At 57.6% G+C, this 140,734-nt stretch overlaps 3 protein-coding genes and 2 long non-coding RNA genes across 6 annotated transcripts; all 5 read right to left on the bottom strand.

Annotated features, from left to right (window-relative positions):
* Nucleotides 1-20,923: 20,923 nt before the first annotated feature.
* On the bottom strand, nucleotides 20,924-21,736 carry LOC311164046. Its single transcript, XR_014616834.1, has 4 exons — nucleotides 21,647-21,736; nucleotides 21,480-21,563; nucleotides 21,093-21,114; nucleotides 20,924-21,003 (listed from the first exon to the last, which is right to left on the bottom strand). It is a non-coding gene; the product is annotated as an uncharacterized lncRNA (long non-coding RNA).
* Nucleotides 21,737-50,530: 28,794 nt separating this feature from the next.
* Nucleotides 50,531-111,980, bottom strand: LOC311163996 (cilia- and flagella-associated protein 45-like; the record flags this gene model as incomplete). Its single annotated transcript, XM_084223220.1, is given in 14 exon segments — nucleotides 50,531-50,551; nucleotides 50,555-50,609; nucleotides 50,780-50,958; nucleotides 50,962-51,006; nucleotides 51,159-51,350; nucleotides 51,564-51,677; nucleotides 51,802-51,948; nucleotides 52,186-52,315; nucleotides 52,448-52,626; nucleotides 52,772-52,942; nucleotides 110,284-110,410; nucleotides 110,714-110,841; nucleotides 111,625-111,680; nucleotides 111,743-111,980. Coding segments are annotated over 14 exon segments (1,782 nt in total).
* LOC311163910 (uncharacterized protein) lies at nucleotides 94,307-95,898 on the bottom strand. Its single transcript, XM_084223087.1, has 4 exons — nucleotides 95,792-95,898; nucleotides 95,264-95,566; nucleotides 95,098-95,184; nucleotides 94,307-94,662 (listed from the first exon to the last, which is right to left on the bottom strand). Coding segments are annotated over exons 1-4 (510 nt in total). The 5' UTR covers nucleotides 95,793-95,898; the 3' UTR covers nucleotides 94,307-94,543.
* LOC311163792 (low affinity immunoglobulin gamma Fc region receptor II-like) lies at nucleotides 95,954-98,169 on the bottom strand. Of its 2 annotated transcripts, XM_084222911.1 has the most exons (5): nucleotides 98,069-98,169; nucleotides 97,389-97,409; nucleotides 97,070-97,300; nucleotides 96,571-96,828; nucleotides 95,954-96,434 (listed from the first exon to the last, which is right to left on the bottom strand). In XM_084222911.1, exons 1-5 carry the CDS (start codon nucleotides 98,115-98,117, stop codon nucleotides 96,070-96,072), a joined length of 924 nt encoding a protein of 307 aa, XP_084079037.1. In that variant the 5' UTR covers nucleotides 98,118-98,169; the 3' UTR covers nucleotides 95,954-96,069. The 2 variants fall into 2 exon arrangements, with proteins under 2 accessions (XP_084079037.1, XP_084079038.1); XM_084222912.1 differs by lacking the exon at nucleotides 97,389-97,409 and having other exon boundaries at nucleotides 98,069-98,166.
* A 27,557-nt stretch (nucleotides 111,981-139,537) lies between the features above and the next one.
* Nucleotides 139,538-140,403, bottom strand: LOC311163905. Its single transcript, XR_014616827.1, has 4 exons — nucleotides 140,243-140,403; nucleotides 140,076-140,159; nucleotides 139,689-139,710; nucleotides 139,538-139,599 (listed from the first exon to the last, which is right to left on the bottom strand). It is a non-coding gene; the product is annotated as an uncharacterized lncRNA (long non-coding RNA).
* Nucleotides 140,404-140,734: the final 331 nt, after the last annotated feature.

Here is a 140,734-nt window from a genome sequence, read left to right as displayed (position 1 = left end):
AGGAAATTGTTCTTCTCTCACCCCTTTGGGATCTTTGTGCCCCCATGGAGAGGGCGAAGGTCAGTTTTGTGGCAGCACACACACAAGTGGTTGCCCATGGGTGGGGACCACAAGTGCCCCCCAGTTCCCCCCAGTGTCACAGCACATTCCCGTAGATGTCATCGGGTCCCTGCGGTCTTCCCTGGGGTCCCTGCAGCTCTGCGTAGGTCACCTGGGGATCCTGGAGGGTGGTGGCACGGGGGGACACTGCGAGAGACACGGGCTGTGGGATCCGGGTGGGGTGACACTCGTGGGTGACGTGTCCCTCTGCGTGTGTCCCCCCCGTACTCACCCCTGACCTCTTGGTGACCACGACGTGGGTCTACAGCACCTCCCCCTCCTCTGGGTGGGCTGGGGGATCCTGGGCGGCCCTGAGGGAATAAAAGGGGATGTGGGGGAAGGAATGGGAGATCTTGGGGGTTGGGGTAAAAGGGGAGAGGTTGGTTTGTGCCCCCCACTCACCTTTCCTGCTGCTTCCTGGATGCTGCAGATAAAAGGGGGGAGGGGTGACTGTGGGGTCCCAGGGCCCTGACCCCTCTAAGGATTCCTGAACCCCCACAGGACCCTCAATTTCCTACAGGACCCCAAGCATCCCTGAAGCCCACCTGAATTCAGGAACCTTCCCAGTGCCCTCAACCAAGAACTCAAAGCCCACCAGGGACAGAGACGCCCCCAGATGACAGCAGGGCCCTTGAAAGAACCCCCACCATCCCTGCTGGACCCTCCAGCACCTCCCCAAACCCTACCGGACCCACAGCCAAGGCCACAGTTCTGGGGCTGTGGGTGCTGCCCAATCGCTTCCCAGTTCTGGGGGCCTCTAAAGCTCCCTGGGACCCGGGTCCCCCCATTGTCACCCACCCTGGCGGTGCCACCAGTGCCAGGCCACAAAGACAGCCACGAGCAGGAGCAGGAACAAAAAGGCCCCACTGACACCTGCAGTCACTGCAAGGAACAGAGGGGGACACATCAGGATCACCCAGCACCCCAGGGGTCCTGAACCACACAGTGACACCATGGGACCCGCACCTGTATCCATGTGTGTCCTTGTGTCCCGCGGTATCACCTCCAGGGCCAGCTCAGGGCTGAATGCCCGGAACACGCGGTGCCCGTCCTGTCCCAGCTGGTTGGTGGCCACGCACTGGTAGGTGCCCCAATGTCCCACATCGATGTCTCCAAGTTCCAGGAGGGGACCCTGGGCCACCTCCTGCCCATTGTGCAGCCAGTTGAAAGTGACAGGGGCTGAGCCCACCTCCACTGAGCAGCGCAGGGTCACGTTGTCACCGGCACGCACCGGGTGTGACAGGGGACCGGGGGTGATGGTGGCATTGGCCACGGGCACTGTGGGGACACAGACAGAGCTGAGGGCACAGGGAGGAGCTGGCAGCCAGTGTGGGGGGAGAGGGACAGTGGATGGATATGGTGGGGGATGTTGGGGATGGGGTCAAACTACAGACGGGAGAGGGGACACAGGGAAGAGGTGGAGAGACACAAGAAAGGTGTTTGGGCCCAGCCCCACTGCACAGGGATGGCCATTGCCCAGCCCTGCTCTGGCCAGCCCCAGGTGGCAGCCAGCACCTCAGGGTCCCCCCTGCCACCTTGGCTTTGATTCTGGCAGCTTTAGAGCTGCTGCAGAGGTGAGAATTCTGTGGGGGGAAAGGTCTGCCTGTGGTTTGCTCAGCCCTGCAAGAAGCACAAACCCCAAAGGGAGCCCAAGCAGTGGCTCTGGGAGGGCCTTTGATGGTTTTCAGAGCAGGGCTGGATGGAAACCGCCCCTGCAGGGGCAGCTGTGAGGGAACCAGTGAGGAAATGCAGGAATTGATAATTTTATCCCTTTGCCCAAGGGATTTAGAAAACCACAAAACTGCTGCAAATCCCACAACAATCTGCTCAACAACCAGAACTGGACCCTCCTTCTTGAACAAAACCTGCAGCCCTTTGGAACATTCCAGAAAAAATGTTTGGAATCTAGATGCGCACAGAAGAAGAGAGGGAAAAGTGTGGAAATATTGAGCACACTATGGGCTGGGGAACAGGGCTGTCACAGCATGAGCAGGGAGTGCCCAGGCAGGGGAATTCAGGGCAGGCTGGGGTGGATTTACCAGGGAATCAGACCCTGAGGCACACAAAGACATTTCCACAGATTCCTGTGCACTGTCCCAAGGATGGACAGGGCTTCTCCCCTTCCTCCATGGGAAGTCAATCAAGTTTCAGGGTGGGAATGAGAAAAATGGGAAGAGTTCCTAAATGTGGCCAATAAAAGGCTTCCTTAGGGCTGGGTTGGTGCCCAGCAGGCAGGGAACAATCCCATGGAGCAGTTGGATACTCAGGGAGATTCCACACTCTGTGTTAGCCACAAGCAAACGCTGGGCACCCCCATTCCCATGGCCCCCCACTCCCAGTGACTCCCCTTCTTCAGGACCCCCATTTCCCATGGACCCAAACCCTGGGACGCCCCATTTCCCTGGACACCCATCCCTGGCTCCCCAAACCCATGAAGCCCCCACACCTGTGAACCCCACGTCCCACCATGTGCCACCCACGCTCGTCCCCATCCTGTCCCCAGCTTGTGGCCACCCTGCCCCCACCAAGGGCCACCCACACATGGGGACAAGATGTGACCTCGCTTCCTTCCCCTCCATCCGAAGAGCTGCCAGCCAGGGGAGCGGTGGCCACAGCAGCCAGTGACAGCCAGTCCACATGGCTGGGGACACTGAGATGGCCGGGAAGGTGGCACTGCTCCTGTGGGGTGAGTGCCTTGGGCACGGGCCTGACACCCTGGGGATGGGGATGGGGCACAGGGGGGCTGCGGGGTGCCCTGAGGTCCCCAAGGCCAGCAGTGCCAGTCCATGTTACCCACAGTGGACCTTGGTGAGGCTGGGGATGTAGGGTGGCTTTGGGGACAGGAACAGGGGGCAGGAATTTGGGGATGGGGCTGTGGGGACAGGAATGTGGGGACTGGCACCTTTGGGCTCAGGTAGCTCTGGGCGTAGGGACAAGGGACCTGGGATGGAGGGAGAGAAGGGGACAAGAACGGTGAGGATGTGGCCATGGGGATGGGATCATGGGGATGGCACCATGAGCTGGTGTGGGTGACCTGGGCCAGCCTGGGCTGTGTCCGTGGTGTCCTCGTGCCCGGGCTGTCCACAGTGTCCCCATGTTCTGCCTCAGCCCAGGGTGGCCTCGGTGTCCCTGTTCCCAAGGTGTTTGTGCCACAGGTATGTGGTGCACGGGTGGCTGTGACACAGACATGTCCCTTGGAGTCTCCAAATCTTTTAGGGACCACCCCCCCCACAGTTTCCCACAAGAACTACTGTCCCCATGGGGGACAATTAGGGACAATCCCCACACCCTATGCCCCGTGTGCCACTGTCCCCACGGTGCCACCCCCACCCAGCCCTGTCCCCTCTCCCTTCCAGCCCAGACCCTCGGCCTCGCTGGTGAGTCCTCGGGGGATGCCATGGCCCCACCCCGCTGTCCCCAGCCTTGCTCTGGCCCTGGCAGGCTGGTGTCCCCTTTCACCCACAGGTGCCCAGACCACCCAGCTCCTCGTGCAGCCCCCCTGGAGGCCGGCGCTGAAATGTGACCAGGTGACACTGACCTGCCAGGGCTCGGGGACCGCCAGTGACACCACCTGGTACATGGACGGGCAGCACTGGTGGCCAAAGGGACCCGACCACTTCACTGTCACTGCAAGTGGCACCTACGAGTGTGACAGACCTGGCAGTGGGCGCAGCCCCCCCGTGACAGTCTTAAATGGTGAGGGGGGTTTGGGTGTCCCCAGCCTGGCACCTGCGGGGACCCCAAGGGCTCTGGGTAGGCTCCCCTCCATGGGTCACCTCCTGTGTGACCAGAGCCTGTCCCCTGCTCTGGGGACATCCCAGAGCATCCCAGTGTTTGGGGAGCCCCGTGTTGGAATTGGGGAACCCTGTTGCACTGGGTGTGACCCAATGGGGGATCCCGGTGCCATCGGGTGTGACAGGTCCCCTCTGTCCCCCAGACTGGCTGGTGCTGCAGGTGCCGGCGCGGGCGCTGCTGGAGGGGGACACGGTGACACTGCGCTGCCGGGGCTGGCAGAACCGCACGGTCACCTCAGTGTCCTTCTACCAAGACGGGAAGGAATTGGGGGGCGTCCGCGGTGGGACCGAGCTGTCCCTGTCCCCTCTGCAGCTGAACCACAGTGGCAGCTACCGCTGCAAGGGCTTGGTGAGGTCCCAGGGGTTGGAGGAGTCGGCACCAGTGACAGTGACAGTGCACGGTGAGCACCCCCACGGATGGAACTCCAATCTCCTGACACCCCGAAAGCCCCTTCCCAGCACACTAAGAGTCACAGTCCTCACCTCCCCTCTCCTTCCCTGAGCTCTTCTCGGTGCCGGTGCTGGAGGGTTCCCCCGAGCCCACCCCGGGGGTCCCCCCTGACTCTCAGCTGCCTCAGCACCCCCAGCCCCCTGCGGCCCCCATCCCCCCTCCTGCACGTGTTCTACCAGGACGGGCAGGTGGTGGGGGGCCCGCAGGGGTCCCCGCAGCTGCTGGTGCCCACCGTGGGGGCCTCCCACTGGGGGAATTACAGCTGGCAGGTGCGCTCCGAGGACGGGGCCGTGCGGAAGAGCAGCGCCCGGCTCCGCGTCACGGTGCGCAGTGAGTGCGGGGATGGGACCGGGGAGCCCCCAGAGACTCCTCGGGTCCCCTGGCTGGAGATCTCTCATGACCCCCAGACACCTTTCTTAGGTCCCCCCACCACTCCCCTTGTCCCTTCAGCCCTCTGTGATGTGACCCCACACCCCATCGCACCCATCCCCCCATCCCCATCCCCCCACACCGGTTGCCAGCCCCTCCCTGTGCCCTCAGCCTCGTCTGTGTCCCTGCAGTGCCCGTGGCCAATGCCACCATCACCCCCTGGCCCCTGTCACACCCAGTGCGTGCAGGTGACAACGTGACCCTGTGCTGCTCGGTGCAGGTGGGCTCAGCCCCTGTCACCTTCATCTGGCTGCACAACGGGACAGAGGTGGCCCGGGGTCCCCTCCTGGAGCTCGGGGCCATCGATGTGGGACATTCGGGCACCTACCAGTGCGTGGCCACCAACCAGCTGGGACAGGACGGGCACCGCATGTTCCGGGCACTCAGCCCTGAGCTGGCACTGACAGTGACACCTGGCTCACTCTGGGTCACAGGTGGGGTCACACAGGGTCACCGGGGAGTTCAGGGCCCCCTGGAGTTCAGGGTGACCCCAGTGTGTCCCCTCTGTCCCCAGCAGTGGCTGTGAATGTCGGCAGGACCCTCCTGTTTCTGCTCCTGCTCCTGGCTGTCATCGGTGGCTGTCACTGGTGGCACCGCCGGGGTGGGTGACAATGGTGGGGGATGGGGGTCCTGGAGTGAGGAAAAGCCCCCAGAGTGGGGGCAGAGTTCAGGGATCCAGTGGGAATCGGGGCTGCAGGGGGGATTTGGGATTCCATGGGTGGTTGGAGATGCTGAGGTCCCAGGAAGGTTCATGGGTCGCGGTGTCCCCTTGGTCACCCTCTCCCCTTTTCCTTGCAGCTGCCAGGAAGCCCCAGGACAGGTGAGTGGGGGGCTCGGGCTGGGACTCCCCTTTCCCCCTCCCCTGACACCCCCAGAGACCCCCTTATCCCCATAGGAACCCCCGGATGAGGGGTCTGTGCTCAACACCCACCTCGTGGGGACCAAGTGTGCAGGGGGTGAGTGCAGTGGGTTACACTGGGCCCTGTCACCCACAGGTGTCACCGCCCAGACAGGTCCCCACAACCAGTGTCACTCTCAGGGCCCTCACAGGTGTCCCCCAGCCCTGCCCCACCTGGGGAATCCACAGGTGACCAACGTGGAGCTTTTGGGACCCTACGAGGGACAGCGGGACCCCCGTGACTATGATGACGTGCTGTGACACTGGGGACACTGGAGGCACTGGGGGGCATCAGTTCCCATCATGGGTCTCTTCTTCCTCTTCCAGCACCCCACGGGGCTCCTCATTCCCCCTCCCAGTGCTGGGGGTTCACATGAGGTTTTTCTCTCTTATTGTACACAAAATTCAGGTTTTGGGTCAAACTCTGTGAGAAACAAGGCTCACTCTTTAAAATTTTTAAGTGTTTAATAACAAATAAAAGGGTCATTAAACAGCGGCTGGGTGCTTGGCAGCTGCCGGAGGCACACCATTAACATAACAATTCTTCCTACACATCTTTTCATTGTTTTGGTTAAATACACACTCAGGAGGGTTAAACATATTCAAACATTCTTTCCAGTTTATATGTTATTGGAATTCTTTTGCTTGGTTTGGTCCTTGATTCATTTTCATAAAGTACACATCATACTGCAGAATAAATTTATATATTTTATGTGCTCACAAGCCCCTCCCTGTTCTGTGGTTGGACAGCTCTTGATAACCAAAGGCTCAGTGGCAAATCCCACTTTTCAGTATTTCTTTTGCTGTTTATTTACTTGCTACATTTCAGTGTGCTCTTCTCATACAGATGAGATCCTCCACCAGTACATTAAATCAACATTAGCTACTTCACATAATTATCTGAGTTATTCTCACCATTGCCCCTTAGTTACACAAATAAAGCCATTAGCTACTTCTGCAATGGTTAATGTTGTAATACACAGCACATTGTCTCTATCTTGATATTTTGGGAGAGCCTAAACTCTAATATATTTATCACACTGAAATATATATTCTACACAGGGATTAGGGTAAAAAGGCTGACAAATTGTAGTGTATCAAAAGCAGTTAAGAAGAGATTACAAACTGTATTACACCAAAATAATTTGCAAAACCCAGTATAATAGTGAAAGCCAATGGCTGCATAGTCATTCATAACAGGGGGAAGGTGCATTGAAGGGTTTATTTCACTTCTCCTTACCCTTCTCTGATTTTGTCAGCAATAAATTCAATTCATATCTCTACTTCCCAGGCAGTTTTACCCGTGACAGAATTTGATGAGTGATCTCTCCTGGTCCTTGTCTCAACCCAGGAACCCTTTGCTCAATTTTCTCTCCCCATCCAGGTGTGGAGGGCAGTGAGAGAGCGGCTGTGGTGGGTGAGGGGCATCCGGCCACTGTCCATCCAGGGCAAGGCAGAGAGGAGGAGGAGGGTCCAGGTCAGGCTGTTGAGCAGATTGTTGTGGGATTTGCAGTAGCTCTGGGGCTCTCTCAGTCCCTTGGGCAAAGGGACAAATTGAACAATTCCTGCCTTTCTAGATTGGTTCCCTCACAGCTGCCCCTGCATGGGGGTTTTCCATCTAGCCCTGCTCTGAAAACCATCAAAGGCCCTCGCAGAGCCACTGCTTGGGCTCCCTTTGGGGTTTGTGCTTCTTGCAGAGCTGAGCAAACCACAGGCCGGCCTTTTTCCCCCCACAGAATTCTCACCTCTGCAGCAGCTCTAAAGCTGCCAGAATCAAAGCCAAGGGGGCGGGGGGGGGACCCTGAGGTGCTGGCTGCCACCTGGGGCTGGCCAGAGCAGAACTGGGCAATGGCCATGCCTGTGCAGTGGGACTGGGCCATGGCTGGGCCCCAGCCTTGCATTGATAGGGGTCCCCAGGATGTACCACCCCTGGGACAGGATCCCCCCAAGACAGGACCTCCCCCTTTCCCATCTGACTCTTAACACAGCCTCTTCTCTTCCAGGAGAAAGTGTTGGGGGGACACAGCCCAACACCTCCATCCCCTACAGCCTCCCCACCCTTCCCTGCACCCCCTATTTTCCATTTTCCTCTCCCCTGGGTACCCCCAACCCGTTCCATGATCAGGTGCTGCCCATTGTTATATATGTATGGTAAATGCATGCTATAAGTAAATATGTGTATGTATAAAATATTACATTAATCCACCACATGCCCTTCACCACTCCGGCCGAGAGCATAGTCCCATTTCTATTCAATCAGGCCCCGGAACACGCTAAAGGTAATATCAAGTATTTAGGCTAAGAATGAAGCCTTCCCGGGCCATGATCTTCCTCGACTATTCAAAAGGATTACGCCAGGAGCAGATTACATCAGTTGTATCAGTTGTCCTGGCACCACCCGAGTACATGTGAAAGAAAGCTATACAGATATCGAGGCACGCCTTTTGCATCCTTATGCCCTCGGTTATCCATGTGAAAAGAACATCCAGGAAGGACCTAGATGATTGTAGAAATACCAGGACTGACTTTTGCATCACTATGTTCTAACTCTACATATGAAGAAACACAAGGGACATCCTGTGTTATTCAGGACTCAGGGAAAATATAGGGTATATAAGCAAGCTGTACTACAATCGGGGTGAACCACCGGGGAAACGCTGGCACTCTGTCAGTCGGATCCAGGTTCACCCAGTGCAAAATTCCAGAGTTGACACTGTCTTGGCTGTGGGGGATTTTTTGACAATTTGCAATTAGTATCATAAATCTTTGTCAATTTTTTTTAATTTGGCTATGGAGTCAATCATTTATAACAGGAGCGAATTATGTAGTATATCAGGGTATCCAACAAGGGGAATACCAGATAGTATAAAAGTGTACTCCGTCTGTGGGGAACCCCCAGTGGTGATGGGTAGATGTAAAAAATAAAAAATTTGAAAAATTACCAGCATTAATTAAATTGGTGAAATGAATGGGGAGGGATTGGGGTATATATATATATATATGTGTATATATGTATTTAATTCATGCTATTTGTATATATGTGTGTATAAAATATTGTAAGAATCCAACACATGTCCTTGACCACCCTGTCTGGGAGCAGAATCCTATTTCTATTCAATTAGTTCCCGGACAACGCTAATGATAATATCAAGTTAGTCAGCCTAAGAATGAAGCCTTCCCGGACCATGAACATTGACTTCCCAGAGATGCTTAAGCCTCTCAGGAGGACCGGCACCAGGAGCAGACTACAGCTGTCATCCCAAATACCATACGGACATCGAGACTGGCTTTTTGCATCCCTACGGACACAGCAATACATGTGAAAAAGACTGTCCTGGAGGAGCTCAGACAGTCATTGGAACACCTGGACTGGCTTCTGTATCTATATGATCCAGCTCTATATATGAATGAACACAAGGGACATTCTGTCATTCCGGCCTCAGGCAGAATAGGGGGGATATAAGCTGGCTGTATGAGACAATTGGGGTGAACCACCGGGGAAACGCTGGCACTCTGTCAATTGGATCCAGGTTCATCCAGTGCCAAAATTCAGGAGTTGACGCTGTCTTGGCTGTGGCGGATTTTTAATTACAATTTGTTATCGATCAAGTAAATCTTTGACAATTTTTTTTAATTTGGCTGTGGGTTCGATCATTTATAACAGTCTGAATTTGGTCAAATTCTGCTTATGCAGCAGACACACACAATTGTTTTGAAAACTTTGGGGATGCAATTCAAACTGAGTTCATTTAGATCACTTCAGCTGTGCATTGAGGACATGACTGCATAGGCCAAAAGCCTTGCATGATTCTTCTATCAAAGTGCACACACTCTGCAGAAAGCAATTTCAATGAGTGCCAACCAAGGCTTGACCTCCAGCACCTTACAGGCTGGGATATACCCCAGAGCCCTAAAGGCCTTGCAGCTGTGGCAAACAGATGTTATTCATCTTGTCAAATTTGGCTGATCTGATTTTGTGTTATCTGATTTTTGTGCAAGAAGGTATTTATTAATACATTCTTCTCTGTCATGTGGGCATCTACTCACACTGGGAAATAGGTGTTGATGAGTTAAGACTGCCTGTGTTACAAGCAGACTAACAATGTTTTGTTATTAATAGTAACGTTTATAAAAAGAATGTAATGGTAGAAAATGTATAGTATGAGATGTCTTCAACCATTCTGAGCCAATTTTGATTGAGGTTTTGATGGATAGCTGGTAAACCTCTGGAGCTGTGTTTGTTCTCTTTCCTGCAAGGGATCTCTCAGGATCCGCCTCCTCCCTTAAATGAATAGGGGGAATTGTGGGTATTCTCAGTTCAGTCAAAGAAAGAACAGAGACAATTTCTCCCAGGCTTAGCCTGGGAATCTTAGACCAAAGAATTCAAACAAATCTTATCATTCTTTCTCTAAACATTGTTTATAGTTATGGTTCTTCACAGTGTGCCATTCATAGGCATCAATATTGTGAGATGTTTTCTACTTTGAGACCAATCCAGTCCCACTTAGCATGTGAGACTATAAAGTTCGCTGCTTCTTGCTAAAAAGATTCTTCTCGAGCCTTCTGATCCACCTGAAGACTGGAGACTTTCTTTTCATCCCTGACTCAACAGCATCAGCGGCCCAGGCCTTGGGGATGATTTGGGTGCTCCTGGGCTCATTCCCGACAAAGGGCAGCGCTCTGGAAGCGATCAGCACATCCCGAAGGAGCAGCCCGGGGCTCCTGGAGCCTGAGTGCTGCGGGCAAGGACAGCGTGAGGGAACTGGGCCCCGCTCAGCTGGCACTGCCGGAGGAAGGTCTCATCCTGCAGGAGCTCGGCAGCCTCTGCGGGTGCCGTCAGGGCTGTCAGGGTCGAGGCCAGAGGGGCTGGGGGGCAGTGGGTGGAAGGGGCCGGGATGGGAGGACTGGGACCCCACTGGGGAGCCCCGAGCATGGAGGGAGTGAAATGGCAGATGGGAGACCCCGGGGTGGAAGGGGATCAGAGACCCTGCGGTGGGGTCTGTGGAAAGGAGGGATTTCAGTGGTGGTCCTGGATCATCGGGAAGGGGCCCAGCTGCCATCGCGCTGTGAGTGCCGGGATAGTCATGGGGTGTCCGAACCCCGTGCCATCCCCAGCAGCTCAGTGTCCCCACCTGCTGATGCCGCCACATCCCCAAGGCCACCAGAGGCCTGATCCTGCCCCGTGCTGCCCCCAAGCTCTTCCCAACCCTTCCAATCCAAATTCCCAAATTCCTGATTCCCAGATTCCCTACGGGAATCTCCGACCTCGTAATCTTCCCTCTTCATCTGCTCCAGGTGCTACAGGAACCTCTGGCCCCCCTGGAATTTCTGCTCAGCCCTCAGCACCCACTGCTCCTGGCACGGCTCTATCTGCTGGAGCACCTCCAACTTATTGCTGGGAATTTGGGAAGTATTTCGATATTATTTGGGAATTTGGGAATTTGAGAATTTGGAAATGGAAAAGTTGTGGTTCCAGTATTGTGGAGTGTATGGGGTGGTGAAAGGGAAAAGCTGGGAAAGGGAAAGGGGACAGGGGATGGAGGAAAGGGAAAAGGGAAGAGAAGAGGAAAGGGAAGAGAAAGGGAAAGAGGGAAAAGAAAGAAAAAAAGAAATGAAAAGCAAAAAGAGAAAAGGGGAAGGGGAAAGAGAGAAAAAGGAAAGGGGAAAGGAGGGAAAAGGGAAAGGAGGGAAAAGGGGAGAAATGGAGGAAAAAAGAGGAAAAGGGGAAAGAGAAAAGGTGAAAAGGGAAAGGCAAAAGAGGAAGGCGAAATGGAAAAGAAGGGAAAAGCGAGAAAGGGAAAAGAAGGGAAAGGGGGGAAAAGGGTAAGGAAAAAGAGAAAGAGGAATGGGAAGAGGAAGAAGAGGGAGAAAAAGAACAGGGGAAGGAAAAAGAGATAAGGGGAAAGGGATAAGGAAAAAGAAGGGAAAAATAAAAAGGAAAAGGGAAGAGGAAAAGGGAAAAGGAAAAGAGAAGTATGGATCTGATGAGCTCCTGTTTCCTGCAGCACTCCAGCTCCTCCTCCAGCTGCAGCTCCTTCTCCCGCTTGCTGTCCATGAGCCGTGCCAGGCGCTGCTCCTCCACCTGCAGCTCCCCCTGGATCTGCCGCCTCTCCGCCAGCTGCCTGTCAGGGATGGAGCTGCAGCGGGCAGGCAGCAGGAGCTGTGGGACACGGGAATGGAAATAGGAATAGGAAATGGGAATGGGAAATGGGAATGGGGAAGGGAAAAGGGAACCCTGGAGCTTCTCCTGCCTGTCCAGGATGGAGCTGCAGCGGGCGGTCAGCAGGAGCTGCGGGATGTAGGAATGGAAATGGGGTAAGGGAATTGGAAAAGCAGAAATGGGAAAGGAAAAAGGGAAAAAAGGGGAAAGGGGGGGAAGGGGGGGAAAGGCAAGGCAAGGAAAAAGGTAAAAGTTCTGGCTGTACCAAATTGAGCTGCTGCATCTTGTCCTCCTAATTCAGCTTCATCCCGGCCGCGCCTCCCGCAGCTCCCGCCGCTCTGTGCTGCAGGCCCGGCTGTGCGCCTCCTGTGGGACAGGGACACTGCTGGGGACACTGCTGAGGACATTCCCGGGAAATTGGGGCTCATGAAATTGGGAGATAACCACAAAAGCCGCATCCTGGAGGGATTTGAGGATCTGCAGCCAATCCCCGAGCTGCCGCGGAGCCTGAGCCTCCTCCTGGATCTGCTGAAATTCCTTGGTGCCGATGATGAGCGAGGCCAGGGGCTGATTCCTGGGAATTCTGGGGGACACGGACCAGGATCGGGGACATGGGACAGCTCCTGGTGTCCCCTGTGTCCCCACATCCCATCTGCATCACCAAATCCCTACACATCCACAAATCCCCTCACGGTCCCAAATTCCCAAGTCCCCAAATTCCCCCTGAGTCCCCAAATCCCACCTGGGTCCCCAAATCCTCTCCAAGTCTCCAATTCCCTTCTGGGTCCAACTTCCCCCCTGAGAGTCCAAATCCCTTCTGAGTCTCTGAGGGTCTTCAAATCCCTTTTGGGGTCCCCAAATCTCCCCGAGCCTCAGACAAGCTCCCGGATCATGTCCTTGCTGAGGACCCGTATGGTTTTGGGTCTGTTCTGGGGCGAGGGCACTGGGCCTGGGGCGCTCCTCACATCCCGGAGCTGCACGACGCGGCTGGAGGGGCCTGAAATCTGTGGGGAAAAAATGGGGTGAGACCCCAAAATCAGCCCAAAATCTTCCCACAAATCCACCCTCTAAATCCCCACAAAATCATCCCCAAATCCCTCCAAAATCTCATGAAAATAAGCACAAAATCACCCTCTAAAACTCCCACAAAATCACCCACAAAATCCTCCCAAAATCACCCCCAAAATCTCCCAAATCCCTCAGAATCCCCCAAATATCTTCAAAATCACCCTAAAATCCTCCACATAATCCATCAAATTTGGGTTGAGATTTTGGGGTGAGACACCCCCAAATGCCCCAAAATTCCTCCAAAATTCCTCCAAAATTCCTCCAAAAATTCCTCCAAAATGACTCCAGCCTCACCTTCCTTGCCCTCTCCCCCTCTTCCTCTTCGTCCTTGTCCTTGTCCTTGCCCAGCTCTGCGCTCTACACTCGCCACAGCTGCTCCTGTGGGGACAGGGGACATCGTGGGGACATCCTGGGGCATCCCTGGGCACATTCCGGGGGGACAGCTCCGTGACATCTTGGGGACAGCCCGGGGACATCACAGGGACAGCCTGGAGCATTCCTGGGGTCTTCCTGAGGGTCATTCCCAGGGACATCCTGGGGCATTCCCTGGATCAATAAAATCGGGATTGGGAAGATCGGGATTGGGAAAATGGGGAATCAGGGAAAGCAGGGTCAGGAAAATCAGGATCAGGAAAAGCGGGATGAGAAAATTTGGGATGGGAAAGATCGAGACTGGGAAATTTGGGATAGGGAAAACTGGGCTCAGGAAATTCGGGACCAGGAATAGCAGGATTGGGAAAATTTGGATCAGGAAAAGCAGGATTGGGAAAAGGGGGATCAGGAAATTCAGGATTAGGAAATTGGGGCTCAGGGAATCAAGAGATGCCCACAAAAGCCGTGTCCTGGAGGGATTTGAGGATCTGCAGCCGATCCCTGAGCTGCCGCGGGGGCTGAGCCTCTTCCTGGATCTGCTGGAATTCCTCGGTGCCCATGATGAGCGAGGCTGGGGGCTGATCCCTGGGAATTCCGGGGGACACGGACCAGGATCAGGGACATGGGGAAAAATATCCCAGATTTTGGGGGAACAAAAACCATTTCTCCCAGTTTAATCACAAAGCTGCATTTTGGGTCCAATAAGAAGGACAAGGGTCTTGTCCCCCCTGGCACTGGGAGGGCAATGGGGAACCCCTGAGGGTACTGGGAGCACTGGAACAGGGAGCTCTGTGGAGCCTCACATGGGACCCCCTCCACTGGTGGGCCACCCCCGAGCAGGGGAGCACAGGATCTGGAGAGGGGGGCAGACACGGGCGTGCCCTGGGGCAGGGACTCCCAATGCCCCCCAGTGCTACCCAGTGCCCGCACTGTACCCCAATACCCCCAGTGCTCCCCAGGGCCCGTACTGTCACAGCACATCATTCTAGTCACGGGGGTCCCATTGTCACTTGCAGGGTCCTAACAGCTCTGCGTTGGTCACTTGTGGATCCCGAGGTATGGCAGGGCAGGGGGAAACCCCTGGGGGCCCTGAGAGTGACACTGGTTGTAGGAACCTGGGTGGGGGGTGACACCCATGGGTGACACGTCCCTGTCCCCACGCTGAATTCTCCCCCTTCCCACTCAGTGCCCACGATGTTGGGGTCCAGCATGGCCCCCTCATCCGGGGGGTCCTATGGGGATAAGGGGGGTCTGGGTGGTGTCTGGGGAAGGGGAAAAGGGAGTCCCAGCCCAAGCCCCCCACTAACCTGTCCTGGGGCTTCCGGGCAGCTGCAAGGGAAAGGGGAGGGGGTGACCGAGGGGACACCGGGACCCCTGAAGCTTCCTGGGACCTCAGCAGCTCCAACCACCCATGGACCCCCAAGTCCCCCCTGCAGCCCCGATTCCCACCAGATCCCTCATCTCTGCCCCCACTCTGGGGGCTTTCCCCCACTCCAGGACCCCCATCCCCCCCATTGTCACCCACCATGGTGGTGCTACCAGTGACAGCCCCCAATGACAGCCAGGAGCAGGAGCAGGAACAGGAGAGTCCTGCCGACATTCACAGCCACTGCTGGGGACAGAGGGGACACACTGGGGTCACCCTGAACTCCAGGGGGCCCTGAACACCCCGGTGATGCTGTGTGACCCCACCTGTGACCCAGGGTGAGGCAGGGGTCACCTCCAGTGCCAACTCTGGGCTGAGTGCCCGGAACACGCGGTGCCCGTCCTGTCCCAGCTGGTTGGTGGCCACGCACTGGTAGGTGCCCGAATGTCCCACATCGATGTCCCCTAGCTTCACGAGAGAACCCCGGGCCACCTCCTGCCCATTGTGCAGCCAGGTGAAGGTGACAGGGGCTGAGCCCACCTGCACTTAGCAGCGCAGGGTCACGTTGTCACCTGCAGGCACCGGATGTGACAGGGGCACAGGGGTGATGGTGGCATGAGTCACGGGCACTGTGGGGACACAGACGTGGCTGATGGCACCGGGCAAGGTGGGATAGGGGTGCCATAGGTGGGGTCACCCCCAGCTCGAGGGTCCCCCTCCCCCAGCACGGTGACATTCAGGGGGTCACTCTCGGCCACGCTGTCCCCATTGCTGACCCAGCACCGGTACCGGCCGCTGTCATTGTCCCCAACGTGGTGCAGCTTCAGGCAGGGGCTAGTGCCCAGCAGTGCCCTTCTGAGCCCTGAGAGCAGGACCCCTGCAGGGGGACAAAGGAGAGATTGGGGACCCAGGAGGGGTGTTGGACACTGGAGGGGAAAGAGGAGGATTGGAGGGGAGACGAGAGGATTCCAGTGAGCAGGAGGGGACCCTGGGAGGCATGGTGGGACCTGGGGACAATGGCAAGACCCTGTGGAAAGTGGGAGAGACCGAGGCAGGGATGAGGAACCACAAGGGAGGCTGAGGAGACTCAGGGAAGGATTTGGGGTTTAGAGATGGGCAGGAGAACCCAGGGATGGAAGGAAGAGGTGGAATCCAGGGAGGGCTGGGGAGGACAAAGAGAGGGATGAGGGATGTGCAGGTGGAACTGGGCAGTCATCTGGGAAACCAAGAGAGACTTGGGAAATTCTGGGTGTCCCAGGGAGGAGTAAAGAGAGGGATGAAGGATTCAGGCAGTGGTGGGGAAGCCCTCAGAGGATGTCGGGCTTCCCTGTCCCCATTCCATCACTCACTGTGCACTGTCACTGTAAGCAGCTCCGACTCCTTGCAGTGTGACACCAGCCAGCCACCGCAGCGGTTGCGGCCGCTGTGGTGCAGCTGCAGAGGGGACAGGGACAGCTTGGTTCCATCCTGGGACCCCTCCAGTTTCTTCCCATCGTGGTAGAAGCACACGCTTCTGAGCCGTTTCTTCGACCTCCTCTGGCAGTGCAGTGTCACCGTGTCCCCCTCCAGCAGTGCCCGTGCTGGCACCTGCAGCACCAGCCAGTCTGGGGGACAGAGGGGACCTGTCACATCAGGGGCCTTAGGAGGGTCATGATGGCACCAGGAGGCACCAGGGGCCACCCAATGTGAAAGAGAAATCTCCTTGCACAGGGATGCTCTGGGATGTCCCTAGAGCAGGGGACGGGCTCTGGTCACACAGGAGGTGACCCACGAAGCAGAGCCCACCCAGAGCCCTTGGAGACCCTCTGGGTGCCAGCCTGGGGACACCCAAACCCCCCTCACCATCTGAGACTGTCACGGGGGGGCTGAGCCCGGTGTCGGGTCTGTCACACATGTAGGTCCCACTCTCTGTGACAGTGATGTTGTCGCATCCCTCCTGCCACCAGCGCCACCTGTCCCTGTACCAGGTGGTGGCACCGGAGCTCCCCAAGCCCTGGCAGGTCAGTGTCACCCGGTCCCACAGCACCACCGGCCTCCAGGGGGGCTGCACGAGGAGCTGGGTGGTATGGGCTCCTGCGGGTGACAGGGGACACCAGACTGCCAGGGCCAGCGCAGGGCTGGCGACAGGAGGGTGGGGCCATGGCATTCCCTGAGGACTCACCAGTGAGGCCGAGGGTCTGGGCTGGAAGGGAGAAGGGACAGGGCTGGGTGGGGGTAGCACTGCAGGGCCAGCAGCATGGGGACACAGAGTGTGGGGGCTGTCCCCAAAGTGTCTTGTGTGACATGGACCCCTTGCGGACAGGTGCACCTTCTTTAGCCCTTGCTCAGTCAGCACACCAGGACAGTGTGGACACCCCTGAACTGGGGACACCATGGCCACCCCATGTTGGCCCAGGTCACCCCCACCAGCCCCATGATGCCTCCCCAAATCTCTGTCCCCTTTTTATTGTCCCCACATTCCTGTTCCCCTTCCCATGTCCCCGCAGCCACCCTATGACCCCAGTCACCTCATGCTCTGGCTCTGCTGGCCTTGGGGACCTCAGGGGGCCCCACAGCCCCCCTGTTCCCCCTCCCCTCCCCATTGCCAGGGTGTCAGGCCCATGCCCAGGGCACTCACCCCACAGGAGCAGCCGCACCTTCCCGGCCATCCCGATGTCCCAAGCCATGTGGACTGCCTGTCACTCGCTGCCAGGGGTGACTGTCCCCTTGCTGGTGGCTCTTTGGATGAAGGGGAAGGAAGCGAGGTCAGGTCTCATCCTCACAACTTGGTGGTCCTTGGTGGGGGCAGGGTGGCCACAAGCACAGGATCATGGGGATGTGGCTGTGGGGACAGGCTGTGGGAAGTGTGGGAACAGCCTGGGGACAAGGCTAAGTGGGACATGGCAGGACATGGGGCTCCCAGCGGTGAGGGGCTCAGAGGGTTTGGGGAGCCAGCGATGGGTGTCCAGGGGAATGGGTTACTGAACAGGGGGAGTCACCAGGGATGGGGGGGCTATGGGAACAGGGGTCCCTAACTCTGGGGAGACTCAGGGATGAGAGTCCCAGGGGAATGTGGGCTCCAGGGATATGGGGCCTTTGGATAGGGATGCTGGAGGAATGGGGGCTCCCATGGGAAGGGGGGTCCTCAGAGAATCAAGGTTCTGAGGGAAGGAGGATTTCAGGGGATGGAATGAACAGGAGAGGGTTCCTTGGGGATGGGCAGCTGGGCCATGGAGATCCTGGGGAATGTCAGTACAGGCATGGGGGTCCCATGCAAGGTGGGACCAAAGGAATGGGGGTGCCATGGTTTAAATTCTGGGGGAATGGCAGGGCCATGGATGGGCAGTGGCTGGGTGAGCCCGTGGGTCTCAGCTCCTTCTCAGGGTGCCTCAGATTTTGGGGAGACCCAGAGCCCAGCACAGCCCCCACAAGGTGCCGGTGGTTTGGGACAGTCACCACAGGTTGATTCCAAGAAGTCTGGGTCTGTGTCCACACCCCCAGTGACTCTTCCATCCCTTTTTTACATTTCCATCATTCCATCCCTCAATTTCGCAACCCCACCAGTTTGTGCTGTGATGATCCTGGGGGGCACCTGAGCAGGGAAGGGGTTGGGGGAAGCCCAGGGTGGGGGAAGCAGGGGTGAGGGGTCTGCAGGGAGGGCTGGAGAGGCTGTGGGGGATGGGGATGTCCACTTTCCCTCCCCAATACTTTCACTTTCTCTCTCCTGCAGAAGAAGGAAGAGGCCGTTTGAAACCTTGGTCACACGAGGGGGGCAGGTTCTGGCCTGGGCGGGCACTTCTGGGGGGCTCCTAAGGGGAGATGCTGGGGGGATGCTTTCCTGGGGGGATGCTGTCCCAGGGGGGGACACATGCTGGACAAGGGGGTCCTGTCCTGGGCCATGGCAGCTCCAGGGGGGTCCAGACTTCTCCATTCTTGCTCGTTCCCTGCAGGATCTGAGCTGGCAAGAGCAGCAGGGGAATGGAGCCCCGGGCAGGAAGGAGCTCCCAAAGTCCTGCTCCTTGAAGCCAGTGGCCACCCAAGGGTGGGGCCCAGCCATGGCCCAGCCCCACTGCACAGGGATGGCCATTGCCCAGTCCTGCTCTGCCCAGCCCCAGGTGGCAGCCAGCACCTCAGGGTCCCCCCTGCCACCTTGCCTTTGATTCTGGCAGCTTTAGAGCTGCTGCAGAGGTGAGAATTCTGTGGGGGGTAAAAAGGCCCTGCCTGTGGTTTGCTCAGCCCTGCAAGAAGCACAAACCCCAAAGAGAGCCCAAGCAGTAGCTCTGGGAGGGCCTTTGATGGTTTTCAGAGCAGGGCTGGCTGGAAACCGCCCCTGCAGGGGCAGCTGTGAGGGAACCAGTGTGGAAATGCAGGAATTGATCATTTTGTCCATCTTGGTAAGGGTCTGAGAGGACCACAAAACTACTGCAAATCCCACAACAATCTGCTCAACAACCTGCCTAGGACTCTTCTTCTTGAATAAACCCTGCAGCCTTCTAGAACCTCATGGAAAGAATGTTTGTGTTCAGGCAGTGGTCACCAGACAAGAAGGAAAAGTGTGGAAATATCGAGCAGGGGGACTGCCGGCAGCCACGGTGGGGCTGTGGGGATTGACCCTGTCTGGGTTCCAGGTGTCCCCAAAGCTGCTCCATCCCTGCCCTCCTCCCCTGAGTGAAAGGCTGAGGGTTTGCAGGAATTGTGGTGTAAAGCCACCAGAGGGGCTGCTGTGGACCCGAGACCTGCCTGGGCTCAGGCACTGCCTTCCTTCCATCTAGGATCATGGAGAGCGGTCACGGGTGTTGCTCAGGGCGTGTGCCTGGCCCCGGGACACTGCTATGCTCCCAGTAGGCACTGGGATCCAACCTGCTGCCTTGGCGGCTCCTGCCCGCTGCCGGTGGTAGTGCCGGGAGCGATCGGTGCCCGTGAGTTTGCAAAAGGAGCGATTTCCCCTCCTGCCTCCCGCCCGAGGCCGCCATGGCCCCTGAGGGGATGGAGCTCGACCGGGGCGCCCCCTGCTGGCCGGGAGTGCTCCCTGCAGCGCCCCCTGCTGGCCGGGAGTGCTCCCTGCAGCACCCCCTGCTGGCCGCGGTTTTCACTGCCGCAAAAACCAACAGCGCTGAGCGGGAGGGAAAGTTCTGGGTTTGTGTTGTTTGTTCTGTTCTGGTTTATAAATCTCCTGATAAAGATCTGTTATTCCTTTTTCTACACTTTGGCCTGGAAGCCCCATCATCTCTGAAATTAAAAAATGTTTAACACATGGGTCTTTTTTCCATTTCAGGAACATTTCCACTTTCCTTGGCAGATATTTCTCATTTAAATGAGTTGACAAATCCTGGGTTCAACATGGACAGGACAGACTCCCCAAGTGCAGACAGGGTCAGGGACTTTGCCACCTCACGCTCTGCCTTTTAAGCCAGTTGGGCCACCAAGGGCCCTTTCCCCGCGTGGCACTTCTGGTCACCCAGCCACTCAGTTTCTGCTTTGGCAGAGTGTCACACTGTCCCCAGTGTGCCATGGCTGACAGACTGATAGACAGCCAGGGCCCTGTCTCACCAAATGCAAGGCCTGACCCACCCCTGCCACACACAGCTCTTCCAAAATGTCTCCAGACATCAAACCTTTCCTGTCTCCGACACCCCACCCTGTGCCATGGCCTGATCCCCACTGCCCTGGCAAAGGGGGAGGCTCTGGAACCCCCACAGGGCCTTTGTGACATCCTGGTGTGGGGAACAGGGCAGAGGAGGGGTTTGGGACAAGGGGCAAGAGAATCCAGAGCCTCCTGAAGGCCGCTTTGGCCATCAGAGCAAGGAAGGTCCAGGGCCCTGGCAGGTTCCTCAGGTGGAGGAAATGAGCTGGGGGAAATGTCTGGGGTTTGGTTCTTGTTGTGGCTTTCCCAGGAAATCGTTCCTTGTGTGACAATTTGGACTCTGAACCTTGTTGCTGTTGCCGTTGGTTTTATTCTCTCTCGTTGCTGTTTCAGGAAATTGTTCTTCTCTCACCCCTTTGGGATCTTTGTGTCCAAACAGGGACGAAGAGGGGCAGTTTTGGTGGCAGCTCACACACGAGTGGGTGCCCATGGGTGTGGACCCCCAGTGCCCCCCAGTTCCCCCCAGTGTCACAGCACATTCCCGTAGATGTCACCGGGTTCCCACGGTCGCCCCTGAGGTCCCCGCAGCTCCGCGTAGGTCACCTGGGGATCCTGGAGGGTGGTGGCACGGGGGGACGCTGTGAGAGACATGGGCTGTGGGATCTGGGTGGGGTGACACTCGTGGGTGACGTGTCCCTCTGTGTGTGTCCCCCCCTTACTCACCCCCAGCCCTCTTGGTGACCACGACGTGGGTGTACAGCACCTCCCCCTCCTCTGGGGGTGCTGGGGGATCCCGGGGGGCCCTGAGAAAATAAAGGGGATGTGGGGAGGGATTGGGAAATCTTGGGGATTGGATTAAAAGGGGAGAGGTTGGTTTGAGCCCCCCACTCACCTTTCCTGGTTCTTCCTGGCAGCTACAGAGGAAAGATTGGAGGCGTGACTGTGGGGTCCCAGGGCCCGGACCCCTCTCAGGATTCCTGAACCCGTATGAGACCCTCGATTTCCCACAGGACCCCCAAGCATTCCTGAAGCCCCCCAGAAATCAGGAACCTCCCCAGTGCCCCCAAGCAACTCAGCCTCCAGAACCCAAAGCCCACCAGGGACAGAGACCCCCTGGAATAACTCCCAACATCCCTGCAGGACCTCCAGCACCTCCCCAAAAGCTACCGGACCCACAACCAAGGTCACAATTATGGGGCTGTGGGTGCTGCCCTATCAATCCCCAACTCTGGGGGCCTCTGCAGGTCCATGGGACCCGCATCCCCCCACTGTCACCCACCCTGGCAGTGCCACCGGTGCCAGGCCACAATGACAGCCACGAGCAGGAGCAGGAACAAAAGGGCCCCACCGACCCCTGCGGCCACTGCAAGAAACAGAGGGGGACACATCAGGGTCACCAATCTTCCCAGTGGTCCTGCACTCCCTGGTGACCCTGTGTGACCCCACCTGTGACCCAGGGTGAGGCAGGGGTCTCCAACAGGATCAGCTCTGGGCTGAGTGCCTGGAACACGTGGTGCCCATCCTGTCCCAGCTCGTTGGTGGCCACGCACTGGTAGGTGCCTGAATGTCCCACATCGATGTCCCTGAGCTCCAGGAGGGGACCCTGGGCCACCTCCTGCCCATTGTGCAGCCAGGTGAAGGTGACAGGGGCTGAGCCCACCTGCACCGAGCAGCGCAGGGTCACGTTGTCACCTGCACGCACCGGGTGTGACAGGGGACCGGGGGTGATGGTGGCATTGGCAACGGGCACTGTGGGGACACAGGCAGGGCTGGCACCAGGTGAGGTGGGATGGGGGTGCCGTGGGTGGGGTCACCCCCAGCCCGAGGGTCCCGCTCACCCAGCACGGTGACATTCAGGGCGTCACTCTTGGCCACGCTGTCCCCGTTGCTGACCCGGCACCGGTACTGGCCGCTGTCATTGTCCCCAACGTGGTGCAGTTCCAGGCGGCGGCCGGTGCCCAGCAGTGCCCCCGAGCCCTCCCGGTGCCAGGAGAAGGACAGGGGACCTGTCCCTTTGGCCACCTTGCAGCTCAGCACGAGGCTGTCCCCAAGTGCCACCTGTCCGCCGGGGGGCTGCGCTGACAGGGACACCCCAAAGAGTGGGACCCCTGCAGGGGGACACAGGAGGGATTGGGGACCCAGGAGGGGAAGAGGGACAGGGATGGGAAAGGGGGGATTGGAGGGGAGTGGAGAGGATCCCAGTGACCAGAAGGGGACCCTGGGAGGCATGGTGGGACCTGGGGACAATGGCGAGACCCCGTGGAAATGGGGAGAGACCCAGGCAGGGATGGGGAACCACAAGGGAGGCTGAGGACACTCAGGGAATGATTTGGGGTTTAGAGAATGGCGGAAGGACCCAGGGACAGAAGGCAGACCAGAGGGTGGAGCAGGGACCTTGGAAGGGGTGGGGAATCCAGGGAGGGTTGGGGAGGACAAAGAGAGGGATGAGGGATGTGCAGGGGGAACTGGGCAGACATGGGGGAAACCAAGAGGGACTTGGGCAATTCTGGGTGAGCCAGGGAGGAGTAAAGGGAGGGATGAAGGATTCAGGCAGTGGTGGGGAAAGCCTTGGGGGATGTTTTTGGTTCCCTGTCCCCATCCCTGCACTCACTGCGCACTGTCACCGTCACCTGCTTCGACTCGCTCCAATCTGACGCCACCCAGCCCCTGCAGCTGTAGTTGCCGCTGTGGTTCAGCTGCAGGGGGGACAGGGACAGCTCGGCCCCATCCTGGGGCCCTCTCAGCTGTTTCTCCTCATGGTAGAAGTACACGTCCGTGAGCTGTTTGTTGTCCCTGCCCCGGCAGCGCAGTGTCACTGTGTCCCCCACCAGCAGTGCCCGTGCTGGCACCTGCAGCACCAGACTGTCTGAGGGACAGAGGGGTCCTGTCACACCAGGGGCATCAGGAGGGTCATGATGGCACCAAGAGGCACCAGGGGCCACCCAGCTCGGGAAAGAAGTTTCCCTGCTTTGGGATGCTCTGGGATGTCCCCAGAGCACGGGACAGGCTCTGGTCACACAGGAGGTGATCCATGGAGTGGAGCCCACCCTGAGCCCTCGGGGTCCTTGCGGGTGCCAGGCTGGGGACACCCAAACCCCCCTCACCATTTGAGACTGTCACCGGGGGGCTGCGCCCGGTTCCAGGTCTGTCACACTTGTAGGTGCCACTCTCGGTGATAGTGACGTTGTCGTGTCCCTGCTGCCCCCAGCGCCGCCCATCCTTGCGCCAGGTGGTGTCACCAGCGGTCCCCGAGCCCTGGCAGGTCAGTGTCACCAGGTCCCACAGCACCGCCGGCCTCCAGCGGGGCTCCACGAGGAGCTGGGTGGTCTGGGCACCTGCAGGTGACAGGGAACACCAGCCTGCCAGAGCCAGAGCATGGCTGGGGACAGCAGGGTGGGGCCATGGCATCCCCCGAGGACTCACCAGCGAGGCCGAGGGTCTGGGCTGGAAGGGAGAAGGGACAGGGCTGGGTGGGGGTGGCACTGCAGGGAGAGCAGCACGGGGGCACGGGCTGTCCCCAAACTGTCCCCATGGGGACAACAGTTCTTGTGAGAAAGTCTATCTGGGTGGTCCCCAAAAGATTTGGCAAGGCAGGGGGACATGTCTGTGTCACAGCCACCCGTGCACCACATCCCTGTGGCACAGACACCTTGGGAACAGGGACACCCAGGCCACCCTGGGCTGAGGCAGAGCATGGGGACTCTGTGGACAGCCCAGGCACGAGGACACCACGGACACAGCCCATGCTGGCCCAGGTCACCCACACCAGCTCATGGTGCCATCCCCATGATCCCATCCTCATGGCCACATCCTCACCGTTCTTGTCCCCTTCTCTCCCTGCATCCCAGTTTCCTTGTCCCTGTGCCCAGAGCTACCTGAGCCCAAAGGTGCCAGTCCCCACATTCCTGTCCCCACAGCCCCATCCCCAAATTCCTGCCCCTGTTCCTGTCCCCAAAGCCACCCTACATCCCCAGTCCCACCAGGGTCCACTGTGGGTAACAGGGACTGGCACTGCTGGCCTTGGGGACCTCAGGGCACCCCGCAGCCCCCCTGTGCCCCCTTCCCCATCCCCAGGGTGTCAGGCCCGTGCCCAAGGCACTCACCCCACAGGAGCAGCGCCACCTTCCCGGCCATCCTGGTGTCCCCAGCCATGTGGACTGGCTGTCACTGGCTGCTGTGGCCACCGCTCCCCTGGCTGGCGGCTCTTGGGATGAAGGGGAAGGAAGCGAGGTCACGTCTTGTCCCCATGTGTGGGTGGCCCTTGGTGGGGGCAGGGTGGCCACAAGCTGGGGACAGGCTGGGGACAAGGCTGGGTGGGTCCAAGTGGGACATGGGGGTCCCAGGAGTGGGGGCTCAGTGGATTTGGGGAGCCAGGGATGAGTGTCCAGGGGAATGGGGGATCCTAATGATGGGGTCCATGGGGAATGGGGGTGCTAAAGAGGGGGAGTCACTGGGAATGGGGGTGCCATGAGAATGGGGTGTCCCAGGGATGGTGTCCATGGGAATGTGGGTCTCCAGGTTTGGGGGGCTCAGGGATGGGAGTCCCAGAGATTTGGGGTCATGGGATGCCGGTTGTCAGGAGTAGGGTGCCGAGGGAATGGGGGTTCCTGCGAGAACCAAGGTCATGGGGGAAGGAGGATTTCAGGGGATGGAATGAACAGGAGAGGTTTCCTTGGGAATGGGGTACTGGGCCATGGAGATCCTGGGGAATGTCAGTACTGGGATGGGGGTCCCAGGGATGGGGGGACAGAAGCAATGGGGGTGCCATGGTTTGGTTCCCAGGGGAAGGGGGGTGCCTGGGGTGGGCACTTGCTGCATGGGCACAGGGGACCCAGCTCCATCACTGGGTGACTCAGATTTCTGGGTGATCTACAGCACAGCAAAGTCTCCCTGGTGTGCTCCTTTCGGGGACAGGCATCACATGGGGGTAGCTCTGCCTCTGTGCCCTCCCCTGACCTTGACTTTTTTTGATTGTTTATTTGTCTTTTTTCCTTATTTTCCTCACTTTTGTTCAATGTTCCCTCAGCCCCAGTTCCTGGCTCAGCAATCCCGGGCAGCACCTGAGCAGGGAAGGGGTTGGGGAGACCCAGGGGAAAATTGAGGAGTAGGGAGTGCAGGGAAGGCTGGGGTGGCTGTGGGGGATGGAGGCATTGGGCTGTGCTCCCTCAACACTTTCACTTTCACTTTACCAGAAAAGAAGGAAGAGGCCATTTCTGCTCAGTTTCAGATGGGAAAGGGGGACACTTCTGTCCTGGGGGCACATCCACGGGGGTTCTGTCCTGAGGGGATCCTGTCCCAGGGGTGGCACATCCTGCGGACCCCCGTCAATGCAAGGGTGGGGCCCAGCCATGGCCCAGCCCCACTGCACAGGGATGGCCATTGCCCAGCCCTGCTCTGGCCAGCCCCAGGTGGCAGCCAGCACCTCAGGGTCCCCCCCTTGGCCCCTTGGCTTTGATTCTGGCAGCTTTAGAGCTGCTGCAGAGGTGAGAATTCTGTGGGGGAAAAGGCCCTGCCTGTGGTTTGCTCAGCCCTGCAAGAAGCACAAACCCCAAAGGGAGCCCAAGCAGTGGCTCTGGGAGGGCCTTTGATGGTTTTCAGAGCAGGGCTGGCTGGAAACCGCGCCTGCAGGGGCAGCTGTGAGGGAACCAGTGCGGAAATGCAGGAATTGATCATTTTGTCCCTATGCCCAGGGGACTGAGAAAACCACAAAACTCCTGCAAATGCCACAACAATCTGCTCAATAGCCTGACCTGGATCCTCCTTCTTGAACAAAACCTGCAACCCTTTGGAACATTCCACAAAGAATGTTTGGGCTCAGGATGTGCACAGAAGAAGAGAGGGAAAAGTGTGGAAATATTGAGCACATGAGGGGCTGGGGAACAGGGGTGTCACAGCAGGAGCACGAAGTGCCCAGGCAGGGGAATTCAGGGCAGGCTGGGGTGGTTTTACCAGGGAAGCAGACCCTGAGGCACACAAGGACATTCCCACAGATTCCTGTGCACTGTCCCAAGGATGGACAGAGCTTCTCCCCGTCCTCCATGGGAAGTCAATCAAGTTTCAAGGTGTGAATGAGAAAAATGGGAAGAGTTCCTAAATGTGGCCCAAGAAAAGGCTTCCTTAGGACTGGGTTGGTGCCCAGCAGGCAGGGAACAATCCCATGGAGCTGTTGGACACTGAGGGAGATTCCAAACTCTGTGTTAGCCACAAGCAAACACTGGGCACCCCCATTCCCATGGCCCCCCATTCCCAGTGACTCCCCCTCTTCAGGCCCCCATTTCCCATGGACCCCATCCCTGGGACCCCCCATTTCCCTGGACACCCATCCCGGGCTCCCCAACCCACTGAACCCCCCACACCTGTGAAATACACACGTCCCACCGTGCCCCACCCAGCCTTGTCCCCATCCTGACCCCAGCTTGTGACCACCCTGCCCCCACCAAGGGCCACCCACACATGGGGACAAGATGTGACCTCGCTTCCTTCCCGTTCATCCCAAGAGCCGCCAGCCAGGGGAGCGGTGGCCACAGCAGCCAGTGACAGCCAGTCCACATGGCTGGGGACACAGGGATGGCCGGGAAGGTGGCACTGCTCCTGTGGGGTGAGTGCCCTGGGCATGGGCCTGACACCCTGGGGATGGGGAGGGGAGGGGGCACAGGGGGGGCTGCGGGGTGCCCTGAGGTCCCCAATGCCAGCAGTGCCAGTCCCTGTTACCCACAGTGGACCTTGGTGGGACTGGGGATGTAGGGTGGCTTTGGGGACAGGAACAGGGGGTAGGAATTTGGGGATGGGGCTGTGGGGACAGGAATGTGGGGACTGGCACCTTTGGGCTCAGGTAGCTCTGGGCATAGGGACAAGGGAACTGGGATGCAGGGACAGAAGGGGACAAGAACGGTGAGGATGTGGCCATGGGGATGGGATCATGGGGATGGCACCATGAGCTGGTGGGGGTGACCTGGGCCAGCATGGGCTGTGTCTGTGGTGTCCTCGTGCTCGGGCTGTCCACAGTGTCCCCATGTTCTGCCTCAGCCCATGGTGGCCTCAGTGTCCCTGTTCCCAAGGTGTCTGTGCCACAGGGATGTGGTGCATGGGTGGCTGTGACACTCACCTGTCCCCTGGAGTCTCCAAATCTTTTGGGGACCACCCCCCCCACAGTTTCCCACAAGAACTACTCTCCCCATGGGGGACAATTAGGGACAGTCCCCACACCCTGTGCCCCGTGTGCTGCTGTCCCTGCAGTGTCACCCCCACCCAGCCCTGTCCCTTCTCCCTTCCAGCCCAGACCCTCGGCCTCGCTGGTGAGTCCTCGGGGGATGCCATGACCCCACCCTGCTGTCCCCAGCTATGCTCTGGCTCTGGCAGGCTGGTGTTCCCTGTCACCTGCAGGTGCCCAGACCACCCAGCTCCTCGTGGACCCCCCCTGGAGGCCGGCGGTGCTGTGGGACGCGGTGACACTGACCTGCCAGGACTTGGGGACCGCCGGTGCCACCACCTGGTACAAGGATGGGCAGCGCTGGTGGCCAAAGGGACCCTACCACTTCACTGTCGCCGAGAGTGGCACCTACGAGTGTGACAGACCCGGAACCGAGCGCAGCCCCCCCGTGACAGTCTCAGATGGTGAGGGGGGTTTGGCTGTCCCCAGCCTGGCACCCACGGGGGCCCCGAGGGCTCAGGGTGGGCTCCACTCCATGGGTCACCTCCTGTGTGACCAGAGCCTGTCCCCTGCTCTGGGGACATCCCAGAGCATCCCAGTGTGGGGGAACTTGTGCTGGAACTGGGAACCCCTGGTGCACTGGGTGTGACCCAGTGGATGTCCCAGTGCCATTGGGTGTGACAGGACACCACTGTCCCCCAGATTATCTGGTGCTGCAGGTGCCGGCGCGGGAGCTGCTGGAGGGGGACAGGGTGACACTGCACTGCCGTGGCTACTGGAACCGCATGGTCACCCAGGTGTCCTTCTACCGAGACGGGAAGAAACTGGGGGGCGTCCGCGGTTGGACCGAGCTGTCCCTGTCCCCTCTGCAGCTGAACCACAGTGGCAGCTACAGCTGCAAGGGCTGGGTGAGGTCCCGGGTACAGGAGGAGTCGGCACCAGTGACAGTGACAGTGCACGGTGAGCACCCCAGAGCACCCCAGTGTAGGGGAACCCGTGTTGGAATTGGGAATCCCTGGTGATCGGGGGGTGACCCAATGGGGGGATCCGCATGGAAACGGGACCCCTGGTGTGACACGATCCCCATGTCCCGCAGCCCGGTTAGAGTTGCAGGTGTCGGTGGGGGAGCTGCTGGAGGGGGACACGGTGACACTGCGCTGCCGGGACCGTTGGAACACCCCGGTCACCAATGTGCGATTTTACCATGGCGACCAGGAGGTGGGGAGGTCCCTCAAAAGGTCCGAGCTGTCCCTGTCCCCTCTGCAGCTGCACCACAGCGGCCACTACAGCTGCAGGGGCCAGGTGGGCTCCAAAGTGTCACTGTGGGCACAGTCGGCGCCAGTGACAGTGACAGTGCACGGTGAGCACCCCCACGGATGGAACTCCAATCTCCTGACACCCCCAAAGCCCCTTCCCAACACACTCAGAGTCACAGTCCTCACCTCCCCTCTCCTTCCCAGAGCTCTTCTCAGTGCCTGTGCTGGAGGGTCCCCCCGAGCCCACCGAGGGGTCCCCCCTGACTCTCAGCTGCCTCAGCATCCCCAGCCCCCTGCGGCCCCCAGCCCCCCTCCTGCACGTGTTCTACCGGGACGGGCAGGTGGTGGGGGGCCCGCAGGGGTCCCCGCAGCTGCTGGTGCCCGCCGTGGGGTCTCCCACTCGGGGAATTACAGCTGCCAGGTGCACTCCAAGAGCGGGACCGTGCGGAAGAGCAGTGCCCGGCTCCGCGTCACGGTGCGCAGTGAGTGCGGGGATGCGCAGGGGGAGCCCCTACAGCCTCCTGGGGTCTCCTGATGGGGCATGTTCACATCCCCCAGACACCTTTCTTGTCACCTCCAGCCTCTGCCCTGTGTCCCCTAACCCATCCCTGAGGTGACCCAATCCACAACATCCCCCATCACACCCATTCCCCCCAACCCTGTCGCCCCCACACCGGCTGCCAGGCCCACCCTGTCCCCTCAGCCCTGTCTGTGTCCCCGCAGTGCGCGTGGCCAGTGCCACCATCACCCCCGGTCCCCTGTCACACCTGGTGCGTGCAGGTGACAACGTGACCCTGCGCTGCTCGGTGCAGGCGGGCTCAGCCCCTGTCACCTTCACCTGGCTGCACAATGGGCAGGAGGTGGCCCAGGGTCCCCTCCTGGAGCTCAGGGACATCGATGTGGGACATTCGGGCACCTACCAGTGCGTGGCCACCAACCAGCTGGGACAGGACCGGCACCACGTGTTCCGGGCACTCAGCCCTGAGCTAGCACTGACAGTGACACCTGGCTCACCCTGGGTCACAGGTGGGGTCACACGGGGTCACCGGGGAGTGGAGGGCCCCCTAGAGTTCAGGGTGACCCCAGTGTGTCCCCTCTGTCCCCATCAGTGGCTGTGAATGTCGGCAGGACCCTCCTGTTCCTGCTCCTGCTCCTGGCTGTCATCGGGGGCTGTCACTGGTGGCACCGCCGGGGTGGGTGACAATGGGGGGGATGGGGGTCCTGGAGTAAGGAAAAGCCCCCAGAGTGGGGCCAGAGATCAGGGATCTGGTGGGAATCAGGGCTGCAGGGGGGATTTGGGGGTCCATGGGTTGTTGGAGCTGCCAACGCCCCAGGAAGGTTCAGGGATCCCGGAGTCCCCTCGGTCACCCCCTCCCCTTTTCCTTGCAGCTGCCAGGAAGCCCAAGGACAGGTAAGTGGGGGGCTTGGGCTGCGACTCCCCTTTCCCCCTCTCCAGACACCCCCAGAGCCCCCCTTATCCCCACAGGACCCCCGGATGAGGGGGCTGTGCTCAACACCCACCTTGTGGACACCGAATGTGCAGGGAGTGAGTGCAGTGGGTTACACTGGGCCATGTCACCCACAGGTGTCATGGCCCAGACAGGTCCCCACAACCAGTGTCACTCTCAGGGCCCTCACAGGTGTCCCCCAGCCCTGCCCCACCTCGGGATCCACAGGTGACCAACATGGAGCTTTTGGGACCCTACGAGGGACAGTGGGACACCCATGACTACGATGATGTGCTGTGACACTGGGCGCACTGGGGGCACTGGGGAGCACTGGTTCCCATCATGGATCTCTTCTTCCTCTTCCCAGCAACTCAAGGGGCTCCTCATTCCCTCTCCCAGTGCTGGGGGTTAACATGGGGTTTTTCTCTCTTATTGTACCCAAAATTCAGTTTTATGGTCAAACTCTGTGACAAACAAGGCTCACTCTTTAAAATTTTTAAGTGTTTAATAACAAATAAAAGGGTCAGTAAACTGCGGGCTGGGTGCTTGGCAGCTGCCAGAGGCACACAGTTGGCTACAACAATTCTTCCTACACATCTTTTCATTGTTTTGGTTAAATACACACTCAGGAGGGTTATGCATATTCAAACATTCTTTCCTGTCTAAATTTTCTGGGAATTCCTTTGCTGTATTTGACCCTTGATTCATTTTCATAAAGTGCACACCATCCTGCAGATTAAATTTATGTATTTTATGTGCTCACAAGCCTCGCCCTGTTCTGTGGTTTGACAGTTCTTGATAACCAAAGGGTCAGTGGCAAATCCCACTTTTCAGTATTTCTTTTGCTGTTTATTTACTTTCTACATTTCAATGTGTTCTTCTCATACAGTTGGTATCCTCCCCCAGTACATTAAATCAACTGTAGCTATTTCACACAATTATCTGAGTTATTCTCACCATTGCCCCTTAGTTACACAAATAAAGGCATTAGCTACTTCTGCAATGGTTAATGTTGTAATACACCGCACATTGTCTCTATCTTGATATTTTTATCTCACTGAAATATATATTCAGCACAGGGATTAGGGTAAAAAGGCTGACAAATTGTAGTGTATCAAAAGCTGTTAAGAAGTGATTACAAACTGTATTACACCAAAATAATTTGCAAAACCCAATATAATAGTGAAAGCCAATGACTGCACAGTCATTCATAACAGGGGGAAGGTGTATTGAAGGGTTTATTTGACTTCTCCTTACCCTGCTCTGATTTTGTCAGCAATAAATTCAATTCATATCTCTAAATTCGAGGCAGTTTTACCTGTGACAGGATTTGATGAGGGATCTCTCCTGGTCCTTGTCTCAACCCAGGAACCCTTTGCTCAATTTTCTCTCCACATCCAGGTGTGGAGGACAGTGAGAGAGTTGCTGTGGTGGGTGCAGGGCATCCGGCCACTGTCCATCCACAGCAAGGCAGGGAGGAGGAGGAGGGTCCATGTCAGGCTGTTGAGCAGATTGTTGTGGGATTTGCAGTAGCTCTGGGGCACTCTCAGTCCCTTGGGCAAAGGGACAAAATGATCAATTCCAGCAGTTCCGCACTGGTTCCCTCACAGCTGCCCCTGCAGGGGGGGGTCTCCATCTAGCCCTACTCTGAAAACCATCAAAGGCCCTCGCAGAGCCACTGCTTGGGCTCCCTTTGGGGTTTGTGCTTCTTGCAGGGCTGAGCAAACCACAGGCAGGGCCTTTTCCTCCAAAGAATTCTCACCTCTGCATCAGCTCTAAAGCTGACAGAATCAAAGCCAAGGGGGCAGGGGGGACCCTGAGGTGCTGGCTGCCACCTGGGGCTGGCCAGAGCAGGGCTGGGCAATGGCCATCCCTGTGCAGTGGGGCTGGGCCATGGCTGGGCCCCACCCTTGCACTGACAGGGGTCCCCACGATGTGCCATCCCTGGGACAGGATCCCCTCAGGACAGGACCCCCCTGGATGTGCCCCCCAGGACAGAAGTGTCCCCCCCATCTGACTGTCAGCACAAATGGCCTCTTCCTTCTTGTCCAGGAAAGAGAAAGTGAAAGTGTTGAGGGGGCACAGCCCCACACCTCCATCCCCCACAGCCACCCCAGCCTTCCCTGCACCCTCACACCCCATTCTCCCCCTCCCCTGAGTCCCCCCAACCTGTTCCCTGCTCAGGTGCTCCCCGGGATTGCTGCAGGAACAGAGGGTGAGGGGACATGGCAGAATAGTGAGGAAAATAAGGAAAAAAAGAGAAATAAAGAGAGGAAAACGTCAAGGGCTGGGGAGGGCACAGAAGCAGAACCACCCAGGACCCAATGTGATACCTGCACAGCAAACGAGCCCCCCAGAGGAGGTGTGCTGGGCCATGGGTCACCCCAAAATCTGAGGCACCCAGGGAAGGAGTAGCTAGCCCACTGCCCACCCAGCCAATCCCCACCACTGGCACCCCCATTCCCCTGGCACCCCAGCCATGGCCCCCCCATGGCCTTGGTCTCTCCTCCCTTGGACCCCCATCCCAGGGCTGCCATTGCCCAGCACCACCATTGCCTTGATCCCTTCCCATTGGCTGCTTCTTCCCCCACAACCCCAATTCCCCAGGGTCCCCTTTTTCCCCCTGCACCCCCAATCCTGGCACCCACATGCCATGACACCAAATCCCTGGGAACCATCTTCCCACAGCACCCCCATCCCTGAATCCCCCCAGACACAGAGACCCCAATTCTCCTGGACCCCCATTCTCCTGGACACCCTTTCTTGGTTCTGCACATCCCCTGAGCCCCCCACTCTTGGTAACACCATCCCCCACCATGTCCCCTTCCTGTGCCCAGCTTGTGGCCACCCTGCCCCCACCAAGGGCCACCTACACGTGGGGGCGGATGTGACCTCGCTTCCTTCCCCTTCATCCGAAGAGCCGCCAGCCAGGGGAGCAGTGGCCACAGCAGCCAGTGACAGCCAGTCCACATGGCTGGGGACACTGAGATGGCCAGGAAGGTGGCACTGCTCCTGTGGGGTGAGTGCCCTGGGCACGGTCCTTACACCCTGGGGATGGGGAAGGGGGCACAGGGGGGCTGGTGGGGTGCCCTGAGGTCCCCAATGCCAGCAGTGCCAGTCCGTGTTACCCACAGTGGAACCTGCTGGGACTGGGGATATGGGGTGGCCTTGAGGACAGGAAGAGGGGGCAGGAATTTGGGGATGGGGCTGTGGGGACAGGAATGTGGGGACTGGCACCTTTGGGCTCAGGTAGCTCTGGGCATAGGGACAAGGGAACTGGGATGCAGGGACAGAAGGGGACAAGAACGGTGAGGATGTGGCCTTGGGGATGGGATCATGGGGATGGCACCATGAGTTGGTGGGGGTGACCTGGGCCAGCCAGGGCTGGGTCCGTGGTGTTTTTGTGTCTGGGGTACCCACAGTGTCCCCATGTTCTGCCTCAGCCCAGGGTGGCCTCAGTGTCCCTGTTCCCAAGGTGTCTGTGCCACAGGGATGTGGTGCACGGGTGGCTGTGACACAGACATGTCCCCTGCCTCACCAAATCTTTTAGGGACCACCCAGAAACACATTCCCACAAGAACTGTGTCCCCACGTGGACAGTTTGAGGACAGCCTCCACACCCCGTACCCCGTGCTGCTGTCCCTGCAGTGCCACCCCCACCCAGCCATGTCCCTTCTCCCTTCCAGCCCAGACCCTCGGCCTCGCTGGTGAGTCCTCAGGGGATGCCATGGCCCCACCTCGCTGTTCCCAGCCCTGCTCTGGCCCTGGCAGGCTGGTGTCCCCTGTCACCCGCAGGTGCCCAGACCACCCAGCTCGTCGTGGAGCCCCCCTGGAGGCCAGCGGTGTCCTGGGACCCGGTGACACTGACCTGCCAGGGCTCGGGGAGCGCCGGTGCCACCACCTGGTACAAGGACAGGCAGCAATGGGGGCAGCAGTGGCGAGAACACCTCACTGTCACCGAGAGTGGCACCTACAAGTGTCACAGACCCAGTAGTGGGCGCAGCCCTCCCATGAGAGTCTTAAATGGTGAGGGGGGATCTTAAATGATCTGGATGGCCTCTGACAGGTCTGGGTGGGCTCCACTCCTTGAGTGGCCTCCCACCTCTCAAGTGGTGAGCGCCTGTGCCCTGCACACAGAGACATCCCAGTGCATCCCAGAGAATCCCAGATGTCCCCGGTGCCATGGGCACCTACCTCGGAGCTGTCTTGAGCCCCTCAGTGAGATGGGACCCTCCCGTCCCACAGATGATCTGGTGCTACAGGTGCCAGCACGGGCGCTGCTGGAGGGGGATGGGGTGGCACTGTGCTGCCGGGGCTGGGAGAACCGCACGGTCAAGGAGCTGCGATTTTACCAGGACGAGAAGGATTTCGTGGGGTTCCTCAGGGGGACCGAGCTGTCCCTGTCCCCTCTGCAGCTGCACCACAGCGGCTGCTACAGCTACAAGGGGTGGGTGAGGTCCTTTATTTCACGGTCAGCAGCAGTGACAGTGACAGTGCACGGTGAGCACCCCCACGGATGGACCTCCAATCCCCTGACACCCCCAAAGCCCCTTCCCAGCACACTCAGAGTCACAGTCCTCACCTCCCCTCTCCTTCCCAGAGCTCTTCTCGGTGCCGGTGCTGGAGGGTTCCCCCGAGCCCACCGAGGGGTCCCCCCTGACTCTCAGCTGCCTCAGCACCCCCAGCCCCCTCCGGCCCCCAGCCCCCCTCCTGTATGTGTTCTACCGGGACAGGCAGGTGGTGGGGGGCCCGCAGGGGTCCCCGCAGCTGCTGGTGCCCGCCGTGGGAGTCTCCCACTCGGGGAATTACAGCTGCCAGGTGCACTCCGAGGGTGGGACCGTGCGGAAGAGCAGCGCCCAGGTCCGCGTCACGGTGCGCAGTGAGTGCAGGGATGGGCAGGGGGAGCCCCCAGAGACTCCTCAGGTCCCCTGGCTGGAGATCTCTCAAGACAACCAAACACCTTTCTTAGGTCCCCCCACCACTCCCCTTGTCCCTTCACCCCTCCATGGTGTGACCTATACCCCATCACACCCATCCCCCCCATCTCTATCCCCTCACCCCAGCTGCCAGCCCCTCCCTGTGCCTTCAGCCTCATCTGTGTCCCCGCAGTACCCGTGGCCAATGCCACCATCACCCCCTGGCCCCTGTCACACCCGGTGCGTGCAGGTGACAACGTGACCCTGCGCTGCTCGGTGCAGGTGGGCTCAGCCCCTGTCACCTTCACCTGGCTGCACAACGGGACAGAGGTGGCCCGGGGTCCCCTCCTGGAGCTCGGGGACATCGATGTGGGACATTCAGGCACCTACCAGTGCGTGGCCACCAACCAGCTGGGACAGGACTGGCACCACGTGTTCCGGGCACTCAGCCCTGAGCTGGCACTGGAGGTGACACCTGGCTCACCCAGGGTCACAGGTGGGGTCACACAGGGTCACCGGGGTGTTCAGGGCCCCCTGGAGTTCAGGGTGACCCCAGTGTGTCCCCTCTGTCCCCATCAGTGGCTGTGAATGTCGGCAGGACCCTCCTGTTCCTGCTCCTGCTCCTGGCTGTCATCGGGGGCTGTCACTGGTGGCACCGCTGGGGTGGGTGACCATGGTGGGGGATGGGGGCTCTGGAGTAAGGGGGAGCCCCCAGCCTAGGGGCAGAGATCAGGGATCCAGTGGAAATTGGGGCTACAGGGGGGATTTGGGTGTCCATGGGTGGTTGGAGCTGCCGAGGCCCCAGGAAGGTTCAGGGGTCCCAGAGACCCCTCGGTCACCCCCTCCCCTTTTCCTTGCAGCCACCAGGAAGCCCCAGGACAGGTAAGTGGGGGGCTCGGGCTGGGACTCCCCTTTCCCCCTCCCCAGACAACCCCCAGAGCCCCCCTTATCCCCACAGGACCCCCGGATGAGGGGGCTGTGCTCAACACCCACCTCGTGGAGACCAAGTGTGCAGGGGGTGAGTGCAGTGGGTTACACTGGGCCATGTCACCCACAGGTGTCACCGCCCAGACAGGTCCCCACAACCAGTGTCACTCTCAGGGCCCCCACAGGTGTCCCCCAGCCCTGCCCCACCTCGGGATCCACAGGTGACCAACATGGAGCTTTTGGGACCCTATGAGGGACAGCGGGACCCCCGTGACTATGATGACGTGCTGTGACACTGGGGACACTGGGGGGCACTGGGGGGCATCGGTTCCCATCATGGGTCTCTTCTTCCTCTTCCCAGCACAACATGGGGCTCCTGATACCCCCTCCCAGTGCTGGGGGTTCACATGAGGTTTTTCTCTCTTATTGTACCCAAAATTCAGTTTTTTGGTCAAACTCTGTGACAAACAAGGCCCCCTCTTTAAAATTTTTAAGTGTTTAATAACAAATAAAAGGGTCAGTAAACTGCGGGCTGGGTGCTTGGCAGCTGCCAGAGGCACACCATTAACTACAACAATTCTTCCTGCACATCTTTTCATTGTTTTGGTTAAAGACACACTCAGGAGGGTTATACATATTCAAACATTCTTTCCAGTTTACATGTTATTGGAATTCTTTTGCTTGGTTTGATCCTAGATTCATTTTCATAAAGTACACACCATGCTGCAGATTAAATTTATATATTTTATGTGCTCAGAAGCCCCGCCCTGTTCTGTGGTTTGACAGTTCTTGATAACCAAAGGGTCAGTGGCAAATCCCACTTTTCAGTATTTCTTTTGCTGTTTATTTACTTTCTACATTTCAATGTGTTCTTCTCATACAGTTGGTATCCTCCCCCAGTACATTAAATCAACTGTAGCTATTTCACACAATTTTCTGAGTTATTCTCAACATTGTCCCTTAGTTACACAAATAAAGGCATTAGCTACTTCTGCAATGGTTAATGTTGTAATACACCGCACATTGTCTCTATCTTGATATTTTTATCTCACTGAAATATATATTCAGCACAGGGATTAGGGTAAAAAGGCTGACAAATTGTAGTGTATCAAAAGCTGTTAAGAAGTGATTACAAACTGTATTACACCAAAATAATTTGCAAAACCCAATATAATAGTGAAAGCCAACGACTGCACAGTCATTCATAACAGGGGGAAGGTGTATTGAAGGGTTTATTTGACTTCTCCTTACCCTGCTCTGATTTTGTCAGCAATAAATTCAATTCATATCTCTAAATTCGAGGCAGTTTTACCTGTGACAGGATTTGATGAGGGATCTCTCCTGGTCCTTGTCTCAACCCAGGAACCCTTTGCTCAATTTTCTCTCCACATCCAGGTGTGGAGGACAGTGAGAGAGTTGCTGTGGTGGGTGCAGGGCATCCGGCCACTGTCCATCCACAGCAAGGCAGGGAGGAGGAGGAGGGTCCATGTCAGGCTGTTGAGCAGATTGTTGTGGGATTTGCAGTAGCTCTGGGGCACTCTCAGTCCCTTGGGCAAAGGGACAAAATGATCAATTCCAGCAGTTCCGCACTGGTTCCCTCACAGCTGCCCCTGCAGGGGGGGGTCTCCATCTAGCCCTACTCTGAAAACCATCAAAGGCCCTCGCAGAGCCACTGCTTGGGCTCCCTTTGGGGTTTGTGCTTCTTGCAGGGCTGAGCAAACCACAGGCAGGCCTTTTCCTCCAAAGAATTCTCACCTCTGCATCAGCTCTAAAGCTGACAGAATCAAAGCCAAGGGGGCAGGGGGGACCCTGAGGTGCTGGCTGCCACCTGGGGCTGGCCAGAGCAGGGCTGGGCAATGGCCATCCCTGTGCAGTGGGGCTGGGCCATGGCTGGGCCCCACCCTTGCACTGACAGGGGTCCCCACGATGTGCCATCCCTGGGACAGGATCCCCTCAGGACAGGACCCCCCTGGATGTGCCCCCCAGGACAGAAGTGTCCCCCCCATCTGACTGTCAGCACAAATGGCCTCTTCCTTCTTGTCCAGGAAAGAGAAAGTGAAAGTGTTGAGGGGGCACAGCCCCACACCTCCATCCCCCACAGCCACCCCAGCCTTCCCTGCACCCTCACACCCCATTCTCCCCCTCCCCTGAGTCCCCCCAACCTGTTCCCTGCTCAGGTGCTCCCCGGGATTGCTGCAGGAACAGAGGGTGAGGGGACATGGCAGAATAGTGAGGAAAATAAGGAAAAAAAGAGAAATAAAGAGAGGAAAACGTCAAGGGCTGGGGAGGGCACAGAAGCAGAACCACCCAGGACCCAATGTGATACCTGCACAGCAAACGAGCCCCCCAGAGGAGGTGTGCTGGGCCATGGGTCACCCCAAAATCTGAGGCACCCAGGGAAGGAGTAGCTAGCCCACTGCCCACCCAGCCAATCCCCACCACTGGCACCCCCATTCCCCTGGCACCCCAGCCATGGCCCCCCCATGGCCTTGGTCTCTCCTCCCTTGGACCCCCATCCCAGGGCTGCCATTGCCCAGCACCACCATTGCCTTGATCCCTTCCCATTGGCTGCTTCTTCCCCCACAACCCCAATTCCCCAGGGTCCCCTTTTTCCCCCTGCACCCCCAATCCTGGCACCCACATGCCATGACACCAAATCCCTGGGAACCATCTTCCCACAGCACCCCCATCCCTGAATCCCCCCAGACACAGAGACCCCAATTCTCCTGGACCCCCATTCTCCTGGACACCCTTTCTTGGTTCTGCACATCCCCTGAGCCCCCCACTCTTGGTAACACCATCCCCCACCATGTCCCCTTCCTGTGCCCAGCTTGTGGCCACCCTGCCCCCACCAAGGGCCACCTACACGTGGGGGCGGATGTGACCTCGCTTCCTTCCCCTTCATCCGAAGAGCCGCCAGCCAGGGGAGCAGTGGCCACAGCAGCCAGTGACAGCCAGTCCACATGGCTGGGGACACTGAGATGGCCAGGAAGGTGGCACTGCTCCTGTGGGGTGAGTGCCCTGGGCACGGTCCTTACACCCTGGGGATGGGGAAGGGGGCACAGGGGGGCTGGTGGGGTGCCCTGAGGTCCCCAATGCCAGCAGTGCCAGTCCGTGTTACCCACAGTGGAACCTGCTGGGACTGGGGATATGGGGTGGCCTTGAGGACAGGAAGAGGGGGCAGGAATTTGGGGATGGGGCTGTGGGGACAGGAATGTGGGGACTGGCACCTTTGGGCTCAGGTAGCTCTGGGCATAGGGACAAGGGAACTGGGATGCAGGGACAGAAGGGGACAAGAACGGTGAGGATGTGGCCTTGGGGATGGGATCATGGGGATGGCACCATGAGTTGGTGGGGGTGACCTGGGCCAGCCAGGGCTGGGTCCGTGGTGTTTTTGTGTCTGGGGTACCCACAGTGTCCCCATGTTCTGCCTCAGCCCAGGGTGGCCTCAGTGTCCCTGTTCCCAAGGTGTCTGTGCCACAGGGATGTGGTGCACGGGTGGCTGTGACACAGACATGTCCCCTGCCTCACCAAATCTTTTAGGGACCACCCAGAAACACATTCCCACAAGAACTGTGTCCCCACGTGGACAGTTTGAGGACAGCCTCCACACCCCGTACCCCGTGCTGCTGTCCCTGCAGTGCCACCCCCACCCAGCCATGTCCCTTCTCCCTTCCAGCCCAGACCCTCGGCCTCGCTGGTGAGTCCTCAGGGGATGCCATGGCCCCACCTCGCTGTTCCCAGCCCTGCTCTGGCCCTGGCAGGCTGGTGTCCCCTGTCACCCGCAGGTGCCCAGACCACCCAGCTCGTCGTGGAGCCCCCCTGGAGGCCAGCGGTGTCCTGGGACCCGGTGACACTGACCTGCCAGGGCTCGGGGAGCGCCGGTGCCACCACCTGGTACAAGGACAGGCAGCAATGGGGGCAGCAGTGGCGAGAACACCTCACTGTCACCGAGAGTGGCACCTACAAGTGTCACAGACCCAGTAGTGGGCGCAGCCCTCCCATGAGAGTCTTAAATGGTGAGGGGGGATCTTAAATGATCTGGATGGCCTCTGACAGGTCTGGGTGGGCTCCACTCCTTGAGTGGCCTCCCACCTCTCAAGTGGTGAGCGCCTGTGCCCTGCACACAGAGACATCCCAGTGCATCCCAGAGAATCCCAGATGTCCCCGGTGCCATGGGCACCTACCTCGGAGCTGTCTTGAGCCCCTCAGTGAGATGGGACCCTCCCGTCCCACAGATGATCTGGTGCTACAGGTGCCAGCACGGGCGCTGCTGGAGGGGGATGGGGTGGCACTGTGCTGCCGGGGCTGGGAGAACCGCACGGTCAAGGAGCTGCGATTTTACCAGGACGAGAAGGATTTCGTGGGGTTCCTCAGGGGGACCGAGCTGTCCCTGTCCCCTCTGCAGCTGCACCACAGCGGCTGCTACAGCTACAAGGGGTGGGTGAGGTCCTTTATTTCACGGTCAGCAGCAGTGACAGTGACAGTGCACGGTGAGCACCCCCACGGATGGACCTCCAATCCCCTGACACCCCCAAAGCCCCTTCCCAGCACACTCAGAGTCACAGTCCTCACCTCCCCTCTCCTTCCCAGAGCTCTTCTCGGTGCCGGTGCTGGAGGGTTCCCCCGAGCCCACCGAGGGGTCCCCCCTGACTCTCAGCTGCCTCAGCACCCCCAGCCCCCTCCGGCCCCCAGCCCCCCTCCTGTATGTGTTCTACCGGGACAGGCAGGTGGTGGGGGGCCCGCAGGGGTCCCCGCAGCTGCTGGTGCCCGCCGTGGGAGTCTCCCACTCGGGGAATTACAGCTGCCAGGTGCACTCCGAGGGTGGGACCGTGCGGAAGAGCAGCGCCCAGGTCCGCGTCACGGTGCGCAGTGAGTGCAGGGATGGGCAGGGGGAGCCCCCAGAGACTCCTCAGGTCCCCTGGCTGGAGATCTCTCAAGACAACCAAACACCTTTCTTAGGTCCCCCCACCACTCCCCTTGTCCCTTCACCCCTCCATGGTGTGACCTATACCCCATCACACCCATCCCCCCCATCTCTATCCCCTCACCCCAGCTGCCAGCCCCTCCCTGTGCCTTCAGCCTCATCTGTGTCCCCGCAGTACCCGTGGCCAATGCCACCATCACCCCCTGGCCCCTGTCACACCCGGTGCGTGCAGGTGACAACGTGACCCTGCGCTGCTCGGTGCAGGTGGGCTCAGCCCCTGTCACCTTCACCTGGCTGCACAACGGGACAGAGGTGGCCCGGGGTCCCCTCCTGGAGCTCGGGGACATCGATGTGGGACATTCAGGCACCTACCAGTGCGTGGCCACCAACCAGCTGGGACAGGACGGGCACCACGTGTTCCGGGCACTCAGCCCTGAGCTGGCACTGGAGGTGACACCTGGCTCACCCAGGGTCACAGGTGGGGTCACACAGGGTCACCGGGGTGTTCAGGGCCCCCTGGAGTTCAGGGTGACCCCAGTGTGTCCCCTCTGTCCCCAGCAGTGGCTGTGAATGTCGGCAGGACCCTCCTGTTCCTGCTCCTGCTCCTGGCTGTCATCGGGGGCTGTCACTGGTGGCACCGCTGGGGTGGGTGACCATGGTGGGGGATGGGGGCTCTGGAGTAAGGGGGAGCCCCCAGCCTAGGGGCAGAGATCAGGGATCCAGTGGAAATTGGGGCTACAGGGGGGATTTGGGTGTCCATGGGTGGTTGGAGCTGCCGAGGCCCCAGGAAGGTTCAGGGGTCCCAGAGACCCCTCGGTCACCCCCTCCCCTTTTCCTTGCAGCCACCAGGAAGCCCCAGGACAGGTAAGTGGGGGGCTCGGGCTGGGACTCCCCTTTCCCCCTCCCCAGACAACCCCCAGAGCCCCCCTTATCCCCACAGGACCCCCGGATGAGGGGGCTGTGCTCAACACCCACCTCGTGGAGACCAAGTGTGCAGGGGGTGAGTGCAGTGGGTTACACTGGGCCATGTCACCCACAGGTGTCACCGCCCAGACAGGTCCCCACAACCAGTGTCACTCTCAGGGCCCCCACAGGTGTCCCCCAGCCCTGCCCCACCTCGGGATCCACAGGTGACCAACATGGAGCTTTTGGGACCCTATGAGGGACAGCGGGACCCCCGTGACTATGATGACGTGCTGTGACACTGGGGACACTGGGGGGCACTGGGGGGCATCGGTTCCCATCATGGGTCTCTTCTTCCTCTTCCCAGCACAACATGGGGCTCCTGATACCCCCTCCCAGTGCTGGGGGTTCACATGAGGTTTTTCTCTCTTATTGTACCCAAAATTCAGTTTTTTGGTCAAACTCTGTGACAAACAAGGCCCCCTCTTTAAAATTTTTATGTGTTTAATAACAAATAAAAGGGTCATTAAATAGCGGGCTGGGTGCTTGGCAGCTGCCAGAGGCACACCATTAACTACAACAATTCTTCCTGCACATCTTTTCATTGTTTTGGTTAAAGACACACTCAGGAGGGTTATACATATTCAAACATTCTTTCCAGTTTACATGTTATTGGAATTCTTTTGCTTGGTTTGATCCTAGATTCATTTTCATAAAGTACACACCATGCTGCAGATTAAATTTATATATTTTATGTGCTCAGAAGCCCCGCCCTGTTCTGTGGTTTGACAGTTCTTGATAACCAAAGGGTCAGTGGCAAATCCCACTTTTCAGTATTTCTTTTGCTGTTTATTTACTTGCTACTTTTCTATGTGTTCTTCTCATACAGGTGAGATCCTCCACCAGTACATAAAATCAACATTAGCTATTTCACACAATTTTCTGAGTTATTCTCAACATTGTCCCTTAGTTACACAAATAAAGGCATTAGCTACTTCTGCAATGGGTAATGTAATACACAGCACATTGTCTCTATCTTGATATTTTTGGAGAGCCGAAACGATAATATATTTATCACACTGAAATATATATTCTACACAGGGATTAGGGTGAAAAGGCTGACAAATTGTAGTATATCAAAAGCAGTTAAGAAGTGATTGCAAATTGAATTATATCAAAATAATTTGCAAAACCCAATAGTGAAAGCCAATGGCTGCATAGTCATTCATAACAGGGGAAAGGTGCATTGAAGGGTTTATTTGACTTCTCATTACCCTGCTCTGATTTTGTCAGCAATAAATTCAATTCATATCTCTAAATCCCAGGCAGTTTTACCCGTGAAAGGATTTGCTGAGTGATCTCTCCTGGTCCCTGTCTCAACCCAGGAACCCTTTGCTCAATTTTCTCTCCCCATCCAGGTGTGGAGGGCAGTGAGAGAGTTGCTGTTGTGGGTGAGGGGCATCCGGCCACTGTCCACCCACAGGAAGGCAGGGAGGAGGAGGAGGGTCCAGGTCAGGCTGTTGAGCAGATTGGTGTGGGATTTGCAGTAGCTCTGGGGCACTCTCAGTCCCTTGGGCAAAGGGACAAAATGATCAATTGCTGCATTTCCGCACTGGTTCCCTCACAGCTGCCCCTGCAGGAGGGGTTTCCAGCCCGCCCTTCTCTGAAAACCATCAAAGGCCCTCGCAGAGCCACTGCTTGGGCTCCCTTTGGGTTTTGTGCTTCTTGCAGGGCTGAGAAAACCACAGGCAGGCCTTTTTACCCCCCACAGAATTCTCACCTCTGCAGCAGCTCTAAAGCTGCCAGAATCAAAGGCAAGGAGGCAGGAGGGACCCTGAGGTGCTGGCTGCCACCTGGGGCTGGCCAGAGCAGGGCTGGGCAATGGCCATCCCTGTGCAGTGGGGCTGGGCCATGGCTGGGCCCCACCCTTGGGAGGCCACTGGCTTCAAGGAGCAGGAGTTTGGGAGCTCCTTCCTGCCCAGGGTTCCATTCCCTGCTGGTCCTGCCAGCTCACATCCTGCAGGGAACGAGCCAGAATGGAGAAGTCTGGACCCCCCTGGAGCTGCCATGGCCCAGGACAGGACCCCCTTGTCCAGCATGTGGCCCCCCTGGGACAGCATCCCCCCAGGACAGGAGCCCCCCAGATGTGCCCACCCAGGACAGAACTTGCCCCCCTCGTGTGACCAAGGTGTCAAACGGCCTCTTCCTTCTTCTGCAGGAGAGAGAAAGTGAAAGTGTTGGGGTGGGAAAATGGACATCCCCATCCCCCACAGCCTCCCCAGCCCTCCCTGCGACACCTCAGCCCTGCTTCCCCCACCCTGGGCTTCCCCCAACCCCTTCCCTGCTCAGGTGCCCCTCAGGATCATCAAAGCACAAACTGAGGGGGTTGTGAAATTGAGGGATGAAATGATGGAAATGGAAATAAAGAGAGGGGAAAAGTCACTGTGGGTGTGGGGACACAGACCCAGAGACCCTCAGAATCTGTCTGGGGTTACCCCGAGGCCACTGGCACCTTGTGGGGGCTGTGCTGGGCTCTGGGTCTCCCCAAAATCTGATGCGCTCAGGGAAGGAGCTGAGACCCACGGGCTCACCCAGCCCCTGCCCATCCCGGGCACTCTCATTTCCCTGGGAACCAAAACATGGGACCCCCATTCCTTATGTCACCCCCTCTCTGTATCCCCCTCCCAGTACTGACATTCCCCAGGATCTCCATGGCCCAGCACCCCATTCCCAAGGAACCCTCTCCTGTTTATTCCATCCCCTGCAATCCTCCTTTCCCCAGAACCATGATTCTCCCAGGAACACCCATACCCCCTGTACCCCATCCTTGGCAGGATGACCACATCCCGTGACCCCAAATCCTTGGAGCCCACGTTCCCCTGGGACTCCCACCCCTGAGTCCCCCAATCCCTGGGACCCCCCATTCCCCTGGACACCCATCCCTGGCTCCCCAAACCCCTGAGCCCCCCACTCCTGGGAACCCGTATCACACCGTGTCCCACCCTGCCTTGTCCCCATCCTGTCCCCACCCAGCCCACAGCTTGTGGCCACCCTGCCCCCACCACGGGCCAGCTACGCACGACGGGCGAGACCTGACCTCGCTTCCTTCCCCTTTGGCCAAAGAGCCACCAACCAGGGGACAGCCACCCCCTGCAGCCAGTGACAGCCAGTCCACATGGCTGGGGACACCGGGATGGCCGGGAAGGTGGGGCTGCTCCTGTGGGGTGAGTGCCCCGGGCATGGGCCTGACACCCTGGGGATGGGGACGGGCCCAAGCAGGGCAATGGAGCCCAGTGTGACCAGAGTTGTGCAGGGGCCACGGGGACAGGAACAGGGGGACAGGAATGTGGGAACTGGGATGTGGGGACACGGACTGGGGGAATGAAATGTGGGGACAAGGATGTGGCAGAAGGAACCTTGGCGCTGGGGCAGCTGTGTGGACAGGGACAGGGACACAGGGATGCAGGGACAGGGACAAGGCAACAGGCCCTATGTTGATGGGCCATGGGGACAGGTGCCAACAGAATGGGATCATGGGCACAGGGCCACGGGGCTGTGGCTGTGGGGCTGGCAGGGCTGACCTGTGCCAGCACAGTGTCCCCATGCCTGGGGAGGGGTTGGCTCCTGTGTCCCTGTCCTCGAGACATCTGTGCCACACCAGTGCCCCCACAGAGACAGTTAGGGACAATCCCGACACCCCGTGCTCCTGTGCCACTGTCCCTGCAGTGGCACCCCCAGCCAGCCCTGTCCCTTCTCCCTTCCAGCCCAGACCCTCGGCCTCGCTGCTGAGTCCTCGGGGGATGCCATGGCCCCACCCCGCTGTCCCCAGCCCTGCACTGGCCCTGGCAGGCTGGTGTCCCCTGTCACCCACTGTTGCCCAGACCACCCAGCTCCTCGTGGAGCCCCCCTGGAGGCCGGCGGTGTCGTGGGACCGGGTGACACTGACCTGCCAGGGCTCGGGGACCGCCGGTGACACCACCTGGTACAAGGACGGGCGGCGCTGGTGGCTGCAGAAGCGCAGCAACGTCACTGTCACCGTGAGTGGAGCCTACACGTGACAGACCCGGCACTTTGCCCAGCCCCACCTTGACAGTCTCAGAGGGTGAGGGGGGTTTGGCTGTCCCCAGGCTGGCACCCGCGGGGACCCCGAGGGCTCAGAGTGGGCTCCACTCCATGGGTCACCTCCTGTGTGACCAGAGCCTGTCCCCTGCTCTGGGGACATCCCAGAGCATCCCAGTGTTGGGGGACCCCCGTGTTGGAACTGGGGAACCCTGTTGCACTGGGTGTGACCCAATGGGGGGTCCTGGTGCCATCGGGTGTGACAGGATCCCTCTGTCCCCCAGACTGGCTGGTGCTGCAGGTGCCAGCGCGGGCACTGCTGGAGGGGGACACGGTGACACTGCGCTGCCGGGGCTACTGGAACCGCATGGTCACCCAGGTGTCCTTCTACCGTGAGGGGAAGGAACTGCAGGGACTCTGCGGTGGCACTGAGCTGTCCCTGTCCCCTCTTAAGCTGCACCACAGTGGCAGCTACAGCTGCAAGGGCTGGGTGAGGTCCCAGGGGTTGCAGGAGTCAGCACTGGTGACAGTGACAGTGCATGGTGAGCACCCCCACGGATGGGACTCCAATCCCCTGACACCCCCAAAGCCCCTTCCCAGCACACTCAGAGTCGCAGTCCTCACCTCCCCTCTCCTTCCCAGAGCTCTTCTCGGTGCCGGTGCTGGAGGGTCCCCCCGAGCCCACCGAGGGGTCCCCCCTGACTCTCAGCTGCCTCAGCACCCCCAGCACCCTACAGCCCCCAGCCCCCCTCCAGCACGTGTTCTACCGGGACGGGCAGGTGGTGGGGGGCCCGCAGGTGTCCCCGCAGCTGCTGGTGCCCGCCGTGGGGGTCTCCCACTCGGGGAATTACAGCTGCCAGGTGCGCTCCAATGGCAGGGCCGTGTGGAAGAGCAACGCCTGGCTCCGCGTCACGGTGCGCAGTGAGTGCGGGGATGGGACCGGGGAGCCCCCAGAGACTCATCAGGTCCCCTGGCTGGAGATCTCTCATGACCCCCAGACACCTTTCCTAGGTCCCCCCACCACTCCCCTTGTCCCTTCACCCCTCCGTGGTGTGACCCCACACCACATCGCACCCATCCCCCCATCCCCATCCCCCCGCACCGGCTGCCAGCCCCTCCCTGTGCCCTCAGCCTCGTCTGTGTCCCCGCAGTGCCCGTGGCCAATGCCACCATCACCCCCTGGCCCCTGTCACACCCAGTGCGTGCAGGTGACAACATGACCCTGCACTGCTCGGTGCAGGTGGGCTCAGCCCCTGTCACCTTCACCTGGCTGCACAATGGGACGGAGGTGGCCCAGGGTCCTCTCCTGGATCTTGGGGACATCGATGTGGGACATTCGGGCACCTACCAGTGCATGGCCACCAACCAGCTGGGACAGGACGGGCACCGCATGTTCCGGGCACCCAGCCCAGAGCTGGCCCTGGAGGTGACACCTGGCTCACCCTGGGTCACAGGTGGGGGTCACACAAGGTCACCAGGGAGTGAAGGACCCCTGGGCTGATGGGTGATCCTGATGTGTCCCCCTCTGTTCCTTGCAGTGGCTGCAGGGGTCGGTGGGGCCCTTTTGTTCCTGCTCCTGCTCGTGGGTGTCATTGTGGCCTGGCACCGCCGGCACCACCAGGGTGGGTGACAATGGGGGATGGGATCCCAGGGATCTGTAGAGGCCCCCAGAGTTGGGGAGCGATAGGGCAGCACCCACAGCCCCAAAACTGTGACCTTGTCTGGGGGTGCTGTAGGGTTTGGGGAGGTTATGGAGGGTCCTGCAGGAATGCTGGGGGTTCTTTCAGGGGCCCTCGGGATGTTTGGGGGGTCTCTGTCCCTGCTGGGCTTTAGGTTCTTGGTCGGGGGAACTGGGGATGCTCATGCTTTCTGAGGGGCTTCGGGGATGCTTGGAGGTCCTATGGGAAATTGAGGATCCCATGGGGGTTCAGGAATCCTGAGAGGGGTCAAGGCCCTGGGGACACCACAGTCACTGCTCACCTCTTTGCAGCTGCCAGGAAGATTCAGGAAAGGTGAGTGGGAGGCTCAAACCAACCTCTCCCCTTTTACCCCAACCCCCAAGATTTCCCATTCCCTCCCCACATCCCCTTTTATTCCCTCAGGGCCCCCCCGGATCCCCCGGCCCCCCCAGAGGAGGGGGAGGTGCTGTACACCCACGTCGTGGCCACCAAGAGGGCAGGGAGTGAGTACGGGGGGGACACAGGCAGAGGGACACGTCCCCCACGAGTGTCACCCCACCCAGATCCCACAGCCAGTGTCTCTCGCAGTGTCCCCCCGTGCCACCACCCTCCAGGATCCCCAGGTGACCTACGCAGAGCTGCGGGGCCCCAGGGAAGACCGCAGGGACCTGGTGACATCTACGGGAATGTGCTGTGACACTGGGGGGAACTGGGAGACATTGGGGGTCCCCACCCATGGGCACCCACTCGTGTGTGTACTGCTACCTAAACTGCCCCCCTCCCTCCCTGTGGGGGCACAAAAATCCCAAACGGCAGAGAGAAGAACAATTTCCTGAAACAGCAACGAGAGAGAATAAAACCAACAGCAACAGCAACGAGGTTCAGAGTCCAAATTGTCACACAAGGAACGATTTCCTGGGAAAGCCACAATGAACAAACCCCAGATCATTTTCTTCTACCTGAGGAACCTGCCAGGGCCCTGGACCTTCCTTGCTCTGATGGCCAAAGTGGCCTTCAGAAGCCTCTGGATTCTCTTCTCCCCTGTCCCAAACCCCTCCTCTGCACTGTTCCCCACACAATGATCTCACAAAGGCTCCGTTGGTGTTCCGGAGCCTCCCCCTTTCCCAGGGCAGTCAGGATCGGGCCATGGCAGTTGAATTCCCTCTGTCTCCACAGCAGCTCTGCCAAAGCCCCACAATGCCCTTTGGGCTCCCTGAAATCCTCTCTGCTGAGAGAATCTGTGACAAGGATTCCTGGGGCCTCAGGGCCAGTCCCAAGGGCCTGTTTTCGACATTCCCAGTCGGGGTCACTTCATCTCCCAGCTCAGTCCCTGTTGTGATCCCCCTGTCACCCCAGGAATAGAGATGGATTCTGCCCCTATGGATCTGGATGGCATCAGGGACATTGTGTCCTGGGGTCACCTAGGACACAAAGCCATGAGCTCCTGTGCCTCTGCTGTGCCAGACCATGGATCCACACAGTCCAAGGGATCCCAGTGTCCCTTTGGCCCACCTGGCAGGAGCCAGGGCCCCTCTAGTCCTGGTCTTGGTACTCACTCTTTGTAAATTTGACCTGGAGGTCCCTTACAGAGGATGGGAAGTAACATCACCCCTCCTGTTCTGACTTGCCCACAGGAGGCTGGAGCAGATTTGCCCTTGTAGAATTTCCTCTGGTGGTTGTTGTTCCTCTCAACTCCCATCCCTGTGCTGCCAGGGCACAGGGGGGTTTTCCATCCCATTTCCTCTCTGTGGTCCTGCAGGTAAAACCACAGGTTTGAGAGCACTGGGAGGAGGAGAAGAGAAGAGCAAGAGCCCTGTGGAAAACACTTCTCAGAAAATATTATTTATTGGAAAACTCAGTCAATGGATGTTGTGGTTTGAAAGCAAACCAGTGGGAGAAATGAACACTGCACAAACACCTTGAGAGAGATTTCAGGTCAGAATTACAATTTAATAGAAAGATTACAATAAATGCAATGATACAGAAAAACTGGCTTAAAACCACAAAGGCAGAGTACAACCTGGCATCTTGTCCGTCAGGGTGATGGATGAAGTCCTGTTGAAGTGATGGTTGCAGTCCTGTCAAAAGCAGTGGTCCTGGTGAAGGTCTGGTCCTCCCCTCGGTCCCTCAAGCAGTACTGGTGTTTCAAGTCCCCAGAGAGCTCACATTATATATGGCAGATTCAGGCAGGAATGTTCAGAACCTCCCCCAGACAGGGAATGTCACAGTGGAATTATGTATTCCTCTGACTCATGGGATGTTCTGGGGAATCCTTGATGGCCTTAGGTCTCCACAGGCTGCGCACTGGGACTGAGTCAGTTTGGGAAGACAAACGAGCACTGCCTGCAGGGTTTGCCTCCTTCCCTTATGGAACAGTAATAAAATAGTTATAAAATAGTAATACCATTAGAGTAATAATAATTTGGACAATTTGAATTAGGACAATATGAGACAATAGAAACAAAGAGTTACAGATGTCCGGGTACCTTTTTCAGCAGAAGCCTGAAAAAGGACACACATTAACAGAGGATTAACCCTTAAAAACAATAACCTGTTGCATATTCATACATCTCATACATTATGCATAAATTCCATTCAAATTCAGGATTCTGTCTGGTCAGTGTCAACTTCTTCCTCTTAATCCTTACAGCATCATCCTGTAGAGCGAGGCAGGAAGAAGTTAGGTTCTCCTGATAATGGGGTAATAAATTCTCTTTCTCTGAAAGATTTAGGTGTCCTGTGGCTGCTATCTCAGTGTGAGTCCTTTCTTTAGAAAAAAAAGTATGCATCCTATGTAGCATAGTTTCTATTTTAACATTTTGTTATAACCCAAAACTATATTTAACACACTACTTAAGAGAATTAATACAGCATTACTTTCTAACACAACACATATAAGATTCATTTCAATATTTGCAAAAAGCCAATCATAAACCACACATTTTTCACAGTGGAGATGGGAGGAGAACACACAGTTTGGGTATACCCCACTTTGTAACCCAGGACAATGGAAATGGAGCCCCAAATCCATGGGGAATCCCAGCTGGTTCCTGGTGGGGCCGGGCCTAGGAGGGGGCTCTGCTGGCTCAGCTCCGGGCCCTGCGCTCCACCTGGGCAAAATATTTGTCAGGAATTCCAGTGGCTCTGCAGAGGAAAGAATCCATCAGGCTCCCGATGGATCTGGGACCGTGGCCCCACAGCAGGTCCCATTTACTGAGGGTGCAGAGGGAGCTGGGAGATGGCCCCGGCTGGGACACCAGGAAGAACTCAGGGAGCCCAGGGAGCCCAGGGAAGCAGCGCTGGCAGCCCCTGACCTGAACTCCTGCAGCTTCTCCTGCCTGAACTGGGCGAGGCGCTGGCTGCGCTGCTGGACCTCCTGCTGCTGCCGCCGGCCCTCCTCAATGGCGGCTGCCCGCTCCCGCTGCCGCTGCTGCTGCAGCTCTTGGATCTGCCGCCGGAGATCTTCGGCATGAGCGCGCTGCCGGAGCTCCCTCTACTCCTGCTCCAGCCTCTCCCGCTCCAGCTGCTCCTGATGGGCCCTGTGGAAGAGCTGGGCTGGCTCAGGGACCCTGCCACAGCCCCCCAACAGCTGGCACAGCACCTGGGCTGGCACTGGAGTCCCCAGAGCCACCAGCTGGAACTGGGAGCCCCCTGGCCACTGCCTCAGCCATCCCTCTGTCCTGTGTGCCTCACCTGAGCATTCTGGAATTCCTGGCGGTCTTGCTGCACCTGCATGGCCAGGTACTGCTCCTTCTGGGCCACCTGCTCCAGCCGGTCCTGCTTCAGCTGCTGCTCCAGCTCAGCCTTCTTCCGCGCCTTCTCCAGCTCCTGCTGCCACCATTCCCGGTCTGCGACCTCTTGGTTCCTCTTGGCCCTCAGAGCATCCTGCCCAAATAGGGGACAGTGCTGGGCTTCCCTCAGGGCCAGCTATGGAAGCCCTTGGCTGTGGCTTTGGCTCTGCTGGCACCACTCCAGGACATCCCCTGGCTCCAGGGGCTGATCCTGCAGACCCCCCACATCCAGGGGTGCTGCCCCTTTGCCAGGGTGGTGACAGGGACAGTGGCAGGGGAGCACATCACCTGTGCCTGGGCCACTCACCCTCTCTGCCTGCCAGGTCTGGGCCCACTCCTGTGCGGCCCTGAGCCGGGGCAGCCCCTTCTCCTTCTCCAGGCACAGTTCTTGCTGCTCCACCTCCAAGGTAGCCTCATGCTCCTATGGGGACAGAGCCCTGGGATGGGACAGAGTCCCAGGATGGGACAGAGTCCCGGGATGGGACAGAGCCCCAGGACAGCTCCTCTAGCCCCTGCCCAGTCCACCAGGAGCCCTCTGCTCTTACAGACTTCTGCTGCTGCTGCTCCAGCACTGGCTCGTCCTCCAGCCTCCCCCGCTCCCGCTGTTGATCCTTCAGCCTCTGTCTCTCCATGTTGAAACATTTAATATCAGCATGGATTTGCTTTAGTCGCTCCTGTTTCTGCTTCCAGGCCTGGAATTGCCATGCAGGGTTGGAGACCACCAAGCTGAGTGCTCCTTCCTCCTCCTCATTCAGAACAGGGAGGCTTTGGGCCACCTCCCTGGGATGTCACAATGTCCCCAAGGGACCAGAGCTCTGATGCTGCTAGCTGCTGTCCCTACTCCCTATGGGTGTGGCTGATCCAGCTCTGCCAAACCCTTTGCAGCCTGGTGGAAACCTCTCTGCACCCCCCTGTTTCCTTGCTTCCACCTTCCGATCCTCCCTCTTCATCTGCTCCAGTCTCTCCAGCTGCCTCTGGCCCTCCTGGTACAGCTCCTCAGCCCTCAGCGCCCGCTCCTCTGCATTCTGCTCCATATGTTTCACAATGTCCTGCCGGGCTCTGGGAATACAAGAGCAGAAGGGTTTTCTGTGGCTCCATCCTGCTCCCCATCATGGGAACGCTGGCATGGACAGGGCTGGTGTGGTTGGAATGGGCCAGATGCCTCCATGGGGAAGAGGGAGGGATGCCCACCTCATCAGCTCCTGCTTCCTCTGGCGCTCCAGCTCCTCCTGGGCCTCCATGCCCTTCTCCCGCTCCATTTCCATCATCTTGTCCAGGCGCTTCTCCTCCTCCGCCAGTTCCTTGTGGATCATCCGCTTCTCCAGGACTTGCTTGTCCCGGATCATGTTGCACTTGGCATTGAGGAACAGCTGTGGGGACAAGAGGTGTCTGTGGCTCGGAGCTGCACTGGGACACAGAGCAGGGAGGGCCAGGGAAGGAGAGGAAGAGCCTGGGAGCACAAGGAGCAGGGGAGGCTCAGCAGTGCCAGGTGACAGAGGGGAGTCCCAGCCCTACCGCATTCAGTTCCTGCATGTCTTCCTCCTGCTCCAGCCTCATCCTCTTCGCCCACTGCAGCAGCTTCTCCTCCTCTTGCTGCAGCTCCTCCTCCACATCTCTCCGATGGTCCCTCTTGTCCTCCAGCTCTGCCTTTCTCGGCTCCTCAATTTGGGCCTTTATCAGGGCTTCCTGTGGGGACAGAGAGCACTGCCCAATCCTGGGCACCTTCCCGAGGACTCACAGGGGTCACTTATATCAGCTATTTCACTACTATGTCCAAGCTTAATTAACAACAGAAATAAAACTATATCTTTATAGCAAAACTATTTTAACACCAGACATATAAAATCCATTTCAATATTTGCGAAAATCCAGTATTATAATATGTATCTATAACAGTTATAGAGTTTTTATTTCTGTTGTTAATTAACCTTGGACATAGTAGTGAAATAGCTGATATAAGTATGCTTGTGTTAAAATGCCTGCTTGGATGCGATAACATCCAATGAACACAGGATGAGGACACCTGCTATAGATATGCCAACTATCGGCACCCATCCTCTGAAGACAATGTGGACCAAGATCCAAAACTGAAGGTGACGATAAAAAAGGACTAAAACCACAACCAAGGAATATGCATGCTCCAAAAAAGCAGACCCAAGGAAGAGACACACTAAACAGCTCTTGCAATATGCTAACTAGTTTGGGAAAATAGTTTACTATACATAAGTGCATATGAATATGCAACAGGCTGATGTAATGGAAAAGGTATTTAAGGGGTATCCCCAAAGAGAATAGTGCACTCTTGGCTAAGTGCCAAGATGCACCCAGCCATAATAACCTTTGCTCTACGGTCCTTGTTTCCTATTGTCCTTTATTAAACTTTTTAAATTTTCACAGGAGAGTGAACCCGCTATTTACAAATAGGACTTCCCAAACCATTACCACACAGTCCCCTTCTGAAAGTCAGTTTGGTATCACCCAGTTTAGATGTGACAGTCCATTCCTCAGATTCCTTCACAAGTCCTTTGATTCTGCTGGCATGAATCCACCCTCTTTCCCTGGTTCTGATTGCTGCCTCAGTAGTACCTTAAAAGGACTTAATAGAACAGGGACAGTTATGAAAGGAAGACAATACTGCATCAGCATTTTGTGATAGTCTGTCCGAAATTTCTCTCATTTGTCTCATGATTTTCATAATGAAAAACTGAGACCACCAAAAGGTCCTGTTTGATATCCAGGTTTGACGGAAGTCGGCCAAGCTTACAAGGCCGAGACGTAACTCCCAGCCTGCCAAGTAATTGTGCAAAGGAGCACCTTGACCCGTTATGTAACAACAAGCCTTGGAATTTCCCTACCTCTCAGCTTGGATGGACTCTTTCCTGGAATAACCTTTAAGTGGTCCCCACAGAAGACCCTTCATCTGGTCTGCAACCACTGTGACTGACTGACTGAGACGGGAGAAGCCTCTTCTCCAAGGACTGAGACATGAAACCCTCACATAAAGAAAATTCCTTTTCTTCCCAAGAATTGAGACTGAAACCTGGGGAGAACTGGCGGGGGGAACAGAACAGACCGCGATGCTTGCTTGCGGGTACAGACTGTGATGTTTGCTTGCAGGTAGTGATTATTGGGACTAATGGACCAAGAAGGAAACTATTGCATTACTTTCCCCCCCTCCTTCACAATCCTCCATAGGATAAAAAACCCCAGGTTAGCTAATCCAATTTAAAGATCTTCCCTGCGCTTGGAATGACTCCTCGACTGACGGAACCTCGGCTGGACTCCGAAGGACCCCGTCGCTTCCACGGGTGGTAGCTATAGCCTCCTCTTTTCTCTTTACCCCCCCTACTTTTCCATATGCTTTCCCCGCTTTCCCTCTTTTCCCTCACACGCATTTTTGCTGTAATCATTCAATAAAGTACACTGTTTTGATTATTACTGCAAACCCCCTTTGCCGTGTTGGTATTTTGTACTGAGAAATCCTTTGGAAACGAATCATCACGAAACCCATCAATAAGGACGGTTCGTGACACAAGGGAAGTGGTGGGGGGACCAGAAAGGTGTCTGGGGGACATGGGGGTCCAGAACCAGGGGACATGAGGAGGCTGTGGGAGCTCCCCGTGCCCATCCCCGCACTCACTGCACACCACAAAGTGGAGCTGGGCGCTGCTCTTCTGCACAGCCCACCCTCAGAGCACACCTGGCAGCTATAATTCCCCGGATGGGAGACCCCCACGGTGGGCACCAGCAGCTGCGGGCACCCCTGCGGGCTCCCCACCACATGCCCATCCTGGTAGAACATGTGCAGAAGGGGGGCTAGGGGCCGCAAGGGGCTGGGGGTGCTGAGGCACCTGAGATTCAGCAGGGACCCTCAGTGGGCTCAGGGGGACCCTCCAGCACCAGCACCAGCACTGGGGAGTACTCAGGGAAGGAGAGGGGAGGTGAGGACTGTGACTGAGTCTGCTGGGAAGTTGCTTTGGGGGTGTCAGGAGATTGGAGTTCCAGCCGTGGGGGAGCTCACCATGCACTGTCACTGTCACTGGTGCCGACTGTGCCCACAGTGATGCTTCAGAGACCACCTGGCCCTCGCAGTGGTAGTGGCCACTGTGGTTCAGCTGCAGGGGGGAGAGGGACAGCTCAGCCCCACCGAGGGGCAGTACCTCCTTGTCCCCATGGTAGAATTGCACCCCGGTGACAGGGTTGTTCTGCCAGCCCCGGCAGCGCAGTGTCACCATGTCCCCTGTCAGTAGCGCCCGCGCCAGCACCTGCAGCACCAAATTGTCTGGGGGACAGAGGAGTCCTGTCACACCCAATGCAACTGGGACCACATATTGGGTCACACCCAGCACACCAGGAGGTCACAGTTCACACAATTTTTCTCCCCCTCTGGGATGCTCTGGGATGTCCGCAGAGCAGGGGACAGGCTCCAGTCACACCTGGTGGTGACCCATGGAGTGGAGCCCACCCAGAGCCCTCAGAGTCCCCGCGGGTGCCAGGCTGGGGACACACAAACCATCCTCACGATTTGAAACTGTCATGCTGGGGGCTGCGCCCAGTGCTGGATCTGTCACACGTGTAGGAGCCACTCACGGTGACAGTGACATTATTGCATCCCTCCTGCCCCCTTGTACCAGGTGGTGGCACCAGCGGGTTTCAAGCCCTGGCAGGTCAGTGTCACGGGGTCCCACAGCACCCCCGGTCTCCAGGGGTGCTCGATGAGGAGCTGGGTGGTCTGGACACCTGCGGGTGACAGGGGACACCAGCCTGCCAGGGTGAATGTGGGGCTTGGAACAGCAGGGTGAGGCCATAGCATGCCCTGAGGACTCACCAACAAAGCCGAGGGTCTGGGCTGGAAGGGAGAAGGGACAGGGCTGGGTGGGGGTGGCACTGCAGGCACAGCAGCATGGGGGCACAGGGATTTGGGGCTGTTCCCAAATTGTCCCCATGGGGACAGCAGGTCTTGTGGGAAAGTGTGAGGGGGTGGTCCCCAAAAGATTTGATGAGGCAGGGGGACATGTCTGTGTCACAGCCACCCGTGTACCGAATCCATGTGGCATGGATACCTGGGGAACAGGGACACTGTAATCACCCTGGGCTGAGGCAGAGCATGGGGACACTGTGGACACCCTGGGAATGAGGACACCACGCACACAGCCCATGCTAGCCCAGGTCACCCCCACCAGCTCATGATCCCATCCCCATGGCCACATCCTCACCATTCCTGTCCCCTTCTGTCCCTGCATCCCAGTTCCCTTGTCCCTATCCCCAGAGCTACCAGAGCCCAAAGGTGCCACTCCCTACATTCCTGTCCCCACATCCCCATTCCCACATTCCTGCCCCCTGTTCCTGTCCCCAAAGCCACCCTACATCCCCAGTCACACCAAGTTCCACTGTAGGTAACAGGGACTGGCACTGCTGGCCTTGGGGACCTCAGGGGACCCCGCAGCCAGCAATGCCCCGTCTCCTCCCCATCCCCAGGGTGTCAGGCCCATGCCCAGGGCACTCACCCCACAGGAGCAGTGCCACCTTCCCAGCCATCCCGCTGTCCCCAGCCATGTGGACTGGCTGTCACTGGCTGCTGTGGCCACCGCTCCCCTGGCTGGCGGCTCTTCGGATGAAGGGGAAGGAAGCGAGGCCACATCCGTCCCCAAGTGTAGGTGGCCCTTGGTGGGGGCAGGGTGGCCGCAAGCTGGGCACAGGCTGGGGACATGATGGGATAGTCTGGGGACATGGTGGGGGATGGTGTTGCCAGGAGTGGGGGCCTCAGGGGATGTGGGGAACCAAGGTTGGGTGTCCAGGAAAATGGGGCTCCAGGGGAATTGGGGTCTCCATGCCTGGGGGGATTAAAGGATGGTGGTGCTGTGGGAACAGCGTCCTCAGGGATTTGGTGTCATGGCTTGTTGGTGCCAGGGTTGGGGGTGCAGGGGGAAAAAGGGGAGGCTCAGGAATAGAGGTTCTGGGGGAAGAAGCAGCCCATGGGATGGGATAAGGGCAAAGGAGGCCCTGGGGAATGGCAGTCCTGGAATGGGGGATCCCACGTAGGAGAGACCAAGGCAATGGGAGTCCCATGGTTGGGGTGCCAGGGGAATGGGGGTGCCAGAGATGGGCAGTGGCTGGGTGGGCACGGGGATCTCAGCTTCCTCCCTGGGTGCCTCAGATATTGGGGTGACCCAGGGCCCAGTGCTCCCCCTCCTGGGCTGCTCATTTCCTGGCCAGCCATCACACGGGCCTCCTGGTTAGCTCTGCTTCTGTGCCCTCCCCTGCCCTTGACTTTTTCATCTCTTCATTTCTTTTTTTTCCTCATTTTCTCACTTCTGTGCCATGTCCCCTTACCCCAGGTTCCTGACTCAGCAATCCTGGGGAGCACTTGAGCAGGGAAGGAGTTGGGGGGACCCCGGGGGAGGGGGAAAATGGGCAGTTGGGGCTGCAGGGAACGGTGGGGAGAATTTAGAGGGATGGAGGTGTTGGACTGTTCCCACAAACACTTTCTTTTTCCTGGACAAGAATGAAGAGGCTGTTTGTGCTCAGTTTCAGATGGGAAAGGGGGGCAGTCGTAGTCCTGGGGGGGCATATCCAGGGGTATCCTGTCCTGGGAGGATCCTGTCCCAGGGGGTGACACACCCTGGCACGGGGGGTCCTTTCCCAGAGGGTGGCGGTTCCAGAAATGTCCCTGCACATTCCTGGCTGGGTGCCTGTCCCAGGAGTGGCACATCCTGGGGACCCCTGTCAGTGCAAGGGTGGGGCCCAGCCATGGCCCAGCCCCACTGCACAGGGATGGCCATTGCCCAGTCCTGCTCTGGCCAGCCCCAGGTGGCAGCCAGCACCTCAGGGTCCCCCCTGCCCCCTTGCCTTTGATTCTGGCAGCTTTAGAGCTGCTGCAGAGGTGAGAATTCTGTGGGGGGAAAAAGGCCCTGCCTGTGGTTTGCTCAGCCCTGCAAGAAGCACAAACCCCAAAGGGAGCCCAGGAAGTGGCTCTTCGAGAGCCTTTGATGATTTTCATAGCGGGGCTGGCTGAAGACCCACCCTGCAGGGGGGCAGCTGTGGGGGAACCAGTGCGGAAATGCAGCAATTGATCATTTGTCCCTTTGCCCAAGGGACTGAGAAAACCACAAAGCTACTGCAAAGACAACAACAATGTGCTCAAAAACCCCATCCTGGGCCCTCTTTCTTTAACAAAACCTGCAGCCTTCTGGAACCTCCCAGAAAGAATGTTTGGGCTCTGGATGTGCAGGCCAGAAGAGAAGGAAAAGTGTGAAACTATTGAGCAGGGGCTACTCACGAGGGACTGGGTCCTTTATTTCACAGTCAGCAGCAGTGACAGTGACATTGCCCAGCGAGCATCCCCACGGCTTGAACTCCAATCTTCTGACACCCCCAAAGGAACTTTCCAGTGGATTCAGAGTCACAGTCCTCACCTCCTCTCTCCTTCCCTTAGTACTCCTCAATGCTGGTGCTGGAGGGTCCCCCCGAGCCCACAGAGGGGTCCCCCTGACTCTCAGCTGCCTCAGCACCCCCAGCACCCTGCAGCCCCAAGCCCCCCTTCTGTACATGTTCTCCAGCTTCAGGCAGGTGGTGGGGGGCCCGCAGGGGTCCCTGCAGCTGCTGGTGCCCACCGTGTGGGTCTCCCACTTGTGGAATTACAGCTGTAAGGTGTGGTCTGAGGGGAGGGCTCTGCAGAAGAGCAGGGCCCTGCTCCACGTCACGGTGCGCAGTGAGTGTGGGGAAGGGCAGGGGGAGCGCCCACAGCTTCGTCGGGTCCCCTGCCCAGGTACCCCCATGTCCCCCAGACACCTTTCTTGGGTCCCTGCACCTCTGCCCTGTGTCCCCTCACCCCTCCGTGATGTGACCCCATCCCCTACATCCCCCATCAAACCCATCCCCCCTGTCCCTATCCCCCCACACCGGCTGCCATCCCTGCCCTGTGGCCTCAGCCCCGTCTGTATCTCCGCAGTGCCCGTGGCCAATGCCACCATCATCCCCGGTCCCCTGTCACACCAGGTGCGTGCTGGTGACCCCATGACTCTGCGCTGCTCGGTGCAGGTGGGCTCAGCCCCTGTCACTTTCACCTGGCTGCACAACGGGCAGGAGGTGGCCCAGGGTCCCCTCCTGGAGCTCAGGGCAATCAATGTGGGACATTTGGGCACCTACCAGTGAGTGGCCACCAACAAACTGTGACAGGATGGGGACCAGACTATCAGCCTAGAGCTGGCCCTGTAGGTGACACTTTGCTCAACCTGGGTCACAGGTGGGGTCACATGGGGTCACCGGGGTGTTCAGGACCCCCACGGTTCAGGGTGACCCCAGTGCGTCCCCCTCTGTCCCCAGCAATGGCTGTGAATTTCAGCAGGACCCTCCTGTTCCTGCTCCTGGCTGTCATCAGGGGCTGTCACGTGTGGCACCGCCAGGATGGGGGACAATGGGGGGAATCAGGGTCCTGGAGTGAGGGGAAGCCCCCGGAGTGGGGGCAGAGATCAGGGATCCAGTGGGAATTGGGGCTGCCATGGGTATTTCAGGGTCCCGTGGGTGGTTGGAGCTGCTGAGGTCCCAGGAATTTTCAGGGGTCCTGGTGTCCCCTCTGTCACACCCTCCACCTTTCCCTTACAGCCACCCAGAAGCCCCAGGTCAAGTGAATGGGGGGCTGGGGATGTGATTCCTCTTTCCCCTTCCGCACACACCACCCAGACACCCTTATCCCCACAGGATGCCTCTGGAGGAGGGCATCATGCTGGACCCCGACATCGTGGGCACCCAGTGGGCAGCAGGAGAATTCCGGGGGGGGGGGGGACAAGGACGCGTGACCCACGGGTGTCACGCCTCTCCCAGGTCCCCACAACCGGAGTCAGCCTTGCGGTCCCCATGGATGTCCTCCAGCCCTGCCCCACCTCGCGATCCACAAGCGACCAAAAGGAGCTGTGGGGACCCTACGCAGGACAGCCGGAGTGCCGTGATTACGATGACGTGCTGTGACACTGGGGGGTCTGGGGGGCACTGAGGGACATCAATTCCCATCAGGGTTCCCTTCTTTCTCTTCACAACCCCCCATGGGGCACCTCCTTCCCCCTCCCAGTGCTGTGGAAGCACACAACACTTTGTACCCAAAATGAGGCTTTTTTATTAAACTGTGTGAGAAACAAGATTCACTCTTTAAAATTTGTAAATGTTTAATAAGGGATAAAAGGGACAGTAAACAGCAGGCTAGGTGCTTAGCAACTGCCAGAGGCACACTGTTAACTACAATTCTTCTTACATACCTTTTCATTGTATTGGTTAAATACATACTCAGGGGGGTTATACATATTCAAACATTCTTTCCAGTTTACATGTTCTGGGAATCCTTTGCTTGGTTTGACCCTTGATTCATTTTCATAAAGTACATGCCATACTGCAGATTAAATTTAAATATTTTATTTCTTCACAAGGCCACCCTGTTCTGTGGTTAGACAGTTCTTGATAACCAAAGGGTCAATGGTAAATTCCACTTTGTAGTCTTTCTTTTGCCGTTTATTTACTTCCTACTTTTCAATGTCTTCTTCTCATACAGATGAGATCCTCCACCAGTACATTAAATCAACTGTAGCTATTTCACAAAATTATCTGAGTTATTCTCACCATTGTCCCTTAGTTTCACAAATAAAGGCATTAGCTACTTCTGCAACAGTTAATGTTGTAATACACAGCACATTGTCTCTATCTTGATATTTAGAGTGAGCCTAAACTAGAATATATTTATCATGCTAAAATATATCTTCTACACAGAGATTAGGGTAAAAAGGCTGATAAAACATAGCATATCAAAAACAGTTAAGAAGTGATTACAAATTGTATAATACCAAAATAATTGGGTGTCCTAGGCTGACGTTAGGATGCCTGCATCCCCATTCATGTGTTCTGTTTATGCTGGATATTATGTTCTGTGCCTTCAAGACTGGCTCTGAAGAGGGAATGTTTTGTTTTGGCTCCTTATCAGCCACTCCCCCACAGCCGGCGGGACATACAGACGAGGCAGTACGTAGTGCTGTTTCTGCTTTTTGCTTGGCTTTTGGCTTTTCTTCTTGCTTCTACTTGCTCTTGCTTTTGCTTGCTCTGCTTCTTGCTTCTTCTCATCAATTAGATTAGCTAAACAGTCCAAATTTCTTCCTGGACTGTTTTTCATTTCCTGTTTTGTATCTACTTGAATCTGCTCTGGACTAGGACCTGGGAACACTGAGAGTTTGCATCCTGTGACTGCAGCAGCTGCCCTAGTGCCAGAGGGACTGATAACAGCGCAACCACCCCCAAGAGAGACTTTCTGAATTTCTCATCTTTTTCAGAGTGGTGAAACAGTGGTGTCATCTGGTATTGTTCATTCTCTCCGAGGAATTTTTTTCCGGAACTGGTTGGGGGGAGGGGCCGCGTGGATTTGCTTTCTGCAGGGGCCCACCTTTGGGGATTGTATCCCAAATTTGCCCTAAACCAGGACACTGGGAAAAACCAATATAATAGAGAAAGCCTATGAATGCATAGTTTTTCAAACCAGGGAGAAGGTGTATTGAAGGGTTTATTAGACTTCTCCTTATCCTGCTCTGATTTTGTCAGCAAAAAATTCAATTCATATTTCTAATTCCAAGGCAGTTTTGCCAGTGACAGGATTTGATGAGCGATCTCTCCTGATCCTTGTCTTAACACAGGAACCCTTTGCTCAATTTTCTCTCCCAATTCAGGTGTGGAGAGCAATGAGAGAGCGGCTGTGGTGAGTGCAGGGCATGTGGCCACTGTCCATCCACAGCAAGGCAGGGAGGAGGGTCCAGGTCAGATTGTTGAGATGATTGTTGTGGGATTTGCAGTAGTGCTGGGGCTCTCTCTGTCCCTAGGAGACAGGGACTAAATGATCAGTTGTTGCATTTCCACACTGGTTCCCTCACAGCTGCCCCTGCAGGGGCGGTTTCCAGCCAGCCCTGCTCTGAAAACCATCAAAGGCCCTTGAAGAGCCACTGCTTGGGCTCCTTTGGGGTTTTGTGCTTCTTGCAGAGCTGAGCAAACCACAGGCAGGCCTTTTCCCCCCACAGAATTCTCACCTTTGCAGCAGCTCTAAAGCTGCCAGAATCAAAGGCAAGGGGACAAGGGGGGACCCTGAGGTGCTGGCTGCCACCTGGGGCTGGCCAGAGCAGGGCTGGGCAATGGCCATCCCTGTGCAGTGGGGCTGGGCCATGGCTGGGCCCCCACACTTGGGTGGCCACCACAACCATATCAGTCTCTCCACAATACATATCACTGTCCCAAAACTAACATCACAATATTTAATCAACAATATAATCATTAATGTAATATCAATTGATATAATATCCAGTGAAAGTCAACTTCTATTAACTTGTTTCTCAAAATACATACCAGTAAAGAACTGTTATTCCTCTTCCCACATCTTTGCCTAAAAGCCCCACAATTTCAAAGTTATAATAGTTCAGAGAGAAGGGGTCAAATTTTTCATTCCAAGGGAGGTTCCCACCTTGTTCAGCTTCCTAGAGAGAGCTGAACAAAGAAACACCATTTCTGCCAGTTTAACAAAAGAGTTGCATTTTTGTCCCAGGAGCAAGGAAGTGGGTCCTGTGCCCCCTTGGAACTGGGATGGGGAACAGTAAGCCACCTTACTGAGAGCACTGGGAGGGGGATTGCAGAGCCACTAAGCACATGGGGGTTCAGAGGAACAAATCTGATTTGGATTTATGTCTCAACATATGCTACACATGAGGTGAAAAATGACTCTGTGGGTTGTACATGTGCTGGGAACCCTGTCCCTGGTGAGGCTTCATGCAACAGAGGATCAGGGGAGAGAAAGCTTCAGTGATCAGGCTGTGAGTGACCCCCACTGGCCGATGGAAATATGCCCAAGAAAAATGTCTGTGAATAAATGCCTGGGAAATCCGGCTGTGGGAGGAGCATTTGCAAATAAAAGCAGCAAACTGTGCCACAACAGGAGCGTTTTGCTTTGGGTTTCTTGGCGGGATCAGGGGCTCACTCGGAGGGTCAGCTTGGCCCTCCTCCCATGTGGGATTCACATTCTCTGAACCTGGGAGAAGCAGTGAGAGAAGCAAAAAAAGATCCAAACAATTCTTATCTCATTTTCTGCTGCTGTGTTGTTCACAAGTGGAATGCATTGTGCACAATTGTTTACCTGAAAGTTATTGATAATTGTATTCTGGTGTGGGTGTTTTGATTCTCTGACCAATTGAATCCAGGTGTGTTTGTGTCGGGACTGTTGCCTGACAGTCATGAGATTCTGTGCAGTGGAGTGCAGCTGAGTGCTTGGTAGATTCACTTTAGGTGTAATGTTACATAACATAGAATAATATCGTATAATGAAGTAATTAATTAGCCTTCTGAAAAGATGGAGTCAGATGCATCATTCCTCTTGGACGTTGGACAAAAATATCATCGACACTCCCTGCCCTCACCATTTCCTCCCAGTGGTCATTCTTCCCTGTCCACACCCGTTCTTCCCTACTTCGCTGTTTCCCCGACGCAGCTCATTCCTGCTCATCCTTCATTGCTTCACCAACAGAGTGGATGCTGCCTACACCCACCCCCTTCCTCTGCTGCGTTTCCCATGCTGCCCACAGCAGCGAGCCTGCTGCACCTGCCCACCCGGTCCCACAGCACCGCCGGCCTCCAGGGGGGCTCCACGAGGAGCTGGGGTGGTCTGGGCAACTGCGGGTGACAGGGGACACCAGCCTGCCAGGGCCAGCACGGGGCTGAGGACAGGAGGGTGGGGCCATGGCATTCCCTGAGAACTCACCAGTGAGGCCGAGGGTCTGGGCTGGAAGGGAGAAGGGACAAGGCTGGGTGGAGGTGGCACCGTGAAGACAGAGGAACATAGGGTACGGGGTAAGGGGGCTGTCCCCAAAGTTTCCTTGTGTGACATGGATCCCTTGGGGAGAGAAACACTTTGGATAGCCCTTGCTCATGCAGGACATGGGACACTGTGGACACCCCTGAACTGGAGACACCATGGCCACCCAGTGCTGGCCCAGGTCACCCCCATCAGCCCCATGATGCCTCCCCAAATCTCTGTCCCCTTTTTATTGTCCCCACATTCCTGTCCCCCTTCCCATGTCCCCACAGCCACCCCATGACCCCAGTCACCTCATGCTCTGGCTCTGCTGGCCTTAGGGACCTCAGGGAACCCCACAGCCCCGCTGTGCCCCCTCCCCTCCCCATCCCCAGAGTGTCAGGTCCATGCCCGGGGCACTCACCCCACAGGAGCAGCCCCACCTTCCCGGCCATCCCGGTGTCCCCAGCCATGTGGACTGCCTGTCACTCACTGCCAGGGGTGACTGTCCCCTCGGTGGTGGCTCTTTGGATGAAGGGGAAGCGAGGTCAGGTCTCGTCCTCACATGTTGGTGGCCCTTGGTGGGGGCAGGGTGGCCACAAGCACAGGATCATGAGGATGTGGCTGTGGGGACAGGCTGTGGGAAGTGTGGGAACAGCCTGGGGGCAAGGCTTAGTGGGACACAGCGGGACATGGGGTTCCCAGGAGTGGGGGTTTCAGGTAGTTTGGGGAGCCAGGGGTAGAGATGCCATGGGAATGGGGGTCCCCAAGGCTGGAGGAATCAGGGATAGGAGTCAAAGGGGAACATGAGCTCCAGGGATGTGGGGCCATGGGATGGGGAAGCTGGAGGAATGGGGGCTCCCATGGGAAGGGGGGTCCTAGGGGAATCAAGGTTCTGGGGGAAGGAGGATCTCAGGGGATGGAATGAACAGGAGAGGGTTCCTTGGGAATGAAGAGTGCTGGGCCATGGAGATCCTGGGGAATGTCAGTACAGGCATGGGGTCCCATGCAAGGTGGGACCAAAGGAAAGGGGCTCCCATGGTTTGATTTCTGGGGGAATGGCAGTGCCAGGGATGGGCAGTGGCTGGGTGAGCCCATGGGTCTCAGCTGCTTTCCTGGGTGCCTCAGATTTTGGGGACACCCAGAACCCAGCACAGCCCCCACAAGGTGCCGGTGGTTTCTGAGGGTCACCGCAGGTTGATTCCAAGAAGTCTGGGCCTGTGTCCCCACACCCCCAGTGACTTTTCCCAGTCTTTATTTCCATTTCAATAGTTTTATTCCTCAATTTCACAACCCCCCAGTTCGTGCCTTGATGACCCTGGGGGGCACCTGAGCAGGGAATGGGCTGGGGGAAGCCCAGGCTGGGGGAAGCAGGGCTGAGGGGTCTGCAGAGAGGGCTGGGGAGGCTGTGGGGGATGGGGATGTCCGCTTTCCCAAATCAACACTTTCATTTTCTCTCTCCTGCAGAAGAAGGAAGAGGCCGTTTGACACCTTGGTCACACGAGGGGGGCAGGTTCTGTCCTGGGCGGGCACATCCGGGGGGCTCCTGTCCTGGGGGAATGCTGTCCCAGGGATGACACATGCTGGACAAGGGGGTCCTGTCCTGGGGGATGGAAGGTCTGGGGGGTCCAGACTTCTCCATTCTTGCTCATTCCCTGCAGGCTCTGAGCTGGCAAGAGCAGCAGGGGAATGGAGCCCCGGGCAGGAAGGAGCTCCCAAACTCCTGCTCCTTGAAGCCAGTGGCCACCCAAGGGTGGGGCCCAGCCAAGGCCCAGTCCCACTGCACAGGGATGGCCATTGCCCAGCCCTGCTCTGGCCAGCCCCAGGTGGCAGCCAGCACCTCAGGGTCCCCCCTGCCCCCTTGCCTTTGATTCTGGCAGCTTTAGAGCTGCTGCAGAGGTGAGAATTCTGTGGGGAAAAAGGCCTGCCTGTGGTTTGCTCAGCCCTGCAAGAAGCACAAACCCAAAGGGAGCCCAAGCAGTGGCTCTGGGAGTGCTTTTGATGGTTTTCAGAGCAGGGCTGCTGGAGAACCCTCCTGCAGGTGCAGCTGCGAGGGAACCAGCCCAGAACTGCAGGAATTGATCATTTTGTCCCTCCTGGTAAGGTTATGAGAGAACCACAAAACTACTGCAAATCCCACAACAATCTGGTAAACAATGTGCCAAGGACCCTCCTTCTTGAACAAAACCTGCTGCCTTCTAGAACCTCAGGGAAAGAATGTTTGGGTTCTGACCGTGGCCGCCAGACAAGAGGGAAAAGTGTGGAAATATTGAGCAGGGGCTCTACCAGCAGCCATGTTGGGGCTGTGGGCAGTGACCCTGTCTGGATTCCAGGTGTCCCCAAAGCTGCTCCATCCCTGTTCTACTCACCCGAGTTAAAGGTTGAGGGTTTGCAGGAATAGTGGTATAAGCCACCAGAGGGGCTGCTGTGGACCCGAGACCTGCCTGGGGTCAGGCGCTGCCTTCCTTCCATTCGGGATCATGGAGAGCAGTCGCAGGCTTTTGCTCAGGGTCTGTGCCTGGCCCCGGTACACTTCTACGCTGCCAGTGGGCACTGGGATCCAACCTGCTGCCTTGGCGGCTCCTGCCCGCTGCCGGTGGTGGTGCCGGGAGCGATTGGTGCCCGTGAGTTTGCAAAAGGAGCGATTTCCCCTCCTGCCTCCCGCCCGAGGCCGCCATGGCCCCTGAGGGGATGGAGCTGGATCGGGGCGCCCCCTGCTGGCCGGGAGTGCTCCCTGCAGTGCCCCCTGCTGGCCGGGAGTGCTCCCTGCAGCGCCCCCTGCTGGCCACGGTTTCCACTGCCAGAAAAAGCAACAGTGCTGAGCTGGAGGCGAAGTTCTGGGTTTGTGTTGTTTGTTCTGTTCTGGTTTAAAAATGTCCTGATAAAGAGCTGTTATTCCTTTTCCTACACTTTGGCCTGGAACCTCTATCATCTCTGAAATTAAAAAATGCTTAAGACATGGGTCTTCTTTCCATTCCAGGAGCATTTCCACTTTACTTGGCAAATATTTCTCATTTAAATGAGTTGCCAAATCCTGGGATCCAGCGTGGATGGGACAGACACGCCAAGAGGACACAGGGTCAGGATCTTGGCCACCTCATGCTCTGCCTTTTAAGCTAGTTGGGCCAGCAAGGGCCCTTTCCCCGCGTGGCACTTCTGGTCACCCAGCCACTCAGGAGCAGGCTTTTGCAGGGTGTCACACTGTCCCCAGCCACTCAGGAGCAGGCTTTGGCAGAGTGTCACACTGTCCCCAGTGTGCCATGGCTGACAGACTGATGGACAGATGGGGCCCTCTCTCACCAAAAGCAAAGCCTGATCCACCCCTGCCACACACAACTGTTCCAAAATGTCTCCAGACATCAAACCTTTCCTGTCTCTGACACCCCACCCTGTGCCATGGTCTGATCCCCACTGCCCTGGCAAAGGGGGAGGCTCCGGAACCCCCACAGGGCCTTTGTGACATCCTGGTGTGGGAAACACAGCAGAGGAGGGGTTTGTGAGAGGGGAAAAGCGAATCCAGAGCCTCCTGAAAGCCACTTTTGCCATCAGAGCATGGAAGGTCCAGGGCCATGCCAGGTTCTTCTGGTGGAGGAAACAAGCTGGGGGAAATGTCTGTGGTTTGTTCCTTGTTATGAATTTCCCTGGAAATCATTCCTTGTGTGACAATTTGGCCTCTGAACCCTGTTGCTGTTGCTGTTAGTTTTATTCTCTCTCATTGCTGTTTAAGGAAATTTTTCTTCTCTCAGCCCTTTGGGATCTTTGCGCCCCCAACAGGAGGGCGACAGTCAGTTTTGGTAGCAGCACACACACGAGTGGGTGCCCATGGTTGGGGATGCCCAGTGCCCCCAGTTCCCCCCAGTGTCACAGCACATTCCCGTAGATGTCACCGGGTCCCTGCAGTCTTCCCTGGGGTCCCCGCAGCTCTGCGTAGGTCATCTGGGGATCCTGGAGGTTGGTGGCACGGGGGGACGCTGCGAGAGACACTGGCTGTGGGATCTGGGTGGGGTGACACTCGTGGGTGACGTGTCCCTCTGCATGTGTCCAACCCGTACTCACCCCCTGCCCTCTTGGTGGCCACGACGTGGGTGTACAGCACCTCCCCCTCCTCTGGGTGGCCTGGGGGATCCTGGGGGGCCCTGAGGGAATAAAAGGGGATGTGGGGGAGGGAATGGGAGATCTTCGGAGTTGGGGTAAAAGGGGAGAGGTTGGTTTGAGCCCCCCACTCACCTTTCCTGCTGCTTCCTGGATGCTGCAGATAAAAGGGGGGAGGGGTGACTGTGGGGTCCCAGGGCCCTGACCCCTCTAAGGATTCCTGAATCCCCACAGGACCCTCAGTTTCTCACAGGACTCCAAGCATCCCTGAAGCCCACCAGAATTCAGGAACCTTCCCAGTGCCCTCAACCAAGAACTCAAAGCCCACCAGGGACAGAGACACCCCCAGATGACACCAGGGCCCTTGAAAGAACCCCCACTATCCCTGCTGGACCCTCCAGCACCTCCCCAAACCCTACCGGACCCGCAGCCAAGGCCACAGTTCTGGGGTTGTGGGTGCTGCCCAATCGCTTCCCAGTTCTGGGGGCCTCTAAAGCTCCCTGGGACCCGGGTCCCCCCATTGTCACCCACCCTCGCGGTGCCACCAGTGCCAGGCCAGAAAGACACCCACGAGCAGGAGCAGGAAAAAAAGGGCCCCACCAACCCCTGCAGTCACTGCAAGGAACAGAGGGGGACACATCAGGATCACCCAGCACCCCAGGGGTCCTGAACCACACAGTGACACCATGGGACCCCCACCTGTATCCATGTGTGTCCTTGTGTCCAGTGGTAACACCTCCAGGGCCAGCTCAGGGCTGAATGCCCAGAACACACGGTGCCCGTCCTGTCCCAGCTGGTTGGTGGCCCTGCACTGGTAGGTGCCCGACCGTCCCACATCGATGTCCCCAAGTTCCAAGAGGGGACCACGGGCCACCTCCTGCCCATTGTGCAGCCAGTTGAAGGTGACAGGGGCTGAGCCCACCTGCACTGAGCAGCGCAGGGTCACGGGGTCACCTGCACGCACCTGGTGTGACAGGGGACCGGGGCTGATGGTGGCATTGGCCACGGGCACTGTGGGGACACAGACAGAGCTGAGGGCACAGGGAGGAGCTGGCAGCCGGTGTGGGGGGAGAGGGACAGGGGATGGATGTGGTGGGGGATGTTGGGGATGGGGTCAAACTACGGAGGGGAGAGGGGACACAGGGAAGAGGTGGAGAGACACAAGAAAGGTGTTTGGGGAACATGGAGGTCTCCAACTAGGGGAGCTGAGGAGGCTCTGGGGGCTCCCTGTGCCCATCCCCGCACTCACTGCGCACCGTGACGCGGAGCCGGGCGCTGCTCTTCCGCACGGCTCCGCCCTCGGAGCGCACCTGGCAGCTGTAATTCCCCCAGTGGGAGACCCCCACAGCAGGCACAGGAAGCCGCGGGGATCCCTGCATACCCCCCACCACCTGCCCATCCCGGTAGAACACGTGCAGGAGGGGAGCTCGGGGCCCCAGTGTGCTGGGGTGCTGAGGCAGCTGAGAATCAGGGGGGACGCCTCAGTGAGTTCGGTGGGACCCTCCAGCACAGGCACCAGGGAGAGCTCAGGGAAGGAGAGGGGAGGTGAGGACTGTGGCTCTGAGTCTGCTGGGAAGGGGCCTTGGGGTTGTCAAGAGATTGGAGTTCCAGCCATGGGGGTGGTCACCGTGCACTGTCACTGTCACTGCTGCTGACCGTGAAATAAAGGACCTCACCAAGCCCCCGCAGCTGTAGCGGCCGCTGTGGTGCAGAGGGGACAGGGAAAGCTCAGTCCCATTGAGGGACCCCCCCCAGTTTCTTCTCATCCTGGTAAAACCGAACCTCAGTGACCGGGCTGTTCCTCTGGCCTCGGCAGCGCAGCGTCAACGTGTCACCCTTCAGCAGCGCCTGTGCTGACACCTGCAGCACCAGCCGGTCTGTGGGACAGGAGAGTCCCATCTCACTGAGGGGCTTGAGACAGGGTCCGCGTGGCACTGGGGACATCTGGGTTCACTGGGATTTACTGGGATGTCCCTGTGTGCAGGGGACAGGCTCTCACCACTTGAGAGCTGTGAGATCACCCACAGAGTGGAGCCCACCCAGACCCATCAGGGCCCCCCCGATCATTTAATGTTCCCCCTCACCATCTGGTACCAGGTCTGTCACACTCGTAGGTGCCACTGTTGGTGACAGTAACGTTGTTACATCCCTCCTGTCCCCATTGCCGCCCGGCCTTGTACCAGGTGATGGCACCAGCAGTCCCCGAGCCCTGGCAGGTCAGTGTCACCGGGTCCCAAAGCACCACTGGCCTCCAGGGGGGCTCCACGAGGAGCTGGGTGGTCTGGGAACCTGTGGGTGACAGGGGACACCAGCCTGCCAGGGACAGCGTGGGGCTGGGGACAGTGGGATGGGTCCATGGCATCCCCCGAGGACTCACCAGCGAGGACGAGGGTCTGGGCTGGAAGGGAGAAGGGACAGGGCTGGGTGGGGCTGGCACTGTGGGGACAGCACCAGACAGAGGGCAGGGTGTGGGGGCTGCCCCCAAGTGTCCCTGTGGGGACAGCAATTCTTCTGGGAAAGTTCCTGGGAGTGATTCCTAAAAGATTTGGTGAGGCAGAGGGACAAGTCTGTGTCACAGCCACCCATGCACCACATCCATGCGGCACAGACACCGTGGGAACAGGGACAATGAGGCCACCCTGGGCTGAGGTAGAACATGGGGACACCCCGGGCACCTCCGACACAGCCCATGCTGGCCCAGGTCACCCCCACCAACTCATGATCCCATCCCCATGATCCCATCCCCATGGCCACATCCTCACCATTCTTGTCCCCTTCTGTCCCTGCATCCCAGTTCACTTGTCCCTATGCCCAGAGCTACCTGAGCCCAAAGGTGCCAGTCCCCACATTCCTGTCCCCACAGCCCCATCCCTAAATTCCTGCCCCTGTTCCTGTCCCCAAAGCCAACCTACATCCCCAGTCCCACCAGGGTCCACTGTGGATGACACGGACTGGCACTGCTGGCATTGAGGACCTCCGGGGACCCCGCAGCCCCCCTCTGCCCCCTCCCCATCCCCAGGGTGTCAGGCCCGTACCCAGGGCACTCACCCCACAGGAGCAGTGCCACCTTCCTGGCCATCCCGCAGTCCCCAGCCATGTGGACTGGCTGTCCCTCCCTGCTGTGGCCACTGATCCCCTGGCTGGCGGCTCTTTGGATGAAGGGGAAGGAAGCGAGGCCACATCCGCCCCCATAATGTAGGTGGCCCTTGATGGGGGCAGGGTGGCCACAAGCTGGGGACAGGATGGGGACAAGGCTAGGTGGGACAAAGTGGGACATGGGGCTTTCTGGAGTGGGGGCTTCAGAGGTTTGGAGACCCAGGGATGGGTGTCCAGGGGAATGGCGGGTCCCAGACGTGGGGTCCCTGGGGAATGGAGGTCCTGAAGAGGGGGAGTCACTGGGAGTGGGGGTGCCATGGGATTGGGGTTCACAGGGATGGTGTCCATGGGAATGGGGGTCTCAAGGGTTTGGGGGACTCAGGGATGGGAGTCCTAGGGGAATGTGGACTCCAGGGATTTGGGGTCATAGGATGGCAATTGTCAGGAGTAGGGTGCTGAGGGAACTGGGGTTCCTGAGAGAACCAAGGTCATGGGGGAAGGAGGATTTCAGGGGATGGAATGAACAGGAGAGTGTTCCTTGGGAATGGGGTGCTGGGCCATGGAGATCCTGGGGAATGTCAGTATTGGGATGGGGGTCCCAGGGATGGGGGGACAGAATCAATGGGGGTGCCATGGTTTGGTTCCCAGGGGAAGAGGGGTGCCTGGGGTGGGCAGTTCCTGGATGGACACAGGGGACCTAGCTCCATCACTGGGTGACTCAGATTTCTGGGTGATCTACAGCACAGCAAAGTCTCCATGGGGTGCTCGTTTCCGGGACAGGCATCACATGGGGTAGCTCTGCCTCTGTGCCCTTTGCTGACCTTGACTTTTTTGGGTCTTTATTTCTCTTTTTTCCTTATTTTCCTCACTTTTGTTCAATGTTCCCTCAGCCCCAGTTCCTGGCTCAGTAATCCCGGGCAGCACCTGAGCAGGGAAGGGGTTGGGGAGACCCAGGGGAAAATTGGGAGAAGGGGGGGCAGGGAAGGCTGGGGTGGCTGTGGGGGATGGAGGCGTTGGGCTGTGCTCCCTCAACACTTTCACTTTCACTTTACCAGAAAAGAAGGAAGAGGCCATTTCTGCTCAGTTTCAGATGGGAAAGGGGGACACTTCTGTCCTGGGGGGCACATCCAGGGGGGTTCTGTCCTGAGGGGATCCTGTCCCAGGGGTGGCACATCCTGGGGACGCCTGTCAGTGCAAGGGTGGGGCCCAGCCATGGCCCAGCCCCACTGCACAGGGATGGCCATTGCCCAGCCCTGCTCTGGCCAGCCCCAGGTGGCAGCCAGCACCTCAGGGTCCCCCCTGCCCCCTTGCCTTTGATTCTGGCAGCTTTAGAGCTGCTGCAGAGGTGAGAATTCTGTGGGGGAAAAAGGCCCTGCCTGTGGTTTGCTCAGCCCTGCAAGAAGCACAAACCCCAAAGGGAGCCCAAGCAGTGGCTCTGGGAGGGCCTTTGATGGTTTTCAGAGCAGGACTGGCTGGAAACCCCTCCTGCAGGGGCAGCTGCGAGAGAACCAGTACAAAAATGCAGGAATTGATCATTTGTTCCTCTTGTTAAGGGTTTGAGAGAACCAGAAACTGCTGCAAATCCCACAACAATCTGCTCAACAACCGAAACTGGACCCTCCTTCTTGAACAAAACCTGCAGCCCTTTGGAACATTCCAGAAAGAATGTTTGGAATCGAGATGCGCACAGAAGAAGAGAAGGAAAAGTGTGGAAATATTGAGCACACGATGGGCTGGGGAACAGGGCTGTCACAGCATGAGCAGGGAGTGCCCAGGCAGGGGAATTCAGGGCAGGCTGGGGTGGATTTACCAGGGAATCAGACCCTGAGGCACACAAAGACATTCCCACAGATTCCTGTGCACTGTCCCAAGGATGGACAGAGCTTCTCCCCTTCCTCCATGGGAAGTCAATCAAGTTTCAGGGTGGGAATGAGAAAAATGGGAAGAGTTCCTAAATGTGGCCAATAAAAAGTTTCCTTAGGGCTGGGTTGGTGCCCAGCAGGCAGAGAACAATCCCATGGAGCTGTTGGACACTGAGGGAGATTCCAAACTCTGTGTTAGCCACAAGAAAATGCTGGGCACCCCCATTCCCATGGCCCCCCACTCCCCTAGGACTCCCCCTCTTCAGGACCCCCATTTCCCATGGACCCAATCCCTGGGACCCCCCATTTCCCTGGACACCCATCCCGGGCTCCCCAAACCCATGAAGCCCCCCCGCCTGTGAACCCCACGTCCCACCGTGCCCCACCCAGCCTTGTCCCCATCCTGTCCCCAGCTTGTGACCACCCTGCCCCCACCAAGGGCCATCCACATGTGGGGACAAGACGTGACCTTGCTTCCTTCCCCTTCATCCGAAGAGCCGCCAGCCAGGGGAGCGGTGGCCACAGCAGCCAGTGACAGCCAGTCCACATGGCTGGGGACACCGGGATGGCCGGGAAGGTGGTGCTGCTCCTGTGGGGTGAGTGCCCTGGGCACGGGCCTGACAGCCCGGGGATGGTGAGGGGAGGGGGCACAGGGGGGCTGCAGGGTCCCATGAGGTCCCCAAGGCCAGCAGTGCCCATCCCTGTAACCCACAGTGGACCTTGGTGAGGCTGGGGATGTAGGGTGGCTTTGGGGACAGGAACAGGGGGCAGGAGTTTGGGGATGGGGCTGTGGGGACAGGAATGTGGGGACTGGCACCTTTGGGCTCAGGTAGCTCTGGGCATAGGGACAAGGGACCTAGGATGCAGGGACAGGAAGGGACAAGAACGGTGAGGATGTGGCCATGGGGATGGGATCATGGGGATGGCACCATGAGCTGGTGGGGGTGACCTGGGCCAGCCTGGGCCGTATCCGTGGTGTCCTCGTGCCCAGGGTGTCCTCAGTGTCCCCATGCTCTGCCTCAGCCCAGGGTGGCCTCAGTGTCCCTGTTCCCAAGGTGTCTGTGCCCCAGGGATGTGGTGCACGGGTGGCTGTGACACAGACATGTCCCCTGCCTTGCCAAATCTTTTGGGGACTACCCAGAAACACTTTCCCAGAAGAACTATGTCCCCATGTGGACAGTTTGGGGACAGCCCCTGTGCTGCTGTCCCTGCAGTGCCAGCCCCACCCAGCCCTGTCCCTTCTCCCTTCCAGCCCAGACCCTCGGCCTCGCTGCTGAGTCCTCGGGGGATGCCATGGCGCCACCCTGCTGTCCCCAGCCCCACGCTGGCCCTGGCAGGTTGGTGTCCCCTGTCACCCGCAGGTGCCCAGACCACCCAGCTCCTCGTGGAGCCCCCCTGGAGGCCGGCAGTGCTGTGGGACCAGGTGACACTGACCTGCCAGGGCTCGGGGACCGCCGGTGCCACCACCTGGTACAAGGACGGGTGGCAGCAACGGGGGCCGCAGGGACGTGACCGCCTCTCTGTCACCGAGAGTGGCACCTATGAGTGTGACAGACCCGGAACTGGGCGCAGCCCCCCCGTGACAGTCTCAAATGGTGAGGGGGGTTTGGGTGTCCCCAGCCTGGCACCCGCGGGGACCCCGAGGGCTCTGGGTGGGCTCTGCTCCATGGGTCACCTCCTGTGTGACCAGAGCCTGTCCCCTACTCTGGGGACATCCCAGAGCTTCCCAGTGTTGGGGGACCCCCGTGTTGGAACTGGGGAACCCTGTTGCGCTGGGTGTGACCCAATGGGGGGTCCTGGTGCCATCGGGTGTGACAGGTCCCCTCTGTCCCCCAGACTGGCTGGTGCTGCAGGTGCCGGCGCGGGCGCTGCTGGAGGGGGACACGGTGACACTGCACTGCCGGGGCTACTGGAACCAAACGGTCACCTTGGTGTCCTTCTACCGAGACGGGAAGAAACTGGGGGGCGTCCACAGTGGGACCGAGCTGTCCCTGTCCCCTCTGCAGCTGAACCACAGTGGCAGCTACAGCTGCAAAGGCAGCATGAGGTCCTGGGGAAAGGAGGAGTCCGCACCGGTGACAGTGACAGTGCACGGTGAGCACCCCCACAGCTGGAACTCCAATCTCCTGACACCCCCAAAGCCCCTTCCCAGCACACTCAGAGTCACAGTCTTCACCTCCCCTCTCCTTCCCAGAGCTCTTCTTGGTGCCAGTGCTGGAGGGTCCCCTCGAGCCCACCGAGGGGTCCCCCCTGAATCTCAGCTGCCTCAGCACCCCCAGCCCCCTGCGGCCCCCAGCCCCCCTCCTGCACGTGTTCTACCGGGACGGGCAGGTGGTGGGGGGCCCGCAGGGGTCCCCACATCTGCTGGTGCCCGCCGTGGGGGTCTCCCACTCGGGGAATTACAGCTGCCAGGTGCGCTCCGAGGGCGGGAATGTGTGGAAGAGCAGCGCCCGGCTCAGCGTCACGGTGCGCAGTGAGTGCGGGGATGGGACCGGGAAGCCCCCAGAGACTCATCACGTCCCCTGGCTGGAGATCTCTCATGATCCCCAGACACCTTTCTTAGGTCCCCCCACTACTCCCCTTGTCCCTTCAGCCCTCTGTGATGTGACCCCACACCCCATCGCACCCATCCCCCCATCCCCCTGCACCGGCTGCCAGCCCCTCTCTGTGCCTTCAGCCCTGTCTGTGTCCCCACAGTGCCCGTGGCCAATGCCACCATCACCCCCGGTCCCCTGTCACACCCGGTGCGTGCCGGTGACAACGTGACCCTGCACTGCTCAGTGCAGGTGGGCTCAGCCCCTGTCACCTTCACCTGGCTGCACAACGGGACAGAGGTGGCCCGGGGTCCCCTCCTGGAGCTCGGGGACATCGATGTGGGACATTCGGGCACCTACCAGTGCGTAGCCACCAACCAGCTGGGACAGGACAGGCACTGCGTGTTCCGGGCACTCAGCCCTGGGCTGGCACTGACAGTGACACCTGGCTCACCCTGGGTCACAGGTGGGGTCACACAGGGTCACCGGGGTGTTCAGGGCTCCCTGGAGTTCAGGGTGACCCCAGTGTGTCCCCTCTGTCCCCAGCAGTGGCTGTGAATGTCGGCAGGACCATCCTGTTCCTGCTCCTGCTCGTGGCTGTCATCGGGGGCTGTCACTGGTGGCACCGCCAGGGTGGGTGATAATGGGGGGGATGGGGGTCCTGGAGTGAGGGGCAGCCCCCAGAGTGGGAGCAGAGATCAGGGATCCAGTGGGAATCGGGGCTGCAGGGGGGATTTGGGATTCCGTGGGTGTTTGGAGCTGCCAAGGCCCCAGGAAGGTTCAGGGGTCCCAGAGTCCCCTCGGTCAACCCCTCCCCTTTTCCTTGCAGCCACCAGGAAGCCCCAGGACAGGTGAGTGGGGGGCTTGGGCTGGGACTCCCCTTTCCCCCTCCCCAGACACCCCCAGAGCCCCCCTTATCCCCACAGGACCCCCCGGATGTGGGGCCTGTGCTCAACACCCACCTCGTGGGGACCGAGTGTGCACGGGGTGAGTGCAGTGGGTTACACTGGGCCATGTCACCCACAGGTGTCACCGCCCAGACAGGTCCCCACAACCAGTGTCACTCTCAGGGCCCCCACAGGTTTCCCCCAGCCCTGCCCCACCTCGGGATCCACAGGTGACCACCGTGGAACTGTCAGGACCCTACGAGGGACAGCGGGACCCCCGTGACTACGATGACGTGCTGTGACACTGGGGACACTGGGGGGCACTGGGGGGCATCGGTTCCCATCATGGGTCTCTTCTTCCTCTCCCCAGCACCCCACGGGGCTCCTCATTCCCCCTCCCAGTGCTGGGGGTTCACATGAGGTTTTTCTCTCTTATTGTACCCAAAAATCAGTTTTTTGGTCAAACTCTGTGACAAACAAGGCCCCCTCTTTAAAATTTTTATGTGTTTAATAACAAATAAAAGGGTCATTAAACAGCGGGCTGGGTGCTTGGCAGCTGCCAGAGGCACACGGTTAACTACAATAATTCTTCCTGCACATCTTTTCATTGTTCTGGTTAAAGACACACTCAGGAGGGTTATACATTGTCAAACATTCTTTCCAGTTTACATGTTCCAGGAATTCTTTTGCTTGGTTTGCTCCTAGATTCATTTTCATAAAGTACACATCATACTGCAGATTAAATGTATATATTTTATGTGCTCACAAGCCCCGCCCTGTTCTGTGGTTTGACAGTTCTTGATGACCGAAGGGTCAGTGGCAAATCCCACTTTGCACTCTCTCTTTTGCTGTTTATTTACTTGCTACTTTTCAATGTGTTCTTCTCATACAGGTGAGATCCTCCACCAGTACATTAAATCAACATTAGCTATTTCACACAATTATCTGAGTTATTCTCACCATTGCCACTTGGTTACACAAATAAAGGCATGAGCTATTTCTGCAACAGTTAATGATGTAATACACAACACATTGTCTCTATCTTGATATTTTGGGAGAGCCTAAACTCTAATATATTTATCACACTGAAATATATATTCTACACAGGGATTAGGGTAAAAAAGCTGACACATTGTAGTATATCAAAAGCAGTTAAGAAGTGATTACAAACTGAATTATACCAAAATAATTTGCAAAACCCAGTATAATAGTGAAAGCCAATGGCTGCATAGTCATTCATAACAGGGGGAAGATGCATTGAAGGGTTTATTTCACTTCTCCTTACCCTGCTCTGATTTTGTCAGCAATAAATTCAATTAATATCTCTAAATCCCAGGCAGTTTTACCTGTGACAGGATTTGATGAGGGAACTCTCCTGGTCCGTGTCTCAACCCAGGAAACCTTTGCTCATTTTTCTCTCCACATCCAGGTGTGGAGGGCAGTGAGAGAGCAGCTGTGGTGGGTGAGGGGCATCCGGCCTCTGTCCATCCAGGGCAAGGCAGGGAGGAGGAGGAGGGTCCAGGTCAGGCTGTTGAGCAGATTGTTGTGGGATTTGCAGTAGCTCTGGGGCTCTCTCAGTCCCTTGGGCAAAGGGACAAAATGATCAATTCCTGCATTTCCGCACTGGTTCCCTCACAGCTGCCCCTGCAGGGGCGTTTCCAGCCAGTCCTGCTCTGAAAACCATCAAAGGCCATTGCAGAGCCACTGCTTGGGCTCCCTTTGGGGTTTCTGCTCCTTGCAGGGCTGAGCAAACCACAGGCAGGCCTTTTCCCCCACAGAATTCTCACCTCTGCAGCAGCTCTAAAGCTGCAGAATCAAAGGCAAGGGGGCAGGGGGGACCCTGAGGTGCTGGCTGCCACCTGGGGCTGGCCAGAGCAGGGCTGGGCAATGGCCATCCCTGTGCAGTGCGGCTGGGCCATGGCTGGGCCCCACCCTTGCACTGACAGGGGTCCCCAGGATGTGCCACCCCTGGGACAGGATCCTCCAGGACAGGACAGCCCTGGATGTGCCCCCAAGGACAGAAGTGCCCCCCTTTCCCATCTGACTGTCAGCACAAATGGCCACTTCCTTCTTGTCCAGGAAAAAGAAAGTGAAAGTGTTGAGGGGGCACAACCTCACACCTCCATCCCCCACAGCCTCCCCTCCCTTCCCTGCACCCCCACACCCCATTCTCCCCCTCCCCTGAGTCCCCCCAACCCATTCCATGCTCAGGTGCTCCCCGGGATTGCAGAGCCAGGAAACGGGGTGGAGGGAACCTGGCAGAAAAGTGAGGAAAATAAGGAAAAAAGAGAAATAAAGAGAGGAAAAAGTCAAGGGCAGGCAAGGGCACAGAAGGTGAGCCACCGAGGACTCCCATGTGATGCCTGCACAGCAAACGAGCCCCCCAGAGGAGGTGTGCTGGGCCATGGGTCACCCCAAAATCTGAGGCACCCCAGGAAGGAGCTGCTATCCCCGTGCCCACCCAGCCACTCCCCACCACTGGCACCCCCATTCCCCTGGCACCCCAACCATGGCACCCCCATTGCCTTGGTCTCTCCTCCCTTGGACCCCCATCCCAGGGCTGCCATTGCCCAGCACCACCATTGCCTTGATCCCATCCCATGGGCTGCTTCTTCCCCCAGAACCCCGATTCCCGAGGGTCCCCTTTTTCCCAACTGGCACCCACATTCCATGACATCAAATCCCTGGGACCATCTTCCCACAGCACCCCTGTCCCTGAATCCCCCCAGGCATGGAGACCGCAATTCCCCTGGACACCCCATTCTCCTGGACACTCTTTCTTGGTTCTCCACATCCTTTGAGCCCCCCACTCATGGTAACACCAACCCCCACCATGTCCCCAGACCATCCCATCATGTCCCCATCCTGTCCCTAGCTTGTGGCCACCCTGCCCCCACCAAGGGCCACCTACACGTGGGGATGGATGTGGCCTCGCTTCCTTCCCCTTCATCCGAAGAGCCGCCAGCCAGGGGAGCGGTGGCCACAGGAGCCAGTGACAGCCAGTCCACATGGCTGGGGACACCGGGGTGGCCGGGAAGGTGGCGCTGCTCCTGTGGGGTGAGTGCCCTGGGCACAGGCCTGACAACCCGGAGATGGGGAGGGGGCACAGGGGGGCTGCGGGGTCCCCTGAGGTCCCCAAGGCCAGCAGTGCCACTCCCTGTTACCCACAGTGGACCTTAGTGGGACTGGGGATGTAGGGTGGCTTTGGGACAGGAACAGGGGGCAGGAATCTGGGGCTGGGGCTGTGGGGACAGGAATGTGGGGACTGGCACCTTTGGGCTCAGGTAGCTCTGGGGACAGGGACAAGGGAACTGGGATGCAGGGACAGAAGGGGACAAGAACGGTGAGGATGTGGCCATGGGGATGGGATCATGGGGATGGCACCATGAGCTGGTGGGGGTGACCTGGGCCAGCCTGGGCTGTGTCCGTGGTGTCCTCGTGCCCGGGCTGTCCACAGTGTCCCCATGTTGTGCCTCAGCCCAGGGTGGCCTCAGTGTCCCTGTTCCCAAGGTGTCTGTGCCACAGGGATGTGGTTCACAGACGGCTGTGACACAGACATGTCCACTGGGAGTCTCTACATCTTTTGGGGACCACCCAGACACACTTTCTCACAAGAACTGCTGTCCCCATAAGGGCAGTGTGGACACAGCCCCCACACCCCGTGCCCCCCTGCTGCTGTCCCTGCAGTGCCACCCCCACCCAGCCCTGTCCCTTCTCCCTTCCAGCCCAGACCCTCGGCCTCGCTGGTGAGTCCTCGGGGGATGCCATGGCCCCACCCCGCTGTCCCCAGCCCCACGCTGGCCCTGGCAGGCTGGTGTCCCCTGTCACCCGCAGGTGCCCAGACCACCCAGCTCCTCGTGGACCCCCCCTGGAGGCCGGCGGTGCTGTGGGACTGGGTGACACTGACCTGCCAGGGCTCAGGGACCACCGGTGCCACCACCTGGTACAAGGACGGGCAGATCTGGGGGCAGCAGGGACGTGACAACATCACTGTCACCGAGAGTGGCACCTACGAGTGTGACAGACCCGACACTGGGCGCAGCCCCCCTGTGACAGTCTCAAATAGTGAGGGGGTTTGGGTGTCCCTAGCCTGGAACCTGCAGGGACCCCGAGGGCTCTGGGTGGGCTCCACTCCATGGGTCACCTCCAGGTGTGACCAGAGCCTGTCCCCTTCACTGGTGACATCCCAGAGCATCCCTGTGTGACGAGACTTCTCTCTCACAATGGGTGGCCCCTGGTGCCTCCTGATGGCCCCTATCATGACCCTCCTGATGGCCCAGGTGTGACAGGACCCCACTGTCCCTCAGACTGGCTGGTGCTGCAGGTGCCAGCACGGGCGCTGTTGGAGGGGGACACGGTGACACTGCGCTGCCGGCGCAGGGACAATAAACGGCTCACAAATGTGTACTTCTACCATGAAGAGACTTATGTGAAGTGGAGTTATGATGGGACCGAGCTGTCCCTGACGCCACTGCGGCCGAGCCTCAGTGGCAACTACTACTGTGCGGGCTCGGTGAGCGATGTCGTGGCGGAGTGGAGCAAGTCGAAGCCGGTGACAGTGACAGTGCACAGTGAGTGCAGGGATGGGGACAGGGAACGAAAAACATCCTCCAAGGCTTTCCCCACCACTGCCTGAATCCTTCATCCCTCCCTTTACTCCGTCCTGGCTCACCCAGAATTGCCCAAGTCCCTGTGGGTTTCCCCCATGACTGCCCAGTTTCCCCTGCACATCCCTCATCCCTCTGTTTGTCCTCCCCAGCCCTCCCTGGATTCCCCACCCCTTCCAAGGTCCCTGCTCCACCCGCTGCTCTCCCTTCCTTCCCTGGGTCCTCCCACCCATCTCTAAACCCCAAATCATTCCCTGAGTCTCCTCAGCCTCCCTCGTGGTTCCCCATCCCTGCCTGGGTCTCTCCCCCTTTCCACGGGGTCTCACCATTGTCCCCAGGTCCCACCATGCCTCCCAGGGTCCCCTTCTGCTCACTGGGATCCTCGCTGCTCTCCTCCAATCCCCCCTTTCCCCTCCAGTGTGCCCAACCCCACCTGGGTCCCCAATCCCTCCTGTGTCCCCCCGCAGGGTCCCACCCCCGGGGGTGTCCCTGTCAGCACAGCCCCCGGGGGACAGGTGGCACTCGGGAACAGCCTGGTGCTGAGTTGCACGGTGGCCACAGGGACAGGTCCCCTGTCCTTCTCCTGGCACTGGGAGGGCTCAGGGGCACTGCTGGGCACCGGCCCCCACCTGGAGCTGCACCACACTGGAGACAATGACAGCGGCCAGTACCGGTGCCAGGTCAGCAACGGGGACAGCGTGGCCAAGAGTGACCCCCTGAATGTCACCGTGCTGGGTGAGCGGGACCCTCAGGCTGGGGGTGACCCCACCTATGGCACCCTCATCCCACCTCACCCGCTGCAAGCCCTGTCTGTGTCCCCGCAGTGCCCGTGGCCAATGCCACCATCACCCACGGTCCCCTGTCACACCTGGTGCGTGCAGGTGACAACGTGACCCTGCGCTGCTCGGTGCAGGTGGGCTCAGCCCCTGTCACCTTCAACTGGCTGCACAACGGCCAGGAGGTGGCCCGGGGTCCCCTCCTGGAGCTCGGGGACATCAATGTGAGACATTCAGGCACCTACCAGTGCGTGGCCACCAATCAGCTGGGACAGGACGGGCACCGCATGTTCCGGGCACTCAGCCCAGAGCTGGTCCTGGGGGTGACACCTGGCTCACCCTGGGTCACAGGTGGGGTCACACAGGGTCACCAGGGAGTGAAGGACCCCATGGGTTTAGGGTCACCCCATTTTGTCCCCCTCTTTTTCTTGCAGTGGCCGCAGGGGTCGGTGTGGCCATTTTGTTCCTGCTCCTACTCCTGGGTGTCATTGTGCTGTGGGACCTGTGGCACCGTGTGGGTGGGTGACAATGAGGGGACAGGGGTCATGGGGAGGGGTGGGAAGGCCCCCAGAGAAAGGCGGCCATATGGCAGCACCCACAGCCCTTGGCTTGGTAGGGACTGAGCCCTCAGTGACCATGGCTCAGAGACCTGGGGAGGGTTGGGGGGTTGTGCAGGGACTTTGGGGCTTCTATCAGGGGTCCCCCTCCCTGCCAGGCTCGGGGTTCTGGGGGCTCAGCGTGTTGATGTGAGTGGGGTGGTTCAGGGATACTGGGGAGGCATCAGGGATACATGCGGAGGGCCTGGGGAGAATTGTATGTCTGGTGGTGGTTCAGCATTCCCAAGGGTGGATGGGGTTCCCTGGATCTCCAAAGTCACCCCTCCAGTTTTCCTTTGCAGATGCCAGGAAACACCAGGAAAGGTGAGTGCAGGTTCCAGCCATGATGCTTCTTTTACCCAAAGCCCCAGGACCTCCCATCCCCTTCCACACACCCCCTTATTCCCACAGGACCCCCCCAGACCCCCTGGCACACCCAGTGGAGAATCCTCAGCGGACGTACATGGAACTGCAAAGGCAACCATGGGAACCCAGTGACATCTATGACAGACTACACCAAAAGCTGTGATGCTCTGGGAAGCAGGAGGCGATGGGTGACACTGGGGGTGCTCCCTCCATGGCTCCTCTGGTTGCCCATCCTTCCAAGGGAGGTGTTCATGGGTCAGGGGGAGGCTACACAGGGCACCCTGTGCTCCCCATTTCCTCTCCCAGTACCCCCAAGGGTTACCCCATCCCTTTGCTCATACCTGCAGGGGCTCCCCAGCCCCATCCAAGTGCCCAAGTACCCTCAGTGACTGCCCCATTCTCTCCCCACACTGCTGGCAGGACACCCAGGGCTTCCCCATTCCCCCTCCCACCACCCCTGTCCCATCCCGCTGTAAAAGGGGGTGTCAGGGAGGATTCTTTCTGAAAGGTTCCTCGAATTAAAACGAAGCACAAATGGGGCAATGTTATATCTGAGAAGTGTTTATTGATAAGGAGGGTTAGTGTTCTTACGGAAGGGGGAGAGAAGGGAGTAGAAAGGGAAAAGGATAAAGAGAGAAACAGAAGAGAGGGACAGCGTTACCACAAGAAGCCCGGGCGCTCTGTGGGCATCAGCTCGGCAGATGGAGTGTGTGTGCTGCAAGCCAGGGCGAGCCCACATGGCTTTTGTGAGTGGCTGTGTGTGATCTCCAAGGACGGCACCTGCGTGTCTCTGGCATCGGTGAGCGATGGCTGCGGGCTGGCTGCTGCAGGCCGGTGCTGTGGCACTGGTGGCTCTGGGCTGGCTGCTGCGGGCCGGTGCTGTGGCACTGGTGGCTCAGGGCTGGCTGCTGTGGGTTGGTGCTGTGGCACTGGTGGCTCTGGGCTGGCTGCTGCGGGCTGGTGCTGTGGCACTGGTGGCTCTGGGCTGGCTGCCGTGGGCTGGTGCTGTGGCACTGGTGGCTCTGGGCTGGCTGTGAGCTGGTGCTGTGGCAGTGGTGGCTCTGGGCTGGCTGCTGCAGGCCGGTGCTGTGGCACTGGTGGCTCTGGGCTGGCTGCTGCGGGCTGGTGCTGTGGCACTGGTGGCTCTGGGCTGGCTGCCATGGGCTGGTGCTGCCGTGTGCAGGTGCAGCAGGCTTGGTGCTGTGGGTAGCACGGGAAATGCAGCACAGGCGGCGGGTGGGTGCAGGCAGGATCCACTCTGTCGGTGAAACAATGAAGGAGGCCGGGCTGAGCAGGAATGAGCTACCTCGCTGAAGCAGTGAAGCAGGGAAGAACGGGTGTGGACAGGGAAGAAGAACCACCAGGAGGAAAAGACGAGGGCAGGGAGCATCGGTGATATTTTTGTCCGACTTCCAGGAGGAATGATGCATCTGACTCCATCTTTTCAGAAGGCTAATTAATTACTTTACTGTACTATATTATTCTGTATTATATTACGTTACACCTAAACTGAATCTGCCAAGCATTCAGCTGCACTCCACTGCACAGAATCCCATGACTGTCAGCCAACAGTCCTGACAAACACACCTGGATTCAATTGGTCAGTGAATCAAAACACCCTCACCAGAATCCAATTATCAATTCCCTTCAGGTAAACAATCGTGCACAGTGCATTCCACTTGTGAACAACACAGCAGCAGTAAATGAGATAAGAATTGTTTGGATCTTTTTTTGCTTCTCTCACTGCTTCTCCCAGGTCCAGAGAATGTGAATACCACAGGGGAGGAGGGCCAAGCTGACCCTCCGAGTGAGCCCATGATCCCTCCAAGGAACCCAAAGTCAAATGCTCCTCTTGGGTCACAGTTTGCTGCTTTTATTTGCAAAGGCTCCTCCCACAGCCCGATTTCTTTGGCATTTTTTCACACACGTTTTTCTCAGGTATCTGTCCCACCAGCCAGTGGGGGTCACTCACAGCCCAATCACTGAAGCTTCTCTCCCCTGATCATCTGTTTCATGAAGCCTCACCAGGAACATGGTTCCCAGCACATGTACAACCCACAGAGTAATTTTTCACATCATGTGTAGCATATGTTGAGACATAAATCCAAATCAAATTTGTTCCTCTGAACCCCCATGTGCTTAGTGGCTCTGCAATCCACATCCCAGTGCTCCCAGTAAGGTGGCTTACTGTTACCCATCCCAGTTCGAAGGGGGCACAGAACCCAGTTCCCTGCTCCTGGGACAAAAATGCAGCTCTTTGGTTAAACTGGCAGAAATGGTGTTTCTTTGTTGAGCTCTGTCAAGGAAGCTGAACAAGGTGGGAACCTCCCTTGGAATGGAAAATACGACCCCAACCCTTCTCTCTCAACTCTTATAACTTTGAAATTACAGGGCTTTTAGGCAAAGATGTGGGAACAGGAATAACATTTTTTTACTGGTATGTATTGTGAGAAACAAATTAATGGAAGTTGATTTTTGCTGGATATTATATGAATTGATATTACATTAATGATTCTATTGTTGATTAAATATCTTGATGTTAGTTTTGGGACAGTGATACATATTGTGGAGTGGCTGATGTGGCTGGGGTGGCCACCCAAGGGTGGGGCCCAGCCATGGCCCAGCCCCACTGCACAGGGATGGCCATTGCCCAGCCCTGCTCTGGCCAGCCCCAGGTGCCAGCCAGCACCTCAGGGTCCCCCCTGCCCCCTTGCCTTTGATTCTGGCAGCTTTAGAGCTGCTGTAGAGGTGAGAATTCTGTGGGGGGAGAAGGCCTGCCTGTGGTTTGTTCAGCCCTGCAAGAAGCACAAACCCTAAAGGGAGCCCAAGCAGTGGCTCTGGGAGGGCCTTTGATGGTTTTCAGAGCAGGGCTAGATGGAAACCACCCCTGCAGGGGCAGTTGTGAGGAAACCAGTGCAGAACTGCTGGAATTGACCATTTTGTCCCTCTTGGTAAGGGTCTGAGATGACGACAAAACTACTGCAAATCCCACAACAATCTGCTCAACAACCTGCCTAGGACACTTCTTCTTCAACAAAACCTGCAGCTTTCTAGAACCTCATGGAAAGAATATTTGGGTTCAGGCTGTGGTCACCAGATAAGAGAGAAAAATGTAGAAATATTGAGCAGTGGCTCTGCCTGTGGCCGTGGTGGGGCTGTGTGGTTCGACCCTGTCTGGGTTCCAGGTGTCCCCAAAGCTGCTCCATCCCTCCCCTCCTCACCTGAGTGAAAGGCTGAGGGTTTGCAGGAATTGTGGCATAAAGCCACCAGAGGGGCTGCTGTGGACCTGAGACCTGCCTGGGCTCAGGCGCTGCCTTCCTTCCATCCAGGATCATGGAAAGCGGTTGCGGGTGTTGCTCAGGGTGTGTGCCTGGCCCCGGGACACTGCTACGCTGCCAGTGGGCACTGGGATCCAACCTGCTGCCTTGGCGGCTCCTGCCCGCTGCCGGTGGTGGTGCCTGGAGCGATTGGTACCCGTGAGTTTGCAAAAGGAGCGATTTCCCCTCCATCCTCCTACCCGAGGCCGCCATGGCCCCTGAGGGGATGGAGCTGGACCGGGGCGCCCCCTGCTGGCCGGGAGTGCTCCCTGAAGAGCCCCCCGCTGGCCGGGAGTGCTCCCTGCAGCGACCCCTGCTGGCCGGGAGTGCTCCCTGCAGCGACCCCTGCTGGCCGGGGTTATCACTGACACAAACACGAACGGCGCTGAGCAGGAGGGAAAGATCTGGGTTTGTGTTGTTTTTTTCTGTTCTGGTTTATAAATCTCCAGATAAAGAGCTGTTTTTCCTTTTCCTACACTTTGGCCTGGAAGCCCCATCATCTCTGAAATTAAAAAATATTTAAGACATGGGTCTTCTTTCCATTGCAGGAACATTTCCAATTTCCTGGGAAAATATTTATCATTTAAATGAGTTGCCAACTCCTGGGTTCCAGCATTGATGGGACAGACGCTCCAAGAGGAAACAGGGTCAGGAACTTGGCCATTTCATGCTCTGGCTTTTGAGCCAGTTGGGCCACCAGCAGCCCTCACCCCACGTGGCACTTCTGGTCACGTGGCCACTCAGGAGCTGGCTTTGGCAGAGTGTCACACTTTCCCCAGTGTGCCATGGCTGACAGACTGATGGACAGATGGGGCCCTGTCTCACCAAATGCAAGGCCTGACCCACCCCTGCCACACACAGCTCTTCCAAAATGTCTCCAGACATAAAAATTTTCCCGTCTTGGCCACCCCATGCTGTACCATGGCCTGATCCCCAAAGCCCTGGAAAAGCGAGAGGCTCTGGAACCCCCACAGGGCCTTTGTGACATCCTGGTGTGGGGAACAGGGCAGAGGAGGGGTTTGGGACTGGGGACAAGAGAATCCAGAGCCTCCTGAAGGCCGCTTCAGCCATCAGAGCAAGGAAGGCCCAGGGCCCTGGCAGGTTTGTCTGGTGGAGGAAACGAGCTGGGGGAAATGTCTGGGGTTTGTTCCTTGTTGTGGCTTTCCCAGGAAATTATTTCTTGTGTGAAAATTTGGACTCTGAACCTTGTTGCTGTTGCTGTTGGTTTTATTCTCTCTTGTTGCTGTTTCAGGAAATTGTTCTTCTCTCACCCCTGAGTGATCTTTGTGCCAAAACAGGGAGGGAGAGGGGCAGTTTTGGTGGCAGCACACACACGAGTGGGTGCCCATGGGTGGGGACCCCCAGTGCCCCCAGTTCCCCCCAGTGCCCCCCACCCCCCCAGTGTAACAGCACATTCCCGTAGATGTCACCAGGTTCCTGCGGTCACCCCTGGGGTCCCCGCAGCTCCGCGTAGGTCACCTGGGGATCCTGGAGGGTGGTGGCACGGAGGGACGGTGAGAGAGACACGGGCTGTGGGATCGGGGTGGGGTGACACTTGTGGGTGACGTGTCCCTCTGCGTGTGTCCCCCCCTGTACTGACCCCCTGCCCACTTGGTGGCCACGATGTGGGCGTACAGCACCTCCCCCTCCTCTGAGGGGGCTGGGGGATCTGGGGGGGGGCCTGAGGGAATAAAGGGAATGTGCAGAGGGAATGGGAGGTGTTTGGGTTGGGGTAAAAGGGAAGAGTGTGGTTTGAGCCCCCCACTCACCTTTCCTGGTTCTTCCTGGATGCTGCAGAGGAAAGAGGGGATGGGTGACTGTGGGGTCCCAGGACCCTGACCCCTCTCAGGATTCCTGAACCCCCACGGGACCCTCAGTTACTCACAGGACCCCCAAGAATCCCTGAAGACCCCTAGAATTCAGGAACCTTCCCAGTGCCTCTGATGAACTCAGCCTCCAGAACCCAAAGCCCACCAGCGACAGAGACGCCCCCTAGAAGAACTCCCAACATCCCTGCAGGACCCTCCAGCACCTCCCCAAAGGCTACCGGACCCACAGCCGAGGTCACAATTCTGGGGCTGTGGGTGCTGCCCTATCACTCTCCAACTCTGGGGGTCTCTACAGCTCCCTGGGACCCCCATCCTCCCATATTAACCCACCGTGGCGGTGCCACCGGTGCCAGGCCACAATGACACACACGAGCAGGAGCAGAAACAAAAGGGCCCCACCGACCCCTGCGGCCACTGCAAGAAACAGAGGGGGACACATCAGGGTCACCCATCACCCCAGAGGTGCTGAACCACACGGTGACCCCATGGGATCCCCACCTGTACTCATGTGTGTCCTTGTGTCCTGCGGTGTCACCTCCAGGGCCAGCTCTGGGCCGAGTGCCCGGAACATGCGGTGCCCGTCCTGTCCCAGCTGGTTGGTGGCCATGCACTGGTAGGTGCCCGAATGTCCCACATCGATGTCCCCAAGCTCCAGGAGGGGACCCCGGACAACCTCCTGCCCGTTGTGCAGCCAGGTGAAGGTGACAGGGGCTGAGCCCACCTGCACCGAGCAGCGCAGGGTCATGGGGACACCTGCGCGCACCGGGTGTGACAGGGGACTGGGGGTGATGGTGGCATTGGCCACGGGCACTGTGGGGACACAGAAGGGGCTGACACTGGGTGACATGGGATGGGGGTGCCGTGGGTGGGGTCACCCCCAGCCCGAGGGTCCCGCTCACCCAGCACGGTGACATTCAGGGCGTCACTCTCGGCCACGCTGTCCCCGTCGCTGACCCAGCACCGGTACTGGCCGTTGTCATTGTCCCCAACGTGGTGCAGCTCCAGGCCAGGGCCGGTGCCCAGCAGTGCCCCCGAGCCCTCCCAGTGCCAGGAGAAGGACAGGGGACCTGTCCCCTTGGCAGCTGCGCAGCTCAGCACCAGGCTGTCCCCGAGTGCCACCTGTCCCTCGGGGGGCTGCACTGACAGGGACACCGCCGAGGGCAGGACCCCTGCGGAAGGAGGTGACAGCAGGGGACAGTGAGGGACCCGGGAGGCTTGGGGAGGGGCAGGGAGACACCAGAGAGAGAGAGGGGTGCAGCGATTGGGGGGGGGCTTGGAAAGGAACCCCGAGGGAGGATGAGGAGTTCAGGGAGGGGACACCTGGAGAGGGAGAGGGGTGACGCAAGGAAGGGGACCCAGGAACCCAGGGAGGGGATGGTGGAACCAGGGGAATTTGCAGGGACCACAGAGAGGGATGGGGGGACGCAGAGGTGGATGAGAAGGCCCAGTGAGGGATGGGGGGACACGGGCCAGGAATGGGAAACCTAAGGTGGGACCTGGGGCAGGGATGGCAGGACACAGAAAAGGTGTCAGGAAAGGATGGGGGTTCCCATGTAGGGCTGGGGGATTCAGTGAATGATCTTGGAATGGAGTGGGGGGGAGCCAGAGAGGAATCCAGGAAAGGTTGGAGGTCCCAGGGCAAGTGTCAGGAAGGACCTGGGATCCCCAGTAAGCGCTGGGGGACCCGAGGGGTCTCTGGGGGCTCCCCGGTCCCATCCCTGCACTCACTGCGCACCGTGACGCGGAGCTGGGCGCTGCTCTTCCACATGGTCCTGTCCTCGGAGCGCACCTGGCACCTGTTATTTCCCGAGTGGGAGACCCCCACGGCGGGCACCAGCAGCCATGGGAACCTCTGCAGGACCCCCACCACCTGCCTGTGCCGGTAGAACACGGACAGGAGGGGGGCTGGGGGCCGCAGGGGGCTGGGGGTGCTGAGGCAGCTGAGAGTCAGGGTAGACCCCTCGGTGGGCTCGGTGGGACCCTCCAGCAGCGGCACCGAGAAGAGCTCAGGGAAGGAGAGGGGAGGTGAGGACTGTGACACTGAGTCTGCTGGGATGAGGCTGTGGGGGTGTCAGGAGATTGGTGTTCCAGCCGTGGGGGTGCTCACCGTGCACTGTCACTGTCACTGCTGCTGACCGTGACGTCCAGGACCCCACCCAGCCCTTGCAGCTGTACCGGCTGCTGTGGTTCAGCTGCAGAGGGGGCAGGGACAGCTCGGTCGTTCTAAGGGTTCCCCCCAGATCCTTCCAGTCCATGTAGAATCGCACCCTGGTGACCGGCTGGTCCTGCCAGCCCCGGCAGTGCAGTTTCAACCTGTCCCTCTCCAGCAGCGCTTGTGCTGGCACCTGCAGCACCAGCTGGTCTCTGGGACAGGAGAGTCCCATCTCACTGAGGGGCTCAAGACAGCTCCGAGGTGGGTGCCCATGGTGCTGGGGACAACTGGGATTCTCTGGGATGCACTGGGAAGTCTCTGTGTGCAGGGCACAGGCATTCGTCACTTGAGAGCTGTGAGGCCACCCATGGAGTGGAGCCCACCCAGACCTGTCAGGGGCCACCCAGATCATTTAAGGTTCCCCCTCACCGTCTGAGACAATCACAGGGGGACTGCGCCCAGTTCCAGGTGTGTCACACTCGTAGGTGCCACTCTCGGTGACAGTGAAGCAGTCCCATCCCTGCTGCCCCCAGGGCCACCCATCCTGGTACCAGGTGGTGGCACCAGCGCTCCTCGAGCCCTGGCAGGTCAGTGTTACCCAGTCCCACAGCACCGCTGGCGTCCAGGGGGGTTCCACGAGGAGCTGGGTGGTCTGGGCACCTGTGGGTGACAGGGGACACAAGCCTGCCAGGGCCAGTGCAGGGCTGGGGACAGCGGAGTGGGGCCATGGCATCCCCCGAGGACTCACCAGCGAGGCCGAGGGTCTGGGCTGGAAGGGAGAAGGGACAGGGCTGGGTGGGGGTGGTACTGTGGTGACAGCAGCATGGGGACAGGGGGTGTGGGGGCTGTCATCAAAGCGTCCCCGTGCGGAGAGCAGTTCTTGTGGGAAAGTGCATTGGGGTGATTCCAAAAGATTTGGCAAGGCAGGGGGACATGTCTGTGTCGCAGCCACCCGTGCACCACATCCCTGTGGCACACACACCTTGGGAACAGGGACACTGAGGCCACCCTGGGCTGAGGCAGAACATGGGAACACTGTGGACACCCCAGGCACGAGGACACCACGGACACAGCCCATGGTGGCCCAGATCATCCCCCCCAGCTCATGGTGCCATCCCCATGATCCCATCCCCATGGCCACATCCTCACCATTCTTGTCCCCTTCTGTCCCTGCATCCTAGTTCCCTTGTCCCTATGCCCAGAGCTACCTGAGTCCAAAGGTGCCAGTCCCCACATTCCTGTCCCCACAGCCCCATCCCCAAATTCCTGCCCCCTGTTCCTGTCCCCAAAGCCACCCTACATCCCCAGTCCCACCAAGGTTCCCTGTGGGTAACAGGGACTGGCACTGCTGGCATTGGGGACTTCAGGGGACCCCACAGTCCCCCTATGCCCCCTCCCCATCCCTGGGGTGTCAGGCCTGTGCCCAGGGCACTCACCCCACAAGCGCAGTGCCACCTTCCCGGCCATCTCGGTGTCCCCAGCCATGTGGACTGGCTGTCACTGGCTGCTGTGGCCACCGCTCCCCTGGCTGGTGGCTCTTCAGATGAAGGGGAAGGAAGCGAGGCCACATCTGTCCCCATGTGTGGGTTGCCCTTGGTGGGGGCTGGGTGGCCACAAGCTGGGCACAGGAAGGTGATGCGTGTGCCTGCTGTAAGGTGGGGCAGGGGGTTCTCAGGAGAATGGGGCTCAGGGAATTTGGGAAGCCAGGGATGGGGTCCCTGGGGAATGGGGGTCCTGACAAAATGGAGTCACTGGGAGTGGGGGTGCAGTGGAAATGGGGGTCCCCAGGGCTGGGGGGACTCAGGGATGGAAGTCCCAGAGGAACATGGGCTCCAGGGATTTGGGGTCATGGGATGGGGGAATGGTGGGTCCTGAGAGAACCAAGGTCCTGGGGGAAGGAGGATTGCAGGGATGGAATGAACAAGAGAGGATTCCTTGGGAATGGGGTGCTGGGCCATGGAGATCCTGGGAATGTCAGTACTGGGATGGGAGACACAGGGATGGGGGGACCTACGGAATGAGGGTGCCATGGTTTGGTATCTGTGGGAATGGCAGTGCCAAGAAATGGGCAGTGGCTGGGGTGAGCCCGTGAGTCTCAGTTCCTTCTAAGGGTGCCCCAGATTTTGGGGACACCCAGAGCCCAGCACAGCCCCCACAAGGTGCCTGTCCTTTGGGAGGGTCACTGCAGGTTGATTCCAAGAAGTCTGGGTCTCTTTCCCCACACCCCCAGTGACTTTTCCCTCTCTTATTTCCATTACAATCATTTCATCCCTCAATTTCACAACCCCCCAGTTTGTGCTGTGATGATCCTGGGGGGCACCTGAGCAGGGAATTGGTTGGGGGAAGCCCAGGGTGGAGGAAGCAGGGGTGAGGGGTCTGCAGGGAGGGCTGGGGAGGCTTTGGGGGATGGAGATGCCCACTTTCCCTCCCCAACACTTTAACTTTCTCTCTCATAAAGAAGAAGGAAGAGGGAATTTGTGCTAAATGTGTCCCATGATGGAGGGCAGGTTCTTTCCTGGGCGGGCACATCTGGGGGCCTCCTGTCCTGGGGGAATGCTGTCCCAGGGGGGACACATGCTGGACAAGGTTGTCTTGTCCTGGGCCATGGCAGCTCCAGAAGTGTCCAGACTTTTCCATTCTTGCTCGTTCCCTGCAGGATCTGAGCTGACAAGAGCACCAGGGGAATGGAGCCCCGGGCAGGAAGGAGCTCCCAAACTCCTGCTCCTTGAAGGCATTGGCCACCCAAGGGTGGGGCCCAGCCATGGCCCAGCCCCACTGCACAGGGATGGCCATTGCCCAGTCCTGCTCTGGCCAGCCCCAGGTGGCAGCCAGCACCTCAGGGTCCCCCCTGCCCCCTTGCCTTTGATTCTGGCAGTTTTAGAGCTGCTGCAGAGGTGAGAATTCTGTGGGGGGAAAAAGGCCCTGCCTGTGGTTTGTTCAGCTCTGCAAGAAGCACAAACCCCAAAGGGAGCCCAAGCAGTGGCTCTGGGAGGGCCTTTGATGGTTTTCAGAGCAGGGCTGGCTGGAAACCCCCCCATGCAAGGGCAGCTGTGAGGGACTCAATCCAGAAAGGCAGGAATTGATCATTTTGTCCCTTTGCCCAAGGGACTGAGAGAGCCCAGTACTACTGCAAATACCACACCAATCTGCTGAACAGCGGGACCTGGACCCTCCTCTTCCTCCCTGCCTTGCATTGGATGGACAGTGGCTGGATGCCCCGCACCCACCACAATCACTGTCTCACTGCCCTCCACACCTGCATGTGGAGAGAAAATTGAGCAAACAGTTCCTGGGTTGAGACAAGGACCAGGAGAGATTCCTCATCAAAACCTGTCACAGTTAAATCTGCCTGGGATTTAGAGATATGAATTGAATTTATTGCTGACAAAATCAGAGCAGGGTAAGGAGAAGTCAAATAAACCCTTCATTACACCTTCTCCCTGTTATGAATGATCACGCAGTCATTGTTTTTCACTATTATACTGGTTTTTACAAATTATTTTGTTATAATTCAATTTTAACTGCTTTTAATACACTACAATTTGTCAGTCTTTTTGCCCTAATCCCTGTATAGAATATATATTTTAGCATGATAAATATATTAGAGTTTAGGCTCTCCCAAAATATCAAGATAGAGATAATGTGTTGTGTATTACAACATTAACCATTGCAGAAGTAGCTAATGCCTTTATTTGTGAAACTAAGGGACAATGGTGAGAATAACTCAGATAATTGTGTGAAATAGCTAATGTTGATTTAATGTACTGGTGGAGGATCTCACCTGTATGAGAAGAACACATTGAAAAGTATCAAGTAAGCAAACAGCAAAAGAGAGAGTGCAAAGTGGGATTTGCCACTGACCCTTTGGTTATCAAGAACTGTCAAACCACAGAACAGGGCGGGGCTTGTGAGCACATAAAATATATAAATTTAATCTGCAGTATGGTGTGTACATTATGAAATGAATCAAGGATCAAACCAAGCAAAAGAATTCCAATAACATGTAAACTGGAAAGAATGTTTGACAATGTATAACCCTCCTGAGTGTGTATTTAACCAAAACAATCAAAAGATGTATAGGAAGAACTGTTGTAGTTAATGGTCTGCCTCTGGCAGCTGCCAAGCACCCAGCCTGCTGTTTACTGACCCTTTTATTTGTTATTAAACACTTAACAATTTTAAAGAGTGAGCCTTGTTTCTCACAGAGTTTGACCAAAAAACTGAATTTTGGGTACAATAAGAGAGAAAAACCTCATGTGAACTCCCAGCACTGGGAGGGGGAATGAGGAGCCCCTTGAGTTGCTGCAAAGAGGAAGAAGAGACCCATGATGGGAACCAATGCCCCCCAGTTCCCCCCAGTGCCCCCCAGTGTCACAGCACGTCATCGTAGTTACGGAGGTCCCGTTGTCCCTCGTAGGGTCCCAAAAGCTTCAGGTCGGTCACTTGTGGATCCCGAGGTGGGGCAGGGCTGAGGGACACCTGTGGGGGCCCTGAGAGTGACACTGGTTATGGGGACCTGGGTGGGGGGTGACACCTGTGGGTGAGGTGTCCCTGTCCCCCCCCCGAATTCTCCTCCTGCCCACTCAGTACCCACGATGTGGGTGCAGCAATGCCCCCTCCTCTGGAGGGGTCCTCTGGGGATAAGGTGTCTCTGGGTGGTGTCTGGGGAGGGGGAAAGGGGAGTCCCAGCCTAAGCCCCCACCTCACCTGTCCTGGGGCTGCCTCGTGACTGCAAGGGAAAGGGGAGAGGGTGACCGAGGGGACTCTGGGACCCCTGAACCTTTCTGGGGCCTCAGTAGCTCCAACCACCCATGGACCCCCAAATCCCCACTGCAGCCCCGATTCCCACCGGATCCCTGATCTCTGGCCCCACTCTGGGGGCTTTTCCTCACTCCAGAACCCCCATCCCCCCCATTGTCACCCACCCCGGCGGTGCCACCAGTGACAGCCCCCGATGACAGCCAGGAGCAGAAGCAGGAACAGAAGGGTTCTGCCGACATTCACAGCCACTGCTGGGGACAGACAGAACACACTGGGGTCACCCTGAACCCCGGGTGTCCTGAACTTCCTGGTGACCCTGTGTGACCCCACCTGTGACCCAGGGTGTGCCAGGTGTGACCTCCAGGGCCATCTCAAGGCTGAGTGCCCGGAACACGTGGTGCCCGTCCTGTCCCAGCTGGTTGCTGGCCACGCACTGGTAGGTGCCCGAATGTCCCACATCGATGTCCCCGAGCTCCAGGAAGGGACCCCGGGCCACCTCCTGCCCGTTGTGCAGCCAGGTGAAGGTGACAGGGGCTGAGCCCACCTGCACTGAGCAGCGCAGGGTCATGGGGACACCTGCACGCACGTGGTGTGACAGGGGACCGGGGGTGATGGTGGCATTGGCCACGGGCACTGCGGGGACACACATGGGGCTGAAGGCACAGGGAGGGGCTGGCAGCCGGTGTGGGGGGATGGGTGTGATGGGGGATGTCGGGGATGGGGTCACACCATGGAGGGATGAGGGGACACCGGGGAGAGGTAGAGAGACAAAAGAAAGGTGTCTGGGAGATGTGGAGGTTCCCAGGCAGGGGACCCGAGGGGGATGTGGGGGCTCCCCGGTCCCATCCCCACACTCACTGCGCACCGTGACGCTGAGCCGGGCGCTGCTCTTCCGCACGGCCCTGCCCTCGGAGCGCACCTGGCAGCTGTAATTCCCCGAGTGGGAGACCCCCACGGCGGGCACCAGCAGCTGCGGGGACACCTGCGGGCCCCCCACCACCTGCCCGTCCCGGTAGAACACATACAGGAGGGGGGCTGGGGGCCGCAGGGGGCTGGGGGTGCTGAGGCAGCTGAGAGTCAGGGGGGACCCCTGGGTGGGCTTGGGGGGTCCCTCCAGCAGCGGCACCGGGGAGAGCTCAGGGAAGGAGAGGGGAGGTGAGGATAGTGGCTCTGAGTGTGCTGGGAAGGGGCTTCGGGGGTGTCAGGAGATTGGAGTTCCATCCGTGGGGGTGCTCACCGTGCACTGTCACTGTCACTGGCGCCGACTGTGCCCACAGTGACAATTCGGAGCCCACCCGGCCCCCGCAGCTGTAGCGGCCGCTGTGGTTCAGCTGCACAGGGGACAGGGACAGCTCGGTCCCATTGAAGGACCTCCCCACCTCCTGGTCCTCATGGTAAAATCGCACCTCGGTGACCGGGCTGTTCCACCGGGCCCGGCAGCGCAGTGTCACCGTGTCCCCCTCCAGGAGCTCCCCCGCCGACACCTGCAACTTTAACCAGGCTGCAGGATATGGGGATCGTGTCACACCAGGGGTCCCATTTCCATGCGGATCCCCCCATTGGGTCACCCCCCGATCACCAGGGATTCTTAATTCCAACACGGGTTCCCCTACACTGGGGTGCTCTGGGGTGCTCACCGTGCACTGTCACTGTCACTGGTGCAGACTCCTCCTGTACCCGGGACGTCACCCAGCGCTTGCAGCAGTAGCTGCCACTGTGGTTCAGCTGCAGAGGGGACAGGGACAGCTCGGTCCCACCGCGGACCCCCCCCAATTCCTTCCCGTCTCGGTAGAAGGACACCGAGGTGACGGTGAGGTTCCTGTAGACCCGGCAGCGCAGTGTCACCGTGTCCCCCTCCAGCAGCGCCCGTGCCAGCACCTGCAGCACCAGCAGGTCTGGTGGACAGAGGGGACCTGTTGCACTCGATGGCACCGGGACCCCCCATCGGGTCACACGCAGTGCAACAGGGTTCCCCAGTTCCAACACGGGGGTCCCCAAACACAGGGATGCTCTGGGATGTCCCCACAGCAGGGGACAGGCTCTGGTCACACAGGAGGTGACCCATGGAGCAGAGCCCACCCTGAGCCCTCGGGGTCCCCGCGGGTGCCAGGCTAGGAACACCCAAACCCCCCTCACCATTTAAGACTGTCACGGGGGGGCTGCGCCCGGTGTTGGGTCGGTCACACGTGTAGATGCCAGTCACGATGTGAGTGAGGCGGTCCCGTCCCTGCTGCCACCAGCGGTGCCCGTCCTTGTACCAGGTGGTGTCACCAGCGCTCCCCGAGCCCTGACAGGTCAGTGTCACCGGGTCCCACAGCACTGCCGGCCTCCAGGGGGGCTCCACGAGGAGCTGGGTGGTCTGGGCACCTGCGGGTGACAGGGGACACCAGCCTGCCAGGGCCAGAGCAGGGCTGGGGAAAGCACGGTGGGGCCATGGCATCCCCTGAGGTCTCACCAGCGAGGTCGAGGGTCTGGGCTGGAAGGGAGAAGGGACAGGGCTGGGTGGGGGTGGCACTGCAGGGACAGCAGCATGGGGGCACGGGCTGTCCCCAAACTGTGCCCATGGGGACAGCAGTTCTTGTGAGAAAGTGTTTCTGGGTGGTCCCCAAAAGATTTGGCAAGGCAGGGGGACATGTCTGTGTCACAGCCACCCGTGCACCACATCCCCGTGGCACAGACACCTTGGGAACAGGGACACTGAGGCAACCCTGGGCTGAGGCAGAACATGGGGACACTGTGGACACCCCAGGAACGAGGACACCACGGACACAGCCCAGGCTGGCCAAGGTCACCCCCACCAGCTCATGGTACCCTTCCCATGATCCCATCCCCATGGCCACATCCTCACCGTTCTTGTCCCCTTCTCTCCCTGCATCCCAGTTTCCTTGTCCCTGTGCCCAGAGCTACCTGAGCCCAAAGGTGCCAGTCCCCACATTCCTGTCCCCACAGCCCCAGCCCCAAATTCCTGCCCCCTGTTCCTTTCCCCAAAGCCACCCTACATCCCCAGTCCCACCAAGGTCCACTGTGGGTAACACGGACTGGCACTGCTGGCCTTGGGAAACTCAGGGCACCCCGCAGCACCCTTGTGCCCCCTCCCCATCCCCAGGGTGTCAGGCCCATGCCCAGCGCACTCACCCCACAGGAGCAGTGCCACCTTCCCGGCCATCCTGCTGTCCCCAGCCATGTGGAGTGGCTGTCACTGGCTGCTGTGGCCACCACTCCCCGGGCTGGCTGCTCTTCCGATGAAGGGGAAGGAAGCGAGGTCACATCTTGTCCCCATGTGTGGGTGGCCCTTGGTGGGGGCAGGGTGGCCACAAGCTGGGCACAGGAAGGCAAAAAGCGTGGGTGGCACATGGTGGTGCATGGGGTTCCCAGGAGTGGGGGCTCAGTGGGTTTGGGGTGCCAGGAATGGGTGTCCAGGGGAATGGGGTTTCCAAGGGATGGTGTCCCTGTGGAATGGGGGTCCTGAAGAAGCGGAGTCACTGGAAGGAGGGGTGCCATGGGAATGGGGGTCTCCAGGGTTGGGGCACTCGTGGATGGCAGTCCTAGAGGAACGTGGGCTCCAGGGATTTGGGGTCATGGGATGGCGTTTTTCAGGAGTAGGGTGCTGAGGGAATGGGGGTTCCTGGGAGAACAAAGGTCCTGGGGGAAGGAGGATTGCAGGGGATGGAATGAACAGGAGAAGGTTCCTTGGGAATGGGGTGCTGGGCCATGGAGATCCTAGGGAATGTCAGTATTGGGATGGGGGTCCCAGGAATGGGGGTCCTAAGGAATGGGGGTGCCATGGTTTGGTTCCCAGGGGAAGAGGGGTGCCCGGGGTGGGCAGTTCCATGATATGCACAGGGGACCCAGCTCCATCCCTGGGTGACTCAGATTTCTGGGTGATCTACAGCCCAGCAAAGTCCCCCTGGGGTGCTCATTATTGGGACAGGCATCACATGGGGGTAGCCTTGCTTCTGTGCCCTCCCCTGACCTTGCCTTTTTTTGGGTCTTTATTTCTCTTTTTTCCTTATTTTCCTCACTTTTGTTCAATGTTCCCTCAGCCCCAGTTCCTGGCTCAGCAATCCCGGGCAGCACCTGAGCAGGGAAGGGGTTGGGGAGACCCAGGGGAAAATTGAGGAGTAGGGGGGGCAGGGAAGGCTGGGGAGGCTGTGGGGGATGGAGGCGTTGGGCTGCGCTCCCTCAACACTTTCACTTTCACTTTACCAGAAAAGAAGGAAGAGGCCATTTCTGCTCAGTTTCAGATGGGAAAGGGAGGCACTTCTGTCCTGGGAGGGCACATCCAGGGCGGTTCTGTCCTGGAGGATCCTATCCAAGGGGGTGAGACATTCTGGCATGAGGGGAACTTTCCCAGAGAGTGTCAGTTCCAGAAATGTCCCTGCACATTCCTGGCCAGGTGCCTGTCCCAGGGTGGCACATCCTGGGGACCCCTGTCAGTGCAAGGGTGGGGCCCAGGCATGGCCCAGCCCCACTGCACAGGGATGGCCATTGCCCAGCCCTGCTCTGGCCAGCCCCAGGTGGCAGCCAGCACCTCAGGGTCCCCCCTGCCCCCTTGCCTTTGATTCCGGCAGCTTTAGAGCTGCTGCAGAGGTGAGAATTCTGTGGGGGAAAAAGGCCTGCCTGTGGTTTGCTCAGCCCTGCAAGAAGCACAAAACCCAAAGGGAGCCCAAGCAGTGGCTCTGGGAGGGCCTTTGATGGTTTTCAGAGCAGGGCTGGCTGGAGACACCTCCTGCATGGGCAGCTGTGAGGGAAGCAGTGCGGAAATGCAGGAATTGATCATTTTGTCCCTTTGCCCAGAGGACTGAGAAAACCATAAAACTCCTACAAAGACAACAGCAATCTGCCTAACAACCTGAACTGGACCCTCCTCTTTGAACAAAACCTGCAGCCTTCTGGAACCTCCAAGAATGAATGTTTGGGCTCAGGATGTGCACAGAAGAAGAGAGGGAAAAGTGTGGAAATATTGAGCACACGAGGGGCTGGGGAACATGGGTATCACAGCAGGAGCAGGGAGTGCCCAGACAGGGGAATTCAGGGAAGGCTGAAGTGGATTTTTCAGGGAAGCAGACCCTGAGGCACACAAAGACATTTCCAGAGATTCCTGTGCACTTTCCCAAGGATGGACAGAGCTTCTCCCCTTCCTCCATGGGAAGTCGATCAAGTTTCAGGTTGGGAATGAGAAACATGGGGAGCGTTCCTAAATGTGGCCCAAGAAGAGGCTTTCTTAGGGCTGGGTTGGTGCCCAGCAGGCAGGGAACAATCCCATAGAGCTGTTGGACACTGAGGGAGATTCCACACTCTGTGTTAGTCAAAAGCAAATGCTGGGCACCCCCATTCCCATGCACCTCCACATTCCCAGAGACTTCCCTTCTTCAGGACCACATTTCCCATGGACCCAATCCCTGGGATCCCCCATTTCCCTGGACACCCATATCGGGCTCCCTAAACTCACTGAACCCCCCCAAACCTGTGAACCCTACGTTGCACCATGTCCCACCCAGCCTTGTCCCCATCCTGTGCCCAGCTTGTGGCCACCCTGCCCCCATCAACGGCCACCCACACATGGGGACAAGACGTGACCTCGCTTCCTTCCCCTTCATTGGAAGAGCCGCCAGCCAGGGGAGCGGTGGCCACAGCAGCCAGTGACAGCCAGTCCACATGGCTGGGGACACCAGAATGGCTGGGAAGGTGACACTGCTCCTGTGGGGTGAGTGCGCTGGGCATGGGCCTGACACCTCGGGGATGGGGAGGGGAGGGGATACAGGGGTGCTGCGGGGTGCCCTGAGGTCCGCAATGCCAGCAGTGCCAGTCCCTGTTACCCACAGTGGACCTTAGTGGGACTGGGGATGTAGGGTGGCTTTGGGACAGGAACAGGGGGCAAGAATTTGGGGCTGGGGCTGTGGGGACAGGAATGTGGGGACTGGCACCTTTGGGCTCAGGTAGCTCTGGGCATAGGGACAAGTGAACTGGGATGCAGGGAGAGAAGGGGACAAGAACGGTGAGGATGTGGCCATGGGGATGGGATCATGGGGATGGGATCATGAGCTGGTGGGGGTGACCTGGGCCAGCCTGGGCTGTGTGCGTGGTGTTTTTGTGCCCAGGGTGTCCACAGTGTCCCCATGTTCTGCCTCAGCCCCAGGTGGCCTCGGTGTCCCTGTTCCCAAGGTGTCTGTGCCACAGGGATGTGGTGCATGGGTGGCTGTGACACAGACATGTCCCCCTGCCTTGCCAAATCTTTTGGGGACCACCCAGAAACACTTTCTCACAAGAACTGCTGTCCCCATGGGCACAGTTTGGGGACAGCCACCACACTCAGTTCCCCATGTGCCTCTGTCCCTGCAGTGCCACCCCCACCCAGCCCTGTCCCTTCTCCCTTCCAGCCCAGAACCTCAGCCTCGCTGGTGAGTCCTCAGGGGATGCCATGGCCCCACCCTGCTGTCCCCAGCCCTGCTCTGGCCCTGACAGGCTGGTGTCCCCTGTCACCCGCAGGTGCCCAGACCACCCAGCTCCTCGTGCAGCCCCCCTGGAGGCCGGCGGTGCTGTGGGACCGGGTGACACTGACCTGCCAGGGCTCGGGGACCACCGGTGCCACCACCTGGTACAAGGACGGGCACCGCTGGTGGCAGCAGGGACCTGACTGCCTCACTGTCACCGAGAGTGGCACCTACGAGTGTGACAGACCCAACACCGGGCGCAGCCCCCCCGTGACCGTCTCATACGGTGAGGGGGGTTTGGGTGTCCCCAGCCTGGCACCCGTGGGGACCCTGAGGGCTCTGGGTGGGCTCTGCTCCATGGGTCACCTCCTGCTCAACCAGAGCCCGTCCCCTGCTCTGGGGTCATCCCAGAGCATCCCAGTGTAGAGGGACCCACATTTTGGAACTCGGGATGCCTGGTGCTCTGGCTGTGACCCAATAGGGGGTCCTGGTGCCATCGGCTGTGACAGGTCCCCTCTGTCCCCCAGACCTGCTGGTGCTGCAGGTGCCAGCACCGGCGCTGCTGGAGGGGGACACGGTGACACTGCGCTGCTGGGGCAAGTGGAACAGCCCAGTCACCTCAGTGTCCTTCTACTGGGAGGAGACAGAACTGGGGGTGTTCCCCAATGGGACCGAGCTATCACTGTCCCCTCTGCAGCTGCACCACAGCGGCCGGTACAGCTGCGAGGGCTGGATGAAATACTGGGGGTCAAAGAAGTCAGCACCAGTGACAGTGACCGTGCACAGGGAGCACCCGACAGCTGCCACCCCAAAACCTCCACAGCTTCTCCCCAGGGACTCGGGCTCACAAATCCTCCTCCCCTCTCCTTCCCAGAGCTCTTCTCGGTGCCGGTGCTGGAGGGTCCCCCCGAGCCCACCCAGGGGTCCCCCCTGACTCTCAGCTGCCTCAGCACCCCCAGCCCCCTGCAGCCCCCAGCCCCCCTCCTGCACGTGTTCTGCCAGGACAGGCAGGTGGTTGGGGATCCGCAGGTTTCCCCGCAGCTGCTGGTGCCTGCTGTGGGGGTCTCCCACTCGGGGAATTACAGCTGCCAGGTGCGCTCCAAGGACGGGACCGTGCGGAAGAGCAGCACCTGGCTCCACGTCACGGTGCGCAGTGAGTGCGGGGATGGGCACGGGGAGCGCCCAGAGCCCCCTCGAGTCCCCTGCCTGGGCACCTCCACACCCCCAAGACACTTTTCTAATGTCTTTCCACCTCTGCCCTGTGTCCTCTCACCCATCCCTGATGTGACCCCATCCCCGACATCCCCCACCACAACCATCCCTCCCCCGTCCCTATCCCACCACACCAGCTGCCAGCCACGCCCTGTGCCTTCAGCCCTTTCTGTGTCCCCGCAGTGCCCGTTGCCAATGCCACCATCTCCCCCGGTCCCCTTTCACACCCGGTGCGTGCCGGTGACAACGTGACCCTGCACTGCTCAGTGCAGGTGGGCTCAGCCCCTGTCACCTTCACCTGGCTGCACAACAGGCAGGAGGTGGCCCGGGGTCCCCTCCTGGAGCTCGGGGACATCGATGTGGGACATTCGGGCACCTACCAGTGTGTGGCCACCAACCAGCTGGGACAGGATGGGCACCGCGTGTTCTGGGCACTCAGCCTTGGGCTGGCCCTGGAGGTGACCCCTGGCAAACTCTGGGTCACAGGTGGGGTCACACGGGGTCACCGGGGTGTTCAGGGCCCCCAGGGTGTGTCCCCCTCTGTCTCCAGCAGTGGCTGTGAATGTCAGCAGGACCCTCCTGTTCCTGCTCCTGCTCCTGGCTGTCATCGGGGGCTGTCACTGGTGGTACCACCGGGGTGGGTGATAATGGGGGGGGATGGGGGTCCTGGAGTGAGGGGCAGGCCCCTGAGTGGGGGCAGAGATCCGGGATCCAGTGGGAATTGGGGCTGCAGTAGTGATTTGGGGGTCCATGGGTGGTTGGAGCTGCTGAGGTCCCAGGAAGGGTCAGGGGTCCCAGAGACCCCTCAGTCAACCCCTCCCCTTTTCCTTGCAGCTGCCAGGAAGCCCCAGGACAGGTGAGTGGGGGGCTTGGGATGGGACTCTCCTTTCCCCCTCCCCAGGCACCACCCAGAGCCCCCCTTATCCCCACAGGAACCCCAGATGAGGGGGCTGTGCTCAACACCCACCTTGTGGGGACCAAGTGTGCAGGGGGTGAGTGCAGTGGGTTACACTGGGCCATGTCACCTACAGGTGTCACTGCCCGGCCAGGTGCCCACGACCAGTGTCACTCTCAGGGCCCTCATGGGTGTCCCCCAGCCCTGCCCCACCTCAGGATCCACAGGTGACCAATGTGGAGCGATCAGGATTCTACAAGGGACATCCGGATCCCTATGACTATGAGAATGTGTAGTGACACTGGGGACACTGGGGGGCACTGAAGGGCATCGGTTCCCATCATGGGTCTCTTCTTCCTCTTCCCAGCACCCCAAGGGGCTCCTCATTCCCCCTCCCAGTGCTGGGGATTCACATGAGGTTTTTCTCTCTTATTGTACACAAAATTCAGTTTTTTGGTCAAACTCTGTGAGAAACAAGGCTCAATCTTTAAAATTTTTAAGTGTTTAATAACAAATAAAAGGGTCATTAAATAGCGGGCTGGGTGCTTGGCAGCTGCCAGAGGCACACTGTTAACTACAACAATTCTTCCTACACATCATTTCATCGTTTTGGTTAAATACACACTCAGGAGGGTTAAACATATTCAAACATTCTTTCCAGTTTACATGTTATTGGAATTCTTTTGCTTGGTTTGATCCTTGATTCATTTTCATAATGTACACACCATACTGCAGATTAAATTTTATATGTTTTATGTGCTCACAAGGCCCCCCTGTTCTGTGGTTTGACAATTCTTGATGACCGAAGGGTCAGTGGCAAATCCCACTTTGCAGTCTCTCTTTTTTGCTGTTTATTTTCTTGCTACGTTTCAATGTGTTCTTCTCATACAGATGAGATCCTCCACATTAAATCAACATTAGCTATTTCACACAATTATCTGAGTTTTTCCCACCATTGTCCCTTAGTTACACAAACAAAGCCATTAGCTACTTCTTTAACAGTTAATGTTGTAATACACAGCACATTGTCTCTATCTTGATATTTTGGGAGAGCCTAAACTATAATATATTTATCACGCTAAAATATATATTGTGCTCAGGGTTAGGGTAAAAAGGCTGCCAATTTGTAGTGTATCTAAAACAGTTAAAAAATGATTACAAACTGAATTATACCAAAATATTTTGCAAAACCCAGTATAATAGTGAAAGCCAGTGACTACATAGTCATTCATAACAGGGGGAAGGTGTATTGAAGGGTTTTTTTCCCTTCTCCATACCCTGCTCTGATTTTGTCAACAAAAAATTCAATTCATATCTCTAAATCCCAGGCAGTTTTACCCATATCAGGATTTGATGAGTGATCTCTCTTGGTCCCTGTCTCAACCCAGGAACTGTTTGCTCAATTTTCTCTCCCCATCCAGGTGTGGATGGCAGTGAGAGAGCGACTGTGGTGGGAGAGGGGCATCCGGCCACTGTCCACCCACAGGAAGGCAGGCAGGAGTAGGAGGGTCCAGGTCAGGCTGTTGAGCAGATGGTTGTAGGATTTGCAGTAGCTCTGGGTCTCTCTCAGTCCCTTGGGCAAAGGGACAAAATGATCAATTCCTGCCTTTCTGGATTGGTTCCCTCACAGCTGCCCCTGCATGGGGGTTTTCCATCTAGCCCTGCTCTGAAAACCATCAAAGGCCCTCCCAGAGCCACTGCTTGGGCTCCCTTTGCGGTTTGTGCTTCTTGCAGAGCTGAGCAAACCACAGGCAGGCCTTCTTCCCCTGCAGAATTCTCACCTCTGTAGCAGCTCTAAAGCTGCCAGAATCAAAGGCAAGGGGGCAGGGGGGACCCTGAGGTGCTGGCTGCCACCTGGGGCTGGGCAGAGCAGGATTGGGCAATGGCCATCCCTGTGCAGTGGGGCTGGGCCATGGCTGGGCCCCACCTTTGCATTGACAGGGATCCCCAGGATGTGCCACCCCTGGGACAGGATCCCCCCAAGACAGGACCTCCCCCTTTCGCATCTGACTCTCAGCACAGCCTCTTCTCTTCCAGGAAAAAGAAAAGTGTCAGGGGGGGCACAGCCCAACTCCTCCATCCCCTACAGCCACCCCACCCTTCCCTGCACCCCCTACTTTCCATTTTCCTCTCCCCTGGGTACCCCCAACCCATTCCATGCTCAGGTGCTCCCCATTGTTATAGATGTATGGTAAATGCATGCTATAAGTAAATATGTCTATATATAAAATATTGCATTAATCTACCACATGCCCTTGACCACTACGGCCAAGAGCATAGTCCCATTTCTATTCAATCAGGCCCCGGAACACGCTAAAGGTAATATCAAGTATTTAGGCTAAGAATGAAGCCTTCCCGGGCCATGAACGGGGCCATGAATGTCGTCTTCCTCTACTATTCAAGAGAAGGATGCCAGGAGCAGATTACATCAGTTTTTCCGGCACCACCCAAGTACGTGTGAAAGAAAGCTACACAGACATCAAAGCTATACAGACATCGAGGCACGCCTTTTGTATCCGTACTGACTTGGTTATCCATGTGAAAAGAACATCCAGGAAGGACCTAGATGATTGTAGAAGTACCGGGACTGACTTTTGCATCCCTATGTTCTAACTCTACATATGAAGAAACACAAGGGACATCCTGTGTTATTCAGGCCTCAGGGAAAATATAGGGTATATAAGCGGGCTGTACTACGATCGGGGTGATCCTCCGGGGAAACGCTGGCACTCTGTCAGTCGGATCCAGGTTCACGCAGTGCAAAATTCCAGAGTTCACGCTGTCTTGGCTGTGGGGGATTTTTTGACAATTTGTATAATAAATCTTTGTCAATTTTTTTTAAATTTGGCTGCGGAGTCAATCATTTATAACAGGAGTGAATTATGTAGTATATCAGGGTATCCAACAAGGGGAATACCGAATAGTATAAAAGGGTACTCCATCTGTGGGGAACCCCCAGTGGTGATGGGTAGATGTAGAAAATTAAAAATTTGAAAAATTACCAGCATTAATTAAATTGGTGAAATGAATGGGGAGGGATTGGGGTATGTATATATATATATATATATATATATATATATATATATATATATATATATATATATATATTTAATTCATGCTATTCGTATATATGTGTGTATGAAATATTGTAAGAATCCAACACATGTCCTTGACCACCCTGGCTGGGAGCAGAATCCTATTTCTATTCAATTCGTTCCCGGACAATGCTAATGATAATATCAAGTCCGTCACCCTAAGAATGAAGCCTTCCCGGACCATGAAAGTCGACTTCCCAGAGATGCTTAAGCCTGTCAGGAGGACCACCACCAGGAGCAGATTACAGCTGTCATCCCAAATACCAGATTACAGCTGTCATCCTAAATACCGGGCACCACTCGATTACATGTGGAAGAGGGCCATATAGACATAGAGACTGGCTTTTTGCATCCCTACGGACCCAGCAATACATGTGAAAAAGACTGTCCTGGAGGAGGTCAGACAGTCATTGGGACACCTGGACTGGCTTTTGCATCTATATGATCTAGCTCTACTTATGAATGAACACAAGGGACATTCTGTCATTCCGGCCTCAGGTGGAATATGGGGGATATAAGCTGTCTGTATGAGACAGTCGGGGTGAACCACCGGGGAAACGCTGGCACTCTGTCAGTTGGATCCAGGTTCACCCAGCACCAAAATTCCAGAGTTGACGCTGTCTTGGCTGTGGCGGATTTTTAATTATAATTTGTTATCGATCAAATAAATCTTTGTCAAATTTTTTTAATTTGGCTGTGGGTTCGATTATTTATAAACGTCTGAATTTGGTCAAATTCTGTTTATGCAGCAGACACACACAATTGTTTTGAAAACTTTGGGGATGCAATTCAAACTGAGTTCATTTAGATCACTTGAGCTGTTCATTGAGGACATGACTACATAGGCCAAAAGCCTTGCATGATTCTTCAAAGTGCACACACTCTGCAGAAAGCAATTTCAATGAGTGCCAACCAAGGCTTGACCTGCAGCACCTTACAGGCTGGGATATACCCCAGAGGCCTAAAGGCCTTGCAGCTGTGGCAAACAGATGTTACTCATCTTGTCAAATTTGGCCGATCTGATTTTGTGCACGTGTTTATTAATACCTTCTTCTCTGTCCTGTGGGCATCTATTCACACTGGGATATGGGTGTTGATGAGTTAAGACTGCCTCTGTTATGAGCAGACTAACAATGTTTTGTTATTAATACTATAGTTTATAAAAAGAATGTAATGGTAGAAAATGTATACTATGAGATGTCTTCAACCATTCTGAGCCAATTTTGATTGAGGTTTTGATGGATAGCTGGTAAACCTCTGGAGCTGTGTTTGTTCTCTTTCCTGCAAGGGATCTCTCAGGATCCACCTCCTCCTTTAAATGAATAGGGGGAATTGTGGGTATTCTCAGTTCAGTCAAAGAAAGAACAGAGAAGATTCCTCCCAGGCTTAGCCTGGGAATCTTAGACAAAAGAATTCAAACAATTCTTATCATTCTTTCTCTAACCATTGTTTATAGTTATGGTTCTTCACAGCGTGCCATTCATAGGCATCAATATTGTGAGATGTTTTCTACTTTGAGACCAATCCAGTCCCACTTAGCGTGTGAGACTATAAAGTTCACTGCTTCTTGCTAAAAAGATTCTTCTTGAGCCTTCTGATCCACCTGAAGACTGGAGACTTTCTTTTCATCCCTGACTCAACAGCATCAGCGGCCCAGGCCTTGGGGATGATTTGGGTGCTCCTGGGCTCATTCCCGACAAAGGGCAGCACTCTGGGAGTGATCGGCACATCCCGAAGGAGCAGCCCGGGGCTGCTGGAGCCTGAGTGCTGCAGGCAAGGACAGCGTGAGGGAGCCGGGCCCCGCTCAGCTGGCGCTGCCGGAGGAACGTCTCATCCTGCAGGAGCTCGGCAGCCTCTGCTGGTGCCGTCGGGGCTGTCAGGGTCAAGGCCAGAGGGGCTGGGGGGCAGTGGGTGGAAGGGGCCGGGATGGGAGGACTGGGACCCCACTGGGGAGCCCCGAGCATGGAGGGAGTGAAACGGCAGAGGGGAGACCCCGGGATGGCGGGGGAGCAGAGACCCTGCGGTGGGGTCTGTGGAAAGGAGGGATTTCAGTGGTGGTCCTGGATCATCGGGAAGGGGCCCAGCTGCCATCGCGCTGTGAGTGCCGGGATGGTCATGGGGTGTCCGAACCCCGTGCCATCCCCAGCAGCTCAGTGTCCCCACCCACTGATGCCGCCACATCCCCAAGGCCACCAGAGGCCTGATCCTGCCCCGTGCTGCCCCCAAGCTCTTCCCAACCCTTCCAATCCAAATTCCCAAATTCCTGATTCCCAGATTCACAACGGGAATCTCCGACCTTGTGATCTTCCCTCTTCATCTGCTCCAGGTGCTCCAGGAACCTCTGGCCCTCCTGGAATTTCTGCCCAGCCCTCAGCACCCACTGCTCCTGGCACGGCTCTATCTGCTGGAGCACCTCCAGCTTATTGCTGGGAATTTGGGAAGTATTTTGATATTATTTGGGAATTTGGGAATTTGAGAATTTGGAAATGGAAAAGTTGTGGTTCCAGTATTGTGGAGTGTATGTGGTGGTGAAAGGGAAAGGCGGGGAAAGGGAAAGGGGACAGGGAAGAGAAGGGGAAAGGGAAGAGAAGGGGAAAGAGGGAAAAGAAAGGGAAAGTAAAGAAAAAGAAAAAAGAGAAAAGGGGAAGGGGAAAGAGAGAAAAAGGAAAGGAGAAAGGAGGGAAAAGGGAAAGGAGGAAAAAGGGGAGAAAAGGAGGAAAAAAGAGGAAAAGGGGAAAGAGAAAAGGTGAAAGGGAAAGGCAAAAGAGGGAAGGGGAAATGGAAAAGAAGGGAAAAGCGAGAAAGAAAAAAGAAGGGAAAGGGCAGAAAAGGGTAAGGAAAAAGAGAAAGAGGTAAGGGAAGAGGAAGAAGAGGGAAAAAAGGACAGGGGAAGGAAAAAGAGATAAGGGTAGGGGATAAGGAAAAAGAAGGGAAAAGTAAAAAGGGAAAGAGAAGAGGAAAAGGGAAAAGGAAAAGAGAAGCATGGATCTGATGAGCTCCTGCTTCCTGCAGCACTCCAGCTCCTCCTCCAGCTGCAGCTCCTTCTCCCGCTCGCTGTCCATGAGCTGTGCCAGGCGCTGCTCCTCTACCTGCAGCTCCCCCTGGATCTGCCGCCTCTCCGCCAGCTGCCTGTCAGGGATGGAGCTGCAGCAGGCAGGCAGCAGGAGCTGTGGGACATGGGAATGGAAATAGGAATGGGAAATGGGAATGGGAAATGGGAATGGGGAAGGGAAAAGGGAACCCTGGAGCTTCTCCTGCCTGTCCAGGATGGAGCTGCAGCAGGTGGTCAGCAGGAGCTGCGGGATGTAGGAATGGAAATGGGGTAAGGGAATTGGAAAAGCAGAAATGGGAAAGGAAAAAGGGAAAAAAGGGGAAAGGGAGGGAAAGTGGGGGAAAGGCAAGGAAAAAGGTAAAAGTTCTGGCTATACCGAGTTGAGCCATCGCATCTCATCCTCCTAATTCAGCATCATCCCAGCTGCGCCTACCGCAGCTCCTGCTGCTCTGTGCTGCGGGCCCGGCTGCGCTCCTGCTGTGGGACAGAGACACTGCTGGGGACACTGCTGGGGACATTCCCGGGCCTCCTGCAGGACAGGGACACTGCTGGGGACACTGCTGGGGACACTGCTGGGGACATTCCCAGGCCTCCTGCGGGACAGGGACACTGCTGGGGTCATTCCCGGGAAATTGTGGCTCAGGAAATTGGGAGATGACCACAAAAGCCGCATCCTGGTGGGATTTGAGGATCTGCAGCCAATCCCCGATCTGCCGCGGAGCCTGAGCCTCCTCCTGGATCCACTGAAATTCCTCAGTGCCGATGATGAGCGAGGCCGGGGGTCGATCCCTGGGAATTTTGGAGGACACGGACCAGGATAAGGGACATGGAGACAGCTTCTGGTGTCCCCCGTGTCCCCACATCCCATCTGAATCACCAAATCCCTACACATCCCCAAATCCCCTCAGGGTCCCAAATTCCCAAGTCCCCAAATTCCCCCTGAGTCCCCAAATCCCACCTGGGTCCACAAATCCTCTCCAAGTCTCCAATTCCCTTCTGGGTCCAAATTCCCCCCTGAGAGCCCAAATCCCTTCTTAGTCCCTGAGGGTTTTCAGATCCCTTTTGGGGTCCCCAAATCCCCCTGAGCCTCACACAAGCTCCCAGATCATGTCCTTGGTGAAGACCCGTATGGTTTTGGGTCTCTCCTGAGGCGAGGGCACTGGGCCTGGGGCGCTCCTCACATCCCGGAGCTGCATGACAGGGCTGGAGGGGCCTGAAATCTGTGGGGAAAAAAAGGGGTGAGACCCCAAAATCAGCCTAAATCTTCCCACAAATCCACCCTCCAAATCCCAAAGAAATCATCCCAAAATCTCATGAAAATAAGCACAAAATCTCCTCAAAAGCCCTCACAAAATCACCCACAAAATCCTCCCAAAATCACCCCCAATATCTCCCAAATCCCTCAGAAGCCCCCAAATATCTTCAAAATCACCCTAAAATCCTCCACATAATCCATCAATTTTGGGTTGAGATTTTGGGGTGAGAGACTCCCAAATGCCCCAAAATTCCTCCAAAATGGCTCCAGCCTCATCTTTTTTGACCTCCCCCCCTCTTCCTCTTTGTCCTTTGTTGTGTTGTGTTAGGTTGTTCTGTTTTCCCCCCTCTGTTACTAACGGTTCAAGCTTGATTCACTCCACCCACCCTCCTTCCAACTGTCTATAATCCCAACTCCTCCCATATCCCTATAACAACATATGTATCCCTTAAAAAAAACCCTCCCTGATGCCCTGTCTGTCACCTGGCGCTCCCTCCCTTCCCTCTAGAAACTTCTAGCTGGAGCGTCAGGTGATTGGTCCAGAGGCCGGGGCACCTCTCTCTGTGTCCTACCATTGGTCTACCCCAAATGTCCATCCTTGTCTCCTCCCCTATGTACCTCACTCTTTAAAAGCTGCTGTGGCCTTAGGGTGGGGTCTCCAGTTGTGGGTTTGATTTGCACTGAATAAAGTGTCTGCACCTGCAGCTGGAGTCCGCTCTCTATTTCTCTGTTGATTGTAGCCGCAGACCTCGTCCACCACAAGGAGCTGTGCCCCACCGTAGCGTGGGACAGACTCCTTAGGCGCTGACCAGGGTGATCTTACCCGGGAAAGTGCCCCCCCCACTGAAGCGGAGCTGGACGCTAACCGGGCGACGAGGAGGGGTGAGCCTCCACTCTAAGCTTTTCCCCAGCCTGCAGCTTCAGTCCTTGTCTCTGCCCAGCTCGGTGCTCTGCACTCGCCGCAGCTGCTCCTGTGGGGACAGGGGACATCATGGGGACATCCCGGGGGCACAGCTCCGTGAGATCTTGGGGACAGCCCAGGGACATCTCAGGGACAGCCTGGGGCATTCCTGGGGTCTTCCTGGGGGTCATTCCCAGGGACATCCTGGGGCATTCCCTGGATCAATAAAATCGGGATCAGGAAGATCGGGATCCAGAAAATCAATATAAGGAAAAATGGGATTGGGAAAATCAGGATTGGGAAAACTGGGATCAGAAAAGCGTGATCAGGGAAAGCAGGGTCAGGAAAATCAGGATCAGGAAAAGCGAGATAAGAAAATTTGGGAGGGGTGTTCCAGATTGCAAGGCAAGATGTATTCTATTGCCATCTGTATGGCAGTTGCCTGGTGTCAAGTGGGCAATTCTCCTTATCTCTCTTCCTGAGGGATCATAATCAACAGGGGGACATCTGCTGATAAGAGGCTATTGAATGTCACCACATGACTGATAAGAACTATAACATCCCATTGTGAGATGCTCCACCCAGAGGGAGGAGCCAAGCATTCCAACCCAGATATAACTGGGAAGATTCTGACACCAGCACAGCTCTTCTCCACTGGACTCCCCAGAGGAACAGCAGCTGCTTCTACTTCCACGGATCTGCAGAGGAGGAATATACCCCTTTCCTACAGGAACCCCCTGCTCCAACAGAACCATGCCTGACACTCCAGGAGGATGGCAGCCCTTTTCCAACGGAACTGCTACCAACACCCTGACCAACAGGGAGTCAGGTTGTGTTCTGGCTCTGTCAGTGTTGTTCTAGTGTATTGCATTGTTTTATTTTATCCTTTTTTTTTTTCCCTTCCCTATTAAAGAACTGTTATTTCCTGCTCCCATATTTTTTGCCTGAGAGCCCCTTATTCATACCAATTCAGAGGGGTGGGGAGGGTTTGCATTCTCCATTTCAGGAGAGGCTCCTGTCTCCTTTAGCAGGCACCTGTCTTTCCAAACCAAGACAGATTTTGGTGCCCAATGTGGGGCACGAGGGCACATAAACAAAAAGAGAATAACAGTTCTTGAATAATCTATTTTTTGTGTGTGTGGCTATAGAAACCTTGCTAGGCGACACCATGTAGTACAGCGTACCCTGGTTTGGATGGCACGTGATTGTAGCTGTATTTCTCCCATTTGTAGGCCCTTATCTAAACATGAGTCCTATAACCAAAGCCATTGTAGCTATTATCCGTTTTTTCTTATAGGTGAATAAGGTGAGAAATTAATAGATTTTTAACTTCTTCTGGAAAGCAGGCACATGGATTCACAGCTATCACACACTAACTGTATGTTTTTGGGGTTACTTTAATAATGCCACCTTCTGTAAGGAAATGACACCGGGGGAAATCTTCTTCCAACCCTTTAACATCTTTTTGAGTCCATCTCACCAGTTTTTTAAGAGATCAGATCCACTCTAAATATTAATGATATCATACAGTGGCTGGTGTTGCTGATAGGCCTGTTCTATTTAGCATTTAGAGAAAAGGGGGGACTAACCTGGATAACTACCCTGACGCCTACCCCAGAACTTAACATGCCACCAGAGTCTAGGTCTGCTGCTGCCCCAGAGCCTGACCCTACCCCACAGCCCACCCCAGATGTGAACTACCCAGATTGGATGAGGGGTCTAGTGAAGGAGATACGTGAGAGGGGCCAGATGCTGAAGAAATACACTTCCCCAGCTGGTGAGAAGCCCTCCCCCTGCCTTGAAGAGGGAGAGTCTAATAGTGCAGCAGCAGAACCCACAGATGTTACAACTGTCCAGGTTCCAGCTGAACTGCAGAGGCCATCACAGCCAGCAGCAGTTGCCCCTGTAGAAACAAAGAGATCAAAGACAAAAGCAGAGCACCCAGATAGGGGAGGGCCCTCACAACCCACAGGGGAGACAGAGGTTGCAATCATCACTGAGTCCCTGACGTACGAAAGTCTCCGTAATCTGCACAAAGATGTTGTACAACGGGGACGTGAAGCTTATACAACCTGGCTTCTTTGGGTCTGGGATCTCATGGGTACAGGTGTCCAGCTGGATGGTGGTGAAGCAAAGTATCTGGGACCCTTGACTCAGGACTCAGGTATCAATCAAATTCTTGTAAGCGAGCCAGGGTCCCTTTCCCTCTGGGAGTGGCTTTTAATAAGTGTCAGAGAGAGGTTTGTCCACAGGGAAAGAATGCAGGAGCAGCACCATAGAATGCACTGGAAGACTCTTGAGGAAGGGATCCAACAACTAAGAGAAGTGGCAGTATTGGAGGGACTCTTTGGGAGGGATGGACAGCACGATAATGACCAGGTCAGATGCACAGGGCAAATGCTGTGGAGTCTGGCAAATCTAGGGCCATCTCAATACACCACCTTCATTGCCACAATTAATGCTGATACCAACCGAGAGACAGTGAGTTCTGTTGCAAATAAGCTTAGGAATTATGAAAGTATGATCAATGGCTCCATGCAGGCTCATGTCTCTGCCATAGTCCAAGAACTCAGAGAAGAGATGAGAGAGATGAAAGAGCCAGTGAGAAGGAACAATCCCCACATTGCACCAGTGTGAGTGACAAGCCCCAGATTCAGAGCCCAACGTTCTCCAGCTAGAGAGAGAGGGTACACCCCACGGGCTGACCTGTGGTTCTTTAGGTGGGACCATGGAGAAGATATAGGAAGGTAAGATAGAAAACCCACTTCTGTCCTGGCAGCACGGGTGCGTCAACTCAGGGAGAGAAACACTAACTGAGAGAACTCCAGTAAAGGGAAGGTAGCCTCTACCTCTCATGACCGAGCTGCTGAGTATGATATGTCAGATCCCCTTGAGGGTACTTCTACCATGTATGCCCAGGAAAGAAATAATAACCAGGGTTAGAGAGGCCCTGCCTCTAGCCAGGGAGAGGCACAAGAAAATCAGATTTTCTGGACGGTGTAGATCTGATGGCCTGGCACATCAGAACCACAAAAATATGATGCTTTAGTTGATACTGGTGCGCAGTGTACCCTGATACTATCGGGACATGTGGGGGTGGAACCTGTTTCCATTGCTGGGGTGACAAGGAGATCACAGCAATTGAACCCTTCTGGAAGCCGAGATGAGCCTGACTGAGAAAGACTGGAAGAAACATCCCATTGTGACTGACCCAGAGGCCCCGTGTATTCTAGGCATAGACTTCCTCCGGAATAGCTATTACGAAGACCCAAAAAGACTCAGATGAGCATTTGGCATAGCTGCTGTAGAGGCAGAGAACATTAAGCAGTTGAACACCTTGCCTAGATTGTCAGAAAACCCATCTGCAGTCGGTCTCCCGAATGTGGAAGAGTAACAAGTGCCAACTGCCACCTCGACGGTGCACCGCCGGCAGTATTGGACGAATCGAGATGCGGTGATCCCCATCCACAAAATGATTCATGAGCTAGAGAGCCAAAGGGGGGTCAGCAAGACCCACTCACACTTCATCAGTCCCATCTGGCCTGTGCGCAAGTCTGACAAGGAATAGAGATTGACTGTAGACTATCATGGCTTGAACGAAGTGACTCCACCGCTGAGCGTTGCTGTGCCGGACATGCTGGAACTCCAGTATGAGCTGGACTCCAAGGCAGCAAAATGGTACACCACTGTTGACATTGCTAATACGTTTTTCTCCATTCCTCTGGCAGCAGAATGCAGGCCTCAGTTTGCTTTCACCTGGAGGGGCGTGCAGTACACCTAGAACCGACTGCCCCAGGGGTAGAAGCACAGCCCTACCATCTGCCATAGACTGATCCAGACTGCACTGGAAAAGGGTGAGGCTCAAGAACATCTGCAATACATTGATGACATCATTGTGTGAGAGAACACAGCAGTGGAAGTGTTTGAGGAAAGAAAGAAAATCATCCAGATTCTGCTAGAAGCCGGTTGCGCCATCAAGAAGAGCAAAGTCAAGAGACCTGCCCGAGAGATCCAGTTCCTGGGAGTAAAGTGGCAAGATAGACGGCGTCAGATTCCCACTGAGGTCATCAACAAGATCACCGCTATGTCTCCACCAACTAGCAAGAAAGAAACACAAGCTTTCCTGGGTGCCATAGACTTTTGGAGGATGCACATTCCCAAGTACAGTCAGATTGTGAGCCCTCTTTACCTGGTCACCTGCAAGAAGAACGAGTTCCACTGGAGCCCTGAGCAACAGCAAGCCTTTGCCCAGATCAAGCAAGAAATTGCTCATGTGGTAGCCCTTGGCCCAGTCAGGACGAGACCAGAAGTGAAGAACGTGCTCTACTCTGCAGCTAAGAACCATGGCTTGTCCTGGAGCCTTTGGCAAAAGGTGCCGGGGGAGACGCGAAGCCGACCACTAAGATTTTAGAGTCAAAGCTACAGAAAGTCCAAAGCCAACTATACTCCCACAGAAAAAGAAATCTTGGCTGCCTACAAAGGAGTTCAAGCCGCCTCAGAAGTAATTGGCACAGAAACACAACTCCTCCTGGCACCCCAAATACCCGTACTGGAGGAGATGTTCAAAAGAAAAGCTCCCACCACTCACCATGCCACTGATGCTACATGGAGTAAATAGATTGCTCTGATCACACAGCGCGCCCGTATTAGAAACCTGAATCGCCCTGAGATTTTAGAGATAATTACAAACTGGCCGGAAAGTGAAGACTTTAGTCGTGCTGATGAAGAAGAACAAGAGCAATTGACACGTGCCGAAGAAGCTCCACTGTACAACCATCTACCAGCAGAAGAAACATGCTACGCTCTTTTCACTGACGGTTCCTGTCGCATCGTAGAGATGAACCGGAAGCGGAAAGCAGCTGTATAGAGCCCCACACGACAAGTTGCTCACACTACTGAAAGAGAGGGTAGACCAACCACTTGCTGAACTCAAAGCTGTTCAGCTAGACATTGCTGAGAGAGAGAAATAGCCAAAGCTCTACACTGATTCGTAGATAGTAGCCAATGCTCTATAAAGCTGGCTGGAAAAGTAGAAAAAAGCCAGCTAGCAACGTAAGAGAAAACCAATCTGGGCTGCTGATGAATGGAAAGACATTGCCACTCAGTTAGAAAAGCTACCCATGAAGGTCCGCCACGTAGATGCCCATGTCCCCAAGAGTCGGGTTAATGAAGAACACCGAAACAACCAACAAGTAGATCAAGCAGCAAAAATAGAAATGTCAAAGGTAGACTTAGATTAGCAACATAGAAGAGAATTATTCCTAGCTCAATGGGCCCATGATGCCTCAGGTCATCAAAGCAGAGATGCCACCTATAAGTAGGCACGAGACCGAGAAGTGGATTTAACCAAAGACAGTGTTTCTCAAGTTATCCATGACTGTGAGACATGTGCTGCCATCAAGAAGGCCAAAGGAGTGAAGCCCCTGTGGTACAGTGGGCGGTGGTCCAAGTACAGGTATGGGGAGGCCTGGCAGATCGACTACATCACACTGCCCCAGACACGCCAAGGCAAGCGCTACATGCTGACCATGGTAGAAGCCACCACGGGATGGTTGGAAACCTACCCTGTGCCTCACGCCATCACCCGGAACACCATCCTGGGCCTTGAAAAGCAAGTCCTGTAGAGACATGGAACCCCTGAGAGAATTCAGTCGGACAAAGAGACCCATTTCAAGAACGGCCTTATCAACACCTGGGCCAGGGAACATGGTATTGAATGGATATACCATATCCCATATCATGCACCAGCTGCCGGGAAAGTTGAACGGATCAATGGACTACTCAAGGCTACCTTGAAGGAACTTGGTGGGGGGACTTTTAGAAATTGGGTAATGAACTTAGCAAAGGCCACCTAGATGGTCAACAGCAGAGAGTCCATCAATCGAGCTGGTCCTGCCCAGTCTGAACCCCTGCACACTGTGGATGGAGATAAAGTCCGTGTTGTACACATGAAAGGTATTTTAGGAAAGACTGTTTGGATTACTCCCACCTCAGGCAAAGACAAACCCATCCATGGAATAGTTTTTGCTCAAAGACCTAGTTATACTTAGTGAGTAATGCAGAGAGATAGAGAAAGCCGTTGTGTACCACAAGGAAACCTAGTCTTAAGTGAGAACTCTGTGTAAAGTTTCATTGTGATGCAGATGGAAATAGAATAAGAGGTAGATAATGTTCCAGATTGCAAGGCAAGATGTATTCTATTGCCATCTGTATGGCAGTTGTCTGGTGTCAAGTGGGCAATTCTCCTTATCTCTCTTCCTAAGTGATCATAATCAACAAGGGGCATCTGCTGATAAGAGGCTATTGAATGTCACCACATGACTGATAAGAACTATAACATCCCATTGTGAGATGCTCCGCCCAGAGGGAGGAGCCAAGCATTCCAACCCAGATATAACTGGGAAGATTCTGACACCAGCACAGCTCTTCTCCACTGGACTCCCCAGAGGAACAGCAGCTGCTTCTACTTCCACGGATCTGCGGAGGAGGAATACACTCCTTTTCCACAAGACTCCCCTGCTCCAACAGAACCACGCCTGACACTCCAGGAGGACTGCAGCCCTTTTCCAACTGAACTGCTACCAACACCCTGACCAACAGGGTGTCAGGATGTGTTCTGACTCTGTCAGTGTTGTTCTAGTGTATTGCATTGTTTTATTTTATCTTTTATTTTTTCCCTTCCCTATTAAAGAACTGTTATTTCCTGCTCCCATATTTTTTGCCTGAGAGCCCCTTATTTAAAATTCATACCAATTCAGAGGGGTGGGGAGGGTTTGCATTCTCCATTTCAAGGGAAGCTCCTGTCTCCTTTAGCAGGCACCTGTCTTTCCAAAGCAAAACAATGGGGAAGATCGAGATTGGGAAATTTGCGATAGGGAAAACTGGGCTCAGGAAATTCGGGACCAGGAATAGCAGGATTGGGAAAATTTGGATCGGGAAAAGCAGGATTGGGAAAAGGGGGATCAGGAAATTCAGGATTGGGAAATTGGGGCTTAGGGAATTGGGAGATGCCCACAAAAGCCGCATCCTGGCGGGATTTGAGGATCTGCAGCCAATCGCCGAGCTGCCACGGGGGCTGAGCCTCCTCCTGGATCCACTGGAATTCCTCGGTGCCGATAATGAGTGAGGGCGGGGGACAATCCCTGGGAATTCTGGGGGACACAGACCAGGATCAGGGACATGGGGAAAAATATCCCAGATTTTGGGGGAAAAAAATTCAAATTTTGGGGAAAATACCCAAAATTTGGGGGAAAATAGCCCAGATTTTGGGAAAAAAACCACCACATTTTGGGAAAAAAACCACCACCATAAAAAATCTTGATTTTTTAATTTAATATCCTTAATATTGGAGGGGAAAAAATCCTGAATTTTGGGGGAAAAATCCTGAATTTGGGGGGAAAAAATCCTGAATACTCAATGAAACATCCTGAATTTTTGGTGAAAGAATCCCAAATTTTGGGGAAAAAATCCCAGATTTTGGGGGGAAAAAAAGTAGATTTAGAAGAGAAAAAATTCAGATTTTGGGGGAAAAATGGTGGATTTTTGGAGCCTCACATGAGCTCCCTGATCAGGTCCCTGTTGATGATCCGGATGGCTTGGGGTTTGTCCGGAGCAAGGGCAGTGCTCTGGGGGCGGTGGTAACATCAGTGACATTGTGGAGCAGCACGATGGGGCTGGAGGGGCCCTCGGGCTGCGAGAAAAGATGGCGTGAAACCCTAAAATCTCCCCAAAATTCCCCCCAAATCCCATGAAAAACTCCCATAAAAATCGCTCCCAAAATACCATAAAAATCCCCTGAAAATCCACCAAAATCAACCCCAAATCCCCCCAAACCCCTCAAAATCCCTATGGCCCAAAATTCCCCCAAATCATCCCTAAAGCCCCCCAAATCCTCCAAATCTCACACAAAATATCTCCTAAATTCCCCAAATCTCCTCAAAATCTGCCCAAAATCACCCCAAATCTCACCAGACTTCCCCAAAATTACCTCCGAATCACCCCCAAAATCCCTTAAAATCTCCCCAAAACCCCTCTTAATTTCCTCACCACCCCCAAAAATCCCCCAAATTCCCCCCAAATCACCTCAAAATGCCCTCTAAATTCCCCAAATCACCCTAAAATCCTCCCAAAATCCTCCCGGTGGCTGGATTCGCCCTCCCCAGCCCTCCCCGGTGCTCCCAGGTGCCCCCCGCTCCCCCCCGGTGCCCAAAACCCCATGCCCGGTGCCCGAACCCTCCCTTCTCAGCCCTGCCCGGTGCCCTCCGGTGCCCCCCGCTCCCCCCCGGTGCCCAAAACCCCGCAGCCGGTGCCAAATTCCCCCTACCCAGCCCTGCCCGGTTCCCCTCCCACTGCTCCCCGGTGGCGGACCCCGCACCCGGCGCTCCCCGGGCGGGCTCCGAGCCCCGGAGCTGCTGCGGAGCCTCCGCCGAGCCCGGGGGGGACGGGAGGCACCGGAGGGGTCTGGGGGGACCGAGGTGTCCCCAAGAGGGTTTTGGGGGACACGGGACCCGCTGGGGTTGGGGACACGGGGCCCCAGGGTGTCACCGGGATGGAGGCAGGCTGATCCTGGGCAGGGGTGGCTGTCGCGTGTCGCCATAGGTGGATACGGATGTCGCGATTGTTGCCGGGCCCGGCCGTGGGGAGCGGCAGCGTCTGTCGCAAGATGTTCCCAACGTCCCCAACAGCCCCGGAACGGCGGGGGGATGGGGCATCTGGGGGGGGGAGGCCTGGAAAGGGGGGGTTGAGACCCCAAAAACGTCCCCTCGGGACACACCGACACCGTCGGTCCCCGCAGCACGGGACGGTCCCGGCTCTCGCAGCGCGATGGCAGCCGCGACCGGCGACAGTGACCCGAGGGCAGGACTCCGCTCCCGCAGCTCCGGGGGCTCCTCCCCGGGGTCTCCGGTCCCCTCCGCCGTCCCGGCACCTCTCGGTGCCCCCCGCCCGCCCCAGGGCCGGGCCCGGCCGGGGCTCCGCAGCAGCTCCGGGGCTCGGACGTCGCTCAGGGAGCACCGGGTGCGGGCTTTGGGCACCGGGCGGGGCTGGGCTGAGCCGGGGTGAGCCCAAGGGGCTCGGCAGCTTCCGGATCGGTGCACTAGGTGACGGGGCGGCACTGCCGCAGGTGCCCGAGCCCTTGGCCGGTGTCACCGAGAGGGGACAAACAGGGAGCTGCAGCTCCTTCCCCTCTGCGGGGCAGCTGAGACGAAACGAGCTCGGAAATGCCCTCATTGATCTTTTTGTCCCTGTCCCCAACGGACTGAGGGAGCCCCAAAAATCCTGCAAATCCCAGAACGATCTGCTCAACAACCTGACCAGCACCCTCCTGAATCCCGAGCTGACCGGGCATGACTGAACAAACAAAAAACATTTCTCCCAGTTTAATCACAAAGCTGCCTTTTGAGTCCAATAAGAGGGACAAGGGTCCTGTGCCCCCTGGCACTGGGGGGGCAATGGGGAACCCCTGGGGGTACTGGGAGCACTGGGAGCACCGGAACAGGGAGCTCTGAGCAGCTCCACGTGGGACCCCCCCACTCGTGGGAGCCCCCGAGCAGGGGAGCACAGGATCTGGAGAGGGCGGGAGACACGGAGGGTGCCCTGGGGCAGAGACCTACAGTGCCCCCAGTGCTTCCAGTGCTCCCAGTGCCCCCAGTGCTTCCAGTGTCCCCAGCGCCCCCAGTGTCACAGAACGTTCTCGTACTCATGGGGGTCCCATTGTCCCTCGTAGGGTCCCTACAGCTCTGTGTTGGTCACTTGTGGATCCCGAACTGGGGCAGGACCAGCGGACACCCCTGGGGACCGTGAGGGTGACACTGGTTGTGGGGACTTGGTGGGGGGGGGTGACACCCGTGGGTGAGGCGTCCTTGTCACCTCCAAAACTCTGCCCCTGCCCACTCAGTGCCCACGATGTTGGGGTCCAGCACTGCCCCCTCCTCCGGGGGGGTGCCGGGGGGATAAGAGGGAGTCTGGGGGTGTCTGGGGAGGGGGAAAAGGAAATCCCAGCCCGAGCCCCCCACTCACCTGTCCTGGGGCTTCCTGGCAGCTGCAAGGAAAAGGGGAGGGGGTGACCGAGGGGACTCTGGGACCCCTGACCCTTCCTGGGACCTCAGCAGCTCCAACCACCCATGGACCCCCAAATCCCCACTGCAGCCCCGATTCCCACTGGATCCCTGATCTCTGCCCCCACTCTGGGGGCTTCCCCTCACTCCAGAACCCCCATCCCCCCACATTGTCACCCACCCCTGTGGTGCCAACAGTGACAGGCCCCAATAACAGCCAGGAGCAGGAGCAGGAACAGGACGGTCCTGCCGACATTCACAGCCACTGCTGGGGACAGAGGGGGACACATCAGGGTCACCCTGAACTCCAGGGGTCCTGAAGACCCCGGTGACCCCATGTGACCCCACCTGTGACCCAGGGTGAGTCAGATGTCACCTCCAGGACCAGCTCAGGGCTGAGTGCCCGGAACAGGCGGTGCCCATCCTGTCCCAGCTGGTTGGTGGCCACGCACTGGTAGGTGCCCGAATGTCCCACATCGATGTCCCCGAGCTCCAGGAGGGGACCCCGGCCCACCTCCTTCCCATTGTGCAGCCAGGTGAAGGTGACAGGGGCTGAGCCCACCTGCACCGAGCAGCGCAGGGTCACGTTGTCACCTGCACGCACCGGGTGTGACAGGGTACCGGGGGTGATGGTGGCATTGGCCACGGGCACTGCGGGGACACAGAAGGGGCTGGCACATGCTGAGATGGGATGGGGGTGCTATGGGTGGGGTCACCCTCAGCCCGAGGGTCCCACTCACCCAGCACGGTGACATTCAGGGCGTCACTCTCGGCCACGCTGTCCCCGTTGCTGACCCGGCACCGGTACTGGCCGCTGTCATTGTTCCCAACGTTCCACAGCTCCAGGCAGGGGCCAATGCCCAGCAGTGCCCCTGAGCCCTCCCGGTGCCAGGAGAAAGACAGGGGACCTGTTCCCTTGGCCACCTTGCAGCTCAGCACCAGGCTGTCCCCGAGTGCCACCTGTCCCTCAGGGGGCTGCACTGACAGCGAGACCCCCAAGGGCGGGACTCCTGCAGGAGGAGGGGACAGCAGGGGACAGTGAAGGATCCGGGGACTTGGGCAGGGGCAGGGGGACACCAGAGAGCGAGAGAGGGGGGTGCAGCGATTGGGGGGAACTTGGAAATGAACCCTGAGGGATGATGGGGAGTTCAGGGAGGGGACACCTGGAGAGGGAGAGGGGTGACACAAGAAAGGGGACCCAGGAACCCAGTGAGGGAATGGTGGGACCTGGTGGAACCTGCAGGGACCTCAGAGAGGGGTGAGAGGACCCAGTTAGGGATAGGGGGGACACGGGCCAGGTATGGGGGACCTGAGGTGGGACATGGGGCAGGGAGGGCAGGACCCAGAAAAGGTGTCAGGGAAGGATGGGGGCTCCCATGTAGGGCTGGGGGACTCAGTGAACGACCTGAGAAAGGAGCCGGGGGGAGCCACGGAGGGATCCAGGAAAGGTTGGGGGCCCCAGGGCAGGTGTCAGGAAGGGCTTGGGATCCCCAGTCAGTGCTGGGGGAGCCAAAGGGTCCCTGTGCCCATCCCCGCACTCACTGCGCACCATGATGCGGATCCAGGCGCTGCTCTTCCGCACAGCCCCGCCCTCAGAGCGCACCTCACAGCTGTAATTCCCCGAGTGGGAGACCCCCACGGCAGGCACCTGAAGCTGCCAGGACCCGTGCGGACCCCCCACCACCTGCCCGTCCCGGTAGAACACGTACAGGAGCGGGGCTGGGGTCCGCAGGGGGCTGGGGCTGCTGAGGCAGCTGAGATTGAGTGGGGACCCCTCGGTGGGCTTGGGGGGACCCTCCAGCAGCGGCACCGAGAAGAGCTCTGGGAAGGAGAGGGGAGGTGAGGATAGTTGCTCTGAGTGTGCTGGGAAGGGGCTTTGGGGGTGTCAGGAGATAGGAGTTCCATCTGTGGGGGTGCTCACCATGCACTGTCACTGTCACTGCTGCTGACCGTGACATAAAGGAACCCACCAAGCCCCCGCAGCTGTAGCGACCGCTGTGGTGCAGCTGCAGAGGGGGCAGGGACAACTTGTTTCCCCTGAGGGGCCTCCCCAGATCCTTCTCGTCCTGGTAAAATTGCACCCAGCTGACGGAGCTGGTCCACCGGCCCCGGCAGCGCAGTGTTACCGTATCCCCCTCCAGCAGAGTCCCTGATGGCACCTGCAGCACCAGCTGGTCTGTGGGACAAGAACAGGACTCGAGACCGGTCCAGTGTTGGTCCCCAAGGCCCCGGAGACATTTTGGTGCTCTGGCATTCACTGGAATGCACTGGGATGTCCCCGGAGCAAGGCACAGTCTCTCACCACAAAAGCAGTGTGACGCCACCGAAGGCGTGGATCCCACCCAGACCTGTCAGGGGCCACCCAAAACATTAAAGATCCCCCCTCACCATTTAAGACTTTCACGGGGGAGCTTAGCCCACTACTAGGTCTGTGACATATGTAGGTGCCACTCTCGGTGACAGTGAGGTGGTCTCGCCACTGCTGCCCCCATTGCCGCCCGTCCTTGTACCAGGTGGTAGCACCGGCGGTCCCCGAGCCTTGGCAGGTCAGTGTCACTCGGTCCCAAAGCACCGCCGGCCTCCAGGGGGGCTCCACGAGGAGCTGGGTGGTCTGGGCACCTGCGGGTGACAGGGGACACCAGCCTGCCAGGGCCAGTGCAGGGCTGGGGACAGCGGGGTGGGGCCATGGCATCCTCTGAGGACTCACCAGCGAGGCCGAGGGTCTGGGCTGGAAGGGAGAAGGGACAGGGCTGGGTGGGGCTGGCACCATGGGGCAGCAGCAGGGGGGCACAGGCTGTGGGGGCTGTCCCCAAACTGCCCTCATGGGGACAGCAGTTCTTGTGAGAAAGTGTTTCAGGGTGGCCCCCAAAAGATTTGGCGAGGCAGGGGGACATGTCTGTGTCACAGCCACCCGTGCACCACATCCCTGTGGCACAAACGCCTTGGGAACAGGGACACCGAGGCCACCCTGGGCTGAGGAGGAACATGGGGAAATTGCGGGAACCCCGGGCATGAAGACACAGCCCAGGCTGGCCCAGGTCACCCCCACCAGCTCATGATCCCATCCCCATGATCCCATCCCCATGGCCACATCCTCACCGTTCTTTTCCCCTTCTGTCTCTGCATTCCAGTTCCCTTGTCCCTATCCCCAGAGCTACCTGAGCCCAAAGGTGCCAGTCCCTACATTCCTGTCCCCACTGCCCCATCCCCATTTCCCCCGCCCCGTTCCTGTCCCCAAAGCCACCCTACATCCCCAGTCCCACCAAGGTCCTCTGTGGGTAACAGGGACTGGCACTGCTGGCACTGGGGACCTCAGGGGACCCCACAGCCCCCCTGTGCCCCCTCCCCATCCCCAGGGTGTCAGGCCCGTGCCCAGGGCACTCACCCCAGAGGAGCAGCACCACCTTCCCGGCCATCCCGGTGTCCCCAGCCATGTGGACTGGCTGTCACTGGCTGCTGTGGCCACCGCTCCCCTGGCTGGCGGCTCTTCGGATGAAGGGGAAGGAAGCGAGGTCACATCTTGTCCTCATGCGTAGGTGGCCCTTGGTGGGGGCAGGGTGGACACAAGCTGGGCACAGGAAGGTGATGAGCATGAGTGCTACAAGGTGGGGCATGGGGTTCCCAGGAGTGAGGGGCTCAGGGGGTTTGGGAAGCCAGGGATGGGGTCCCTGGGGAATGGGGGTCCTGGAGAGGAGGAGTCACTGGGAGTGGGGGTGCCCTGGGTATGGGGGTCCCCAGGGCTGGGGGGACTCAGGGATGGGAGTCCCAGATGAACATGGGCTCCAGGGATTTGGGGTCATGGGATGGGGGAATGGTGGGTCCTGAGAGAACCAAGGTCCTTGGGGAAGGAGGATTGCAGGGATGGAATGAACAGGAGAGGGTTCCTTGGGAAAGGGGTGCTGGGCCGTGGAGATCCTGGGGAATGTCAGTACTGGGATGGGAGACCCAGGGATGGGGGGACATAAGGAATAGGGCTCCCATGGTTTAATTTCTGGGGGAATGGCAGTGCCAAGGGATGGGCAGTGGCTGGGTGAGCCCGTGAGTCTCAGTTCCTTCTAAGGGTGCCCCAGATTTTGGGGACACCCAGAGAACAGCACAGCCCCCATAAGGTGCCTGTCCTTTGGGAGGGTCACTGCAGATTGATTCCAAGAAGTCTGGGTCTGTGTCCCCACACCCCCAGTGACTTTTCCCTCTCGTTATTTCCATTTCCATCATTTCACCCCTCAATTTCACAACCCCCCCAGTTCGTGCTTTGATGATCCTGGGGGGCACCTGAGCAGGGAATGGGTTGGGGGAAGCCCAGGGTGGGGGAAGCAGGGGTGAGGGGTCTGCAGGGAGGGCTGGGGAGGCGGTGGGGGTTGGGGATGTCACTTTCCCTCCCCAAACACTTTCACTTTCTCTCTTCTGCAGAAGGAGGAAGAGACAATTTGCACTAATTTTCTCACTTGAGGGGAGCAGGTTCTGTCCTGGGCGGGCACATCTGGGGGGCTCCTGTTCTGGCGGGATGCTGTCCCAGGAGGGACACACACTGGACAAGGGGGTCTTTGTCCTGGGGGTTGGAGGGTCTAGGGGGGGTCCAGATTTCTCTGTTCTTGCTCGTTCCCTGCAGAATCTGAGCCAGCAAGAGCACCTGGGGAATGGAGCCCCGGGCAGGAAGGAGCTCCTAAACTCCTTGAAGCCAGTGGCCACCCAAGGGTAGGGCCCAGCCATGGCCCAGCCCCACTGCACAGAGATGGCCATTGCCCAGCCCTGCTCTGGCCAGCCCCAGGTGGCAGCCAGCACCTCAGGGTCCCCCCTGCCACCTTGGCTTTGATTCTGGCAGCTTTAGAGCTGCTGCAGAGGTGAGAATTCTGTAGGGGAAAAGGCGCTGCCTGTGGTTTGCTCAGCCGTGCAAGAAGCACAAACCCCAAAGGGAGCCGACACAGTGGCTCTGCAAGGGTCTTTGATGGTTTTCAGAGCAGGGTTGGCTGGAAACCCCCCCTGCAGGGGCAGCTGTGAGGGAACCAGTCCGGAAATGGAGCAATTGATCATTTTGTCCCTTGCAGCAAGGTTCTGAGAGAGCCCCAAAAACCCGGCAAAGACAACAACACTCTGTTCAAAAACCTGACCGGGTGCCTCTTAATTTCTGTCTCAAACCTGCTGCCTTCTGGAATGGCATGAGAAAAATGTTTAGGTTCTGATTGTGGCAGGCAGACAAGAGGGAAAAGTGTGGAAATATCAAGCAGGGGCTCTGCCGGCAGCCATGTTGGGGCTGTGGGGATTGACCCTGGCTGGATTCCAGGTGTCCCCAAAGCTGCTCCATCCCTGCCCTCCTCACCTGAGTTAAAGGCTGAGGGTTTGCAGGTATTGTGGCATAAAGCCACCAGAGGTGTTGCTGTAGACCCGAGACCTGCCTGGGGTCAGGCGCTGCCTTCCATTTGGGAGGATGGAGAGCTGTCCCAGGTGTTGTGCAGGGCGTGTGCCTGGCCCCAGGACACTGCTACACTGTCACTGGGCACTAGGATCCAACCTGCTGCCTTGGTGGCTTCTGCCCACTGGCAGTGGTGGTGCTGGGAGTGATTGGTGCCCGTGAGTTTGCAAAAGGAGCGATTTCCCCTCCTGCCTCCTGCCCGAGGCCACCATGGCCCCTGAGGGGGATGGAGCTCGACCAGGGGGCCCCCTGCTGGCCAAGATGACTCCCTGCAGCGCCCCCTGCTGGCCGGGAGTGCTCCCTTCAGTGCCCCCTGCTGGCCGCAGTTATCACTGCCACAAAAACCAACAGCGCTGAGCGGGAGGGAAAGTTCTGGGTTTGTGTTGTTTGTTCTGTTCTGGTTTATAAATCTCCTGAAAAAGAGCTGTTATTCCTTTTCCTAAACTTTGGCTTCTAAGCCCCATAATTTTTGAAATTAAAATAAATTTTAGAGATGGGTGCCCTTCCCATTCCAAAAATGTTTCAATTTTCCTTGGCAGATATTTCTCATTTAATTGATTTGCCAACTCCTGGGTTCCAGCGTGGATGGGACAGACACACCAAGAGCAGACACGGTAAGGGAAACGGCCACCTCACGCTCTGCCTTTTAAGCATGTTCAGCCACCAAGGGCCCTCACCCCAGGTGGCACTTCTGGTCACCCAGCCACTCAGGAGCAGGCTTTGGCAGAGAATCACACTGTCCCCAGTGTGCCATGGCTGACAGACTGATGGACATTTGGGTCCCTGTCTCACCAAAAGCAAAGCCTGATCCACCCCTGCCACACACAGATGTTCCAAATTATCTCCAGACATCAAACTTTTCCTGTCTCTGACACCCCACCCTTTGCCATGGCCTGATCCCCACTGCCCTGGCAAAGGGGGAGGCTCCGGAACCCCCACAGGGCCTTTGTGAAATCCTGATGGGGGGAACAGGGTAGAGGAGGGGTTTGGGACAGGGGACAAGAGAATCCAGAGCCTCCTGAAGGCCACTTAACCATCAGAGCAAGGAAGGTCCAGGACCATGCCAGGTTCCTCAGGTGGAGGAAACGTGCTGGGGGAAATGTCTGGGGTTTGTTCCTTGTTGTGGCTTTCCCAGGAAATCATTCCTTGTGTGACAATTTGGCCTCTGAACCTTGTTGCTGTTGCTGTTGGTTTTATTCTCTCTCATTGCTGTTTCAGGAAATTGTTCTTCTCTCACCCCTTTGGGATCTTTGTGCCCCCACCCACATGAAGGGAGAAGGGCAGTTTTGGTGGCAGCACACACACAAGTGGGCACCCAAGGGTGTGGACGCCCAGTGCCCCCCAGTTCTCCCCAGTGTCACAGCACATTCCCGTAGATGTCACTGGGTACCCGCAGTCGACCCTGGGGTCCCTGCAGCTCTGCGTACATCACCTGGGGATCCTGGAGGGTGGTGGCAGGGGTGGACACTGTGAGAGACGCAGGCTGTGGGATCGTGGTCGGGTGACACTCATGGGTGACGTGTCCCGCTGCGTGTGTCCCCCCCATACTGACCCCCTACCATCTTGCTGATGATGACATGGGTGTACAGCACCTCCCTGTCCTCTGCGGGGGGTGGAGCATTCGGGGAGGGCCTGAGGGAACACAGGGGATGTGGAGGAGGGAATGGGAGAGCTTGGGAGTACGGATAAAAGGGGAGAGTGTGGTTTGAGCCCCACACTCACCTTTCCTGATTCTTCCTGGCAGCTGAAGAGGAAAGAGCGGAGGGATGACTGTGGGGTTCCAGGGCCCCGACCACTCTCAGGATTCCTGAACATCCACAGGACCCTCAAATTCCCTCAGGACACCCAAGCATCCCTGAAGCCCCCCAGATTTCAGGAACCTCCCCAGTGCCCTCAGCCAAGTCAGCTTCCAGAACCCAAAGCCCATCAGAGACAGAGACCCCCCCAAACACCCCCAGCATCCCTTACCAAACCCCCAAAGTCCCTGCAGGACCCTCCAGCACCTCCCCAAACCCTACAGGACCCCCAGCCAAAGTCACAATTCTGGGGCTGTAGGTGCTGCCCAAACGCTCCCCAGTTCTGGGGGCATCTACAGCTCCCTGGGACCCCCATCCCCCCATTGTCACCCACCCACTCAGTGCCACCAGTGCCAAGCCACAATGACACCCACGAGCAGGAGCAGGAACACAAGGGCCCCACCAAGCCCTGTGACCGTAGCAAGAAACAGAGGGGACAGATCACACTCACCCATCACTCCAGGGGTGCTGAACCACACAGTGACCCCATGTGACACCCACCTGTATCCATGTGCGCCCTTGTGTCCCGGGGTGTCACCTCCAGGGCCAGCTCAGGGCTGACTGCTCGGAACACAAAGTGCCTGTCCTGTCCCAGCTGGTTGGTGGCCACACACTGGTAGGTGCCCCCATGTCCCACATCGATGTCCCCGAGCTCCAGGAGGGGACCCCGGGCCACCTCCTGCCCGTTGTGCAGCCAGGTGAAGGTGAAAGGGGCTGAGCTTACCTGTACAGAGCAGCGCAGGGTCACGTTGTCACCTGCACGCACCTGGTGTGACAGGGGCCCAGGGCTGATGGTGGCATTGGCCACGGGCACTGCGGGGACAGAGACAGGGCTGGAACATGCTGAGGTGGGATGGGGGTGCCATGGGTGGGCTCACCCCCAGCCCGAGGGTCCCGCTCACCCAGGACAGTGACATTCAGGGGGTCACTCTCAGCCACGCTGTCCCCGGTGCTGACCCGGCACCGGTACTGGCCGCTGTCATTGTCTCCAATGTGGCGAAGCTCCAGGCAGGGGCCGGTTCCCAGCAGTGCCCCTGAGCCCTCCCAGTGCCAGGAAAAGGACAGGGGACCTCTCCCCATAGCCACCCCACAGCACAGCATCAGGCTGTCCCTGAGTGCCACCTGTCCCCCGAGGGGCTGTGCTGACAGGGACACCCCTGAGAGAGGGAACCCTGCAGAGGGACACAGGAGAGATTGGGGACCCAGGAGGGGCAGGGGGACACTGGAGGGGAAAGGGGGGGATTGGAAGGGAGCAGGGAGGATCCCAGTGAGCAGAAGGGGACCCTGGGAGGCATGGTGGGATCTGGGGACAACGGCGAGACCTGGTGGAAAGGGGGAGAGACCCAGGCAGGGATGGGGAACCAGACAAGCGAGGCTGAGGAGACTCAGGGAATGATTTGGGGTTTAGAGATGGGCGGGAGGACCCGGGACAGGAAGGGAGAGCAGAGGGTGGAGCAGGGACCTTGGAGGGGGTAGGGAATCCAGGGAGGGCTGGGGAGGACAAAGAGAGGGATGAGGGATCTGCAGGTGGAACTGGGCAGTCATGGGGAAAACCAAGAGGGACTTGGGCAATTCTGGGTGTCCCAGGGAGGAGTAAAGGGAGGGATGAAGGATTCAGGCAGTGGTGGGGAAACCATCAGATGATGTCGGGCTTCCCTGTCTCCATCCCTGCACTCACTGAGCACTGTCACTGTCATGGGCTTCGACTCGCTCCAATGTGACACCACCCAGACCTTGCAGCTGTAGTTGCCACTGTGGCTTAGCTGCAGGGGGCACAGGGACAGCTCGGTCCCATCCTGGGGCCCTTTCAGATACTTCTCTTCTGTCCTAGGCTGACGTTAGGATGCTTGTATCCCCATTCGTGTGTCTGTTTATGCTGGATATTATGTTTCCTGCCTTCAAGACTGGCCCTGCAGAGGGAATGCTTTGTTTTGGCCCCTTATCAGCCGCTCCTCCACGGCCGGCGGGACATACAGACAGGGCAGTACATAGTGCTGTTTCTGGTTTATTGCTTGCTTTCGGCTTTTGCTCTTGCTTCTGCTTGCCCCCGCTTCTGCTTGCTCCCGCTTCTTGCTTTTTTTTCTCATTAGTTAGTTTAGCTAAACAGTCGAAATTTCTTCCTGGACTGTTTCTCCTCTCCTCTCTTTGGATCTACTCAAACCTGCTCCGGACTGGGAACTGGGAACACCAAGAGTTTGCACCCTGTGGCTGTAGCAGCTGCCCAGCACCGGAGGGACTGATACCAGAGCGACCCCCCCCCCCCCCAGAGAGACTTTCTGAATTTGTCATCTCTTTCAGAGCGGTGAAACAGTGCTGTCATCCGGTATTGTTCATTTTGTGTGCGGGGGGTGCTGTGCTGTTCAATAAACAGGTTCTTTCCACTTCTCTCTGAGGAATTCTTCCCGAACCGGCTGGGGGGAGGGACCGTGTGGGTTTGCTTCCTGGAGGGGCCCCTCTTTGGGGATTCTCTCCCAAATTTGCCCTAAACCAAGACATCTTCACAGTAGAAGTACACGTCTATGAGCTTTTTGGTTCCCTACACTGGCAGGGCAGTGTCACCATATTCCTTTCAGGAAGTGCCCATGTGGGTACCTGCAGCACCAGCCAGTAAGTGGGACAGAGCAGTCCTGTCACACCAGGGGCGTCAGGAGGGTCATGATGGCACCAGGTGGAACCAGGGGCCAGCCAATGTGAGAGACAAGTCTCCTCGCTCTGGGATGCTCTGGGATGTCCCCAGAGCAGGTGACAGGCTCTGGTCACACAGGAGGTGACCCATAGAGCAAAGCCCACCCAGAGCCCTCAGAGCCCCTGTGGGTACCAGGCTGGGGAAACCCAAACCCCCTTCACCATTTAAGACTCTCACGGCGGGGCTGAGCCTGGTTCCAGGTCTGTAACACTCATAGGTGCCACTCTCGGTGACAGTGATGTGGTCGGCTCCCTTCGGCCACCAGCGCCGCCCGTCCTTGTACCAGGTGGTGGCACTGGCAGTCCCCGAGCCCTGGCAGGTCAGTGTCATACGGTCCCAAGACACCGCTGGCCTCCAGGGGGTCTCCACGAGGAGCTGGGTGGTCTGGGCAACAGCGGGTGACAGGGGAAACCAGCCTGCCAGGGCCAGCATGGGCTGGGGACAGCGGGGTGGGGCCAGGACATCACTTGAGGACTTGCTAGTGAGGCCGAGGGTCTGGGCTGGAAGGGTGAAGGGACAGGGCTGGGTGGGGGTGGCACCACAGGGACAGAGGCACAGGGACACAGAGTGTGGGGGGTGTCTCCAAACTGCCCTCATGGGGACAGCAGTTCTTGTGAGAAAGTGTGTCTGGGTGGTCCCCAAAAGATTTGGAGACTCCAGGGGAAAAGTCTGTTTCACAGCCATCCATGCACCACATCCCTGTGGCACAAACACCATGGGAACAGGGACACCGAGGCCACCTTGAGCTGAGGCAGAACATGGGGACACTGTGAACACCCCGAGCACGAGGACACCACAGACACAGCCTATAGTGGCCCAGTTCATCCCCACCAGCTCATGATCCCACCCCCATGATCCCATCCCCATGGCCACATCCTCACCGTTCTTGTCCCCTTCTGTCGCTGCATCCCAGGTCCCTTTTCCCTATGCCCAGAGCTACCTGAGCCCAAAGGTGCCAGTCCCCACATTCCTGTACCCACTGTCACATCCCCAAATTCCTGCCCCCTGTTTCTGTCCCCCTACATCCCCAGTCCCACCCAGGTCTACTGTGGGTTACATGGACCAGCACTGCTGGCCTTGGGGACCTCAGGGGACCCCACAGTTCCCCTTTGTCCCCTCCCCATCCCCAGGGTGTCAGGCCCGTGCCCAGGACATTCACCCCACAGGAGCAGCGCCACCTTCCCGGCCATCCCGGTGTCCCCAGCCATGTGGACTGGCTGTCACTGGCTGCTGTGGCCACTGCTCCCCTTGCTGGTGGCTCTTCGAATGAAGGGAAAGGAAGCGAGGTCACGTCTGTCCCCACGTGTTGGTGGCCCTGGATGAGGGCAGGGTGGCCACAAGATGTGCACAGGATGGCAACAAGGCTGGGTGGGACAAGGTGGGACATGGGGTTCCCAGGAGTGGGGGGGGTTAAGGGGTTTGGGGAGCCAGGCATGGGTGTCCAGGGAAATGGGGGGTCCCAGGGATTGGGTCCATGGGAAAGGAGGGTGCTGAAGAGTGGGAGTCACTGGGAATGTGGGGGGCCATGGGAATGGGTGTACCCACTGTTTGCTTGTGGCTAACACAGAGTGTGGAATCTCCCTCATTGTCCAAGAGCTCCATGGGATTGTTCCCTGCCTGCTGGGCAGCAATTCAGCCCCCAAGGAAACTTTTTCTTGGGCCATAATTAGGAACTCTTCCCATTTTTCTCATCCCAACCTTGAAACTTGATTGACTTCCCATGGAGGAACGGGCGGGAGCTCTGTCCATCCTTGGAACAGTGCACAAGAATCTGTGGAAATGCCCATGTGTGCCTCAGGGAATATAGCACACATACCAGGTGCTTCCCTGGTAAATCCACCCCAGCCTGCCCTGAATTCCCCTGCCTGGGCACTCCCTGCTCCTGCTGTGACACCCCTGCTCCCCAGACCCTCGTGTGCAGCCCCTGCTCAATATTTCCACACTTTTCCCTCTCTTCTTCTGTGCACATCCAGAACCCAAACATTCTTTCTGGAAGATTCCAAAGGGTTGCAGGTTTTTTTCAAGGAGAAGGGTCCAGGTCAGGTTGTTGAGCAGATTGTTGTTGTCTTTGCTGTAGTTTTGCGGTTTTCTCAGTCCCCTGGACAAAGGGACAAAATGATCAATTCCTGCATTTCCGCACTGCTTCCCTCACAGCTGCACCTGCAGGAGGGGTCTCCAGCCAGCCCTGCTCTGAAAACCATCAAAGGCCCTCCCAGAGCCACTGCTTGGGCTCCCTTTGGGGTTTGTGCTTCTTGCAGGGCTGAGCAAACCACAGGCAGGCCTTCTTCCCCCCACAGAATTCTCACCTCTGCAGCAGCTCTAAAGCTGCCAGAATCAAAGGCAAGGGGGCAGGGGGGACCCTGAGGTGCTGGCTGCCACCTGGGGCTGGCCAGAGCAGGGCTGGGCAATGGCCATCCCTGTGCAGTGGGGCTGGGCCCTGGACAGGCCCCACACTTGGGTGGCCACCCCAGCCACATCAGCCACTCCACAATACATATCACTGTCCCAACACTAACATCACAATATTTAATCAACAATATAATCATTAATGTAATATCAATTCATTTAATATCCAGCAAAAATTAACTTCCATTAACTTGTTTCTCACAATACATACCAGTAAAAAACTGTTATTCCTGTTCCCACATCTTTGACTAAAAGCCCTGTAATTTCAAAGTTATAATAATTCAGAGAGAAGGGAGTTGTATTTTCCATTCCAAGGGAGGCTCCCACCTTGTTCAGCTTCCTTGACAGAGCTCAAAAGAGAAACACCATTTCTGCCAGTTTAACCAAAGAGCTGCATTTTTGTCCCAGGAGCAGGGAACCGAGTCCTGTGCCCCCTTGGAACTGGGATGGGCAACAGTAAGCCACCTTACTGGTAGCACTGGGATGTGGATTGCAGAGCCACTAAGCACATGGGGGTTCAGAGGAACAAATCTGATTTTGATTTATGTCTCAACATATGCTACACATGAGGTGAAAAATGACTCTGTGGGTTGTACATGTGCTGGGAACCCTGTCCCTGGTGAGGCTTCATGCAACAGATGATCAGGGGAGAGAAAGCTTCAGTGATCAGGCTGTGAGTGACCCCCACTGGCTGGTGGAAAGATGCCCGAGAAAAATGTCTGTGAATAAATGCCTGGGAAATCCGGCTGTGGGAGGAGCATTTGCAAATAAAAGCAGCTCACTGTGCCACAACAGAAGCATTTGACTTTGGGTTCCTTGGGGGGATCAGGGGCTCACTCGGAGGGTCAGCTTGGCCCTCCTTCCCTGTGGGATTCACATTCTCTGAACCTGGGAGAAGCAGTGAGAGAAGCAAAAAAAGATCCAAACAATTCTCATCTCATTTTCTGCTTCTGTGTTTTTCACAAGTGGAATGCGTTGTGCACGATTGTTTACCTGAAAGGAGTTGATAATTGGATTCTGGTGAGGGTGTTTTGATTCTCAGACCAATTGAATCCAGGTGTGTTTGTGTCGGGACTGTTGCCTGACAGTCATGAGATTCTGTGCCGTGGAGTGCAGCTGAGTGCTTGGTAGATTCACTTTAGGTGTAATGTTACATAATATAGAATAATATCGTATAATCAAGTAATTAATTATCCTTCTGAAAAGATGGAGTCAGATGCATCATTCCTCTTGGACGTTGGACAAAAATATCATCGACACTCCCCGCCCTCACCAGTTCCTCCCAGTGGTCCTTCTTCCCTGTCCACATCTGTTCTTCCCTGCTTTGCTGTTTCCCCAACGCAGCTCATTCCTGCTCATCCTTCATTGCTTCACCAACAGAGTGGATGCTGCCCACACCCACCCCCTTCCTCTGCTGCGTTTCCCATGCTGCCCACAGCAGCGAGCCTGCTGCACCTGCCCACCCGGTCCCAAAGCACCGCCGGCCTCCAGGGGAGCTCCACGAGTAGCTGGGGTGGTCTGGGCAACAGCGGGTGACAGGGGACACCAGCCTGCCAGGGCCAGCACGGGGCTGGGGACAGGAGGGTGGGGCCATGGCATTCCCTGAGAACTCACCAGTGAGGCCGAGGGAAGGGAGAAGGGACAGGGCTGGGTGGAGGTGGCACCGTGAAGACAGAGGAACATAGGGTGCGGGGTAAGGGGGCTGTCCCCAAAGTGTCCTTGTGTGACATGGATCCCTTGGGGACAGAAACACTTTGGATAGCTCTTGCTGAGGCAGGACATGGGACACTGTGGACACTCCTGAACTGGGGACAACATGGCCACCCAGTGCTGGCCCAGGTCACCCCCACCAGCCCCATGATGCCTCCCCAAATCTCTGTCCCCTTTTTATTGTCCCCACATTCCTGTTCCCCTTCCCATGTCCCTGCAGCCACCCCATGACCCCAGTCACCTCATGCTCTGGCTCTGCTGGCCTTGGGGACCTCAGGGGGCGCCACAGCCCCCCTGTTCCCCCGCCCCTCCCCATCTCCAGGGTGTCAGGTCCGTGCCCGGGGCACTCACCCCACAGGAGCAGCGCCACCTTCCCGGCCATCCCGGTGTCCCCAGCCATGTGGACTGGCTGTCACTCACTGCTGGTGGTGACTGTCCCCTCGGTGGTGGCTCTTTGGATGAAGGGGAAGGAAGCAAGGTCAGGTCTTGTCCTCACGTGTTGGTGGCCCTTGGTGGGGGCAGGGTGGCCACAAGCACAGGATCATGGGGATGTGGCTGTGGGGACAGGCTGTGGGAAGTGTGGGAACAGCGTGGGGGCAAGGCTTAGTGGGACATGGCAGGACATGGGGTTCTCAGGAGTGGGGGTCTCAGGGAGTTTGGGGAGCCAGGGGTGGAGGTGCCATGGGAATGGGGGTCCCCAAGGCTGGGGGAAACAGGGATGGGAGTCACAGGGGAACATGGGGTCCAGGGATGTGGGGCCATAGGATGGGAAGCTGGAGGAATGGGGGCTCCCATGGGAAGGGGGGTCCTAGGGGAATCCAGGTTCTGGGGGAAGGAGGATTGCAGGGGATGGAATGAACAGGAGAGTGTTCCATGGGAATGCGGTGCTGGGCCATGGAGATCCTGGGGAATGTCAGTACATGCATGGGGGTCCCAGGAAAGGTGGGACCAAAGGAAAAGGGGCTCCCATGGTTTGATTTCGGGGGGAATGGCAGTGCCAGGGATGGGCAGTGGCTGGGTGAGCCCGTGAGTCTCAGCTCCTTCTCAGGGTGCCTCAGATTTTGGGGACACCCAGAGCCCAGCACAGCCCCCACAAGGTGCCGGTGGTTTGGGAGGGTCCCCGCAGGTTGATTCCAAGAAGTCTGGGCCGGTGTCCCAACACCCTCAGTGACTCTTCCCTCTCTTTATTTCCATTTCAATAGTTTTATTCCTCAATTTCACAACCCCCCAGTTTGTGCCTTGATGATCCTGCGGGGCACCTGAGCAGGGAATGGGTTGGGGGAAGCCCAGGCTGGGGGAAGGAGGGGTGAGGGGTCTGCAGGGAGGGCTGGGAAGGCTGTGGGGGATGGGGATGTCCACTTTCCCAAATCAAACACTTTCACTTTCTCTCTCCTGCAGAAGAAGGAAGAGGCCTTCAACACCTTGGTCACACGAGGGGGGCAGGCTCTGTCCTGGGCAGGCGCATCAGGGGGGCTCCTGTGCTGGGGGGATGCTGTCCCAGGGGGGACACATGTGGGACAAGGGGATCCTGTCCTGGGACATGGCAGCTCCAGGGGGGTCCAGACTTCACCATTCTTGCTCATTCCCTGCAGGATCTGAGCTGGCAGGAGCAGCAGGGGAATGGAGCCCTGGGCAGGAAGGAGCTCCCAAACTCCTGCTCCTTGAAGCCAGGGCCCATCCAAGGGTGGGGCCCAGCCATGGCCCAGCCCCAATGCACAGAGATGGCCATTGCCCAGCCCTGCTCTCACCAGCCCCAGGTGGCAGCCAGCACCTCAGGGTCCCCCCTGCCCCCTTGGCTTTGATTCTGGCAGTTTTAGAGCTGCTGCAAAGGTGAGAATTCTGTGGGGGGAAAAGGCCTGCCTGTGGTTTGCTCAGCTCTGCAAGAAGTACCAACCCAAAGGAAGTCCAAGCAGTGGCTCTGGGAGGGCCTTTGATGGTTTTCAGTGCAGGGCTGGCTGGAGACCCCTCCTGCAGGGGCAGCTGCGAGAGAACCAGCCCGGAAATGCAGGAATTGATCATTTTGTCCCTCTTGGTAAAGGTCTGAGAGAACCACAAAACTACTGCAAATCCCACAACAATCTGGTAAACAACGTGCCTAGGACCCTCCTTCTTGAACAAAACCTGCTGCCTTCTAGAACCTCAGGGCCATGGAGAGCAGTCGCAGGCTTTTGCTCAGGGCGTGTGCCTGGCCCCGGGACACTGCTACGCTGCCAGTGGGCACTGGGATCCAACCTGCTGCCTTGGTGGCTCCTGCCCGCTGCCGGTGGTGGTGCCGGGAGCGATTGGTGCCAGTGATTTTGCAAAAGGAGCGATTTCCCCTCCTGCCTCCCGCCCGAGGCCGCCATGGCCCCTGAGGGGATGGAGCTCGACCGGGTCGCCGCCTGCTGGCCGGGAATGCTCCCTGCAGCGCCCCCTGCTGGCCGGGAGTGCTCCCTGCAGCACCCCCTGCTGGCCGCGGTTTTCACTGCCGCAAAAACCAACAGCGCTGAGCGGGAGGGAAAGTTCTGGGTTTGTGTTGTTTGTTCTGTTCTGGTTTATAAATCTCCTGATAAAGAGCTGTTATTCCTTTTTCTACACTTTGGCCTGGAAGCCCCATCATCTCTGAAATTAAAAAATGTTTAAGACATGGGTCTTTTTTCCATTTCAGGAACATTTCCACTTTCCTTGGCAGATATTTCTCATTTAAATGAGTTGACAAATCCTGGGTTCAACATGGACAGGACAGACTCCCCAAGTGCAGACAGGGTCAGGGACTTTGCCACCTCACGCTCTGCCTTTTAAGCCAGTTGGGCCACCAAGGGCCCTTTCCCCGCGTGGCACTTCTGGTCACCCAGCCACTCAGGTTCTGCTTTGGCAGAGTGTCACACTGTCCCCAGTGTGCCATGGCTGACAGACTGATAGACAGCCAGGGCCCTGTCTCACCAAATGCAAGGCCTGACCCACCCCTGCCACACACAGCTCTTCCAAAATGTCTCCAGACATCAAACCTTTCCTGTCTCTGACACCCCACCCTGTGCCATGGCCTGATCCCCACTGCCCTGGCAAAGGGGGAGGCTCCGGAACCCCCACAGGGCCTTTGTGACATCCTGGTGTGGGGAACAGGGCAGAGGAGGGGTTTGGGACAAGGGGCAAGAGAATCCAGAGCCTCCTGAAGGCCGCTTTGGCCATCAGAGCAAGGAAGGTCCAGGGCCCTGGCAGGTTCCTCAGGTGGAGGAAACGAGCTGGGGGAAATGTCTGGGGTTTGGTTCTTGTTGTGGCTTTCCCAGGAAATCGTTCCTTGTGTGACAATTTGGACTCTGAACCTTGTTGCTGTTGCCGTTGGTTTTATTCTCTCTCGTTGCTGTTTCAGGAAATTGTTCTTCTCTCACCCCTTTGGGATCTTTGTGCCCAAACAGGGAGGGCAGGGGGCAGTATTGGTGGCAGCTCACACACGAGTGGGTGCCCATGGGTGTGGACCCCCAGTGCCCCCCAGTTCCCCCCAGTGTCACAGCACATTCCCGTAGATGTCACCGGGTTCCCACGGTCGCCCCTGGGGTCCCCGCAGCTCCGCGTAGGTCACCTGGGGATCCTGGAGGGTGGTGGCACGGGGGGTCGCTGTGAGAGACACGGGCTGTGGGATCTGGGTGGGGTGACACTCGTGGGTGACGTGTCCCTCTGTGTGTGTCCCCCCCTTACTCACCCCCAGCCCTCTTGGTGACCACGACGTGGGTGTACAGCACCTCCCCCTCCTCTGGGGGTGCTGGGGGATCCCGGGGGGCCCTGAGAAAATAAAGGGGATGTGGGGAGGGATTGGGAAATCTTGGGGATTGGATTAAAAGGGGAGAGGTTGGTTTGAGCCCCCCACTCACCTTTCCTGGTTCTTCCTGGCAGCTACAGAGGAAAGATTGGAGGCGTGACTGTGGGGTCCCAGGGCCCGGACCCCTCTCAGGATTCCTGAACCCGTATGAGACCCTCGATTTCCCACAGGACCCCCAAGCATTCCTGAAGCCCCCCAGAAATCAGGAACCTCCCCAGTGCCCCCAAGCAACTCAGCCTCCAGAACCCAAAGCCCACCAGGGACAGAGACCCCCTGGAATAACTCCCAACATCCCTGCAGGACCTCCAGCACCTCCCCAAAAGCTACCGGACCCACAACCAAGGTCACAATTATGGGGCTGTGGGTGCTGCCCTATCAATCCCCAACTCTGGGGGCCTCTGCAGGTCCATGGGACCCGCATCCCCCCACTGTCACCCACCCTGGCAGTGCCACCGGTGCCAGGCCACAATGACAGCCACGAGCAGGAGCAGGAACAAAAGGGCCCCACCGACCCCTGCGGCCACTGCAAGAAACAGAGGGGGACACATCAGGGTCACCAATCTTCCCAGTGGTCCTGCACTCCCTGGTGACCCTGTGTGACCCCACCTGTGACCCAGGGTGAGGCAGGGGTCTCCAACAGGATCAGCTCTGGGCTGAGTGCCTGGAACACGTGGTGCCCATCCTGTCCCAGCTCGTTGGTGGCCACGCACTGGTAGGTGCCTGAATGTCCCACATCGATGTCCCTGAGCTCCAGGAGGGGACCCTGGGCCACCTCCTGCCCATTGTGCAGCCAGGTGAAGGTGACAGGGGCTGAGCCCACCTGCACCGAGCAGCGCAGGGTCACGTTGTCACCTGCACGCACCGGGTGTGACAGGGGACCGGGGGTGATGGTGGCATTGGCAACGGGCACTGTGGGGACACAGGCAGGGCTGGCACCAGGTGAGGTGGGATGGGGGTGCCGTGGGTGGGGTCACCCCCAGCCCGAGGGTCCCGCTCACCCAGCACGGTGACATTCAGGGCGTCACTCTTGGCCACGCTGTCCCCGTTGCTGACCCGGCACCGGTACTGGCCGCTGTCATTGTCCCCAACGTGGTGCAG

The sequence above is a fragment of the Fringilla coelebs genome (assembly GCF_963513975.1).
Source record: "Fringilla coelebs genome assembly, chromosome: 29".
Taxonomy (NCBI): domain Eukaryota; kingdom Metazoa; phylum Chordata; class Aves; order Passeriformes; family Fringillidae; genus Fringilla; species Fringilla coelebs.
Note: the sequence above shows the minus strand (reverse complement) of the source record. Positions and strands in the feature narration are given on the sequence as shown.

Bases quoted from the DNA above. Each gene is read 5' to 3' on its own strand.
- LOC311163910 (XM_084223087.1), bottom strand. The intron at 95,185-95,263 runs GTGGGGTCACAC...GTCTGTCCCCAG, and splicing joins TGGCACACCCTGGGTCACAG to CAGTGGCTGTGAATGTCGGC. The intron at 94,663-95,097 runs GTGGGTGACAAT...TGTCACTCTCAG, and splicing joins TCACTGGTGGCACCGCCGGG to GGCCCCCACAGGTGTCCCTC.
- LOC311163792 (XM_084222911.1), bottom strand. From the start codon at position 98,117: ATGGCTGGGGACAGCAGGATGGCCGGGAAGGTGGCACTGCTCCTGTGG. The intron at 97,410-98,068 runs GTGAGTGCGCTG...TCTCCCTTCCAG, and splicing joins GGTGGCACTGCTCCTGTGGG to CCCAGACCCTCGACCTCGCT. The intron at 96,829-97,069 runs GTGAGGGGGGTT...TCTGTCCACCAG, and splicing joins CCCCGTGACAGTCTTAAATG to ACCTGCTGGTGCTGCAGGTG.